This window comes from Alosa alosa, chromosome 10 (genome assembly GCF_017589495.1).
Source record: "Alosa alosa isolate M-15738 ecotype Scorff River chromosome 10, AALO_Geno_1.1, whole genome shotgun sequence".
In the NCBI taxonomy this organism is placed as follows: domain Eukaryota; kingdom Metazoa; phylum Chordata; class Actinopteri; order Clupeiformes; family Clupeidae; genus Alosa; species Alosa alosa.
The window spans coordinates 2873870-3018048 of NC_063198.1; the positions used below are offsets into that span (position 1 = coordinate 2873870).

At 40.9% G+C, this 144179-nt stretch overlaps 7 protein-coding genes across 17 annotated transcripts; 6 read left to right on the plus strand and 1 right to left on the minus strand.

Annotated features, from left to right (window-relative positions):
- The first annotated feature begins 911 nt into the window (after positions 1-911).
- Positions 912-62316, plus strand: LOC125301421 (filamin-B). Its single transcript, XM_048253796.1, has 46 exons — positions 912-1307; positions 20968-21216; positions 21581-21678; positions 22365-22512; positions 24265-24383; positions 24893-24967; positions 25068-25230; positions 25454-25654; positions 27229-27366; positions 27730-27856; positions 29240-29376; positions 29698-29891; positions 30297-30410; positions 30555-30698; positions 32883-33006; positions 33119-33279; positions 33656-33746; positions 34832-35001; positions 36232-36349; positions 36595-36857; positions 37070-37670; positions 38281-38454; positions 38630-38792; positions 38896-39056; positions 39818-39985; positions 40096-40219; positions 40479-40632; positions 41681-41870; positions 42029-42276; positions 42859-42939; positions 43965-44067; positions 44590-44730; positions 45797-45925; positions 46372-46545; positions 46730-46888; positions 47200-47403; positions 49076-49228; positions 49401-49523; positions 53670-53936; positions 54062-54199; positions 54560-54675; positions 58945-59077; positions 59451-59627; positions 60175-60393; positions 60483-60686; positions 61202-62316. Exons 1-46 carry the CDS (start codon positions 1016-1018, stop codon positions 61387-61389), a joined length of 7818 nt encoding a protein of 2605 aa, XP_048109753.1. The 5' UTR covers positions 912-1015; the 3' UTR covers positions 61390-62316.
- Positions 62317-64276: 1960 nt separating this feature from the next.
- Positions 64277-65669, plus strand: LOC125301893 (protein ATP6V1FNB). The gene is given in 3 exon segments (XM_048254731.1): positions 64277-65071; positions 65074-65350; positions 65551-65669. Coding segments are annotated over 3 exon segments (531 nt in total). The 5' UTR covers positions 64277-64936.
- On the minus strand, positions 65444-70614 carry LOC125301892 (deoxyribonuclease gamma-like). Of its 3 annotated transcripts, none has more exons than XM_048254727.1 (9): positions 70532-70614; positions 68624-68882; positions 67969-68057; positions 67783-67875; positions 67592-67704; positions 67350-67462; positions 66937-67094; positions 66559-66655; positions 65444-66194 (listed from the first exon to the last, which is right to left on the minus strand). In XM_048254727.1, exons 2-9 carry the CDS (start codon positions 68759-68761, stop codon positions 66120-66122), a joined length of 876 nt encoding a protein of 291 aa, XP_048110684.1. In that variant the 5' UTR covers positions 68762-68882; positions 70532-70614; the 3' UTR covers positions 65444-66119. The 3 variants fall into 3 exon arrangements, with proteins under 3 accessions (XP_048110684.1, XP_048110685.1, XP_048110686.1); XM_048254728.1 differs by lacking the exon at positions 70532-70614 and adding an exon at positions 70127-70433; XM_048254729.1 differs by lacking the exon at positions 70532-70614 and adding an exon at positions 70123-70433.
- Positions 69484-83318, plus strand: abhd6a (abhydrolase domain containing 6, acylglycerol lipase a). 2 transcript variants are annotated; one of them, XM_048254726.1, is made up of 9 exons: positions 69484-69664; positions 70898-71029; positions 77175-77331; positions 77679-77792; positions 78142-78274; positions 79038-79195; positions 80090-80144; positions 80283-80383; positions 82623-83318. In XM_048254726.1, exons 2-9 carry the CDS (start codon positions 70911-70913, stop codon positions 82803-82805), a joined length of 1020 nt encoding a protein of 339 aa, XP_048110683.1. In that variant the 5' UTR covers positions 69484-69664; positions 70898-70910; the 3' UTR covers positions 82806-83318. The 2 variants fall into 2 exon arrangements, with proteins under 2 accessions (XP_048110683.1, XP_048110682.1); XM_048254725.1 differs by lacking the exon at positions 69484-69664 and adding an exon at positions 70711-70811.
- A 2931-nt stretch (positions 83319-86249) lies between these two features.
- rpp14 (ribonuclease P/MRP 14 subunit) lies at positions 86250-89611 on the plus strand. Of its 3 annotated transcripts, none has more exons than XM_048253793.1 (6): positions 86250-86354; positions 86832-86944; positions 87198-87282; positions 87499-87575; positions 87917-87995; positions 89479-89611. In XM_048253793.1, exons 2-6 carry the CDS (start codon positions 86871-86873, stop codon positions 89533-89535), a joined length of 372 nt encoding a protein of 123 aa, XP_048109750.1. In that variant the 5' UTR covers positions 86250-86354; positions 86832-86870; the 3' UTR covers positions 89536-89611. The 3 variants fall into 3 exon arrangements, with proteins under 3 accessions (XP_048109750.1, XP_048109751.1, XP_048109752.1); XM_048253795.1 differs by lacking the exon at positions 86250-86354 and adding an exon at positions 86366-86443; XM_048253794.1 differs by lacking the exon at positions 86250-86354 and having other exon boundaries at positions 86362-86944.
- LOC125301419 (hydroxyacyl-thioester dehydratase type 2, mitochondrial-like) lies at positions 89598-90203 on the plus strand. The gene has a single exon (XM_048253792.1). The coding sequence runs from the start codon at positions 89598-89600 to the stop codon at positions 90105-90107; it is 510 nt and encodes a 169-aa protein (XP_048109749.1). The 3' UTR covers positions 90108-90203.
- Positions 90204-90497: 294 nt separating this feature from the next.
- On the plus strand, positions 90498-134226 carry pxk (PX domain containing serine/threonine kinase). 6 transcript variants are annotated; one of them, XM_048254302.1, is made up of 19 exons: positions 90498-90773; positions 92474-92524; positions 92627-92674; positions 92918-93104; positions 94035-94112; positions 108758-108831; positions 113005-113079; positions 114024-114128; positions 114429-114530; positions 114675-114836; positions 118771-118888; positions 120406-120484; positions 120648-120696; positions 120896-120973; positions 121164-121250; positions 121354-121417; positions 126495-126554; positions 126958-126985; positions 132816-132942. In XM_048254302.1, exons 1-18 carry the CDS (start codon positions 90672-90674, stop codon positions 126972-126974), a joined length of 1536 nt encoding a protein of 511 aa, XP_048110259.1. In that variant the 5' UTR covers positions 90498-90671; the 3' UTR covers positions 126975-126985; positions 132816-132942. The 6 variants fall into 6 exon arrangements, with proteins under 6 accessions (XP_048110259.1, XP_048110260.1, XP_048110254.1 ...); XM_048254303.1 differs by having other exon boundaries at positions 126958-126976; positions 132816-132931; XM_048254297.1 differs by lacking the exon at positions 126958-126985 and having other exon boundaries at positions 90499-90773; positions 132816-134226.
- The last annotated feature ends 9953 nt before the right edge of the window (positions 134227-144179 follow it).

The following is a 144179-nucleotide window of genomic DNA, read 5'->3' on the forward strand; positions in this document are numbered from 1 at the left end:
CCATTTTTCACTACTAGCTGTGCTAGGTCAACATGTATTACTCACAAATTCAACTGAAAACTGATTAATATCCTATTTAGATGGGCCTACTAAAGCTCTGAGAACTTAAATATCTCATGCTGAAGGTGTGTCCACTCAATTTGTGCTGTTTGGAAGTGTGAGGCAATGCTGATCCACCCAAGTGAATCATGCCAGTCATGTCAAGACTCCAGTGCGCTGGAAGTGCAGAGAAAAAAGATGTGAATGAAATGAAAAAGTGTTTATCCAAAGAAAAAAAACATTTCTGTCAGGTTATAGGCGGGGACAGATCATGTAAAGTCAGGAAGTTGGGACATGTCAAATCAAGGTGTGGTTCACCACTGAAACAAAAGAAACATTACAAGTTTTTGTTTCCGCTGAATCAGGCTACATGGTTAATTTGAACAAGGATTGATTTATTTGCCCCTATGTAGCCTATAATCAGGTTGGATTTCACACTTAAAGTTTGTGAAATCATGCTGATCTTTGCATCACAGCTGAAAATAAAGCAGATTGCTCTTGTTCATATTGTTATAATATTTGTCAAAAGGAATACACACACACACACACACACACACATATATATATATATATATATAGTGTGTGTGTATTCCTTTTATATATATAAATATATATATATATTATAGGTATATATACATATACATGCAACGAGTGTATGTATAGTAATAAATGTATAGCACAAAATAAGTATCCATGTACAAATACATGGATAAGTGTTTCAATTCTATTACGAACGAAAAAAGGTGTTCGTTTCCAGTCCATTCGAATGGTCATCGTATAGGACAGCATGCGGAGAGGCGTCATCTAATCCAACTTTTCCTCTCAATGGAACATTGCGCAGGCGCAGTCATTTCGAGCAAGCAAATACTCGAGGCTGTGGGAACTAAAGCAGTTCAAACACCCCTCGGCACAGGCAGCGTGCACTTGATCACCAGCCTCGCAGAATAATTAGACAAAGTAACACAAAGGTAAAAGTATGCCGGCTACTGAGAAAGATTTGGCTGAAGACGCCCCATGGAAAAAGATCCAGCAGAACACCTTCACTCGTTGGTGCAATGAGCACCTGAAGTGCGTTAACAAGCGGATAGCAGACCTGCAAATCGACCTGGGCGACGGCTTGAGGCTCATTGCCCTGTTGGAAGTCCTGAGCCAGAAGAAGATGTATAGAAAATACCATCAAAGACCAACCTTTAGGCAGATGAAACTCGAAAATGTATCTGTCGCACTTGAATTTTTGGACCGCGAAAATATTCGCCTGGTGTCAATCGGTAAGTAGCATATCCCATTTTTATTTTGTTTATTTTGTTTCAGTTGTTGTTTCAGTTTCACTAACTAAGACCCAACACGACATAGGTAGTTATAGCTACTCACAACAATTTCAAAAGTTTGATGGCAAGGTTAAAGTAAATTTATGATGAGGAGTCACCTGTCACAATTAGGCTGCCCCTGCACACCTTCCTTAAGAATTGGCCTAGTCAACTTTTAACTAGGGAGGAAAGCTATAACCACCTGCTTTGTAGCTTTAGTCAAAATGACCACGGTCCTATTAACGGTAAGGAAATGGGGCATGGAAGGTAGGGTAGGCCACCTGTGTTCGGCATATCGTTTTTTTTTTCAGATTCGTTTCTTAAGTGTCTGGATTTCACTGACGGGCTACATTGAAACTTTTAACTTGTAACTCTGTGTTGTTACATTGCACGAGGTGCAGTTACAACCTGGTCTGCCATGTTGTCAGCTAGTGACCTGCTTCACCCACGTGAAAATGTATCTGTCAATAGTTGCGATTGTGTGCAAGGTTTTTGTCCAAGAGAATGAGTGAGGGAAGGATGTTTCAGCTCTGCTAATTGATTGAAGACAGAAATATCAAACAGGACAAATTGTCCATTAGGTTGGTAAATAAGCTACCACCATGGTCTTTTCCTAAGACCTATTAGGCCTACCTTTTTTTTTTTTTATCCTCAGGCAATGTTTTAGAACAGGGACATAGCTGGGAACCTGACACAGCCTACATTAGGCTACAGCAGATTGTAAATGCTGCACCTGATTCAGCACACGGTGATTGGTCCGAAATAACTGCAAGAACAGGTGCTTATCTTGTTTTTGTAAAACAAGGACCAGTGAAATCATGTTGACTTGTTAATTTTACAAGGGTAGGCAAGAATCACCTAGGCAACATACCTAATATATCTCAAGCCTTACATCGACAGGCTTTAACACTGTAGCCATCATCGTCAGTGGCTACTTTTGAATGAAGGTTTGTGTAAGCATCATTTTAGTTTTTGTTAGTGCTTTTTTACTCGAGTTTACTGGCCTACCAGTTATTCAGAAATGAAAATTGTAAATTGCTTATCTTAGCGTCACATCACTGTAAAGAAGTACACAAAGATTAGACTGAAGCGTCCTAATTGAAAGGACATTCAGTGATTTTATTCCAAATACTTAAACAAATACATTGAGATGAGCCTGAAATTCTAGTGCTTTGTTGGACAATGCATCAGTCACCATCACAGTTGACCTCTTCTTGGACTATTTACGATAATCCCTCCTGAACAACTGGTGAATAGCCCCTGTTTACTCAGGAAGAGGATGGAAGGGTTCAGCAGATGAGGATTTACACAGACACATCCTGAATGATACCACCTTCCTGTCCATTGCCTGGCTCCATGGTGTTTTTACAGCTCTCTGTGTGGTAAATATAGATGAATGCCAGCAAGAGTGGTGATCAATAACCAGGCTTTTCACTTGGCCATTATGGTGCATAATGGTAGGCTACATTCAAGCAGCCAAAGCATAATAAAGCTGGCTAGTTATCATGTTTGTTTCTTGTACTATTGTTTGACTAAGGCATTAGGGTTAAAATTATTAGGAAGGTTAGCATTGTAATCATGTGTCTGTGCTATTCCAGACTTTATGACTGAAAATAATGTGGTTTTCATTAGTCTTTTAAATACCAAGATGGCTTGTGATGTTGGTTTTGAGTCTCCTTGGTTAAAGCTGAGTCAGACTTGTAACCATAACTTAACTGACGTTGGTGGGCTGGAGTTTCCAAAGTTATACAGAGAAATGACCATTAAATTGACTGGAAGAAATGAACACTGTGGGATTAAGAGAGTGAATAAACTCCATAGACTCAGGCGGCTGGAGGGCACTCTCCTCCAAAGCCTGTTACTATTTGTAGGGCCATGAGAAGTCCAGTCCTGTATGAGGTGAGATGGGAGGTAATAGTGGTAAATATGGGGTGATAATTGTTGATGTATTACGTCACTAACCTCAGCCAAAGTTCTTTAAGGCAAGCTTTGCCACTCACTGGCCGTTTTGGTCATGTTTTCAGGCAGTTATTTAACACTAACAAGATCAGGCCTTTTTTAAATGAATAGGGGGCATACATAACTCCAAATATAGAGAGGTCATATTGGCATAAAAAAGTACATCAGGCGAGTCTGTGTTTTAAATCTGGATTAAATGGTTTAAAATGAAGCAAAAAAGACATTTACATGAACTTGCTCACTGCGTAGGCACCATGGTGGCGTGGAAGTAAAAAAAAGACAAAACGTCAATCATGCTATTTCCAAAAATGCGATTGGTTACTTTCATGTTTTTTGGTGTGGGAAGGGGCGGAATGTGTGTAGACAGCTGCCATCTTGGCATTACAATCTGTCCCCGTACATTTCTATGGGGTTGACAATTCTAATATGTTTCACAAGATGATGCTCCAGGTGCCTAGAGATAGGGGGGGAACTTTTTTTCTCTTAAAACTGAATGTTTCCCGCAAAGTATTTCCTGTGCAGTGGACTCTGTCTGGAGCGCTGAAAGCTTCCTTTGTATGGAGCCACTCACTGTGAAGCTCTCAACCAGACTAGAGTGAGATTGTGGGTTGTAATGGTTGGCGTGGAGCTGCGAGATGTTGTGCCTCCTCGTCAAGCAAATAAAGACAGGCGGAGATGAGGGGTACCCAGGTAAGGTCACCCATATGCCTTATGACCTCACCTACTCTATTGTAATTTTCCACATTCAAATATCCTCACAAGCTGATTCTCCTGTACTTGCTTGTTTCTCCTTGTGAGAATTTCCTCTCTGGGTTGGATTGAGCTTAATCACATAGATCAGTTTAATTCACAGAGGTCCACAAGGAGATGTTTTTAGTTTTAAAGTTGGACATAAGTTACTTGGGCCATTTACAGCACAATTGAAATCCGCATCAGGCTTAGCAGTACTAATTGTAGGGCTATACGTTATATCTGTCAGCTGTTTCACTGAATTTATATACATTTTTATCTTAACAAATCATACCCAAGTATTAGAAGACGGTGTATGGAAATAATTTGCACAGTGTTCTCAAACAAGAAATTCTGTCTGAAGTCCTTCTTGATCATGAGTGTTTCACTGTTACATGATGAAAGACATGAATTGGAACAAAGAAGTCTTGACTGAGGCATGTTTTTATCCATCTAGCCTTGACTGAGCGTGCACATCAAGCTATATCAAGATACAAGAGGAAAAATGTATACCACTCATTCATTACATGTTCTCATTAACAAGCAAAATGTTAATTCATATTCTCTTTACAATGGTTGCACCAGGGTGCCATGGTTGTTTATATATAAGGGTGTGCTTTAGTGTCATATTTCTGTGCTGCTACTGTTTTATCAACAGTTCCTTTTCTATCTGTCAGTCAAGTAGTACTGTTACTAGTAGTGTTAGTTTAGTAACAGTTTAGTATTGGTACTAGTAGCATTATGTGTGTGTTTTTTCCCTTTAGTGTACACACACACACACACACACACACACAGAGAGGTATAGTGGAGCAACATAGTCATTTTCAAGCAGGCCCTTTCTCTTTCTTGGCTGTCTCCATTCTCCTGGGGATACAACTGAGGCAAGAGGCCCCATCATGTGCACGAATCATACCGCTCTGGCATTCTCGTTAAGACCAGCCCTGTGAAGGAACCCCCCAACACACACACACACACACGCACACACCACTGATGCAGTTATGTTACACTTGTACATTTATGCAGTGTTGTTGATTATTCAATTACTAAGCTCACTTGATTCAAGTCCAGTGACCATGCCTGGATCATGTTATCATGCATGTTTGTTTAAGATTTATTCTTCATATCAGTCAAGGTAAGATATCTCCACTCTATTGCTTTCCCTGTTAAGCAACTCCCAATGAATACATCTGCTTTAAATAATCCCTAAAGAGGCAAGCTAGCATTGATGACATGTTTGGATGCTCCCCAGCCTTTTAGTCAGTTTGCAAGTAGTCAGTCCTGTTAGTGGATTGCACTTGGCCACACTGGCCTGTCTTACTCCTTTGTGAATTGTAGGAGAGGAAGAGGAAGTGACCTAGGGTAGACAGACAGGCCACACCTGACTAGACCTTTTTAGCCACGACCACAGGAAGACTCCTACGTGGAAGAACCCAAGACAGGAAGGGGTTTTTCTATAATATCTGCAGAGGTGGAAATGCCTGTACTACCATGTCACATATTGGCCATTCCTCTCCTCAGATTGCAACACACTTCAACATTGTTCAGTGACATCTGAGTGTGAAATACCTTTACTGTGTTAGTGAGAACAATTGTACAGCAGGTCTGGTCACTCCAGGATACATGTTGCTACTCTGGCAGAGGGTTGCATCACAGCAGTACAACAAATACATTGTACTGTCCTTTCCAGGTTAAACTCTCACTTGCCATACCTTCAGTTTCAGTGTCAGTTGACAGGTTAGGTTGTCACACTGGTCCAGGCTCTTGTAGAAGCCAGTTCATCTGCATTAGGATTTGTTTTGTATCCATCTATGTTCCCACGTTGTGTAGCCATTGAAAATAATCTGCGGGACTCTGTACCTTTTCAGTGTGGAGTCAGAAGGGTTAGTGTCAGAGGAAAGTGCTAAGAACCTCCCTTTCACAGCTAAACATTTTTACGTTACCATAGCATTGCCCAACAACAATAATATTCACTGTCATGCTAGGCCACAGATTGTGAGGAATGTATTTGCCAGAAAGGTGATGTCTGCCTAGGAAAGCCCTTTGCTTCACTGCCATTAGCCTGGATTACAGACCTGAGTCTTACCTCACTTCCCTTCTCCTCCATCGTGTGTGTGTGTGTGTGTGTGTGTGTGTGTGTGTGTGTGTGTGTGTGTGTGTGTGTGTGTGTGTGTGTGTGTGTGTCACTGTTCTCATTTGTTCATCTGACTGACACTACGCTTTCCCCATCACTTAACTGTTTCCATTACCTTAGTCCTGACCATATTCTGTTGGTTGGATTTGGCAATAGACGTTTTCCCTCCTAAAAAAGAAGAGAGAAATATCAGGTCAGGACAGCTGCTGGGTTTGTATGGTAGCCAGGCAGTGAGGTGGATTTGGACTGCTGCACTGGACCCTCACTCCAGTTCCAGTAATGGCAGAAATCAATGATGAGCAACTATTCACTATTTCACAAGTTCACAAGTTTCACTATTTGTTGGGGTATAGTTGTCAGCCTTTTGGTGAGCTGATGAATTTAAGATGTTGCGTCATCCTTACCATAGTAGTGAATCTCAGCATTGTGTGCTGGTTGTAATGTTGACTGGTTCTTGGACTGTGGCAGTGGGTTGCTAACCTAAAAAGTTAATGTTTCACTGTTCTGTCATACTATCTGTACAAAGGCTCCTTTTGCACTCTCCACAATGAGGTAATCAACTTTGTTGACAGAAACCCCTCCCCAAAAGCCTGAGCTGGAGCTGTTCTTGGATGTACACATTTTCCAGATGCTTTCACTAAGATACCAGTGCAGTACCTCCTCCCTTACAGGCCAAAAGGCAGCTTTACTGCAGGTCACGTCTCTGCTGAATCTGTCCCACAGGACTGACAGCATTGTGTGTTTGTGTGAGCCCATGTGTACATGCATATTATGAAGAACTAAATAAGCATCAAACAAGTTGTTCAGTAATCTAATTTGTCTTTATGGAAATGGCAAAGGGAATTTGGGTGTGTATTTTTGGCTGTTGTGCCATTGTACCCTTGGAACTGATGGCATACTAGTAAGCGCTGTGCTAGCAATCAGCATTAGAGGTGGCAACACTTTATCAGTATTCTCAGTGATCCTGTACCCATTATTGGTATGTAATGATTTGAATTGGAGAGCAGGCATTTTCATGCATCAGTGTGCAAAATTGGTAATTGTTGTCTCATTTTTCTGGACTGTCAGTCATGGTGCTAGAGGATGTGTAGATATTTATACATTTTATAAAATGCTCAATTGGAGCTGGATGACATCAGTTTAGGAGGAAAAGCTTCAAAGCTGTTGTATGTCTTTAAAAATGAAGGAGACATTAGAGGAAGATCAGCACATTATCTGAGCAGCTTCCCATGTGGACATTTTGCAATTTTTGCTTTCAGTAAGAAAGTTTGATTTAACTCAGCAATGCATGATTCCAGTCTGGTGTTAGGTGTTAAAATACAAAACGTACTGCTATGGATGGTTATCATTTGCTGTAGTTATTTGTCTCTTATCTCGTAAATGGATCAACAGATTTTATTTTAAAATGAATCAGTATTGCCTTTTTTAAAAATGAAAACAAAAAAAACTGATCCCTTTAAATTTAAACATCTGGGCTTAGCCTAATCCCTCTGACTTCACCTTGTGTTTATCTACTTTGGTGTTTGTTCTCTTTAACCATTGCTATCTTGAAAATGAAAAACTGAGACCAAGAAGTGCCCTTTGTCCATCAGAGACATTAGTCAGCTGTGTCCCACAAAGGCGTGTAGTGAGGGGGATGTGTTACTCCCTGCATGTCTGCAAGCTGCGCTGGCTTCTGTATGTTTTGTATTCCCCTGCTCCCACAAAGGGGGCTTCTGGGGTTACACTTACCTCCATAGAGGAGCTCTCTGTACACGGCCATCAGAGTGTGTAACACAACACCGCTCAGGAAGGCCTGCCACTAGCTATCTGCCAAGCCATTAATGCCACATCAGTTGTGCACAGAAAATGCCCCAGGAAGACTAGCATGCTCTTTGATTCCTTGTTTGTTTGATTTCTCTTTTCTTTTTCTTTTTTTTTTAAATTGATAACCAGTAGGCCCTCATGTTGTTCATATAAGGATGATTCTGAAATACTGATAGTGGTGACTTCAGTGATCCTTATAATGTTTTCAAGGAAATTGCTTGTCATCGACAAACAAGTCACACGTTCTACTACTCCTTGTCAGGCCAATGTTAATGTGAATTATGTTCCATAGCCAGTTGGAACAGAGTACAGTTGTTAACAGCAGTAAGCCTTTTGTTTTTGTCATAGCAAAAACCCCATATTTAGATGGAGGAGAACTAGGTCATTTTCTGAGCTATGCATCACTCTTTGTATGACTCTCTCATCTGTGTTGTGCAGTTCATCAGCAACTGTGCATGTTTGCTAGAAAAGCATTGCTGTAACCGCATGTAAAATGTTTTCCTCTGGTCTTTGTGGCGAATAAAGGATGAGGTAAATGCTGGGGAGGACCGACTAAGTGGCTGAGCGAGGTTCCCCTTGGCCAAGCAGTCAGAGGCTATGTGGTGGCACAGGGTACCAATTAGAAGTGCAGAAGAAGCTGAAAGCGGAGAGGGGTCAGTCAAAGACAAGATGCTCATCATTTTTCTCTGAAAGCCAACTCCCTTTATGAACTTTCCAGGACTGGCCACTTAAAATCCACTAAGTAAGTCTAGTAAAGTTGAGACCCATCCCAGATGCCCTCATCTCGTAAAATAGGTTATTGACAGGGATGATATTCCAGCTATAACTCGGACCGTGGCCTTGTGTTGAGCATGGGAGGATGTAAAGCACACTCAGTCATTATATCTCCCAGTGTTTTTTTTTTTTTTTTTTTTTTTTTTTTTTTTTTAAAGTATATTTGTTGGGCTTTTTTATGCCTTTTAATTAGATAGGACAGTGGAGAATGACAGGAAGTGAGTGGGAGAGAGAGTCGGAGTGGGATCCGGAAAGGACCACAGGGCGGGAATCGAACCTGGGTTGCCGGCGTATGGTGCAGGTGCACACACACACACACACACACACACACACACACACACACACACACACCCTCAGATGAAGCTTCTATGAATACTTCAGAACTGTGCGGACCAATCAGATCCTCTGCGGCCTTTATACCAGATGGATAGATGATCAACCATAGGTATGTAAGCAACAGTGCCTAGTCATTCAGGCCACCTGAGCTCGCTTCACTTGTTTGATTTGGTTTAGCTTACAATAAAAAGCCTGATGCTAGAGAAGCGAGACATTTAGATGTTGCTATCCCACCTGTTTTACAAGATATTGACAGTGCAATAACTTGAACAGAAAATGAACAGAAAACAGCAATTAAGGCATTTGTCGAGAAGGTTGTTTTGGCTGTTCTCCCTACAGGACTGAGCTCCTCACCCAGCTGTCATGGCCACAACAGAGAGCTGTGTGAGCGCTGTCGCCCTCCTCCAAAACCCTTCCCTTCCTCCAGACACAGCTCCCCCCACAGCTCCCTCTCTGACTGAGAGTGTGTAATTGAGATTTATGCCATAAACCATATAAACCATCTGGTGGCCTTCCAGCAACTAAATGGGAACATCTTATATGCTTTCACCAGAAGTGATGTCATCTCCTTGAAATAAGTGTGCTGTAATGAAGAGTAGGGGAGATCTCAAATGAGAAGCATTGGTGTTCCTGGGAATTGCACTCCAGCGTAGATGAAAGGGAGTTGATGTTCCCATCATATTGCAAAGGCATGATGTGATTGCAGGAAAGAGTGGGAGGGAGGTGGAGGGTGGAAAAGCCGTGTAAGGCCAGTGCCTTGGCCAGGAAAACAAGCCTGGCAACATGTTTCAGTTGTTTTAATTTCTCCTGTTCAGTGGGAGTTAAGAAAAAACCCCATGAGAACAAGTAAGGGCTCACTGAACAGATGCAATCAGAGAAGTGTGACTTGACACACTTAAAGCTCCTGGCTTTAAATGCCTTTCCATACATTCATGAGCCATACATTGAATAGTACAATCCCAAGTGCAATCCTTGTTCTTGGTGTCATAAAACAACTTCACTTTTTCCATGTGCTCCTTTTTTTGCAGTCTAAGATCCTCCTTGTATTACCCTTGGATTTTCTTTTCCTCGCAAGTAAAATGCCTAATGATGTAAATATGCAGTAATTTGAGCAAAAGGCATTAGTCTAATGGCTTTTAATTGGGGGGCCATTATGATTTGGAATGCAGATTTTTCTGGTGAGATCAGGGACTCCATTCTCAAGCCAGCTTGTTCCTTCTGATGTCCAGAACTGGGTGCTATGTTAAACAGAGATTCCTAATGGCCCATAATCCACCCCCACCTCTTGGCTTCCAGTGGAACTCGGAGGGGGTAGTGTTTTCCTGTCTTGCTCTGTTTATGTGTTTGTGCATGTGTGTAATTTGGCATTATTGTCATTGTTCTCCAGATGGTCTCGTGTCTGTTTTGCATGGCTTTGGCCATGGCTTTGTCAAAGCCGTATAGTTGTGAAGGGCCTGACTGGACTACTAATGGGGGCTTTAGGGTGAAACACTTTGTTCTGGGCCCACTCTTGTTGGCTGAGAAGAGCTTTGGATGATGTCATACTAGAAGTATGTCGCTCGCTAGGTACAAGTACAAACCCACAGGGGCCTTTCTCAGACTGTCCCTGATGATGTCACTATTAGAAGCCCAGCCTCGGGAGAAGAACAGGCACGCAGGCCAGATATGACATCTTTGCTAAATAAATGCCAGGTTAATGATTTGCTGTTTTTCTGGGTGTACACACAACAGTAGTCACGCATTGTTCTCCTTTGTAATGGTGTTTCTCAGGCCCAGTTCACATGCCACCACCACTCAGAGAGGCCACATTTTAGTTAGTCAAGTTTGTCAGCATGCATGAGTGACTGTAATGGGTAGGCAATTGTTTTGGTGTGTTGAGTTGATGATTAAAAGCATACTGGGATCAGAAAATGAAATATCTCTCACTGCGGGGTATGTACAGTAGAGCGATAGTATTTAGTGTGCAGGGTTTGCTTTCTTCTCAGATTGTACTCAACTGTTTTAGACAGCAAAACGATAAATGTTTTGCTGAAGATTGGAAAGTGCTGACCGCCGTAATTCCACAGACTTGTACAGGATTTAAACCCTGTTGAATTAAAACATTTCCACTTGAATATTTCACATGAGGGTTTACACAGTCAATCCTATTTGTTACGGTGCTCTTCTAAGAGCCAACAGGAGTAATTATCTTGCAGATCAGTTAGAAGGAACGTCATGTGGTTTCACCCAGCTGCTGAGTTATGACCTCAGCGCTGAGGTAATGTGTAAAACCACAGGAAATAACCCATATGAGATGTTGGAGTAAATCAATGTAATTTCCCCCAAATTCAAATTTGTTGTCTTAAGTCAACTCATGTACAGGAAGGGGAATTGGAAAGCAATTTATGCCAGTGTCCTCATAGAGATGAAATGTGAAATGTAAGCTACTGCTAGTGTGGACAATTGGGCTTTGTGCTGTCCTCCAACATCAAAACTCAGTGTCCCACAATGTAGGCTGTCCTCTTTATTTATTAATGTACATTAAGTGTGCCCTTGAACAAAAGCTGATCTGTTTCAGTCACTCATTCACCATTAAAATCCCTGTTCACTATCCTCAGACAACTAACTATTCCATGCTGTTTTGCTCTCAGCGTTTGGGCCTGAGGCTGGATAGGTAGCCAGGGTGGCGTGACCGCTCCCCTCAGCAGGTCTGAAGGGGACAGAATCCCTCTCTCCTGTTGCTCAGTTGCAATTGGATGGCATACAGTAGCTATAAACAACTCTGCACCTTTGCAGCTGTCTATATCATTTTCCTAGTTTGAAGATGCAGAAGCATTATATGGTAGTAGTTAAACTAGTTATGCTCTGGTTTCATGTCTACTTTCACTTGTGATCGTTGAGACCCATAAGGAATTAAACCTGTTGGTGACCTTATTTTACTATCACAGTTTGTGGTTGATAATACAGATGTCCTCAGGGAATATTTTTTTTTACTCTTAGTAAAAAACAGGATCCTATGGTTTAACAAACAAAACAGAATCCTTTAACAAACAAAACAGGATCCTATGGTTTAACAAGTTTACCATGCATTCAGAAAAATCTGTTCAGGTAGGGGACAAGAAGGTCCTAGCTAGGTTCAGACCAGACATGCTGGACCCCAACTGGGCTGGGCAAATTAATCATGGTCTCTTCTGACCAGAGAATGTGCTCCCAATAATCTTCAGGCTTCACTTCATAATATATTCTTTACCTACGTTTGATTGTGCAGTTTTGCCAAAGAGCTATTTAGTTCAGACAGGATCCAGCATGTTTGGCCTGAACCTGGCTAGGACTACCACAGTAAATGCATAGTCCTGACAGTGTAGCATGGCGCTGGGAGTGTGATATGGGACTGCAAGTATCTGTGGATATACCAGCATACTGGCTGACTAGATAACTCCCAATCTCAACTTGAGGAGTAGGCCTAACATTACATTCCAAAGCCAATTGCTGATTCTGCCAGTGTTTCTAAAGAAGTAAAAGAGTGAAAACTATGACCTGGCCAAGTATGTTGCCTAATACGAATCCAAAAGAACACCTTTGCAGTATTTGTCAGAGGGTTGTACTCTCATCCCATCCAGCTTATTATCTCTGAAGAATGGATCTCAAAAATGTGCTTTGAATCTCAGTAAAGTGTACTGACCTTGTTGCATTGAGTTGCTGCTGTGGGGTGTGAGATTTTATAACTAAACTATTTTTAATTTTACATAAGAGTACACTCTTAAAATGAATGTGTTAGAAACAACACAAACTGTGTTGTCCCTATCTGGACATATATATGTTTGTCCAGATATGTTTTAAACACAATACACTTTGTGTTATTTTCCACACATTCATTTTATGAGTGTAACTACCCAACTGTTCCTCAAAAGTGATGAAAGTATTGTAAGGTGAGACAATTTTGAGTCACCGGACATGTAACTGATATTCTACAGGGGTATACTCACTTTTGTTGTATATGTGTCTGACAATGTGAACTAATTTAAGTAAAAACAATGGATGTTTTAATGAATTAAAAATCTCAGAATCTTGTTTTCAATTGATTCATCTCAGACAGACAAGGGAGTAGTTCAGTCATTTAAGCTCTTTTACAGTCTTGTACTAGTGAGTAGGATGAATCTGCTGATGTGTATTTTGGCAGTGTATTGCATTATGTCCTGAGTTGACATCTGTCAATGGTTTTGGGCTGGAGTTGCTGTGTGGGAGTGATCTGAGGAATCATTTCAGAATCTCTCTTTCCTTCCTTCCTCTTCCTCCCAACCATTCCCACCTTCCTTAACATGTTTTTAAACCCCCTTCTCAGTGGAGATGAAAAATGAAAGCTGTTTTAGCATGATGTTACGTGGTTACATGAAGTGATTCTTTTAAAGTAGAAAAAAGTGAAAATAGCTAAAATTAGATGATGTTTGTGTTGTAATAAAATGATAATTTCAATCAAGAAAATGATCATTTCAATGTCCAATTTACTGCAAATGTCTTGTCAGAGTTTACATCATAGTTGTCTTATCACGTATCATCACAACTCCTCTTGTCTGGTTGATTATTTGCTGTCAACTGTTGCATGTGACTCAGGTGTCGTGTTTGTGTTTGTGTTTGTGTCTGTGTGTGTCATGGCTCTCAGACAGTGGTGTAATCACATAAACACAGGCAGATTGGAGATTTGATGTTTGACTCATAAGGGGAAACAAGTTTGTCCTCCCCCTCTGTGGGTGAAAAATGTCTCTGCCTTAAGGGCTCAGGTACCCTTTACTTACTCCCTACTTTTGTTTGGAGGGCATTTTTGAAGTGACCTCAGGGACTCTTTTTGTCACTCCGATGATTCAGACCAAGAGTTTTCAACTGATTGTGATCCAGGAACCACCATTCTGACTAATTACGCAACCCCAGGACCACCACTGAATAAAAATACTGATTTCCACATTGCAACTACATTACTGAATCCATGGTCAGGGACCGACAGCAATGTCCTCACGGACCACAAGTGGGCCGCGGACCACTGGTTAAACAAAACCCTGATTCAGTCAGTTGTGAACACGTGCAAGATGCACACCCAGTCTCCTTTGTCTGCCAGAATTGTCTGCTTTGAAATTTTTATTTATTTATTTATTTTTTTTTTTCTTCTCCTGTCGCTGTTGTTGCACATTGAATGAAAAGTGAGGAAATATTTGGGCAAAAGATTGAATTCTTTGAAAGCATTAATACATTGAAGGCAAGTGGTGGATCAGGGGGAGAATGTACCCCTGTTGTAAATGTTCCTCTTGTTTCACGTCATCTCAGCAGTGACCATATTAGTGGTATATTCTCAATAAACCTAGGTAACTCCTGTATTGTTGGTTACAATTTTGGAGCTCCATTGAAGGTTATGGGCTCACCAGCTGGGTTGTTCCTGAGAAGTCCAAGCTACCTTTTGGACCTGATAAGGCATTCTGAAAGTCATGAAGTGCAACTACTTAGTGATAAGAGTCATTGTGCTGGAACTGGTCCGGCCCTGCCCCTCCCTCTGGCTTTGGCTTCAAGTATCGATGTTGTCTCATTTGTTTTGTTACCATGACTACTCACAACAAATAAGGCGGTGCACATGAAATTCCCCTCTTCTCTTGACTTAAGAAAACTTACACACAGATTTTTAAGATATTGATATTAGTTATATTCACAGTAATAATTTGATGGCTATTATTTTACTTGACAAAAGCTGTGGCAGTAGAGCTATTTTGGGCTATTAAGTTGTTAGATCTAATTATTCAGTGACCCAGTTTCATTGCTACTTTGTATTTGAGATTACTCTCTTCTGAGCGCTCTTGCTTGTAAATGTTCCTGACGGTCTGTCTTACCCACAAGCAAAAGTGCAAGACCTACTCTGACATTGCTTTGCAATGGCAGATAGTACCTTGCTATCCCTAGAAAATGGGCATCCCACTCTCTGGTTGGCTTAAGAACCTTCAAAGACTACATTAAACATACATTTCTCCCCTGTTGCACTAGAGATCACTACAGTTCAGCCCTGCGTTTGGAGGCGTGTAAGCATACATGCGTCTGATTTGCCCGACCCAGCCTGGTCATAAGAGATTGGGTGAACATGAGTTGATTCACCTCCTGAAGTTTACCCCTTCATGTCCCTCCCTGCAATGTTATCTTGATCCACTCAATCACTGATAAGGAATGAAGGTGCCACAGTTATTGCTGAATTCATCACTTACTTACTGATAACAGTTCTTACTGTGAATTGCAATTCTTTCTGATTTCGAAACTGACCACGCCTCATTGTTCATGCATGATCGTTTTTGTTTTCTTTTCTAAGCAGTGAGGCTGCGGTCATATAACATGGGAAAGCTGTTTAAGAGTGTTTTGTCATGGGTCAATTATTTGGATGACTTTGTATAACCAGAGACTTTCTAATGAGGCGACACAGCACTCAAAAAATCCTCCATAGAAATACATGGGGGTTAGTTTAAAACGCCAATATGGCAGTTGTCTACGCAGGTCACACCCCTTCTGCAGCAGAACGTTGAGATGTGAAAACATTGAGCCAATCATGTGCTGTGTTGTGAATACATTGAGCCAATAATGTGGTGTGTTGTGAAGACACTTGCCAATCCTGTGTTGTGATCTCGCCGCTTGAGCAAGAATGGTGTCGTGAAGCCTTGTGCACGTGCATTTCTGCCAAAACGGATGCCCGATGAGTGCCCGAAAAGCGTTGCAATATGGCTGCCGAGTGGAGGGACTTGCGTAAAAGGACTTTGGTATAACTTCATGCACATCTATAGAGGACAACATACTTCCAGGAAGATAATGCAGTTTTGCAAGACTGAATATTTAAAATGATCCAGCTAGATCACAAAAATGTTGCAGAATTCATTGTAGACAACATCGGATGTTTTGTCACAAACTGATGGCGCAGTGATGGAAAAGCCTAAAGGGCTGTTCTAGAAGGGCATCAGATTCAGAGTTCAGTGGGTTTGTTTCTTTCCTTTTATATGCACTTTTCTTGTATGTTGCATTGTTATGGCATGGAGAGCCCTGGCCCTGGCATTTTTTTTTAAAAAGCCCTATCCCCAAAGAAACACTGATTGCTTCTATGTCTTTTATTTTCTCTGTTCAGTGCTGCTTCAGTGTAATCAATTTCCTCACCAGTCCTAGTCTTGAGATAGAACAATGTCACAATCTGATTCACAATGGGTGACTTTTTTTTTTTTTTTTTTAAATACAGCTCATGTTGTAAGCACTTGGATGTGCTGTCAACTTTTTCCTTCTTTTTCTCTCTCTCTCTCACACTCACATACATACATACATACATATACACATACATACATACATACATACATACATATACATACATACATACATACATACACACACACACACACACACACACACACTATGTTGTAACAGGACGAGTATGTGCTGATGAGACAAACTAATCTAAATAGGTGTGTTTATCAAGACCCTGGTCAAAAGTGAGGGAATTTGGAGTTTTGTAGCCTGACTGCCCTGCCTCCCCTCAAGTAGTCCGCATAGAAAAATTATTTAGTGGAAAATAATTTGAAAGCTATTTCTCCTTTGTCAGGTGAATTCTCTTTAACATTTGCCAGTTGCCACAAGGACCCGCTCCTGCATAGAGCCCAATTCTTTCTCATCTCTTATACAGGTGTACATACTGTACATTACATTACATTACAAATGTCTACTAGGGGTGTAACGGTACACAAAAATCAGTTCCATGTGTACTTCGGTTTTGAAGTCACGGTTCAGTTCATTTTCATTACAGTAAGTCTGTAGGTACTGCTAACAATATTGCTAATAAACAATGGGAATAGTATTTTGAAAATGTTTTTTTGACATCAGTTGACTAAACTGACATATGATCCACCACTTAATATGTGTATGCTTGCGGACCATGTTTCAAATTCAAGTTCCCACACAAACACCTACTGTTGATTACTGTTAAAGAGTGCATTTGGTACATTCTGTTGATCACTGTTAAAGAGTACATTTGGTACATTCGGTACTCATCTGTATGGAACCTACTGTCAATTCTGATACCAAGTCAAGAATTGCGATTTTGATACTTCTTCGATACTTTTTTAAAAATGTGTTTGATTTTGGGGCCCCCACCACCCTGTCAGTAATATATACTGTAGTGGGATCATTCACAACAGTGGACATCCTAGATTCTCCTTGACTCTCTCCACACGCACAAACACACACTGAAAATGATGGCTTATGTGATATGTTTCTATTTCATATATTTTTAAATTCATATTCATATTCGAGTGTATTTAGTTAATAATGTATTTTTTAATGTATAGCAATTTACTAGTAGCTAAACATATTGAGTAATTTGAATACTTAATATTGACGTTTAAACTTTTTTTTTTTTTTTTTTTTCCAGAGGCCCCCCACCCCACCCCCACCCCCACGTGAATCAAATAAAACTGGTCGAAAAATGACGTTTACAAGGTTAAAACGGCCACCAAATGTCATAAGCACACATACACACACATGGGTAGGCTACACACTAGTGTTGCGCGGTTTTGGGCACAAGCGGCCCGCGGTCGCCCAATATTTTAATCAACCCGACCGCAACTCGGACCGCGAATATTAATTAGCACATTGGTGATGAGTAGGTGTAATTGAGTGCCTGTCACTTTAAGAAATACGTGAGCGTAATTGGCCTCCCTTCAGCCTGAATGTTTTAGGCTAGTCGCTATATAAAAGTTGTGCATAGTGCATAAGTATGGAGCTGAATTTGTCTCAATAATATTTGTCTCAATATTTGTTTCATTAGCAGAAAGCTAGTGTGTTGTGGGCAACAACGACCCAACCTGTAATAAATCGAAAGGACGCAAGTACTCGTTCATTCAACTTTTGACCTATAATCCATAGTGAGCTTGCAGAAACCACAATCAAATCTTTGATTTTTCAACGACAACCAGGTGAAGGAGACAAATTTAGCCGTCTAGCTCCATAGACCCCCATTGTTTTTGCACTTATTCGTGATCGCCCCTAGCGGAACTGCAACACATTGCAGGTACAATGGAGTTAATAGGGAGTGATCCGGCTCTCCGTAAACGGGCTCTGGTAATGAGTCCCATAGAACCCACTGCCATCTACTGGATTAGAAAGTGTCAGCAGGCTACTTGTGGATTAGAGTGCGGATCGGGCCGCAAATTTCTGTCCGAACCCGGCCCGCGTCCGACAGAGTTGCGTCCGAACCCGACAGGCATTTTTATTTATGTCCGAACCCGACCCGAGCCCGACGCAGATGATGCCTCAGTTATTTCCCATGCTAGTGATTAAACGTTCACGTTTGTGGATAGCATGTCTTTTTAGCCCATTAAACGGAACACACAACAAATTGTCTACAGAATCAGATGAGCGTGCACGCACGCAGGTCACATACAGCGCACATTAACACAAGAGGCCCAAGCAAGCATAGCCTATTGAAATAGAATTCTTGTCTTACCGTTGACAAAAAGGAAATCCTCATCCAGTGAACGAGACGACCTTATAGCCTACCGGTAGCCTATGTCTTTACCACAGTAGCCTATGCAACGCAAATAATCTTAAAATCTCCTGATAGGCTAACAACTTTTTTTAACGTCACCCAAGACTGCTTATGTGCATATGTGCGAAATGTGCATGACCATTTGTTTATGTAGTCGTGACAACGCGTGTGCATTTCAGGCGGCATGCCTAAAATGCGTTGTCACGATAAACAAATCTTGCACACAGGAAGAAAGCTATTAGGTCTTTTTTACATTTTACTTTATTCTCAAAAAACAAACGTTCGCATCATGTAAAGCAGACCTGTTGGTTACCCAACATAATAAGGAATTTTAAATGTAAAGCTTCCAATGCATATCGCCCCCATGTGTCCGAACCCGAATCGAACCCAACTACAATTTCTAAATATTTGTCCGAACCCGACCCGACCTGTCGGGTCCCATCGGGACCCGTCGGGCTCGGGTCGGGTAGCCACACTCTATTGTGGATCTGGGTGGCTTCTCTGCCGCAAAGTTTGTCTCAAAAATACGTGATCCACAAATGCGAAAACGAAAACTGTGTGTGCTGGTGATCCACAAATGCAAAATTAGATTTCACAAAGGCAATTTTCAGTTTTACAAATGCCATTTAATTTACAAATACACATCTACAATTGTGAAAAACAATTTACAAGTTACAAATATGAATAATTTTTTTTTTTGTGGATGTCAAAACACGAATGCAAGTCAAGAAATATTTGTGGATGTCACCATATACTGGATTGCGATTTCTGTGTGAAAGTAGGCCTATTTACGTGTGGATTTGTGTGACTTTCATGTGAACGTCTCAAAAACACGGAACTTTGGAAAGCGAAGAATGCGTGTGCTGGTGATCCACAAATGCAGAATCACATTTCACAAATGAAATTTTCGGTTTTACAAATGGCATTTTATTTACAAATGCACATCTATATTTGTAAAAATCAATATACGAGTTACAAATACATTTTTTTTTTTTTTTTTATATATTTTTTTATTATTATTTGTAGATATCAAAACACACATGCAAATCAAGAAATATTTGTGGATCCCCCTCTGCGCATATACAAATATTATTGAGACAAATTTAGCTCCATACATAAGGATATGTGGATGCAATTCATTATGTTTTCTATGTCATTAGATAAAATAAATGTTCAAAAAACTAACAAATCGAAGACAATCTTTCTGGGATCAAGTGTTTACGTGACCTGAGCTAGCAGGATGGTTACCAAGGAGCTCTTTCCAGATGTAAAAGTTTGCCTTGGTTGCGTAGCCTATTTGCGTAAGCGCAAAGTGGTTCTCTCTCCCTCTCCCTCTCCCCCTCTCCCTCTCCCTCCCTCCGTGTGTGTCTGCGTCTGCATGAGGCTATGTTCAGTTCAACTCGGTAGTTGATCCGTCCGGTCAATAGCACCGCATTCACGCCACTTCATGATTATATTAACGTCATCAGACAGGCTGTAAAAGTGTATGCGGGAATTTCTCGCATTATGATGGCTAGAGTTGCGGGACTTCAACAAATTATGCGCAATACCCGCAATCCCGCAGTGAAATTTAAGCCCTGATAATTATGACTTGAGATGTTAAAAATCATGCACAGTACCTTATGAAGTCAACATGGCCATGTCTCTCGTTCTGCGCTTTTTGTGTTACCCTGACCTTGTGTCTGTGTGCGCGTGCTTTTGGGGCAACATTCAAGTACATGGAGATAAATGTCTTGATTCAGTGTTGTGCTGTGCCCTCTTAATTTTATCTATACTACTTTGTCAAAATAAAAACTTAGAAGTTCAAAGATGTGTTGACCTTTAGAAGCAAGCCCTTGGGACACTTTCACAGTCCTGCACTCGGTCAAGGACCGCAGATTCCATCTCCCTCCATTGCCCTCTCTGCTCCTCGGCTGATCCCCTGGAACAATGGGCTGCCATGGCGACAGCCTAGATAATTAGAGCACTCCATGCAGATGTCCGTTCTTGTCTCTTGGGCAGGATGGGTCAGAACTTTGTAGCAAAGAGGGGCTGAAATGCCAAGGACATGCCTGGTGCTCTGGTGCCAGAAAACCACATATGAACACACATTCTGAGTGCACTCACACAGCCCATCAAGTCTTAGAACACATTAAACAGCTTTCAGGATTCGATCTGACTATGAAGTAATGGAGTCATTCCCCCAGCCCGCTGATGCGTAGTACGCAGTCCAATATGTTGTTGAAGTATTCTTGGGCCACAAACAGTCCCCAGTTCAGTATTTTAATGAGGTCTTTGTTGCTTCACATGGAGTCCAGTGTTTATGATTTCTTCTCCATTAGAGGAGACTGACCCCCCTGTCACTTGTGCTTGTTCTCCTGCAGACAGTAAGGCAATCGTAGATGGAAACCTGAAGCTCATCCTTGGCATGGTGTGGACGCTCATCCTGCATTACTCCATTTCCATGCCTGTGTGGGAGGATGAGGATGACGAAGAGGCCAAGAAACAGACACCCAAACAGCGGTTGCTGGGATGGATCCAGAACAAAGTGCCTGACCTGCCAATCACCAACTTCAGCCAGGACTGGCAGAATGGAAAAGCCCTGGGTGCCTTGGTGGACAGTTGTGCCCCTGGTAAGATGGCCACCAGTGGGCATTACCAAGTTGATTGGAAAACATGGACTTATGTAATCAGTGGTTTCTGGGATCATTTTAAAGCAAATCCTAATGATGTACAGTATTAGATATAAATAGATACTTGTACTAAGCTTAATTCATAGCTAGAAAAAAATCATTTCGATCTTGGCTTTACCATATTTTCCGGACTATAAGTCGCACTTTTTTTTCATAGTTTGGCTAGTCCTGTGACTCGGGTGCAACATATATTTATATATGTGGGTTTTTTTTTCCTCTTCATGACACATTTTTTGACTGGTGCGACTTATAGTTCGGAAAATATGATATGTTTGATTTGGGTGGTGTATGTGCTGTTCTACAGGTCTGTGTCCAGACTGGGAGACATGGGATACAGCGAAACCTGTGGACAATGCTACAGAGGCCATGCAACTGGCTGATGATTGGTTGGGAATCCCACAGGTGAGCCCGAGTCCATAACTGCTTTAAGAATGGTCAAGTTATCTTCCTTGTACACATGGAGCACCACCACTGAAACTTGTTCTGTCCAAGTAGAACTTGCAGAAGGTGACCTGCCTGACCTAATGTTCTGTATGTTGCTGAGATGCAAGATGAGTTCATGTAATTCACATTCACAAGTCTGACATTGCATTGCTGTTATGATTTAAAAGAGGACCTGAAAAATGATTGCAGAACAGCTATTTTATTTGTCTTTGAGGTGGTGACTCCCCTTTAAAGTAGATTAAATGTTCAATAGCTAACCAAACCATTTGTTCACTGAAAAGAACTAGCCCTCATATCAAACACACACCTACTTGCTCATGATGAATAGCATTACTCACAATTCATCAAACAGGCAGCATTACCCTCTCCTAGAAATGTAAGATCAGCCATTACACACCTCAGCCACACCTGTGTTGCACTTTGACCATGTGCTGTTCTTATGAAATGCCTGGAGTGCTTAGTTAGCTTAGTTTTTTTTTTTTTTCTTTTTAAGGCTATTAGGAATCCCTTGTTTTGTTTGTTTGTTTGTTTGTTTGTTTGTTTGTTTGTTTGTTTGTTTGTTTGTTTTACAAACCGCACAGTTAGAACTATACTAGGCAGTATGTGTGTTATCGATGTTAACCTTGTAAGTTGTATATCTTCAGGTGATCGCTCCAGAGGAGATCATTGACCCAAGTGTTGATGAGCAATCGGTCATGACGTATCTGTCCCAGTTCCCTAAGTCCAAGCTGAAGCCTGGTGCTCCACTCAAACCCAAACTCAACCCAAAGAAAGCCAGAGCGTACGGCCCAGGTACTGTGTACAATCTGAATAGATTCAAGCCAACTGATGTCCATCCTAGAGGATGTGATGAATAAGAAGCAGAAATGGTGGCAGAAAGTATCACTTTTCAAATAGAGGTCAAATAGATTTTAAAAAATGTTGTTTTGAGGTTGTCAGTTGCCATGGCACAGTAACTCTGAGTGTACATGTGCCCATGGGAATAGCCAGACAAGGACCCAATAGCAGCTCTGAATTCACCTAATTGAAGCTCTGTATTAAATAATACAGTCAATCAACAGAGCAAGGGGCTAAATGTGAGTAATCTTCAGGATTTACTCCAGTTTTACTTTTTTCCATGAAGTAATTTTCTTACCTTCCACAGCTACTTAGAGTGTCTTCCCAATCTGAGGTTTCATTTTAGCATGAGTAAAAATCAGTCTCTCTCTCAAAGGGAACCTTTTATTTAAAGTTCTGCCCTATACTTACCACTTTAGTCTGGGCATGGGTGTAAATGCATCAACATGTTAACATGTGTATTTTTGTGTTCATGTGTGTGTGTTTTGAGGACACATGCTTGAGGACTATTTCTTTTGTTCTTGACAGTAGCCATAAACAACAGGATGTCCTGGCTTTAAGCCTGTCCCATGCAGGCATCCTGTGGCCGGAGTTGACTCTGGTGCATTACATGCAAAACAGTGTCTGAGTCAGGGCCAGGGTCCGGGCCCGGCCGCAACAGTGTCTGAGTCACTGATCAGGATAAAGCAGCCTGCCGTCAGTCATGTTTGCACTCCTGCACTGGCTAAATGAAAATCAAATCCATTTCTTTTCAAGAAATGGAACCATGTGTGTGCACATATGATGGGCCCTTGGTCTGTGCAGTATTTGGCAGCCCCACCCTGCCTGCCAAATCCAAATGTGGTAGCTGTAGCAGCCTCATGATTCACCGAAGAATGGCCTTAGTAATTGGTTGCTGTAATTAGTAAGTGCACAAAGTACAAGATTTAATGTTGAGGGAATTGGATTTGATGAAATGTGGTGATTCAACATGAAGAAATGCTTGGAATGATCTTTATTTAGTCTTTTATATATTCTAATGGCATTAGCCTCATGGATGCACAGGGAAGTGCACGTGTAATGCTTGTGTGGTGTTGGTATTTGGGAAGTTCCCATTTAGGGGAATGCCAACATCCAATATTCCCTGATGTAATCACTCAGACATTGTGGACATAACTTAAGGTAAAACACTACCCCATCCCAAAATAAAGAGCTATGTTATCTTAAGTGTGGGGTTGCAAGGTTGGCCTTAACCCTTGTTTAGAAACACAATGTGAGGAAATCCTTGGTCATTACTGTTTGCCACAACAATAGGGCCAGATGCACCCATTTTAATCAGCAGTAAATGGTTCAGGATGCTCGCTCGTGAGTCGAGACCAGTGATGAATAGTCAAGTCAATAGGCGTATGCATGCCATCATTGATTCATCAGGTTGGTCTCTGTTATGCTTGGCACCTATGGGGGAGATAACGTGCCATTGTCTGTGTGCATGCTTCAGAGCGTTTGCTAGCACTCTTCAAAGAGCACCGCTGATGGTCTTTTGTTTATTGGTTGAGAAATGTTCACTTATAGAGACTGCAGTGAAAGAGCCACTTCTCAATGCATGGCACTGATGGCCCTTAACATGTTTTAGCCTGCTACACACAATTAATAATGTGTCATACGGAAGTGCTTGCATACTCTGTGTATAATTTCTCTGCTAATTTCTCTTACTTTCTCTGTGTTCAGGAATTGAGCCTGTGGGGAACAGGGTGATGCGCCCTGCTGTCTTCACTGTGGATGCCTTCAGTGCTGGTCAGGGTCAGGTCACTGTTTACATTGAAGACCCAGAGGGCACCAGGGAGGAGGTGAGCTCAGCCACTTCTTATAGAACACACATTATCCACACGTCTCTCTGTAGAACACACATCATCCACACGCCTCTCTGTAGAACACACATCATCCACATGCCTCTTTCTCTGCCCCTGATCAGTATGTCTTGACCTTTCCTTATATGCTATGTATTATATGTTCTGTAGGACTCTGAATTGTGACAAACTAAATGTGCATCAGTGTTAACACTGCCGATCACCTGACCAGTACAGCTACTTTAAGGGCTCTTGCTCGTCAAGTGCCTTGCAGCTGCACTCTGAACCATGAGGTCATACCTGGCAGAGTTGTTGACTGTAACCTTTAACTAGATCAGTCACTGCTGAGCTCATCACAAGGCTCATCTTCATGCCAGTCCTGAAGTCAACCCTACTGCAGTGATTGCACCAACCACGATAAAAGCTAAATGTGTGACAGATGTTCTGAATGCTGTGATAATTGTTTGGATAATGCAGTTCATACTACAAGAATCTCAATTATTCTCCAGGTGAAGGCTGTTCCCAATGAAGGCAAGAAGACCTTCAGTGTGACCTACATCCCACAAGTAATGGGGCTGCACAAGGTGGGCACAGTTTAGACATCTGTATGCTTGTCTTTTGGATTGGGAAGCAATTGTTGGTGTTTGGACGCTATACAAATCCTTTTTTGGGGGGCCCTTGCAGGTGACTGTGCTGTTTGCTGGCCAGCAAATACCAAAGAGCCCATTCGAAGTAGACGTGGATAAGGCTCAGGGAGATCCCACAAAGGTCCTTGCTAAAGGGCCTGGCCTTGAGCCATTGGGCAATATTGCTAACAAGCCCACCTACTTTGACATCTACACTGCAGGTGCATTGAATCACCTTATTATAAGTGTTTATATAGTTCTATATTTTTATATTCTGTTTTTACACCTCTTAAATTTACGAGCAAAACAAAATGCTGTGTTGTTAAAATATCTTAGAGATTATGAGACTATACTTAGTTTTTGTTCTCCTAGAATACTCATTATAACCGAGAACTAAATGTTCCCATCAAAATACAGACAATGATTCTTGTTTCCTGATCACAGGGGCCGGAGTGGGTGAGGTCACAGCGGTCATCAAGGACCCCCAGGGCAACAAGAACACAGTCGAGGCCATCTTGGAGGACAAGGGAGACAGTGTGTTCCGTTGCACCTACCGGCCAATCCAGGCTGGCCCCCACACCATCACAATCACTTTTGGCGGCATCGGCATTCCCAAGAGTCCCTTCACAGTCACGATTGGCCCAGGTACCCGTTCATCTACCCCAGAGTTGGCCTTTCAACCAACAGAGAACTGGTTCTGTTCAGAACGCTTTGAAGCTTGATGCTGTCTCGTGAGCCAGCCCACTCCTAGACTTTCGACTGAGTCTCAGCCTATATTGGAAGGAGGCAGACTCATAGTTTTAGAGCGAGACCACGAGACCTTGTTATTCTGTTACAGTTATTCTGACCGTTATTCTAGTTTTTGCCTAATCTGTCATTCCAATGCGTGCCTCTGGTTGTGATAATCGATGAGATGAGTGAGCAATCCGCAATTATTAAATTTGGTTGCTTGAACCACAATATATTCATTTCTAAAGGAAGTTTAAAGAAGAAGCACAGTGGGCATATGTGGTCTCCTTCCTATCACTAGTTGCTTGCACAACTGAACTGTGGAATGACACGTCCATTTCGGTTGACAGGAATGGTTCATCTGAATCATGAACCAGAACAAAGACGGCTTTAATGTAGAGATGGGTTCCAGGTCGTGTTTAATGATCTGCTTTCACACCACTGACCGAGTGTGTTTCTCTGGTATTCTTACAGACCTTTACAGTCTTTATAGAAAGCTGTAAAATGCCACCACTATTAACCAGCTGTGCATGTTACGTGCAGTCGTGCATGTTTCTCTTTTTTTAGTGCCAAGTTTGTGAAGTCTGTTTTGTGGCCTTTATTTTCACAGCCCTAATCTTTAAGCACTGACATTATTAGAACATTAAAGCATGTTATACGTGGAGGCATTAGAGCAGTATTTTATAGACTAGCACCAGCATCCAGCAACAGATAACATTTTTCTTTGCATGTCGAACCTGAACACTTGATAAGAGTCCAATACATTTGATTTACATTCCTCGACTGCTTCTATACTAACTGACCGTGAGGGAGGAATCTCATTGTTTTAATCAATAAGAAAGAAAAAGGCTATAGTATCAGACAAATGAGTCTGTATTGTGTGTTACCTCATGTACCCATTAAACACAAAACACAAGCTCTTATTAGTGGAAAATGAGTATCCGTACATCCAACGCTGTTTATGTCCATGTGGCCAGAGATGAGGATGTGAGAGGGGTGGTGTTGAGGGAGCACAGGAGAGGACAGGCCTGCTGGCACTGGGACATGGGGCTTGTAAAACACCAAATTCCATCTCTGTGAGGCAGCTTTTCCAACACACAGCTCTCCTCTCAAGCAATCTTCTCAGCACAGTGCTTTAATTGATTTTCCAAAATAAAACATTTTTTTTTTCTTGTCAAAATTGTGTTTTTTAGTATTTCTATGCCACGAGTTTTCATCTGTGTAAATAGATCACACAAAAATAAACCTAAATGCCTAAAAATAACCTCTGTACAAATCTCTGTGCAGAAAACAGTCCTGCTGAAGATGCATATATGCAAGGCCATATATCAAGGCCATGTTTTGCCATATATCATATTTCCTGGTGTTTACCAGCCATTTCTCAGTTAGTCACTTACTGTCTGGTTTTGCCTTCACACTTTTGCTTTTATGCTAGAAAAGATGGATCAGCAGCTCAGTCATACGTGTGTATGTGTGTGATTGTATTGTAGCTTCCAATCCAAATGCCTGTCGTGCCACGGGCCGTGGGTTGCAGCCTCGAGGCGTTCGTATCAAGCAGACGGCCGATTTTAAGGTGGACACTCGGAATGCAGGGAGTGGAGACCTGAAGGTCACAGTCAAAGGGCCCAGTAAGTGGTCAATACATCATTTGAGTTTAGTTTGTTTATATCTGTGCTGTTTCTTTGCCAGCATCTGCACCACATACTAATCCTCTCCTCCTCTTACTCACACAAAAACACTTTTATGAATGTATTATGAAATATGGCATTTTTCTCAATAAGAAATTAAGCTTGCATTAAATCTTCAAAATTGGCACACTTGAAGAATGTTCTAGATTGTGCAGCCACTGATTCAATGCTCAAACACAAGCTGAAGCCTGACGCTGTGGATAATACTGCTTTGGATGTTGTCTTTTAGTGTGGTTCATTGTTTGTTTTTCTGTGTTAGTTGTCATGATGTCAGTTGTGTTTCTTTATCCCTGTCCCAAACAGAGGGTCAAGATGAGCTGGTGAAGCAGAAGGAATCGCTGGATGGTGTGAATGCCTTTGAATACTACCCACTTACGCCTGGAAAGTATGTAGTGACTATTACATGGGGAGGAATGCATATTCCAAAGAGGTGAGCACTTAAATCAGAGCACATACAGTACATGCATGTTCAGGCAGATAAATGACCAGTCACAGATGTTTAAAAACACTGTTGTTCATATGTCTTGCTCATTTTTTTTTCCTCCTTGCTGGGAAGTCAGCCATTCAAAAGCTTTTAAAATGTTTAAGCTGTAACTGTTGCTGCCACAGAATGTTTGAGATGGTGATTTCATGGGCAAATTCCCTGAACAAGCACCATATGCTCCTATTTGTCAGCTTCCATCGCAGAAGTCTCGTTTTCAGAGTGCCACGAAGTTAGAGAAGTTTCATAATGACTGGTGGTAGCGATGCAAAGCGATGTAAAAGGCCAACGGAGAGAATGTTTTGAGGCTGAATTTTGGGCTTCTGCTCGGGTAGGCAGAGGAAGTGAGGGAGAGCAGACGCAGGGCAGGACGGGGCATTACCTCATGCTCAGCTTGTCGCTGATGTCTGGAAAAGCAGCACCACAGGGGATCCTGGCACATAGGCACAGAGTGTGTGTTCTGTAGCACAGGAAACAGTTTAATGTCTTCACACACATTTCCACGTTCCAGGTTCACTGCTGCTGTACCCAGTGAATAGCAGTGCAGACAGCTCTGTTTAATGAGCATGCAGAGCCCCCCTGCAAATGGTTTGGTGGTGTTGGGGTTTATTTAGTTTTGTTTTGGAGGGAGGCACCGTGTTGGTAATGACTGGAGGGAGAGGAATCAGGGTTGGTGAGGGTTGAAGAGCCAGTCAGTCTACTAGTGTACCAAGCGTTCACCAGGCATGAAGTCACATCTCCTTATCAGAGAGTTTGACCTAAAGGACGGAAGATAAGGAGGTATCAGTCTTCCTGAGATGGCAACTAGTCCCGTTCCCATGTGAACAGGGTTGCCCAGGTGACTTCACACATGAGAGGTTGAGAGTACAGCAGCAGAGGCTGTGATTGGCTGAGGCTAGGTGTGGCAGGAACAGAGTGGACGTGCTGAAATGCCTCACACAGAGTTGAGTCCAGATCAGCACAATTGCAGCCCTGTTCTGTTCTCAGCTCTGCCCTGCTTTCTCCACTCACCACCACACCTTAGCTCAGCTCCCAACTATTCCCTCCACATTCACAAACACACACATTCATGCAGCCATACACTCCCTGCCCAGTAACTTTCATCACTTTCCTGTTCACATTTGTTCAGTCAAAAAGTAATGGAATTAAGCAATATTGTTTTTGTTTGTTCTTCAGGTTACAAGCAATTCTAAGCAATTTTACAAATACTCAAATTAAGCTAGTTTTTATAGGAAGTTCATTAACTTATTGTACCTCAATTATTCTCTTGCTGCTTAAATAAACAAGGTGTGTCCATGCAGTCAGACATGGTGTTTAATTGTTCTCTGGCAGTCCCTTTGAGGTCCAGGTTGGCACTGCGGCGGGGCCACAGAAGATCCGAGCCTGGGGCCCAGGACTTGAAGGAGGAGTGGTGGGCAGGTCTGCTGACTTTGTGGCAGAATCCATTGGCACAGATGTGGGAGTACTTGGTAATATTTCCTGTTTGAACTCCTTAATTGTTATAGATTATGTGATAGCTAATCGTTGCAATTTGATTAATTCCAGCAGGGATTTGTTCGGGTATCTCCCAGATTAGCAACTATCCTGTAACATATGACAAACTCACTCTTATCCCTCTAAATCACCTGAACGTGCCGATACCTGTATGATTATGACTGACCGGAAATCTGTCACAATCATACACAAAATGAAGTAAACCCTATAGAAGTTTGTCATGTTCACCCATGTTCAGTATTGGTTCAATTGTTCTTTCACTTGCTTAGCTCACTCTGTCTTACTGGCTGTTGTAGGCTTTGCTATTGAGGGCCCTTCCCAGGCTAAGATTGAGTGTGAAGACCAGAATGATGGCTCTTGTGATGTCAAGTACTGGCCAACAGAGCCTGGCGAGTATGCCGTGCACGTCATGTGTGATGATCAGGATATTGAAGACAGTCCATTCATGGCCTACATCATCCCTGACAACAAAGCCAACAATGTTGACCAGGTGAGCACTCCATGTCTTTTGGTTTTGGACTAGGATGTCCCAGTGTAGCCTTCTTACCATTCCACACACCTGTGCATAAATGTAGTTTGGTCAAAGTTGCCAGATGTAAAACTTGTTGAACTTACTGAACATATCCTCATTGTCACAGCTGTATGCTTTCATCCATTTAGCTTTTTAATGTTTTCATATTTATTCATTTTTCATATTGCATCCACACTTGCAGCATGTTCCAAGTAAACTTTCCATGGTTTTGTGCTTTTATAATTGAGCAGTATTGTAGCACCTTGTTTTAAAATGGTTAATTTTTGTACTTTTATATTCAGATAATGTATCAGGAAGAATGCTGCAATATTGTATTGTTTGATATCCAGAAGGGGCTGGTTTATAAGTGTTTGCTGGTTTCAGGTTAAGGCTTATGGACCTGGCCTAGAGAAGACTGGCTGCGTCATCAACATGCCAGCAGAATTCACTGTCAGTGCAAAGGATGCAGGGAAAGGTCCTCTGAAAATTATCGCACAGGTAGTGTTCTCTTCTCCTGGACTCAGCGGACCAATATAGCACATTTTCAGCTAATTTTATGTTCACTAAAATCTTTTGCTTTGTGCACTAAAGCCTTTATCCGGTGATTTTTACTATTCACATTCTCTGTTCTTGCTCTCCCAGAAAGCAGATGGCGTTCCAGTGGATGTGAAGGTGAAGAGCCAAGGGGACGGAGTCTATGGCTGCTCATACAATCCCACAGAGGCTGTCAAACACACTGTGGCTATCTCGTGGGGAGGGGTCAGTGTGCCCAACAGCCCCTTCAGGGTAAGGCCCCCCACGTCCAGGCCAGGTGGTGATGAGTTGTCTGCCTCCACTAACCCCTCAGTGCAGTCTGCAGGGCCTCTACTGTCTCCCCTTAAACAAGCCCCAGCCAGTGACCGCACTGTAGACTCACTGCAGTCCAAAGTTACCAGCACACAATTGAATCAAGTCAGCTCAAGTGTAGATCCTCCACTGCTTGAGATGTCTCACAAGAGCAATACTCGCCGAGACCACAGCCCACTTAGACAAAGCCCAGCACAGTACAGAGTGTCTTTAGACACTGTGGACCACCTTTTGATGCAGGAGCTAAAGACCAGACCTCTAATCATCATGACCACTTACACAGCCTCTCGCCATATCACGTCTGTTTGCACAGTTCAGTGCTAATGTGCTGCAGTAGCCTCCTCTGTGGTTGGTGTCTTAAGTATGTAATTAGTGTACTACAGAACAATTAATTAGAATCATGTCAGTTTTTTTTTTTTAGAAAGGTACTAAACAATATGATTTCATTGTGTTTCTGAGCAAAATAATGGGATGCTTATTTCAGATTTTTTTTTTAGATTGGACCGATCATTTCATTAATACTTATTGTACTCATAATCTAAAGATAATTTTGTTTTCATTTTTTCCTTTTAAGTATTCTTCCTATATGTTTACCTCACAATGTTAAAGGAACACGCCACTGTTTTATGAAATTGGGTTATTCACCGCCTCCCCTAGAGTTGGATAAGTGGGCAAAAGCATTTTTGTATTAGTGCATGCATTGGCTTAGTCCGCCAGTGCTGCCACTAGCTTAGCTTAGCATAGTGAATGGAATCCTTCGTTGCCGGATAGCATATTGTAAGTAAGCGGTGCTGCCGGACTAAGCCAATGCTTGCATTGAGACAAAATGCTTTTGCCCACTTATCTAACTCTAGGGGAGACGGTGAATAACGCAATTTCATAAAATGGTAGCGTGTTCCTTTAAAACATGATGTATCTGAAGTGTGATTCCAGGAGTGATCGCTTTCATTCAGTATTATACCAGTAATTTTATCTTTTTATAACTATAAATGGAATTTGTAATGATATTGAAGGGAGATGAATGTCAGACTTGTTATGACAATCCTCAAATGATTGTGACTACTGTGATTCATGGCATCGGAAGCTTTACCTGTGGACCAGAGGGGGACATTTTCAAGGACATCATCAACTGGAATTGAAGAAACTTCAGCTATGATGTTTTGCTTTGATGCTGTCATCTTTGATGTACAATATTAAGAACATGATTTTGTGTTTCTAGATGAATGTTAGCCCATTTTAAATAAATTTGAGGCAAAGGTATTTGTAAACTTGTTCGTTTTTATTTTACTCAGAGTTCATCGTAATTGTCTTCAGGTCTTTCTTGTTTGTATTCAAGCATGTGGCATTGCCTGTAAAATTTGGGTGATTATTTGATTAACTGTTGGATGAATGTACAGTGGATTTTTATCTGTTTCTGTTTTGGTGTAAACTCTGAGACCCTGGAATCATATCTTTAAAGATGTGTTTGTTTTGCTCCTTTATAATAATTGGCAGATCTTAGCAAAGCTTTCCCCACCATATCACTGTGTCATGTATTGTCCGTTGGTCACAAAGCACATTGTACCATCTTGATCTAATGGTGCTCCTTTCTTCTCTTACCATTGTCAAAATGTGTGTAGCATGCTTTTTGTCAATTAACACATCTTTAAATGTGCAATATATTGGTTATGTCAAATCAATACAATTCTGAAACCATGCTGAAAAGATAAAGTTGCCCAGTATTCCTGTGCAATGTCTGCTTCTCAGTTGATTATTTCAGGTGATTTTGTTTTCTTAAGGACCTGAACAAAATACAAAAAATGTGAAATAAGGGACAATGAGACCAATTGCTTTTTATACTACACGTAACTGACTGTTGGAAAATGTCATCTTCTCAGTATACCTTTTGGAATTTTATTGTTGAAGTAGTTTGAATTTTGACCATAGCCATCTATATATTGCACTTTTAAGCAATAGTGATTTATTTGATCATTTTGTCATGCATGCATTCTTGGGCTCTTGAAATAATGTTGGACTGCTGGCTGTTAATCAACTTCAATAAAAAGTGGTTATGGTTTACACATATGTTTATATGTAGGTAGGTGTGTGTGTGTTAAAGACTCACTCCATGGTTGTTTTTTTCAGATCAATGTGGGGAAGGGAAGCCATCCACACAAAGTCAAGGTGTACGGCCCAGGAGTGGAGAGGAGCGGACTCAAGGCCAATGAGCCCACTCACTTCACTGTGGACTGCACTGAGGCAGGGGAAGGTATGGCAATGCACGCTGAAGTTATGCATTTCTGTACTAATTAGTGTCAACATGTTATTTAACCAGTATGGTTCAGAACGGCTGGCTCATTACACCAATCTTCCCTCTGCAGGAGATGTGAGCGTGGGCATCAAATGTGATGCTGACATGATCAGCGACAAAGAGGAAGACCTTGACTTTGACATCATTCCTAATGCCAACGACACCATCACTGTCAAATACGTCCCCCCTGCAGCTGGCCGGCTCACCCTCAAAGTGCTGTTCTCTGACCAGGTGGGAGGCTTGTGCGTGATGTGATGCAGAGGGAAGTGTGTATTGTGCAAGGGGCAGAATAACTTTCTAAAGGGGGAAGTTGACCCACTGCTGTTTGTGCTTAGGATCTTTCTCATCATCTTAAATTCGCAAATAGATTTTTCATAGTTATTAAGCAAGGTTAAGTTACACTTTAGACTTTGCCCTTTGCCCAGCATTAGGACATAAATAGCATACATTTGGACCCTCAGTGTCTACAAATTGTGGTAAGTGGGTTATGTGTAATCTGTAGAAGAATGACCAGTATGACTGGATGAAGTTTATTGAGTGCTATATCACGGTCACCTATGACCACTGTTCCACACATGTAATAATCCAAATGTGTTTCATTCTTTAGGAGATCGCAGTTAGTCCTTTCCGTGTTAAAGTGGAGCCCTCTCATGATGCCTCGAAGGTCAAGGCCGAGGGTCCTGGCATCACAAGGACAGGTCAGAATGCTTGCGATTGTGACCTTCTGGACTTTGCTGTCTCTCTTGTCTGTGTCTACCAAGATACTTTAGGAAAATAAATGAGCACAACAGACTGATGGCCCCATCATAGACTATTTTGTGAACTGGTGTCAGGAAGCCTTTCTGGAGCTAAATGTGACCAAGACTAAGGACATGTGTATTGATTTTAGACACGAAGACTGTAACCACACAAACACAAACATCAATGGGCAGGACATTGAGATAGTCCAGCAATAAAAGTATCTGGGTTCCATTATTGACAACAAGCTAACTTTTTCCCATAAGACAGACATGTTGTGTAAAAAAGGTCAGCATACGGTCTTAGGAAGCTGGCCAGGTTTAATGTAGATAAATCCCTGATGACTCTCTTCTATAGATCTTTTATTGAGTCAATACTTACCTTCTCAGCCATCTGTTGGTATGCCCTGCTCAATGTGAAACAGAAAAATGGCATTTCTAAAGTCATTAAGGTGTGTAGTAGAGTCACTGGTGTCCAACAGAGAAGTATGTCAATGCTGTATGAGGAACAGGCAATTAAGAAGGCTGAATCCATCCTGTTAAATTATACCCACCCTCTGCACAGCGAATTTGAGATCTTACCCTCTGGTTCCCGTTTTAAATATCCATTAGCCCGAACCAACAGATACAAACACTCCTTCATACCATCTGCTGTTCAGTTACTGAACTCTAGGACACGGAGATAACCCTCTGCCCCATACACTTCTTGTATTTATTATTTTTAATTCTGTTCTTCGACTTATTTTAATTCTGTCTTTTGACTTATCTTGTGGAAGCACGTGTGTGTGTGTGTGTGTGTGTAACCTTGCATGCTACCTCTGCAAAATAATTGCCCTTCTGGGACAAATAAAGTGTTACTACTACTACTACAGACTAAGTGATGGCAATCAATTGGCAGTGATATGCTGGTATTAAGCAACTGATATTGATATGGAATTAGCTCTCGCTCTCTCTCTCTCTCTCTCTCTCTCTCTCTCTCTCTCTCTCTCTCTCTCTCTCTCCCTGTGTGTGTGTGTGTGTAATGTTCTCTTTTTCCTTGTGTGTAGGAGTGGAGTGTGGGAAGCCCACCCACTTTACTGTGCACACTAAAGGGGCAGGCAAAGCACCTCTGGATGTCCAGTTTTCCAGCTCTGCCAAAGGTCAGCCGGTCCAGGACTTTGAGATCATCGACAACTATGATTACTCCCACACTGTCAAATACACCCCTGTCCAACAGGTATGCTGTCCCAAGTTTCCAGTATGACTCACTGGTGTGCTGACGGTTGAAGGTTATCATGGTTACAGTGCGGGTCGAATCTTACTCAGACATCTCTTTTGAAAATGCTTATATATTTGTAGTTGAGAGCTGCTTTCATGGATCAGTTTGTAGATCCGTTATTCTCTATCCGAAATGCTGTGGGCTAATTCTTGACGTTCTAGTGCAGTTTACATCTGAATGTGTGTAAAGGGATTTACATAGATCAGTGGTCCCCAAACTTTTTCTTCAAAGGGCCAGCTCACTATGCCTAGCTCCAAGAGAGGGCCAGAGACTCGGAGTAGTTCTAAATCAGTAACCATAAATAGCTTAGTGCTGTGAACAACAGCAGTCTACCTTAGTTGAATATTCTATTACATTTAATCATAGGCTATTGCAATTTAATACCATTGTTAGCTGTGTTTATATTGTCATCATGCCATATCAGTGTAAAATTAAATAATACTAATAGAAAAACGTTTGCATTCCCAAAAGTATTAGCAGGGAGTCCCAAATGTATATTTTTATTAAAAATGTGTGAACTCTGAATTCTGTGTCTTTACATACACAGCTCAAGTTGTGAATATCCTAGAAATAATTTAAAGTTCTCAAACTATGAGAATTTTATGAAGTGCTGAAGTGGTCTGAAATGACCACCATTCTAACTTTCAGTCACCTAATGAGAACTTTGTGAACTCTTTGTATGAACATTTGAACGAGTGAATAAAAAATAGAAATAATTATCCCAGAAAGTCCCAGAAATATGACTTGAATAGAAGTTAGTAAATTATTAACAATTAATTGATAAACTTTTAAAATACTTTGAGCACTGATGTAGTCAGCATAGGCCTCTTACATTGTTTGCAGGTAGGCCTACATTTCATTCCGTTTTCGATGGCAAATGCAAAACAGTGCCAAAATAACCACTGGTGGACATAAAGAGTATTACATGTGTACTGTTAAGACTCGCCATAGGGGAAAATTGCGGAGGTTTTAGTTTGACGATGTTGTACTCCCCTGCGGGCCGGATGCTATATACTACGGACATGTTTTGGGGGGCCACCTCCATTCCAAAATGAGGTGGCGGGCCGTATCCGGCCCGCGGGCCGTAGTTTGGGGACCACTGACATAGATGATGGTATGGAACAGCAAATTGAATGCATTTTGCCTTAACTGTTGTAATGAGAGAATTTCACTCAACTTGCACCACAGGGTGAAATGGTTATCACTGTAACATTTGGAGGTGACCCCATCTCAAAGAGTCCCTTTGCTGTGGGTGTGGCAGCCCCGTTGGACTTGAGCAAGATCCAGGTGGACGGACTGGACAGCCGTGAGTACCAGCATGCCCCATGCTCATTCTGTGCTCTCCTCCTCTGCTGCTGCTCCTAATCATACTTGTGTGAAGAGCATTGTTCAGTTCAGTGTGTCCATAGTTTAGCATATGGCTAAGAGATCATCATGCCGAAAAAAAGAAAAAACCCAGAATGAATTTGTTTTTCCCAAATGGTTGTGAGTAGCCTTATGAAAGACATTAGAACAGCAGGTTTTGTAAAGCTGCTGTTTTGTGCTACACAGGAGTGGAGGTGGGTCAGGATCAGAAGTTTGTTGTGGGCACCAAAGGGGTTGGTGGCCAGGGCAGACTGGAGGTCCGCATCAGCAGCCCTTCCAACAGAGCCGTGCCCTGCGAGGTGGAACCCCAGCCTGGGAAGGCAGCCAGTCTGGTGAAGTACGTCCCCAAAGAGGAAGGTGTCTACACAGTGGAGGTCTGCTACGATGGCAACCCAGTGCCGGGAAGCCCCTTCCCTGTGGAGGCCCAACTGCCACCAGATCCCAGCAAGGTAGATAAAGAAACAGGAAAAAACAATCTAAAAACCTTATTATTGAGTTTTGTGCCCTACATTACAATTGTGATTTCTGTCTGTTGTGTATTTCCCCTTATATCATGCTCATGACCATCCTTGACAGTCATGCTGATGTTAGTATGAGGGGGTTGGACAATGTCATGATGGCAGAGTAACACAGCTGTACTGAAATGCTTTCCTGTGGTTAGGTGAAGGCCTTTGGTCCTGGCCTGAAGGGAGGCCTTGTGGGGAACCCTGCTGAGTTCACCATCGACACAAAGGGTGCTGGCACAGGTGGGCTTGGCCTGACCGTGGAGGGTCCGACAGAGGCCAAGATTGAGTGCTCAGACAATGGTGATGGTACCTGCTCGGTCTCCTACCTGCCCACCGAACCTGGAGAGTACCTGGTCAACATCCTGTTTGAGGACACGCACATCCCAGGTTCCCCGTTTCACGCTGACATTCAGATGCCCTTTGACCCCACCAAGGTGGTGGCATCGGGCTCTGGGCTGAAGCGTGGCAGGGTGGCTGAGACAAGCGTGGTGAATGTGGACTGCTCCCGAGCCGGACCTGGCCAGCTTGCCATGGAAGCGGTGTCTGACTCGACTGGAGCTAAGGCCAAGACCGAGGTTCTGGACAACAAGGATGGAACCTATACAGTCACCTATGTTCCCCTCACTGCAGGCATGTACACTCTCATGCTGAAGTATGGGGGTAAGGCTGTGCCAAACTTCCCTGCCAAGGTGGCCGTCGATCCTGCTGTAGATACCAGCAAGGTGAAGGTGTTTGGACCAGGCGTGAAAGGAGAAGGTAAGTTTGAGGAGCATCTCATTAGTAATAAGGGGCTTACCGAACAACACAACCCAACAACACTAAATAAACAAACACTTGCACAGCAAGACAATAGTGTAACAGTGTGGAATGACACGTTCATCCAGTATGGTGGATCATGTCTGGTTCCATCCCTCTCTCCTAACATGCACTGGCTTATGTTCAGCCCAGTCCACTTTCTAAAAGCGGAAAGTCGATATTGCTGTTTTGTAATTGTTTTGATTGTTCCCATGACATCACAGACCTTTCATGGTTTCTTATTCATTTAAAATATGGATATTCAAAGGCAGGTCAATCAAAAGCCCGGTCTTTCACTTTGTCCCAGTCTCTTTGCTTTTTGAATTTAACAGCTGTGACCTCAGCCTACTGTAAAAAGAGAGCATTCTCCTCAACAGCCATTTTGTTGAAAGAACTCTCCCTCTACTTCAAAGCTATACAGTTCAATGATGACAGTTTTATAAACAGTTTGTATGGCCCATGAAAAAAATTGTCGTCATCTTCTCACAAGCCGAGAGTCAGTATGTCGGCTCTTCTTTGTTCTCCATTTCTTATTTGGCTTTCTTTGCATCCTCCCATTGGTCTGGCGTAGGGGTCTTCAGAGAGGCCACCACAGAGTTCACTGTGGACGCTCATCCTCTCACCAAGTCAGGTGGCGATCACATCAAGGCCCAGGTGACCAACCCCTCTGGTGCACTGACCGACTGCAGCATTACAGACAAAGGAGATGGGACCTACAACGTGGAGTACACACCCTTTGAAAATGGTGTGTGACAAACAGTGTACCAATCCACCACAGCCCAACTACAGTAACTGCCCTTTTAGATTGCAGAGCAACTGTATTTTAGTCACTTTTGTTAACTATTTTAATAGGATGATGACCTATATGATCATTTGGTTCATAGTGACCTCTGAACTGGGTCTTGTTTGCTTTTCTGCAGGAAGTCACAGTGTGGAGGTGCTGTATGATGACTCCCCAGTCCCCAACAGTCCATTCCAGGTGGGAGTGACCGATGGCTGTGATCCGAGCCGTGTGTTGGCCAAGGGTCCAGGGCTGGAGCAGGCCCTGACCGACAAACCCAACAAGTTCTCCATCACCACCAGGTAACCCAGCTGCTTCACATCTCCAGCACACTGTACATTTGCCACTCTCTGTTTCCACATTGAGCTGAAGGGTGTTTTTCATGTTCTTTCCTGGTCTTGACAGAGGGGCTGGTATTGGAGGTTTGGGTATCACTGTTGAAGGTCCCTCAGAATCCAGGATGTCATGCAAAGACAACAAAGATGGCAGCTGCAATGTGGAGTACACTCCCTATGTGCCTGGCCTGTACGATGTCAACATCACCTATGGAGGGAAGCACATCCCAGGTACTGTAGCATCACTTGCTGAACACAGTTTAGTTTTTAGCTCTGGTTTAGTTCAGGCAGCCATGTTGTGAAGACTTTGTGCAAGCATTTTCAATGTCATTATAAATCCCATGCTAAAAATCTATTAAGGGCAGGGAGTAGCCACCATCCATTTTTCCTATGATACTCCTGCATTCTTACAAACCACGGTGGTTAACCCATTTTCTCTAGTCATTAATGGCATGCTTGCGTAATTGTACACCGGTCACCATTCCAGAACTGCATGGTTTGGATCTCTTCCACAAGTGAAGGAAATGACCCTCCTAAATCATACAGTGTGTATTGCACATATTGCGCTATTTTGCACATCTGGAGAATAATCTTTCAGACTGCAGACTACATCACCCCCAAGATAGTAATACAGTTTGTCATGTTTGGGTTTTGATAAATGACCAAGGAGATATCTGTTTTGTGTTTACATTGTTTGTAAAGGGGATCATGACCACATCATTTGCAGTTCCTGCATTCTATAGAATAACATATATTAGCATATCCATGAGCAACACTCATAAGACTAATATATTTATATAAGTTATTTTGTATTAGGGTGCTTGTACACAGGGTGCTTGTACAGGAGGGCTACTTACTGTACGTCAAGGATTTCTGGTCACCAAACTAAATAATGGAGAAAAGAATTAAGTGTGAACTGTGCTTTCTTAGTGCTCACCTGAACATGTTAACTGTTTAATACCTATACGTTGTCTGTGCTTGTTGGTTTACAGGCAGTCCTTTTAAGGTGCAGGTGTCAGACGTGGTGGACTCTAGTAAAGTGAAGATTTCCGGGCCTGGAGTTGGCTCAGGTGTCAGGGCTAAAATCCCTCAGACTTTTATTGTGGACTGCAGCAAGGCAGGTGTGGCCCCTCTCTCTGTGGCTGTCACAGGACCTAAAGGTATGTCCAAGTGCCACATTTAGTTTGGCATTGACACAAAATCACACCAATGAACAATCAGACCTTTGTTTACACATTGATCCAAAGGCCTTTTGCGTGTGTGCATGTAGGTGTTGCGGAGCCGGTGGAGGTGACTGATAATGGAGATGGCACCCACACCGTAGCCTACACACCCTCTGTGGAGGGACAGTACTCCCTAGCAGTCAAGTATGCAGATGAGGAGGTTCCACGCAGGTGTGCTCCCCCTCTCCACACACACACACACACACACACACACACACACACACACACACACACACACACACACTCTGGTACAGTTTACCTTTCTAGATTAAGGGGTTTTATTAGGCGTATCAATGTCAATATTAGAGTCCGTGAGGGTTAGCACAGTGAAGCATTTATTCACCCATAACTACTTTTTGCCTGAAGCATGTCACTTTATCATTACAGCACCGTACGTAACAGCCTGCTTTGCCTCTCTCTGTTCTGTCAGCCCATTTAAGCTGCGGGTGCAGCCCACTCATGATGCCAGCAAGGTGCGGGCCAGTGGGCCTGGGCTCACTGCTGGAGTGCCTGCCAGCCTGCCTGTGGAGTTTACCATTGATGCCAAAGATGCTGGGGAGGGCCAGCTGTCTGTGCACATCACTGTGAGTGCCTCTCCTCACTCCTCCACACCTACTCACCACTACCCAGAATGCATATGTGTTCCTCCCCCTCACCTCACCAGAGAACCCAGTGACCGTATTAAAGTCTGGATTATGTACTTGGCTTAGGCCTCCATAGACAACACCTCTCAAGTCTTTAGAGTTTTAGTGCTCAAGTCTGGAGCAGAACTGCTTTTTCACAGTCTTATTCAGCCTGGGTTAACATGGGCTGTTTTCCACTGGGGCCTCAGCAACACATGTTGTTTGTGTGCAGCTTTAGCAGCAGTTTCATTATAAAGGGATTCTGCACTCTTTAACTTGACCTTCACTGAAGCCAAATGTCTGTCCTTGGTGGTTCAGAGCCAACCAGAGAGAGAGAGAGAGAGAGAGAGAGAGAGAGAAATAGATAAGCATCTCTCGGGCTCTGACATACTGTATCCCCTGGTTGGGCCCCTGGCTCTGTAATCTCACATAGACAAATGAGCCCGCCATCACTCATTCTCCACTATTCAGTAATGGGTGAAACCTGCTTCTCTAATTACGGTAGCCATAAAATACCCAAGTCAGTGTTTGGCCTCATAGGCTTGTGCAGGAAGTGATCCCACTGTGTCCCAGCTCAGGGTTTGGACCAACATCTGGTACTCTCCCTCTTTCATCCTTTTCTCTTCCTTCCCTCCATTTCTCTTTGGAATTGTCTTGCCTTCTGTTCACTTTTTTGTCAAGTTTTTCCTGTTCTATTTCTCTCCATCTCTGAGTACGCTGCAGACACAGGTTCCTCTGTGTGCCAGTCATGCGGTCACTCCAAGGTGCTTGGCACACCGTGGCATGGAAACCTACAGTGCAGCACAGATGCAATCTAGGATGGAGTGGAGAAGCAGACACGGTGTATTGCTGAGGCAGCATGAACACATTTCTGGCATAGTGCACATTTCAAAACAGGGCCAGGCACATAAACATGACTAACATGGTGGTGAAGTTACACACACACACACGCAGGTTTTACATGGGAACAGGAATGGAATGTCTCTCAACCTCTGTGCTTTGTTTCTAGGATCAGGACGGCAAACCCAAGAAGGTCAACATCCAGGATAACCGTGATGGCACCTACAAAGTGTCTTATGTGCCAGATAAGGTGGGCCGCTACACCATTGTCATCAAGTATGGTGGAGATGAGATCCCCACGTCTCCGTACCGCGTGCGCGCTACTAGCGCTGGTGACGCCAGCAAGTGTACGGTTACAGGTGTGTGTACACTGACATTACTCAGTAGCATTAGATCCATTGAGTATCCACTGAAAGTCATCTCGCAAAGTCCTGTGTTTTAGGATGCATACATATGGGAGATTTAAGAAGTCCAGGGAAACGTGGTTCTTGTTTTGACTTCTCTTTCTGCTGGTCAGGTCCTGGAATCGGCCCCACCATTGGCATTAGAGAGGAGGTAGGCTTTGTGGTCAACACCAAGGGTGCTGGAAAGGGCAAGGTGTCCTGTGTGGTGGTCACCCCCGATGGAACTGAGGTGGAGGCAGAAGTTATAGAGAATGAAGACGGAACCTTTGATATTTTCTACACTGCCCCGAAACCTGGCACCTACGTCATCTATGTGCGCTTTGGAGGCGAGAACATTCCCAGAAGTCCCTTTAAAGTCACGGTGAGACGGTGTTATTCATGCGTCTTATCAGTGTTGGAGTGTTAAGAACTGACCTTAATACTGACTACATCACACTACAACACTCACGACTCTTCTGATTCATATTTAGCTGTGGTGCTCATGTGCATATATTGCAGCTCTACAGAGATGACATTCCTTGCTTCAGGGTTGGAAGACTAAGAAGTCCTCAGTTCTTTTCAAAGTTATGTTGAGAATGTCAGGATTGACAGTAGAACTCGATGAACCACAGTACAGAATACAATCACATGTGAGGGTTTGAATGAAATGTAATCAATCCTGGACATGTTGGTGTTCCAGAAGTCTCAGTATGGCATTCTTCCAAGACGCCTCATGCGTGCTAGTGTTCAATTTTGTGGTCAGAGCATGTTGTGTTTTTATGCGTGAGCTAGCAATGAGTGCTAATGTGTACTATTACCAGGTCATGTATTGTCAATACACTTTTCTGTCTGGGGATTATGTGCAGTGACCACGTATACGTGTGTGTGTGTGTGTGTGTGTGTGTGTGTGTGTGTGTGTGTGTATGAGAGTGCATTTGCTAACCTCCAATATGACTCCCCTCAGGCGACAGATGAGGTTCCTCTGGTGCAACAGCAGGCCACTCATCAGCAGCAGATGGCTCCAGGAGCTGGTTTCAAACCCTGGGTACAGATGCACACACTCTTGCACACTCTCTCCATATGCTCTCCCACAGTGACACTCCCTCACCTTCGTCTTGACACGCTCCTCTGCTTCCTTTCTAGATTTCTCACTTCTATTAAGGGCTGGCAGATTGCACTTATGAGTTTCCTCGTCTGTATGGTTTCCTAATGAAGAGATACCTTTGAAGATGCATATAAACAATTTGTCTCACTTTCCCTTTTTAACGGCTTCTCTCCTCATTGATGCCAAGACTAAAGTGTATTTGATTCCATGGAGCCTCACCAATCATTCTTTGCAGGGTTGCATTTCCCCTCTGCCTTCTGCCTGATGCTCAGTTGACCCTAGTCTTGAAAGCACAAGCTTATCCTGAGTTTATATGATGCTGTCTTCGAATCTGGTGTGTGCTATGGATAATTTTAAGCAAGATAGCAAGTTATCTGGTTTCCTTTGCGAATGAGGGGTGCCCCTTCTGTCAGCCTGGCGTCTTTAAATGACCACTCCCTTGCTTCATGCCACCAGGGATGCCACCACACTAGACATGGCAAATGTGCAGCCTTCTATGTGTTCCCACGGCACAGGGGAAGTGTGGGCGGTCTATCTCCAGAGAAACAGTAGCAGAGATATCCATGTTGGTTTGGATGATGTCTGAGGAGAACTGCTGCACTGCACAGATGGCCTCACAACCCCCCACCCTCCATTTCTAGCACACTTCTTCCAACTGCAGTCTTTCTTTCCTCTCTTTATCTTTTTTGTTCTCTTTAGGACTTCCAGACCCTCTGCTTTCCCCAGTGGGATGGAGGTCAAACAGCTTTCTTTTTTTCTTTCTGTGATTTCTGTACCTTTTTTTTTTGTTGGTGTTTTAATGCACGTCACAGCTGTTGCCGAATCACCATAAGTCTAGTCTCTCTGCCCTCATTTGCTGTGGCTGCCTGGCTCTGTCCAAGTGGATGACACTGGCCTGCCGTACATACCATCCTGTGCATCATACTGACCTACCTGTTTGGGCCTTTTTCTGATCTTTCTTGTAGGTGACCGATGGCTCATACATCCCTGTGAACAGCATGAATGGAACAGGCTTCAGGCCCTTCGATATGGTGATTCCCTTCACCCTCAAGAAGGGGGAGGTCACAGGTAAGATGCCCACGGATTGCTTTTGAGGAGGTACATGGTGTAATGCTGTTGCCCTGACCTCTGCGTGATCTCACAAGGAATTTTGTGCACGTATGATCATGCACACACACGTGGGTGTCCCGCAAATGGATGAATGTGTGTATGTATTGCTTTGTCCTCTCCCATGACTATAGTAAATGACCGACTAGAATACGGATTCCTTTTCTTTCTCTATAAAAACCACATCACTCAACCTGACACTGGGCATAGAAGTTGTACAGAAATGGTAAATATAACATGATGGAGCCTACTTTCCTAAATGAGCTCTTGTCAGACTAACAATACTGGAGCCTTAGAAAAGCGTTAAGAAGTTGGCTTTCCTGTGGGGAGCGAAGGTAAACAAGCCACAAAGGTGCCTGTCGGAAGGCCCTCTATCCATCTTTACAAACAAAAGCTACCAAAACAAAGGTTCAAAACAATAGCTTTCATGACCAGTCATCACTAGGAACTTTAATCGATGCCTGCATGTTTTTGCTTGCCCAGGAGAGGTTCACATGCCATCAGGGAAGACCACCCAGCCTGAGATCATTGACAATAAGGATGGCACCGTCACTGTCAAATACGCCCCCACTGAGGCTGGCCTGCATGAGATGCACATCAAGTACAATGGCACTCACATTCCAGGTGCGAGCCCTTTTTCCTTTTCTCTCTGGTAATGGTCCGTCTTACAAAGGCCAGGTTGTCTGCTGCATGTTTTCAGGGTGTTCTACTTGTTCCAGCGACCGGAACAAGTTGCACACAGATATCCCTCCACAATGTAGTGAACATTCCCTGTGATGAATTTCCTGTCGGGGGACTCCTTTGTCTTGAAGTCATTCCATGGTGTGGAAATGTGATTATTGGAGCAGAGGATGAAGGACTCCAAAGCCTTTTAAGTGATTTGTTTAAACAGAATGAAAGAGAGGACAAGGGTTCTTGTGGGGTAGAAAATCATTTTGCTTGTGATTTATCTGGAGTGGTGAAAGAGTGCTCTTGGGTGACATCAGGCCTGGGGAATGTTAGCGGCTTGTCTCCACACAGGACGCATGAGCCGAGGGCTGGGCTCCTGGACTCCTGTGAGAGCCTGCTCTGCTGTGGAGGGGGCTGCTGGGCTTTCACTTGATCTTAGACACTCCTCCACCAGCCTCACTCTCATACATTATGGAAATAAAAGCTTCAATTTTATTGCAACTAAACTCAGATTATCCCTTGTGTGAGTCAGGCCTTCTAATCAATAGGCTAGTGCATGTTTGGACATCATGACGTAACATTACTTTCATCCAGTGTAGTTTGTGATTTATTCCAGGTACTGTAGATAATGGCTCAAGCATTTTTCTTTTCACTTAAGGAAATCTGGGTGTGCAGGTAGTATAAAAATAAAATGGCTTTTCGTTGGATTGCCTGGACTTAATTCAGTTGGAGCACTGCTGTGTTTTTGTTCGCTCTAATGTGGTGTTCTAAAAACCTTCTCATTGGAGGGTGTCCTGTTCCTACATGTTACCTTGTTTCCCAAGTGGAGGTTAGATTAGTCATTGACCTCTGCCATCATGGTTCATGTGTGTGCACAGGATGTACCCATGAACAATGGAATGGCTTTGACTGAATTAGGTTTCTGAAAAGGCCCAGTCAAATCAGTAAGCTGTTTGGGATTAGTGAACATTTGTTTGTCTTGGCTCTTGATTGATATTTCTAACTGCTTTTTGCACCACAGAGTCTCCACTGCAATTCTATGTGAACCACGCCAGCGGTCCCAACGTGACTGCCTATGGACCGGGCCTGGTGTATGGTGTTGCCAACAAGACTGCCACCTTCACCATCTACACCGAGGATGCCTCTGAGGGTGAGCGGGCATATTGTTACTTCGTTTAGGTGCCATTTACAAATCGAATACTTTCAGAGCATGGTCATAGGTCATGTCTAACTGGAATGTGATCTGAATTTTATTATAACAAAGTGCTTTTTATTTTGTAAACCAGTTGCTTGTTCATCTCATTTGATGACATTAAACCTAAAGGAATGCTTTGACAAAACATTGGGTATTTGTTTAGCTGTGAAGTAACCCTGTCATTACTTTAAAGGTTGGATCATAACATTTAGAGTTTGTCCAACGTTCCAGCATTAATCACAGCTGAGTGATGGGAATGTCATCTGTGGCAGATTTAAAGTGTTGTTATTCACTTCTTCCACATCAGTCATATAATTTAGCATGATGTCATTGTCAGGCTCTGAGATTTAGCTGCCCTCAAAGGCCCTAATTTTTGTCACTTGGTGTCTGTAAAATCCCAGGTGGTTTGGATTTGGCTATTGAGGGTCCCTCCAAAGCTGAAATAAGCTGTGTAGACAACAAAGATGGCACCTGTACGGTCACATACCTTCCCACGCTGCCTGGTGACTACAACATTCTGGTGCGTTACAATGAGAAGCACATTCCTGGGAGCCCCTTCACAGCTCGTGTCACTGGTGAGGCAATAGGTCAAAATTGATTATTTTATTTGCTGTAAAGTCAGTGATTTGACTCACTCAATGCATTAGCACAACAGATATGTAATTGATGAATTCCTTGTTGAAAGTGCTCCAAAGGATCAGTTGCCCAATCTCCACACATAACCTACTGTTTGTGCTGCTCTGTGCTTTTCCTCTTAAGAGGACAACAAGAGGAGGTCTCAGGTTAAACTGGGCTCTGCAGCTGATTTCACCCTGGACATTAATGAGACAGATCTCAGCCTCCTGACTGCCAGTATTAAGGCCCCCTCAGGTCGAGATGAGCCCTGTCTACTCAAGAGACAGCCCAACAACCATATTGGTGAGCTGCACAGTACCTACCACTTACAGTGAAGTATCGACTATAGGAATGATGGCTTGCTGGCTTAGTGGGGTTTTCAGTCTTTATTTCATGTAGTTTACTGTAGTTAATGCTTCTCACTTGCAAATTCTTTGTTCAGCCTTGTTTTTATGAAAGGGTGTGGGTTGGTTGAAGGGTGTTATTTATATATCTTTTTCACAGATGTTCTGCCAATTCTTGTTGCCATACCAATATCTTAAATAGATGTGTAATTATATGCTGCTGTGGTTGAGATGAGCCAAAAAGTGAACAGTGTCTCCTCTTCTCTCTAGGCATCTCCTTCATTCCACGGGAGGTTGGAGAGCATCTGGTCAGCATCAAGAAAAATGGCCGACACGTGGCCAACAGCCCAATCACCATCATGGTGGTGCAGTCTGAAATTGGAGATGCCAGTAAAGTCAAGGTGTATGGTCAGGGCCTGGTAGAAGGACACACTTCTGAGATGTCAAACTTTATTGTCGACACTAGAGAAGCAGGTGAGGAATTCTTTGCTGTTTTGATCTACACTGAACGCTGACAGTTCCGTCTTGTGGTGGCGTGTGGCGTGTTTCTTTTTTATCTCCCTTTCCATTGTTGCTCAATGTTAAACCTGAAGATTGAGTTAAGGATGTCATACTGGGGATGCACAGTTTAATCATGCATGTTGCACCCTTCAGGCATTGGCTCTCAAGATTATAGATCCCCCATTCTCCTCTCCACCATATCGCCATTCTTCTGTCATGATGCAAACAGCTTGCGCTCAGACTTGTTTAGATGGATTTTATGACCCTAATGTTCCCATGTGCTCTCCACATGAAAGCCTCCCTGACCTTAGTGACTCCCACAGCTTTGAAGAGGGCAGTGCCAGATGCCAGGGCTAATTGAGAGCTTCTAATGGAAATAGTACAGCAGTGGGCACTCCCTTCTGACCACCCCTGGAACTCACCCTCACTTCCTGTATTCATGAGTCTTTTTCATGCCATGATGGCAGCCTCCCAGTTCCAGTGCTGTGACTACATTAAGGAATGCCAGAATGCCTGTTTTTACACTTTATTTTATGTTGATATTACCTTATCAACAGAATTTAGTAGGTCTGGAATCAATTAAGTTGGGAAGTGACTACGGAGCGAGCATAGAAATGGTTGTTAGTGGTACCAAAGAAAAAGCCAAAGAGTTTTAGTACTAAGAAGATGCTATCCGACTAAAAGTGGTTAGTACTAGAAACAGTGCAAATCTGATCATAAGCATTTACTAAGTGCATGTTGAATACTGTATGCTTATAGTGCTTTTGTTGAGAAATAATGTTTGTTTCACTGTTCAGCACTGCTTTTCAGCCCGCAGTAATGACAAGTAGGGCTGGGCGATAAAACGATAGCGATATGTATCGCAATAGACATGTAATCGATATCAATAAAAAATACGTTCGATAGAACATTATAATTGAAACACACACCTCCCGCTTTACGTTGTCCATAAATAAATAGTCTAAATGTATCTTGCATTGTAGCTATGTGCAACTCTACCAGAGTAGGCGATAGAAGTAGGCCTACCTCAACACAGACTCTCAATGAGTCCTTGCCCCGTGCTCTCTCTCCCTCTCAACAGGAGCATCCCTCCTCATGCACATGTAATCCAAACATTCACAATCGTGCAAGACGACTGGCTAAATTGCTATTAAATCCAGTTAGCATCGCTGCACGAATTTGTTCAAAACTGTTACATTCAAATTGACTGCTAAGTTCAGAAAGTATTAATTTGAAACTTAAACACACGTGGGGAAACTGAACAGTCTAACCAGTAGACTATGATAAACTAGCAAATTAAGCTACTTTGTTTACAATATTTCCAGGCTTCAACCAGTGCTGCTTTTCATTCAGACTTATGTGCACATTTATTTATTTGACTGTTTTTCATGATTGTGTTGCTATTTCTTTTCCCTGTTTGCTTTGATTGATAACTGAGGTGATTAAAATCAGAGGAAGGTTAAGTTTAAAATAAAAGTGTTTAAATGTAACTTTTTTTTCCCTTCTGGTCCTTATCTGAAATAGATTTTTTTTAAAAATCAATAATTATCGATATCGACAGATATGAAATACTTATATCGTGATACAGATTTCAGCCATATTGCCCAGCCCTAATGACAAGTCCTGGTTGTTTCCCTCTGCTCAGGTTACGGTGGCTTAGCTCTGACCATAGAAGGCCCCAGTAAGGTGGACATCCAGACAGAGGACATGGAGGATGGCACCTGTGGAGTGTCTTACTGTCCCATGGAGCCTGGGACATACATAGTGTCGATCCGCTTTGCTGAGGAGCATGTCCCAGGTACGCTCCACATTAGTAGCATTTACAACATTGCTTTAGTATATTCCCAGATGTTGGAGTGCACACACATTTGTTAACTTTTAATGGAGGGGAGCTGACTAATGTGCCAGTGGGTGTTGGATATTGGTTGACTTTGTGCTTCTGCGGTGTCTGTTTTGGGGTGTGCCCATAGGGAGTCCCTTCTCAGTGAAGGTAACAGGAGAGGGTCGCATCCGCGAAAGCATCACCCGCAGGCAGAAGGCTGCCTCTGTGGCCAGCGTGGGCAGTGTGTGCGACCTCAATCTGAAGATCCCTGGTAAGGAGGAAAAAGGACAGGCTGTTCAGTTACTACTCAGGGTGCATAAACACTGATCAAAATGTGTGTCTGCCATACCATAGGTTGTTTTGGATAAACATGTTCTGAGTTTTAATTTGAGGTTTTATATTTCAGATGCTATATAGTGAAGTCGTTAGGATCGTTTACTTTGTGAAATGAATTATTTGCTGGTAATCACACATATGAACATTTGTAGCTCTCTTCTGTGGGCGTCACTGTGAACTTGTTTATTTGATGGTCTCTTTGGATCATCTTTTCAACACAAAAACCTTTTAATTTCTCATGAGCTTCATAGTATTTACAGCAGGTTTAAATCTGGTTTAAACTGGTCTCACATTCTGACCCCGGTCATCCACAAACTCCTCTATGTGGTAAAAAAGACTCCAGTGTTTCAGGTGACATGACTTGCTGTAACCCTAACATTCCATCTGTTTGCACTCTGTGTCTGTAGTAGAGAGTAGATATCAAATGTAAGACATCGGTCACCTGGGGTGGCTCTGTGGGATATTGAGGCAGCGGGTGCTCGTTAAAGAGGTTCAACCCGGGTCTGAACCCACCCGCCACCAACCCTGCCGGCCTCGCTCAGCAGTGATTTACTACCCTGCACGAGAGAGAGAGAGAGAGAGAGAGAGAGAGAGAGACTGAGGAAAATGAGTGAGCATAAAGGATTCAAAAAAGAAGAACAAGAAAGAAACTCGGCTATGCATAGACAAAGTAGGTGAGCTGTAGAAATTGAGATGGAAGTGGGGCAGGGGAAAGAATGTAGCCATACTCTTTATACTTGCTTGAATTCATAGTGCTGATGGCACGACTTGACTGATTTTAGTGAAGCTAACTGAATGACTTCTGATGCATATTTTCTGGCGTGAGCTACCCCTCTTGGGGCCATGTTCTGGAAAACCCCGGCTAGAACATGAATGCCAACTCCATTACCGTTGCAGATGAGTTATCAGGATACCTGTCAGAAAATGAGAGGACAATAAAGCAGCTTCTTCTAGGCCATGTGCCAGACAGCTTAGCTGAATGAGGCCAGTCCTGATGGATGGCTCACACGATTGCCCCTCTCATTTCCTCAGTGGCACCATGCCAGATAATGCGCTGCAGGCACGGAGCACAGCCTACATTGTGTCAAGCTTGGCACGACAGTGCTACCAGTGTTGCTGGAACAGGTATGAGGGACCATATTGTTCAGATCTAGCAGACAAAAGGTATGACATCAGCTCCCCGACCAGAGGGGTAGATGTTCATGATGCGTGTCAGGGTAAGGATAAGAATTTGACACCTCCGCTGACGTGGTGTTCTGGGTGAAACAGGTTTTTTTTAGACAAAAGACTACTTGTGGAATAGCAGACTGGGTGACTAGAATTATACGCATGAGCTGAACTGAAAATCAGCATTAACAGGGAACGCAGCCAAATATCTGGCTGAGCTACAATTGTTTACGCTCTTGTGTCCTGCCAAGGTATGACTTTGAGAGCTCTTTGGTCTACTCCTTAAGCAAAAACACATGGTGAGGAAAAAACATGTTGAATGCTATGCAAACATATGCACATAATATATCTGAAAAAAGTCTACTCCCAATAAAAATGATAGAAGCGATTAGGAAATTTCTCTACAGAACAATAAAGATCTACACTGCTGTCTGTTTGTGCACCCTGCAGGTGTCTATATAATCCTTGTCAATGTCAAGTACACCCTAAACTACATGCCAAGTGCACTCCTCCTGGTCAACTTGGGATATGTTGTCATTAAATGTATTTTTTTACATGTGACACAGAGGTTACCAGACATGTTGGGTGATTGATTTATTTATTTATTTATTTATTTATTTTTTATTTATTTTTATTTTTTTTATTTTTTTTAAATCCACGTTCCATTTAAAGCCACTTATTTAGAACAATGTTATTCAAGACTTTTTTCAAGTCTTGATGCCTATGGTGGCTCATTGCTACAAGCTCTTTGATATAAGTGAAGTGGAGTAAGTTTTCTTCTTCTAGATTTCTGAATTATTTGATTTGATATCCCATCCCCACTTCCACTTCAAAGCCTACAAATGATGATCACAAATGTGCAGTTCCGTGCAGTTGACACTGGTCTACTGTCCAGTCTCATCCTTCTGGACCTCAGACCTCACTGCCTTTGACACAATTTCACGCCAACTACTGTGGGACCGATTAGCGAGCATTGGAATCTGTGGCCCAGCTCATGCATGGTTTGCAAACTATTTAGCAGACAGAACATATGTTGTCCAGATCCACCGATCAGAAAGCTCCATCCTCCACCACAGAGTCCCACAGAGTTCAGTACTGGGGCCACTTCTGTTTATGATCTACCTCCTTCCCCTCAGTAACATCTTCAGGCACTGTGGCCTCCACATCCTATGATGATGTCACACAGCTCTGTGTCTACCAAACCCACTACCACTCTCACTTCCATTACCCTCCTTGTTTCTCTCCATGGCATATAGACAGCAATTATCTGATTCAACAGTAAGTAAACTGAGCTGTTACTCATTGGCACTACATCTACGTTTGCAAAAAACCCCAATATGTCCTCAATCTCCATTGGCAAGATCATCATACCTGTCTCCAAACAGGGGAAAAGCCTTGGAGTTACTCTGGACAGTACCCTTTCATTTTCAAATCTGTTGGACTGCGTTTTTTCACCTCAGAAAAATCGATTCACCTCACGCAACGCTCCACTGAAGTGCTTGTCAACACCCTTGTAACGTCTCGCATCAACTACTACAATACAATCATGACAGACATCGCAAACAAACTCCTCCATCAACTCCAACTCATCCAAAACTCTGCAGCACACATTATCACCCGCTCAAAGTCCTCCCAACATGTTGCACCTCTCCTGATACAGATACACTGGCTCCCTGTCTTTCAACGGATCAACTTTAAAATCCTGTTGATGGCATTCAAAGCCCTCCATAACCTTTGCCCTCCATATATCACAGAACTGCTAACAGACCTATAAACTCTTCCATTCACTACGATCATCTACAGCTGGATTACTGACAATACCAAACATCAGGCTCAACACAATAGGACCTTATCCTATGGTGCACCCAAACTGTGGAACTCCCTCCCCTCACACATCCGTGCTCTCAACCGCTCTTAAAAAACACCTTTTATAAGCTAGCTTATGGACTTTAATGTGCCTTTACTTTTAATATTGTGTGCTGTGTAACTTAAAAAATGTATTATTATTATTATTATAAAATGAGATTTAAAGAGCGATTTAAAAATGATTAATTTCCATTAAATGTTTCTTCATACTCATAATGTCTAAATGCAGAATGCAGACCCTTTTCATTCTTTTCACCTCTTCTTTCAGTGTCTAGCACTCTGATATACACTTTACTGTCATACATTGCTCACGTCTTTATAACTTGGCTAAAGTTCTCCATAGCTCATTGCTATTCATTTGTCTTCTAAAGGACATGTCTTCCCCAGACTCAACTCCACTTTTCTCTGAATATCTTATACTGTATCTGTTTGTTTGTTTGTTTGTTTGTTTGTCTGTCTGTTTCCACTGTTCTGTTTTGTCGTCTCCTTGTGTTATTCTCATTTCTCTTCCTCTTGTCCTTTCCTTTTTCCTCTCTAAATATGCTCGTAGTGACATGGTTTCTTCTGGCCTTGGCCCGTGAGCTGCTATCGCGGGGCATATGCCGTTCTCACTGCTCGCTACGTATTGGGGGCTTGGGGACAGTCTTGTCTGGGCCCTCAAGGGCTTGGAGCTTCTCCGAGGGCAGAAGTGAGTGCTGGTGGAAGACTGCTGCACCCCTGTCCCAAGCCTCGGGGCTGCAGGGTGCGTGTTAAAGCCCTGCAAATGGGAACAACGAGGTTGGCAGAACATGCTTGATCTTGCCTCCAGCATGTGCATGCATGTTTATGTGCCTGTGCACGTGTGTGTGTGCATATGCGTCTCAACATGATGGCTGCTATTATCCACTACCCTGGTTGCTCATTTGCTTACCTTAACCTTTCCAGAGGCTTCCCTATGAGCTGGCTTCTCTCATAGTCCTGTTCGCACAAGTGTGCAGCTGTGTCATCACCTCTTTCCATTTCCCACTTTTTCTCACTTTCATCTTGTAATCTCACCCTGTGTCTGCAGAGATAGACATCCGAGAGGTATCCGCTCAGGTCACTAGCCCCTCAGGCACCACAGAGGATGCAGAGATGGTCGCCATGGGCAACCACACCTACTGTATACGCTTTGTCCCACGGGAGATGGGCGTACACATGGTCAGTGTCAAGTACCGCGGCCAGCACGTCCCTGGAAGCCCCTTCCAGTTCACTGTGGGACCACTGGGAGAGGGTGGGCCCCATAAAGTCCGTGCTGGAGGCCCAGGGCTGGAGAAGGCTGAGGCAGGCGTCCCAGGTACAGAACTCTCCCTCATATGTGCTCAGACACACAACACACACTTAAAAAAAAAAAAATGGTAATACTAGTGTTGTGTGTGTGTGTGTGTGTGTGTGTGTGTGTGTGTGTGTGTCTGTGTGTAGCTGAGTTTAACATTTGGACACGGGAAGCTGGTGCAGGGGGCCTCTCGGTCGCTGTGGAGGGTCCAAGCCGAGCTGAAATCACCTTTGAGGACCGGAAGGATGGCTCCTGTGGGGTGTCGTACGTTGCACAGGAGCCTGGTATGAACTCGGCCTGCGATGTGGTTTGTCATATCCTGCGATGTTGCAATGTTTGCATTTATTAGACCATGTAGCTATGCCTCCAAAAAAACTAGTCAGACCGTGTTCTTCATAACACATTCCAGGTCAAGTTAAGCTGCCACAGATGTTGGATTATAGCAGTTTCCAGATGTATCAAATATGTTGCGTACTTATCATGGTGGTGTTTGGTAGTTTAGACTGTGGGCAGCTCCATGGCATTTTGTTATGTTTAGCTTTACACTTTAGTTTTAGCTTTTCATAGTCAAGTCATAGAATGTGGCTTATCATTTATCTCCCTCTGTTGCTGCATCTGTAAGTCTTTCTCTGCTGTTTTTCCAGGTGATTATGAGGTGTCGGTGAAGTTCAATGATGAGCACATCCCTGACAGCCCATACCTGGTGCAAGTGTGTGCACCTACAGATGATGCACGCCGACTCACTGTTACCAGTCTTCAGGTGAGACATGAGGAAACATCTCCACACCTGATCATGTGTCTGTAACTACCAAAGTACAGTGTCCAACACCAGCAGAACACTACTCAAAACCTGAACAAAGAACAAAACCTGATATATTGTGGTCAGCTATAGGAAACAAGTTGTGGGAGGTGAATTTTGAACGTATGTCATCCACTTAGTACTGCAATTCAGGTTATAGATAGATTCAGTGATAATTTTGGTCACTGAGACTCTAGGCCAAGGATGCAGTGGCTCTATTCCTAACAGGGACATTTGGTAATACCAAAATTCACATAGCATTATGCTTAATTTAATAGAATTATGCTTTTAATTTCATCACCCCCATTGTGGAAGTATGCCAAAACAAAATGGTATGCCTCGCTCATTCACCAAACAGATGTCATAGAAACTCTCAATAGATTCCCTAAATAGATCATTTTTCAATTTCATGCTTTGGCACAGAGAATTGCTTTGTGTACTGTCATTAGTTGGCTGACCGAGTTTTTTCGTGCCTGAGCGGCCCTCCCATCTGCCTGTGTGCAGATGGCTGCTCATGTTAACTTGAGTGTTGGCAGGCAGTGCCTGAGGACTGCCTTCCACTAGTTTAGCCCCGGAGCAGAGACTGAGGAGGTGCCAGCATGGTGTGGCCAACTGCTGGCAGGGGCACATACACTCAGGGCTTCCCTGCAACCCCTTGCTCATTGCTGGCATACTTTAACATAACAAACGTACTGTAGTCTCAGGAGATGGGTCAGAGGTGCTTTAAAACTGCCCTGCTGGTGTTACGGACTTACTTTGAGTAGCTTTCAGATGTCAGGCAAATGGTGTGGGGCTGGATGTTTCTCTTGTGTTTCATTTAAAGGCTCTTAACAGGAAACACACCATTTCAACTCAACAGGAGACCAGCTAAAGCAGAGAGGCAAACACATTACGCCTCCTAGATATCTTAGTCTGTGTTCTCCTTTGTCACATGTCTAACCTGTCCAGTAGCTCCTATTTATTTCCAAGATAAGCAGTCAATGTGTGATCTCGCCTCTTAGCTTTAGCTGGTCCAGATTGAGCACAGGTAAAGGGAAAAAAGGAAGATAGATAGTTAGTTAGTTAGTTAGTTAGTTAGTTTATTGATCCCCAGGGGAAATTCAAGTATAACCTTGTACATTCACTTACCGGGAATACTTAAAGTAAATTTTATCAAGTAAAGTATATGATCAGATCATATAAGTAACTAGAAATGCAATTCCAAAGAATTACACGAGGGGATGCATTCCACTGGCTAGGGTGTTGGTGGGGCTATTGCTGCTAGCTGGTAGTGCTACCTGCAAAGGTGCTTTTTATACGAACCCTCTGACCAAATTTGAAGCTTGTGTGACAAGGTTTTCTTGATGTCACACTCAAGGTGTTTTTGACCTTGCCTCCAACATCAATTCACTTCATCTTTGAGTCCATACAAACACTCATACCAAATTTAAAGCATATGTCAATACGTTGTTGAGATATTGCACTCAAAGTATTCATGGACTTGACCTTTGACCTCCAACATCAACTCACTTCATCTTTTAAGTCCATACAAATACTCGTACCAAATGTGAAGCATGTGTGTTAAGCCGTTCTGGATATATTGAGGTTTCTCACTTTAAGTCAAATGTAAAATTCCCTGACTTTCCCTGACAAAACCTGAATTTCCATGACTTACTATATAACGGATAGTACAATATGCCAATCAATGATTTCAGAGCAGCCTTGTAGTGTTGAAGAATCTTTGAGCACTGAATAAATGAAGTTGGGCTACTCAAGCAAGCAGTAAGCTTATAATCAGGTATACACCAATTCTGTGTGGAAATATATTTGTATTAATGTATTTTGGCAAGTAAATGTTTAACTGCTTCCATGACTTTCCATGTCTGGAATAGGCTTTCCAAAATTCCATGATATTCCAGAAATTCCATGACCCGTGGGAACCCTGGATATAATGCTCAAAGCATGAGAGCTGGCTAGGACTTTTATTTTGACACACTTCAACAGGATGTGTCGTTCAGGGAGAGCCAGATTGTATGCTTAGAAGCGTTCAAGTCTATGAGGAGATGTAGGGTCTGGGATTGGGAACTTACCATAGGCACTGCTCAATCCGAAGGGCAGGATAAAAGGTTATCTTTCAAATTTCCTCTACACGCAATAAGATAGCGCTACAACTTATGAGTCCCATTCATTTTCCCACCAGTGGAGCTAGTTGGCTAGTTGATCAAACTTTTGCCATTTTAAAAAAAGCTTAACTCGAGTCGCGATTCAAAGACTGCTGTTCGCCAGCAGCAGCATCCATCTTCATTATTTTCAAGTAGCAGGAAATTCACATTGAAATTCATCGTCTCCGACTCTATACACGATGTGATTGGCCTGATAGAAGTTTAATTTTTCCAGCTCTCAAGCAGCTAGCAAGAGAGTTGCTAGACTACCCTGGCTGCAAATTACATTTGCTGCCACTAGGGTGCGTCTAGATTTCTAGGCTACTTTTTAATTGCAAATATCTCTCAAATTCTAAACTTCATGAAAAAATGAAAAACGGATAGGCCGGTAAAGCCTTGGAAGATCTACGGAACGGTGCCTCAACCAAGTTTGTACGTTAAGCGGTTTGAGCTGAATTAAGCACACAAAAAGGAAAAAAGAATAATTATAACTAGAAATGCAATTCCAAGGAATTACCAGTGCATGAAAATGGAAAAAAAAAATACGGTGTAAAGTATAGATGTACAGAGTAAAAACAGATAATGTGCGGGCAGTGGTAGTGTAGTGGTTAAGGAGCTGGGCTAGCGTGCAGTAGCCTGAAAGTTGTCGGTTCAATTCCTGGCTTCCACCGTTGTGCCCTTGAGCAAGGCACTTAACCCCAAGTTGCTCCGGGGACAATGTGATCCCTTGTAATAAAGCGGACATATGTAAGTCACTTTGGTCAACAAGTGTCTGCTAAATGTAATGTAATGTAATGTAATGTAATAATGCAGAGATGGTTACAGTGGTGTTGCTAGGGAACATATGATTGTTGCTATGCCAAATAAAGCAGTTGTTATGCTGGTTGCTAGGGTAATCTTGTTGGTTGCTAGGTTGACATAGTGGTGGTTGCTAGGTTGCTGCTAGGGTAATTAAGATGGTTGCTAGGGTGTTGCTAGGGTACATATGGAAGTTGCCATGCCAAGTAAAGTGATTGCTATGCTGGTTGCTAGGGTAATCATGTTGGTTCCTATGGTGGTTGCTAGGTTGACATGGTTTAATAAATGTTTATAGACAAATAGTTGAATGGATCTGTATACTGTAGGTAGATAGTTTAATGGATTTTGATAGACAGATGGCTTAATGGATAATGAAATGGTTTGAAATGGATGGATGAAAGACAGTTGGATGGAAAGTGCCTTGAATAGAGTACCGAAGTGTGACATTCCGTTTCCATTACCGCAGTGTCACCACTATGGTGAGTACTGTGGTTAGATTGATTTGTTTAGATCCAGTGAAATTGCTGCCTTGACAACGCGATGTCATGGCTTCGGTGCACTATTCTTGTTGAATATAGAGAGACTAGGACAAATGGAGCCTAGCAGATGGCTGTTGCAACGGGTGCAAATCAGTGTTAACGGCCCTTTATGATGTCATAATGCCCAATAGAAAGTCTATGGGAAAAAATAAGCTAGTTTTTTGTTAATATCTCAAAAAGGATAAAGTTTACAAAAATGAAAAATACATAGCAGATGTCCTTTAGAAGACCTACATTACAAAGTTTGAATAAAATGTCTAAGTTAAACGGTTTAATAGCGCACAGAAAAAGTGGTCAGCGGAATAATAATAAGAGATAGGAAGCCTAGGAAGAACAGTACACTGCATTTTAATGCACTGTAATAATAAGAAGAACCCACCGGATTTCAGTAGAGGGGATGCATCCCCTCTAAAGACTTTTCCAATCAGTATAAGTATATTTAAGTGTAAGTACCAAGTAAAGGGTAGATATACTTAAACTTTTATGCATACTTATTTCAGTATAAGCCAAGTATAAATCGAGTGCATCTCTGATCAGTACACAAAAAATAAACTATAAAAATAGGCTACTTAGTTCAAAATAAGTAGATCAACAATACACTTCCATAAATTTCCTTTTGCTAAGGGTTGTCTTTGATTGCCTGTTGAAAGGTTTCTAGCACTTCTGCACAAAAGATCACTTGTAAAAGGTGTGGTATTTATAGGAAATGGGGGAGGGATGTGTTAAATAATCTGTTGTTGGCTGCTCATCAGGAGTCAGGTTTAAAAGCCAACCAGCCAGCCTCCTTTGCAGTGCGCCTGAATGGCGCTCAGGGTACCATCGACGCTAAAGTGCACAGCCCATCCGGAGCCTTGGAGGAGTGTGTAGTGTCCGAGCTAGAGCAAGGTAATGCCCCTTTACAGCAAAAGGTTTGCAGAAAGACAATGTCATGGTTGTCATCATGGTATTGATGCAGCATGTCCCTGTTTTCATTGAGAAAATGGTTTTGCTGCATACCTTTAGTCATTCACTGATAATCATAGTCTCCCCAATGCAGTTTTAAAGGTGAGGTCTGTGATTCTAATCCAATACACGTTCTGCCAGATTGAGCATATTGGTCCTCAGGATCCTCTTCCTGAGACTGTTGAGTTGAAATATTAACAACCTCTTGCCAGAACCAGAATCACAGACGCTACCTTTAAATCTAAAATCCATGCTTTCCATTGGAATACAGTGTTTAGAATAACACAGTAATAAGACCACATTGACCTCTTTTTAGACAAATATGCTATTCGATTCATCCCTCGTGAGAATGGCATCCACACGATCAACGTCAAGTTCAATGGCAGCCACATCCCTGGCAGTCCATTCCAGGTGCGGGTGGGTGAGCCAGGACAGAGTGGAGATGCCGGCCTAGTTAGTGCATACGGAGCTGGTCTGGAAAGAGGCACAACAGGTAAGTTCACTGAAGGCATGTTACTGGTCAGAACAATGAAGTTACACACAGTGTTGACACCTATTGTTCTGCCCATCATCAAAATGAGTTTGAAGCCATTATTTCAAAATAAAAGAACTACATTGTATTGGCTAAATGGCGATTGGCGACAAACTTGCAAGACAAGAGTTACAAAAGGTGATGTCAGGTTGGGAAAGTAGTACACTTTTTGCATTAGGTACCACTGTGACAATGTATTAATACTTTTATGTATTAATAATGTACAAGTAATTCACCAATTTAATTAATCGTAAAATTGATTAGCAGAGGGGCATACGTTTTTAATCAATACGTCAATATATATATTGGGGGTTTGTGTTGTTTCTGCCACTGTGGGGGATTCCCAATGTTAACTCTAACTAAGCAACATATCTGTACAAAAACAAGGCTTTGCAAACCTGTCCAACTGTTTACCTAACCAGGCTGAATCAATTCACTTGTGTTTTGTAAGTCATCACGTCAATGGAGTACCTTAAGTTATTGTATACCTGTTCTTATCTGACATCAGGTAACCAGGCAGAGTTCACCATCAACAGCATTAAAGCAGGGCCAGGCTCTCTTGCTGTGACCATAGAAGGTCCATCCAAGGTGAAGATGGAGTGCCAGGAGTGTCCAGAGGGTTACAAGGTGCAGTACACACCTATGGCCCCCGGCAACTATCTAATCAGCATCAAGTATGGAGGACCCAATCACATCGCTGGCAGCCCCTTCAAGGCCAAAGTCACAGGTATTTTTTTAACTTGTGGGTGATGTGATGCATTCTTCAGCTTGTCTACAGGCATCCTGACCTTGTTGGTTTTGACCCCCTGTCCCTAGGCCCTCGTCTGGTGAATGTAACTAATGCCAGTGAAACATCCACACTTATGGTGGACCCGGTCACTAAGCATAGTGCTGCTGCTGTCCATAGTGCCCTGCCCCGGGCTGCCTCAGATGCTACCAAGGTGGTGAGCCGAGGTCCAGGCCTGAGTAAGGCCTTTATTGGCCAGAAGAGCAGTTTTTCTGTGGACTGTAGCCAAGCAGGTGAGAAGTATTTAAATGTACTTTTTTTGTTGCTGTACTATGTACCATTATTTAATGAGGAACATGTTAAGGGAATAAATACAGCTCATTACTCATTATGATCACAATTCTTTTTTTGGTCACAATTCTTCTACATGCTTTTCAGCCTGAGTGTTTTCTGCCCTTGACTTAAGTCTTTGATGTGTGCTTTTAGTGTGTAGCACACCAAAATCTGGCCATTGCTTATGGAAGCACCAAAGCCCTTGACTTTTCACGCTTCAAATACGCATCAAGTTATGTTAAGTGCCACAAGCTACAAGGCAAAATGCCAGTTTGCGTTTTTTGTTTCATGTTAATCACTTTGCACTTTCTTGACAGCCAAAATTGACAAAGGATGTGACTCACATGTGTCTCATGATCACACCTTCATTCTGAAATCTGAATCTAAATGGCTTTGTGTTTTATGGTGTTCCTGGCATACAATGTAGAAAATATTCTTAATTGTCTCTGTCGCCCTGTGTCTGTGTCCATAACAGGTAAAAATATGCTCTTGGTTGGTGTACATGGGCCTAACACTCCATGTGAAGAGGTGATGGTGAAGCACATGGGGAATCTGCAGTACAACGTCAGTTATGTGCTAAAGGAACGCGGCAGCTACGTGCTGGCTGTGAAGTGGGGTGAAGAGCACATCCCTGGCTCGCCCTTCCATGTCACTGTCCCATGAGTCTTGCCACTCAGAAACTGAGAGACAAGCAGAAAGATAGCCAAACCCATTTAGTGAAGCCCAGTGCTGTAGAATATATCAGACAAATTTGCACTCAAATATATTCTACATGTAAAATGGATACAGGTGACATTTTACATTATTTTAAAAAGCAAACCATTTCCCACACCTCAATTAATATTGAGTTCTGGTTTCACCCCGTCATTCATGAACAGGCCTTAATATATTTATAAGTAAATAAGTAGTATTTAACAACCATGTGGGCCATTACTATTGATGTCATCTTAATTTTGTCCTTGTTTATGTTCTCTTAAAATTGCATCAGCATGTAGACAACATGTACACTCATGCGTATCAAAGCATATCCATAAAATGCTAATTATTTTTTTCCACCACCAAATATGTGATGCAATATTTCATTTTTCACAACACTTTACAGTGTGGTGTTTACATGTGTGTTTTTTGTGCATACATGATCCTCTGGCACCTCCTTGTGCTGCATTGCCAGTTCTATTTCACATAGACACTACCTAGACTACTTCAGATCTTGAATTCTGGACTGATGTCAAGATCTGACAAACAAGGTCTATGCAGCCATTGAGGTATTTTTAGCCAACACACTCCGTATCACCAAAACAACCATCTTTATTATTTCTCTGTCTTTGGTGGGCCATAATGGACTCTTGCTATCAACTCAATTCAGAATACTATTCAGAACTAGAGTTTGGAATAAAACTATGTTGTCTTATGTTGCTTAAATATAATAGTTTTGATACGCGAATGTTAAAAGAATATTTTTGAGGATTGTTTTAATGTGAGAGAAAGATCTTTTCACTGTTTGTAGTATCTCCCTGTGCCTTAATGTGGCTCAATAAATTATGTACTGTACATTTGTGATTTATTAAATAAAACAAAAACTGGAATAAATGCCTGTGTGTTGTCATAGATTCATTCATGAGTGAAATGGAATATTGTTTATTATTTTTAAATGCTATGCAGAGGCAACACAAAATGCTAGTTAAATGATATTACTAATATTGGTAATCTATTGCTAATATTGTTTTTTTTTATTATTATTAAACTTATAATGTCAGTGTAATATTTTTGATGTCATTGTAAGTTGTTTTGGACAGAAGCATCAGCCAAGAACTTTTAACAAATAAAGCTGCCTTCAAATCACCCGTGTATACCAAGAGCTAGTGAAGGTAGCTTGTATGCTAATCCTCATTTTGTAGGCACATTGCCTAAAGCATCTGCTAAATGAGTTAATGAATAAATGTAAACAAAGGTCAGCTCCTTTCCTTTTGAAGGGCAGAGGCAAGACATATTTAGCATTATTGCAGACAAGACGTAATGTTACATTTTGGTCAAAAGATGTTATTTGGAAATAATGCTTTTTACCCAATTGTATAGTATTGCCAGAGCCGGACAGTAACGGTGTACATTTACTTGAGGACAATTTTGAGAGATCTGTACTTTACTCAAGTATAATTTTTGGGGAGTACTCATGACTTTACTTAAGTACATTTGAGAGGCAAATATTATACTCTTTACTCCACTACATTTCTATCCATAACCGTGAGTACCCGTTACTTCTTCTAAAAGGAAAAAAGAAAAACCTTGGAAATCCTCAATTTGTTGTTTCCCTCTCAAACGTGATTGGATTGTGCAGGCGCCACTGATTGGGATGGCCTATCAGCAATCACCTCAGCTTTCCGCCAAAGTCAAATCCATGGTCAGATTTAGATAAGAGGCAAAACCATGGACGAAACAATGGATGAAGACGCAGCAGATCCATCCCGAGAATGTGCCAACCTGTGGCCCCACCTCAACAGACTATTTAAATTGTCTAGTTAATGATAGTTTTCGCTTCAAGTGTTTCAATTACAAAATAGTATTTTGTATTTGAAATACATATTTTAAATACATGTATTAGAAATACTGCCCATCCCTGGCAACATGGTAAAAAGATGAAAATGACTTGATTTTACTTTCAATTCCTTTTACATTCTCCAAGGTATTAACATTACAAATTTTCATAACAGGATGTTTCTGTACATAAATGTAAGCACTGTGGCAGTAGTAATGCAATATTTGAAAAAAAAAAATGTAGGCTACTCTTGTACTCTTAATACTCAATACTCAAGTACTTTTAAAAACAAGTACTTCAGTACTTTTACTTAAGTAGACATCTGACTGTTGTACTTTTACTTGAGTCAAATTTAGCAAAGGGTATCTGTACTTTTACTCAAGTAATCAAGCTGTGTACTCTGTCCGCCTCTGAGTATTGCCAATGCAAAGTTACATTAACTAAATTTGGATTGAATGATCTTTGTTAGACTGAAAGCAGGAACACAGCAAAAACATGCTTCTCTTACAATCCCCTAGCTCAAGAGATAGAATAAATCCAGCGCTCATAACACCAGTGTCATAAGATTGATCCTGAGGGAGATCAAATACTGATCGAAATGTGTGTATTACATATTGCAGTGACAATAATAGGCGGTTTTAGATTAAGTCTATATTTTGAAATGTGCAATGCATTTCCATCCAAGCATTCTGGAATGCTGGAACGATTATTACCAGATTAGAATTATGTTTCTCTTAAAAGTACTTCCCTACCTGAAGAACTGCAGTTGTAAAGCATGTATTTAAAAGCACTTCACTGCCACTATCTGGACAAAGAGGGTAGCTGCCTGATCTTCACATCAAAATGGGGCATTGCACAATGCAGTTTTTTTATGAAGAATTGTATGATGTTTTTCATTTTTAAATTTCACAATTAGAGTTCAGTAGAGTTATGTTTGTGCAGATGAATGTGGAGGTGACTAATGGCTGTAAAATGTGTAAAAGCTGCATTCCTTCAGTAGAAATATCAGCTTCTGCTTCTGGTGCAGTGTGGAACACTTTTGTTCTGTCAGCATTATGAGGGTTGAGAGGAGGGGAGGGGGCATATGAGACTCTGGGTTCATATAATTTGTCTTTTTGTCTATCCTCCCTTCCTCCCTTCCCCTTTTCCTAACCCCTCCTTCCAATGATTGCACAATTCCGACTGAAAACGCTTCCGCATAGGATACTTCTGTCACCTATCAGGCCTTCCACCTCCCTCCTCTCTCCTCGGTCTCACCTCCTCTGTTTGCAATTAGATAAATGAGACATCCTTAATGACCTCGAGCTTTGAACGATTTCTGGGGCACGAGCTGAAGGACCGAGGAGAGAGGCTGTGTGCAAATAGACCTTTGAGATGAGCCCTCTGCAAATTCTCTCCTCCTTCCTCTCCCCATTTTGTAGTGGCCAGTGTCCTGGTTTGTGATTAGGTTGCCATGGGGAGGGCACTCCTGCTCTTGGGTTTCTGTGTCAGTGCTCCTCTTACCCCCTTGGGAGAAGCAGAGATCCACACACACACACACATGGACAGAAGTGTAGGTATACACATACACACAAAATAGTGAGATCCACACAAAGCAAGACGAAGGCAAAGGAAGAGTGGCCAGAAACAGAAATTACATAGAAAATTAAGAGAAAAACATCTTTTAACAGCCTGAAGATGAGAAGCCTCCTGACCACACAGAACCAGAATTGTTACCGTGAGCTGATCATGAAGGAGGCCTACACCAGGCTAGCATGGAAAATGAGATACGGGCAGGACTATCCGAGGAGCTTCACTTCTCATCGGGCAAGGCTCAGGGCCTTCCTCAGCTGACTGTCCCCAAACCCGTCCTGCCTCCTTTGGTCAGCCTGCCTGAGAGGAAGCGAGTGCCCTCCCCTAAAGTGAAGCCGCCCCTCAGCGAGGCCCCACTGATGCGGCCTATTACACCTGAAACCAGGGATGCACTATACCAGGGCTTCTCCAAAGAGGGGAAGGGCCGCCACCTATACCTGCGGCATCGTGTACTGAAGGGTCCAGATGAGAGGTTTGACTACCCTATACTGTCCTCCTGGGAGTACGGCTGGAGACTTGGTAAGGGAAACTAATGTTTTTTCAGATTAAATGTGTTCATTATTCACATTAGTTTTTTTGGCTACTCATGACAACAGACATATAATCCTTATTTTTATTAATTGGAAATATATTTTAATATGAATGTTTCTTGCTAAAGCAGTATATCAGCGTGAATAAAAAACTAAGGACATTTTAAAACTGTGTTAACGTTTCCCCAGGTGACTATGAACAAATATACAGATCACCAGCTAATGGGAGGTCGGGGATTGTAAGGAGCACGTTTTATGCCAGGAATGGAATTTTTAATGTCCCCATGGCAACAGATCGTCTGGGATAATCAACTATGTAGTGACATCTCTCAATTACATTTGTTTGTGTAAAATCTAAACATTGACTATTTACAACTCTCTGTCTTTACTAAATTGTCATTTGTTTCTTGATTAATTCAGTGCAGTAACATCATTAAAGTGTTTAAATGAGCTGCAGTAGAACATTTGGAAACACACTGGTACCAGTGCCAGTCTGGTGAAAACCGGTTGAAATTATATGGTTTCATAGCATGTTGTATTTTGTATTCAGATGTCTTATGATTAACATTCATAATCACCAAGCCCTTTTCCGGCACAAATGCAGTCATCTAAAAAGCACAACAAAGCTTTGTCAGCTATTTCTACATTGGCCCTGGTCAGGTAAACATTAACTTATGCCAAAGCAAGGGGTCATATCAGTTTACCATAATCTTTCAATTTAAAACATCCACTTAATTTCCATCCACTTAAAAATCCAGTTAATTCCGTCGGCCTCTACGTTGGACAGAACCCATGGTGAAGCCCAGGGGAAAGTGATCACTCACAGCAAGAGCCTAGGAGAAATAACAGCAGTATCATTTCTGGACAATGAAGACTAATAATCAACAGAACAATAATGAAAGTGTGTGTGTGTGTGTGGGTGGGGGAATTTGATTTAACATTTCTCTAATGAGTAAGTCATTGCTCTTGTTCACTTAAGCTAAAGGTTGCTATTTATCTAATTCAGGCAGATGTTGTTAATAGTATACTGTTACTGGTACTAATACTATAATCATATACTGTAATAAGGATGTACTAAGCAAATAAGCAACATAAATCCTCATATCATGGCTCACTTATTTTGTATTTACATAAATTAAGTATTGTAAATGTTTAATTTAATATATCAGTGTGAGTTTACTGTATGGAAAAAACAACCTGCTGCTCTGTGAGTCCATACTCTGTTTTGAAATCAAACACCTCTGTAGAGGAAGGCTTGATTGCCTGGATCATTCTTTCACCATGGAGCACCACTCTGCAGACAGATGAAGGAAACTGTCATTTATATAGTCTAACCCTAGAATGGCTTTTGATCATTAGCTTCTGTTGTTCAAATGGATTATTTTGGTGTTTAGTTGACTCATTCAACACCAAAATAATCCATTTGAACAACAGAAGCTTATGATCAAAAGCCATTTGAAGCCATTTTATCTTCATTGATAAGTAAATGATGGCCTTTCTTGTTTTGGTGTGAAAGCCATTTAACAGTATCGTATTATTTACAAAATGTGAACTCATTGGTCATTGGCAGCTCACCTGTCATAGGCACAATTGGTGGACTGTTTCACAGTGGTGTCAACACTGTCATCAGTAAGCCACAGGAAGCTGCTATCAGAACGCAGGCGTATGTTATTCCATTGACTCTTGGGAACATAGCCACAAGCAGCATTGAAATCTCCCATGATGATAAAGTTCTGTGGAAAGGAGATGTGAGACATGAGAAAGTGGAAACCAGAAGCAGTGCCTTGAGAGGAGACCTCAGGTCAGCTGGACCCACACCAGGGGTGAAATTGGACCATGTGGATCAGTTTCACTTCTTTAAGCAGGTCTCATGTTACTACATTACCTGTGGGACTCAAACACTCAAACACGTTTACACTACAAATACTAATTAGACATTTAAATATCAATGAAAAACAAAGGTTGACATTATTGCTCTCATACTGTACCTCTGATGTCCATCGCTGCTGGACCTCCTCAAACACATCAAAGAGCTCATCAATCTCCCGAACTGCAGCCTCTGGCACGGTGTGAATAGGAATGATGACAAAGTCCTTCACCTCTAAAATATACAATAGCAATGTTTTTTTTTTTCTCTATCAATTTTCACGAATGGTCAAACACCATTATCACAAATGGTCGAACATCCCTCTTTCTCAAATTTACTCACAGAATTAATTATTTCATTTACCAGTCCTTGGTGAGGAAAACCACACAACAAAAGGTTCTCGGGCAAACACATCTTCGTCTCCAGTCTGTAAATCAGGGTACTGATACACATCCCTTACGGACACCAACCTCTTCCTAAAAAATCAGAGCGGTGTTGTTAATACAGGAAATGTGTTCCAGTTGTGTACAAAGGAAAAGTGTGCTAGAAAGTACCTGTAAATAAAGGCATATTGTTCCTTGTAGGACTTTCTGCCCAACCTGTCACTGATTACAAAATTATATTCATTCCTTCTGGAGCTGTACCTGCTGTAGTAAAACATGTGGAACGGTCAGTCCAGATGATTCATTTTACAGTGAGGATACATTAATTCACAGATGCTTCCATGACAGAATGAATACCTGTTTAGCTTCGTCATCAGCTGTGGGAAAGCTAATTCTCGACCATCTTTGATTTCCATTATGAGCATTATGTCACAGCGGGCAATACACTGCAGAAGAAGAGGCTGCATCAGCATATCTCCCTTCTCAAGACAAGAAAGGACAGACGATAATCCCCTCTATTAGCCCAGAACCCTCAGAATTTTCCAAATAGTCTCTATTGAAGAGCCCTTAATGTTTCCATATTCTGTTCTATTCCCATTTACATGTCACAACGCATATTCTAATAACTACTTTATAAAAGTTCTAAAGTTCCTTCCTTGAATGTTTCCATAGTAGCCTTAACACTAAGCTACTGCCACTTGAATTTGTTTCTTCCTTGCCCCAAAGGTGTATAGCCTGCCTTCTTCTTCATTACAACATCTTTTCTGAAACTGCACATAGCTCCACTCATAAATAACTTTGAAACTTTCTGTAGCCTATCAATGTTTCAACCATTTTCAGCTCAACTAGGATTAAGCAAAAATAAAATGCAAACACTAAACAAAATGTAGAAATAGAAAATATCATGATTAAAATGTAAAAATAGCACAAAGAAATCAGTCTAAAACGTCCTCAGTGCATGCAGCCATGAAAACAAAAATTACAAACAGAAATAAACAGAAATGGACACAACCTGTATGATGACATCCACTACTTCAGGCTTGGATATTTTGTTTTCTCCAAAGGACTGTATATTGAAGGAGCATATCTTCAATGTTGCCCCATAGCTGACACTCAGCATGAGCAGATTCAAAGCAGAGAACATCCTCATGATAACATAAACTATTGTCCAATAAACATGATATGTAGAAATCCTTCTGTTATCACCAAGTCTTCACTTCCTCTTCCAACCCAACCTCCCACCTCAGAAAGTTCCAGTGACTGTATTGAAACTGAAACAAAAGAGGTACATGATATGAATCTGAAATGTTTGTTCTGTTTTATAGGCCTACATAACACAATAATATTTTTTAAGCAAAGAGATGTAACCTACAAAGTGCAATGCATGTATAAATGTATAAATGCATGAGGTGCAATGCATGTATAAAAGAGTCCAAATACTTGTCATAGGCCTATTGATTGTAGCCTAACCTATGTGTTCAGCATGGATTTAGGATATTTGTTTTTGAGTGTGATGCTGATAATTGTATAGCCTATAACTACTGTAGCCTACTAACTACAGTATGACAATGACTGCCTCCCAACCCAGTGTGTCTGTCAGATACTGTAGGATAGCCTATCAGTTCAATGTCTGATTGAAAGAAAACCTTTTCTCAAACACTTTCAGTGAAGATCCAGGCAAGTCTTCCATCTTAAACAAACAAACCACCCTTTTAGACCTACATCAGTGTAGGCCTAGGCTATCACCGGAGCGTGGGAAATAATGTCAATAAACACTATATGAATAAGACAGTTAGGCTATGGGCTAATCATGGCCTATAGGCTCTCTGGAGGTTTACCAATTGGTTAATAGCATGCATGCAGCAAACGCACTTTTGTGTCGGCGTATTTTTTTGTCTTTGAACAGACAGGCTGGCTACCTTTAAAAGAGAAGGAGAATCACGCGAATGAATTTCCTGGAGTCTGAAACCTTGCAATGGTCAGACAAAGATTGAGATGAGTACCTGAAAGACGAAGTAATCTTGTGGAAAACGCTCTCTGGCTGGATTTTAAGGTAACGTTATTTAGGATATATGATATTGCACACTGTTAGGCTACATGTGCGTTTTCGGAAGGGCAGCGAAACGATAGACACAAAGTTGCCTAGGCTAGGCTATTTCATTTCATTAAATGAACTTGCACAAACATTTAGGCTATAAAGCTCTCAAGTGATTATCGGAACTGATAAAAAGAATTAATCGATGTAAAATGTAGGGGGAGTAGCCTTGTTAAATAGATCATAACGAGAGGGGCTATATAGGCTTTCTACACAGTAGTGACATGTTTATGATCAAGTGACATAATGTTTCAAATCGAATTGTGCTTAAAAACCTGTTTTTTTTTATATATGTATATATTGTTCTAATTGTGCCCATTCTGTTAAACTAGTCCTATGATCCTCTAAAATACATCGTGCCATGAACGTAGCTCCGTCTCTGTGCATAGGCTAGATTCGTCTTTACCCGGACTCACTCACTCAGGCTGCTGGCTATAATGCCTCTGAAGTCTCTCTTCTCTCTGGGACAGATGCACTTCGATCCAAACCTCCAGCCTAGGTTAGGCTACTAAGATTTTTGTCTGGGTGTAGGATGCAGGCCTACACATTTTGTATCTCAAACCAATTACAGTTTACTCGTCCAAAAGTGAACGAAATAATCTGGTTATGTTCGAGCAGTTGCTTATACTGCTAAAATAGCCTATATCATCACAGCTGGGCTAATAAAAAATACATGGTCAATTGATCTTAGGCTATATTGAAAATGCAAATAGGAGTTTTGGCTAATCTGGTATTAACCTGCACTTGAACGTGTGTGTCCCATATCTGCAGATAAAAAACACAATATTTCCCACATCAAAAGCCCTTGCAGTGGTCATTGTTTACCTGAGTGGGTGAAGTGCTGTGTGGGAGTAATACTAATGCTCTGTGATTTGTTCTTTTGGTTGATGCATGAGTTGTTCTGGTTTTGAGTGAGTGTATTGGTTGTGACAGCACTTGCAGACAGAGAGGGGTGGCGTCACCAAATGTTTGCCTTCTGGCTTGTTCGGGAATCTTATTCCGTTTTCTTACTCAGAGGCTATAGGCTACACAATATGTGCACCCAAAATGCAACCTCTCGTTTAATATGCAAATACACGATTGAAGAATATGCCATTGTGCTAAGGTGATAGCTTTGAATGATTAAAAAAAAAGAAACTCCAGTCATTTATAAATAGATGCTCCTTGCTGATTGCTGTTTTATTTTTTCAGGAGAGGCACAGCCATGGACTTGGATGTAGTGAACATGTTTGTCATTGCTGGAAGCACACTAGCCATCCCTATCCTGGCATTTATGGCCTCATTTCTACTCTGGCCTGCAGCTCTCATAAAGGTGTATTACTGGTAATGTCAAGTGTTAACTTGTTTATTTGTAAAAGAAAGGGCTTTTCATGAAGATAAGGTCAACAGTTTTTTAAAGCCGCCTGCAAATAAGAATATTTTTGTTCTGTGTTCATATCGACCTCTGTACAATTGCATTAAGCCTGACGGTTTAACAAACTGCTAGTGTGTTGCAAGTGCTGAGGCTCTGTATCTGGGGTAAAGGTTGAAGTATTGGCTACATTCATAGGGCAGCTGGCCTTGTGTAACTTGCCCCCTGTACTGTCACGTCACAATTAGGGAATGTGTTTCACTCTTGAGAGCTTTGACCAGCTTCATAATAAGGGAACATTTGTAGCCTTGATTGTGACATTTACAACATCGGTACTACATTGTCCTTTCATGTTTGGACTCAATATACATAGACATACATGTACATGTACGACAACAGGATCAAAGTGTTGCCTTCACCAACAGTCTGACACTGGACTGTGAAATACATAAATTTCAGGCATACACAGGAGAAGTGTTGAATTCCTAGTGCTATAGGTAGAGGATTTTCCATAGCGGCCAATCAACAACCAACCCAGTTTAGCATCAAAAACAAAATCCCCTACAAAGTAACAATTGTGGGGAAAAACATCACCAACAGAACAGCCTTTGAGAGCATTTCATTGGGGTAGCCTAATCATGCAGGCAATTATTATTATTTATCAACCGGAGAGAAGAAATACTCTTTTCTGATTGGCTGGTGGGGTGGCTATTAATTCTGAAAAACGTGACTGACGCATATGAAGAAGATCTGGTAATAAAAAGTTTAATCACCGTTCCATATTAATGCTTATGAATGGTGTCTATACGTGGATTTCTAGGCAACGTCACGAAAACATGCATGCGCAACTAAGAGGCAGAAAGCACCATAGAACAGCATAGAGCAGTGCTCTTAATGAAAAGAATACAATACGTTTTTGTGCTGAAACCTGCACCAATTCGAAATTACGATGGTTAGAGAATGTTCAATATGTTCAATATCCCTAACGGAATGCATGTCTTCGCCAAAAACGCCAAAAGACGATGTTATATTAATAATGCAAATAAACGACAAACTCAGCTTACAGCAGCCGACTATTAGGTTGAGATTATGACGTTGTGGTCGGTGTTACATGGCAACTGGCACCCATGTTGACTGGAAATTGGAGACGATCAAATACAAATATGCATGACATATTTAAATGTCAAAATTCTCTGTAGTGCGCTACAGTACATGCAACTGTTTGAAATAATTCTGTCTTTCCCCGTTTTGTGCGCAGTGGTGTATCGCTCACCTAAATTCAACAAAGACTTTATCCATGACTTTGCTGACTTTTTGTCTGGACTAATGGTAAAATATGATTACATTTTAATTTCTGGTGATTTTAATGTTTGCTGTGAGTCACAACCTCTGACCTGGGACTTTTTAAACCTCCTCAACTCATTTAGTCTAAAGCTGTCACCGGCCCAACTCATGAAAAGGGTCACATATTAGATCTTGTGCTGTCCTATGGCATTTCTGTCTCTGCTATGGAAATCTGTGCCATGTCTTTTTCCGACCACTCCCCAATTCCGTTCACTGTGTCAGCTCCATGCCCAGGTAATACCCACAGTGTCTCCAAACAGGTATCCCGCACGCTAAACCCCTCTACTGCCGGACATTTTTCTACCATGTTCAATGACTCCCCCTTGTGCAGGCCGTCATTAGACTCTAGGTACACTGCTGATGAGCTTCACTCTATGCTCTCATCATCCTGCACTGGCATTCTGGACTCCATCGCCCTTTCAAACCCAAACACAAAAAACCACAGACGCACCTATAGGCGGGCGGAGCGAAAGTGGCAGAAGGATCGCCTTCACGTCTCCCTCCAAATCCTCCGTAGCTGCTTGTCGGACTACCACCGAGCCGTTAAAACTGCTAAAACTCAGTACATTTCCACCCTGGTCTCTAGAAACAGTCACAACCCCCAGGTTATTTTTAATACACTGAATTCTCTCATAAATCCCCGTAATGAATCCCCTGTTGTGCCATCACCCGTCCTCTGTGAAAGTTTTCAACAATTCTTCATTGACAAGGTTGCCGCTCTTAGGCCTCCAGATACCCCTGCCATCACACTCCCTGCCCCTCCCCCCTACCCCTGCCAGCTGTCCTCAACCAGTTTGAGCCCATTTCCCTATCCTCCCTCTCTGACGCAGTCAGACATCTGCGGCCCTCCAACTGCCCCTCTGACTGCCTACCCCCCGTCTACTCAAGGATGCTACTGTCCTCGACATGGTTTCCCCCTTCCTCCTGCTGCTGATAAACACCATCCTCACCTCTGATTGTGTGCCGGCTGCCTTCTAGCATGCTGTGGTGCAACCATTACTAAAAAAGCCCAACCTTGACCCCGCTATCCTCTCAAACTTCAGGCCTATCTCCAAGCTACCATTCCTATCCAAAGTCCTTGAGCGAGTGGTTTATGTCCAGCTGCAATCCTTCCTATCCAACAATAACATTCATGAGAAGTTCCAGTCTGGCTTTAGAACAGCCCACAGCACAGAAACTGCGCTCCTGAGAGTCCTCAATGACCTGCTCCTAGCCGCTGACTCAGGTAGCCCTGTGATCCTGGTGCTCTTAGATCTAACAGCAGTTTTCGACACGGTGGATCACAGGATCCTGCTGGCTTGGCTCGAGCATCATGTGGGCATCAAAGACTCAGCCCTGGAGTTCTTCCGGTCCTACCTGGCCGATAGGAGCTTTTCTGTCCAGCTAGGAGACTCTATCTCCTCTCCTGCCCCCCTCACCTGCGGGGTCCCTCAAGGCTCTATTCTGGGTCCCATCCTGTTTTTACTGTATTACCCCCCTAGGGGATATCCTTGCGAAACATAACATCTCCTTCCACTGCTTTGCAGATGACGTCTAGCTGTATATCCCCCTTAAGGCTGACGGGCAGGCTGCACTCCATCTACTGCGTGATTGTCTAGCTGACATCAAGGCATGGATGAGTGCAAACTTCCTCAACCTTAATGAGAGCAAGACTGAGTTAATTGTCTTTGGCAAAACCTCTCCGGCCTTCTCCACCAATGCCCTGGGCCCCCTTGCCCCTGGGCGTGATTTATGACAGCAAATTCAAGTTCGAACAGCAGGTCAGTGCAGTGGTTAGGAAGAGCTTTTTCCACCTCAGAACCCTAGCTAAGACCAAAGCCTACCTGCCCCAGAGCGATCTTGAGAGAGTCATCCATGCCTTCATCACATCACAACTGGAATAATGTAATGTAATGTTCTCTACACTGGCATCGATCAATCCCAGCTCCGCCGCCTGCAGTTGGTTCAGAACTCAGTCGCCCGACTCCTCACCTGCACTAAAAAATGCGAACATATCACCCCAGTTCTGGCTTCACTCCACTGGCTCCCTATCCGCTACCGCATCAATTTCAAACTCCTCTTGACTGTATACAAATCTCTCCATGGTCTGGCCCCCACCTACCTGTCTGATCTTCTCCACCACCATTCCCCTTCCAGAGCACTACGGTCAGCAGACCAACTGCGGCTGGAAGAATCCAGGACCAGGCTGAAAACTAGGGGGGACAGAGTGGCAGCCCCTAGACTCTGGAATTGCCTCCCCCTCCACAACCGTTTATTAAGATCGTCTTGTATAGGTCTAATTGAGTGCCTGTCATTTTAAGACGTTTGAGGGAACCCTTCCAATTGTAACACAGTTGAAAGGCTGCTGATGTGTGGATGCAATTTATAACGTTTTCTACATAGTTAAAATAAAGGTTCACGTACTTCTCCTTGGGACAAGCACTTTTGAACACTTTTCCATTTACATCGGGATTTTGCAAACATTCAGTGTCAGACTCAATAAAATGAGCCCTTCAACGAAATTGACAAGCAGCTGTAAGGCTAAGCATGCTCAATTCGACATCCAAACAGTATTCTAACGTTAGCTTTGAGATATACTGCTTGATTTCATAACTAGTAGTAATTATTAGTTTAGTCTCTTCAATGTAGCCTACTATGTTGTGATAAGACCTTAGCAGAGTTCACTTCAATGCAGCAGTTTTGAACAAATTTGCGCAATTTAGTCAGACGTCTTCTATGCAATGCTTCTATGTGGCAACAACAATCCTTCAACAATCGTGAATATTTTGTTAAATGCACATGCAGAGGAGTGGCAGCGGGCTACGAAAGAGAGCAGGGCAGGGCAAGGAAAGGCTGCGTGCGTAAAAAGCGCAGCTCAATGGCAATGCAAGGATTTGACCTTATATTTAATTTAAATTAAATTAAACAATTCACATCAGTGAAATGTTTGTAAAACCAGTGTTCCCATGGGTCATGGAATTTCTGGAATATCATGGAATTTTAGAAAGTCTGTTCCAGATATGGAAAGTCAGGGAATTTTATAATTTTTGGGACAAAGTCATGGAATATCAGGGAATTTTGATGTAGCAGTTTAAAATGTACAAAATACATTAATACAAATATATTTCCACACAGAATTGGTGTGTATCTGGTTATTAGCTTTACGTCTTGGTTGAGTAGCCCAACTGGGTTTATTCAATGCCTATTTATTCATCTCCCGCTCTAAAAAAGTAAAAGATTTTTGACCGCTATGTGGGTGCTCTGAAATCATTGGTTGGTATATTGTACTATTCATTAAGTAAGTCATGGAAATTCTGTTTTTTTTTGTCAGGGAAAAGTCATGGAGTTTTACATTTGACTTAGAGTGGGAACCCTGTAAAACTTAACCATGATTCTTTCAAGGCCTACTAAATGGCTTGGGCAACGGTAGCATGATAACATGGTAGCAGAAAAGTTTGGATTGGCGGGTGGACTGAACACTGTTTTTCCCGGTGTTTTTTATGCATTCTAGCTACTGTCAGTGACGCGAGAGAACTTAAGTTATTAGGAAAGTGCAGTGTAAGTTTAGGCTACATTAATTTGTGCGTAGTGCCAGTGTCATTCATTTATTTTACATGTCTTACAACATATATACATGCATTCACAGTCGAGTGAAATCAGATATAAGCATACAAAGACGCTTAGAACTCACGTTAAGCCGATGCATGGTAGCACACTGAATGCAAATGCACGATTTGATGCAGGCAAAAGTATTGACTGTTACTAACGAAGGTTTTATAGCAATATTATAAATGTGGCGACAGAATAGCCTAGAACTTGGGTAAGCCTTGCGTTTAGTATCCTAATTGCGGTGATAGCCAAAACTAATGTGAATCACGGACTATCCTACAACCAAAGAAAGTAAAGGTGATTAGTAGGCCTACCTGCGTTAGCCAAATAAAGGACGGGACTGCACCCTTCACAAACCGTAAAATAAAGTTTATTAGTTTTACAGTTGGCTACAATTGACAGTTCACCATCAGTCCACACAAACAATTCTGGTTTCCTTGCACTAGCCATTTCGCCCTGTCTGTTTTTAAAGCGCAAGTTTTGCAAGTTTTGGTGAATTTCTGTAAAGACACAGTGCCACCTATAGGCCTGGGGTATGGATCCGTTTGGACGCAAATATTCTTGATACGGTTCCAGGGAAGACGGAGGAAAAAAAGATTGGTTTGGTACGTGTGGACTAGGCCTAATATGGGGCTTGAAGCTTATCTCTGTATCTAAGATGACACCTAGGCTTGTTACTTTCTCACTTTGATTTTGGTCCAACCAAAAATACCTGTTTTATTGTGATTTAGCTTTAGAAAATTGTTGGTCATACACTGATTAATGAAGGCTAAGCATGCGATAAGGGAGTAAAGGCCATCTGGGTTTGTTGGTTACACAGAAAAATATATTTGGGTATTGTCTGCATAGCTGTGGAAGTTTATATTATGCTGACTTATGATGTTTCCTAACGGAAGCATTTGTAGGGAAAAAAGCAAAGGACCAAGACGGCTCCAGTAATATAGGTTTCAAACTAGTTTAAAACATTATCAGAGAGACCAACCCACTTTGCAAGGCGGTGTTATGATCAATGGTGTTGAATGCTGCACTCAAATGTAGAAGAATAAGGATTAAGACTTTGTTGCTAACTAACTATTAACTATGAACTTGCAACATGAGATCTACTATGAGATCATTAACTATGCCATTTATTGTGAAGCAGATTCAGTTCCTAAGCCTAATTGTAATATGTCTGTACTTTTCTAGGTATTGGAGAAGAGCACTGGGCCTGCAGGTGGCCCATGCAGAATATAAGGGTTACCAGTTCTGCTACTCCCACCGGGGGAAACCTGGGAACCGCCCCTCTATCCTCATGCTTCATGGGTTTTCTGCCCATAAAGACATGTGGCTATCTGTGGTTAAGGTAAAAAGGAGGTCTATATTACGGACTTATTCTAATGTTGTGTCTCCTATTATATTATGTGCTACCGTGGAGTCTGTAGGGGTCAATCCCCATGAATTCCCCAGATAGAGTGACAGAAATGCATGAGTGCTAGAAAGGGTTGAAATGTTGGTTGGACTGAATTTCCGATTGAATAGTGCAACTTCTCTGAAGCTCTTGTGACCATCGGAAAACAGACTGGCCTAGTTGGTTCACTGTTGTCCATTAAGAAGTGTGATTAAAGTGTATACACTAAGACTGAATTTCAAATGAATATCATAATATTGGACATTTCATAAATGTACTGCCTGGTTTTGTCATCTTTGCAGTTTCTCCAAAAGAATGTACACATTATTTGTGTGGACATGCCAGGCCATGGGGGTACTACACGCACAAGTGCTGTAGACTACTCCATTGAGGGTCAGGTCAAGAGGATACGCCAGGTAGGCTGTGCTGGGTAAACGTTGAGCCCTCTGATAAGGCAGGACAGGATAGGACCAATGAGTACTAAAGTACTACTAAATGAGTAGTTTCTTAGTTTTTCTTTTCTTTTCTTATACATTTCTACAGCTATTATATCTAAGGCAGTGACATATAACCGGATATAAAAGTTTTAATAACTCCAGCAGTTGTTGGCCATAAAAGTTTTTTTCACACCTTTTTTAAACTTTTTTTCTTTTTTTTTACTTTTTTCACAAAGGCTTTTTTGGTACCAATATGGCAAACACCCAGAGTACATGGGTATGCTAAGAGAACTGTTGTGTGTGTATTTAATGAAGCCCTTATGTCTAGTTTGTAGAGAGCACTGACTTAAACAAGAAGCCCTTCCACCTGGTGGGCACGTCCATGGGGGGTAATGTGGCTGGTGTGTATGCTGCACGCTTCCCTGCCGACCTCTGCAGTCTGACTCTCATCTGTCCAGCAGGTCTTTCAGTTCAAATTATGTGTGCCCACTAACTGTATCCACATGTTCACATTCATTATTCACTGTATAGAATATACTGTATTAGTTGCCCCCACTGTGAGTCCTGCATGTGTGCCAACACAGGTTCACAATATCCTCTGCAGTATTTACAGATGCAAATATATGTGTAGAAAGTGAAAGTATATTTAATGTACACTATGAGATCTATGAAATGTAATTTTGATAGAAGCCTACTGTAAAACGTTTTGCAGTCACCTGCCACTTCTCAGCGCTTCTTCAGTAAGAGAAAGGGAGCACTCTTATCTCTACAACTGGACACATAGTGGGTCTGTCATTGCTAAAAAAATGAATATGAAATGCCAATAGCTCCATCATTGACTGACTTTACTGTGTTTAGTGGGTCAGTTGTTATATGTGATATTGTTGTATGTTGTTGCTTCAGAATTCAGAGAGTAAAACAGCATTACTGAAATAGCATTAGTATAGTGTGTTTTAGCTTGTATTTTCTATTGATTATTAATACTTTTATTGATTATTATAACCTAGGCGACTGGATCATTCAGATAGGTAGCTAATACCACTGTTGGAAATCTATGGGGCTTTGTGTGAAAAAATGCTTTACTAATTCTATTGCCGGGTCCTTAATAATCTCTTGGCGTGTTTAGTGATTCAAGCAAATGAAGGTGTGGATGTTTGTTGGAGGTTGCATTGTGCATGGACTGTTAAATAACACTTATCCTCCCCTGTTCTGTGGAATACTCAGGTCTGAAATATCCTACGGAGAGTAATTTTGTGAAACGCCTAAGGGAGCTGGAGAAGACACAGGACACCCAGAGTATCCCACTCATCCCCTCCACTCCTGAAGAGATGGAGGAGATGCTCAAGCTGTGCTCCTTTGTTCGATTCAAGATACCTCAGCAGGTACTGTGCCTGTGTTTTCTCTACACAGTCCATTTGTTATTATTTCTTGTGATTGTAGTTTTGTCCAACTTAGCTTTGATAAGCGATCGGTGACAAAATTTAATTACATCCAGATAGTTTCAATGTATTTGACCTTTCTTAATTTTGTCTGCATTCCCTAGTATACTACACACGTTTTTTAAGTTCTGGACTTTCCTTTTTGGAAAAATGATGTCCGCTTTGTTGACCAGTGGTCGTAACTCTGCCATGCACGGTTTATACTGAGATACAACCTCACTCTTGCTTATTGTCAAAGACATTTAATACTCTATGATGGCATTACAACAAAACAGTATAGTTCATGTATATTTTTCTAGATATTTTTCTATATACCTTTAGTTTTTATATTTAGGCTGTATACTTTGTCAGTCTTTATAGTTGATTTTATAGTATATGATGCCAGGTTTAAGGAAACTTCATGATATAATTTTGAAGTTATTTTGTAGTTATTTTTTTGTGGGTTTTAATTTTGTAGACATACTTGCAAATAAATAACTCCTAGTTAGTTTGTGGTCACAAAGTTTGTTAGATGCACAAAACTGAATTGGGAGACAACTGGCCATTAACTGCTCAAACTCTGATCTCGTTGTTTGCAATAGTTTCCTCCGTAAGAAGTGAGATTAGGTGAGAAGATGATTATTTACACATGAACACCTTCTGTCTTGCTTGATATGTCATTATAAACTTAAGGATGCAGTGAATTGTAAATGCAGTGAATTATAAAGGATACTTTCTCTTACAGTGGTAACCACTGGTATCAAAAATGGATGCCCAGATATAAAATAAAATGAAATTCTGATGATATTGTATACTATTATTAGACAATTCTTGGAAAATGTCTTGATGCTTTTCCAGATTCTTCAGGGATTAGTGGATGTCCGGGTCCCACACAATGACTTTTATCGAGAGGGTTTGTAATGGACCATTCTAACCATTAACAGCAACAATACTGGAATTGGATATAAATTGCAAATACACACTATACAGATACAAACAGCACATACATTGCCCAGATAAGTGACTTTGCATGTATTTCACTCTCCCATAGTGTTCATGGAGATTGTTGGAGAAGAGTCCAGGCATTCCTTGCATGAAAACATGCACTTAATATCCACACCACTGCAAGTTATTTGGGGAAAACATGATCAGGTATATTACAAACCTTTCGACCTTACCTGGTTAGGACAGAATAACCATCTGTTAGTGGTGGGCCAAAACTTTGAAATGTCGACTTTGTTATTAATTGATGTCAATAATGGAGAATTACTAACTTGATTTTAGTTGCACAGAAGATGTGAAGGTGGTTAGAATTGTGTGCAATAATGGTTTACACATGCAATGATAACAGTTTGAGAAGTAGAAGACTGATTGGTGGAAAGGTAAGGAAAAGGTGCCCTACATTGTAGATCCAATAAGAGTTCCAAATGTAACAGGGAAGTTACACCAGGCGCGTAACCAAAGTCCTTTTAGGCAAGTCCCTCCACTCGGCGGCCATTTGACAACGCTTTTTGGGCACTCGTAGGGCATCCATTTCGGCAGAAATGCACGTGCACAAGGCTTCAAGACACCAATCTTGCTCCAGCGGCGAGATCACAACACATGATTGGCACGATGTCTTCACAACACACCATATGATTGGCTCAATGTATTCACATCACACCACATGATTGGCTCAATGTATTCACATGTCGACGTTTTGCCGAGGAAGGGGTGGGATATGTGTAGACAACGGCCATATTGGCGTGACAAACTAGCCCCATGCATTTCTATGGAGTATTTTTTGAGTGCTGTGTCTCCACATTAGAAAGTCTCTGGCGTAACTGAAGCGTTCTGTTCGCAACGCGTAAAAATAATTTTAGAAGACTGGTCTATTTTTTCCGAATGTACGCGGCGCTATCACATCTGGTGTAGCTACTTCCATTGATTATAGTGGAAGCTAATTGTTGCAGCAGACACAACACGAACGGAACGCTCTCATTTTTCCAACTTTAGCATTGTAACGGGCGCAACTTTGTGTTAACTTTGAAATAATTGGTTCAGCCTAACCAATCACATTGATTAGGGATTCTTACTTCCTACTTCATCTAACCTTTATAAACTGATAACAAACTGCATCCCCTGTCAGGAAACAATATATTTAGGCCTGTACATAACAATATATTTGCTGTACATAAATTTACTCATTCTAAAGACTTCAATGTTTTGCAGCGGTTACTACTACCGTTTTACTACAGCCACTTCCAAAACCATCGCCACCCCCTCTCCTCGCTGATTGGCCCGGCACCCTGGCGGCAAATGTGTATTGTCAGATGCCAGACTAATATCTCAGTGAAATGAAAATGAACAGAGATACTGGGCAGGCAGGTTCTACCCACCTGTTTCTCCTAGCCAATGTCTAAGTGTATGGACATCCTCAAAAAGTATGGCAGCTCCAGGTCTAGAAACATCTTTCCTCTGGCTGCACTGAAATAGCTCAATGGCAATTTTAAAACTCTGATCTCGCTGACTTCTGAAATGGACATATGCAAAAAATCTTTAAAGGTCACAAATTATGAAATGTTCACTTTTATCAGTGCTTTTACACGTATTTGGGTATCTGACATGGCTACCAAAAACACAGAAACAACAAAACCCACTAATTTGTTTATGGACTGCCTTTGTCTGGAAATGTGATTCAGTGAGACAAGAATGAGCCATTCAGAACTTCAACCTCAATTTTACCTATTTGGATGAAAGTGCGAAAGTATGCTTTTATCCCGGAAGCCTGGGACCTGTTACCAAAATGTCCAAGCAAAGCCATTGTGCAATTTGCTCACGTTTGTAAAGGAATAGGCACACAAATGGGATGCTCTGAACAGGGCTCTACAGACAAGCTTTAAAACGTTGTTGTGCTTTTTCCTTTTAGTATTTTGACCAAAGTATGACATGTTTTAGTATGATCTTCAGAAATTCTTTAAAGGGGTAAAATATGTGAGCTTCAAAATTTCTAGTGTGCATGGTAGGAGGGTTTACTGAGCTCACAGTAGTCAATATTGCACGTGACATGTGCTGTGCTCGCCGCTAGGTTGCTCTTGGTTGAGGTAATGTCCCAAAGATTTTTGTTGTGCTTGCCGACGGGCTCAGTGCAAAATATCTATGATTTACAGGGCGCCACGGTCAAAGTTAAACATGGTTGAACTTCGACCACGACACACCCAAGAGCTTGCGGTGTGCTTTGCTCGGCGCAGTAGCAGACCAGTTCTTGCGCACGCAAGCCCAATAATGGGTTTCATAGCCCCCCCCAGGACAATTTTGTTTTTTATGTCAAGTGATATTATACAACTTATTAGTGTTATAACCACTTCCACTTTCTAGGTTGTTCTTATTGTGACATTTTGTTCATGATTAGGTTGTGGATGTTTCTGGAGCCTCTGTATTGGCTGAAGCATTGCCGGGTTGTCAGGTGGATCTCCTGGATAAATGTGGCCATTCGGTGGTGATGGAACGGCCCCGTAAGACTGCCCAGCTCATTATGGACTTTATCATTGCTCAGCAGAATGCAGGCTGTGCTAGCAGCAAGAAACTTTCTTGAGGCAGTTCGGATTCTATTTATCAGAGGTGCACACTGAAGAGTGCATCATAATTGATGAATATTTTTTATATCTAGCTATAACTCAGGGATTTTGCCCTAAATCCTGACAGGATGGGGAAACACTGGGAAATAATCAGCACAATGTGAACTACCTGACAATAAATTTTTGATGTGCCAAATTCAGTTAATTTTATCGCTACATTGATTCTAGGTCACACCCGTCTAATGTCTTTGGATAGAGTTTTACTTTTCAGAATTGTTTGCATTATACACGCTCACTTCTGTTTTCACTTATTTCTGTGACATTGCACTCAATATCCTGTTGGGTTACACAGTCACAGTGTCGTTCAAATTAAACATGTTATGTTTTTCTGAAAGCACCTGCAGTGTTATGTGTACAAAGCTCTGAGTGATCAATATGTACTGAAGAAAGAACCAGTAAGACTTACACAAAAGGGGTATGTGGGGGTATGTGTCTATTCTGTCTATCATTAAAGTATAATATATTGCAAACGGACTGTGTTGGAGCTATTATGAAATTAGTGATTTTAAACTGTGTGAGTATTATCCTGAAAATTTTAGATGTCAGGTGGTAACACTGGACTGAAATTGAAACGGGAGGAGATGGAGGAAGGTGGCGAGGGATTGGACAGATATTGACCAAAAAATGTCTATAGCAGCTTATAGCAACTACAGCTTCAGTCGTTCTTGAAGTTGCATGACTGGTTTTCTCTGTAGTGACTCACTACGTCTATGCTGTATAGCTATGCTAGGTGAACGATTTGCCTATTACAAGTTCTTTTACCATCAAATTGGTTTCATAAAAGTGAAAAACTTACATAGTGTACCTTTAACAAATGACCTTCAAATAACACAATGTTAAAGGGACACCAGGCAACATTTTCGTGTTAATTAATCATCTTCGTAAGTCGGTATATGGTTAAATGACTCATTACGGGGCCAATGAAGGCTCTCTCGCCCGCCCCTTCTGCCTGTAGGAAGAATATCCCACTTGCAAGTTCGGTGTATCCTACCCGCCGACCGAAGCAGGATCAGTTTACAGCACAGAGGCAGGCTAACGAAGCGCTAGAGATTGTTGCAAGCGTGTGTATAATGGCAGAGCCGGCGAAGAAGCAGCGAAAACCCTTGACTGAAGACGCAAAGAAAAGGAAAAGAGCTTCAGACCGAGCGAGGGGGAGTTTTGTAGAGAAAAAGCATCAGGCTTGCCTGGTGTCCCTTTAACAGAACATACGGGTTGGCACACTGGTGAACCACAGATAGGTTGTAAAGTTTAGGCTAAGTAGCCTCTTGTAATAGCTATATAGAAATATGGCGTTATGGCCGACTTTTTGAAGTAAGCCAGGATTTGCCTTTAGCTTGCTTGCTTAATGGGATACCCCACAGGTAACCCTTAAATGCAAGCATAGTGATGGGTGTGACCTTGCCAGCCAATCAGCTTTAACTTGAGTCGGGCACTTAGACCCTGCTCCACAACAATTAAGTGATTTTTGGGACTTTGCTTTGGGTCATGCCCAACAACACCCCTTGCTCTGTTCTAAAATCACTGTAACTTACAACTTCCTTGATTATGCTGGGTTCAGGGGTCTGGAAATAATGGGAACTATCCATGTGATGATGTCGTTCTTCTAAGTGTGAGCGAGCGTTCATGTGCTTTGCTGTTGGAATGTGGGAAAACCATTGATGCCACCACAAAGGTTATAACATATGGAGCCCCTAAGGGGATATTTCACGAGCACATGAAAGTTTTGCGTGAGCACATGAAAGTTTCGAGTGAGCCCATGAAAGTTTCACATGAGCACATGAAACTAAACTTTAGATTTGTTTTTGCTCATGTCCCCTTAGGGGCTCCGTAATAACATACACACATTAATCCTAAATAAAAGACTGCTCAAATGTATGATGGTGAGAGGCGCTTTTGAAAGAAGATAATATCTTTATAATAGCTTTGACAAAAACTGCTAATTGCCCAGTTCACATTAAAATTGTTGGACATCAGTCCACGTGGACTACAATTGAACTACTAAATGATGACAAATCAGGTAGCGTTCACAAGGATTTTCCCGCTGGGACAAATGTTTTTCCTATTATTCCCGGACCCCAAACTATCTAAATCTGACCATGGAGTTGACTTTGGCGGAAAGCTGAAGGTGATTGCTGATAGGCTGTCCCAATCAGTGGCGCCTGCACAATCCAATCACGTTGGATTGTGCAGAGAGGGAAACAACAAATGAGGGTTTCCGAGATTTTTGTTTTTTCCTTTTTTTTTAGAAAAAGTAACGGGTACTCACGGTTATGGATAGAAATGTAGTGGAGTAAAGAGTACAATATTTGCCCCTCAAATGTACTTGAGTAAAGTCATAAGTACTCCCCAAAAATGATACTCGAGTAAAGTACAGATCCCTCAAAATTGTACTCAAGTACTGTACTCAAGTAAATGTACTTACTGTCCGGCTCTGGCAGTTAGCTAACCTGCATTGAAAACCAAGCTATATCAATGTTATATAGGATCGATACTTAATGTTGGGATATTATCTCATGGCCCAAATATTACCTAGGCTATTTACAAATGACAATTATTGGTCAGTAATTTAGAGACTTGTTGTTTTAAGAATTCCAACACAGGAGATAGAAATCAGGCAGTTGAGAAGAAAGAGGAGAAGAGAGGGAAATGATGGGTGAAGGGCCCTCCCAAGTGAGAGTCAAGATGTAACACTCACTGTGTCAGATATAGCCTACAAGCTCTGCACCCTATGACCCTGCAAATTATGCAACATTTGCTAGCTGATGAGGAGAAGCAGCTCATTCTTAATAACAGATGGGGCAGGGTCCAGTATAAATATCCTAAGCCAATTTGGGAAAAGGCTCAGATATTCAGGTGCATCTAAAAAAAAATAGAATATTGTGGAAAAGTGTGTTGGTTCAAGTTATAAACAAAACATGTTTACTGAACAAAAACTGAACAAATATAAGGTTGTTGGCAAAATGATCATGATACCCTTTATGTTTCAGCCCTCTCTATGGTTTAGTCTTGTGCAGGCCTACTTGCTAAATGAGCATGTTTTATGCTCTAGTAAGTATATGTAATGTATACAATTAGTTTCCACAAAATGAATCAAGTCATCATTTAAAGGGTTAATTTTTCCTTTTTTTCCTCGGAAGGAAAAGAGGATCTCGGAAGAACCCTAGCTTTTTAGGGTGCCCAACATTTCTAGCGACGTGACCTCGGTATTTGAAAAATCCTGGCTACGGCCTAACAGAGCATGCTTTTATTTTGACGAAACACACTGTTTCTTCTAGGCTACGTATTTCTTCTATCTAGTCTCCTAGTCTGTATCCAAAATGCCTGTTTGTCCCCAGATTGATGTTATCAGAGAATGTCTAATAGGAAGACGGGCTCTGGTATTATCGTTGTTATTTGTTTGTAAATTATTACATGCAGCCAATCACAGAGCGACAGAGCCTAACCAATGAAATACATCTTTACGCATTTCTTGTTCCTGCGCGTGTGCTCCTTCGAGTCAGTTGACAGTAAGTTTTTGAGACTGCAAATATTTCCCACAAAGTTAAAACATTATTGTGTATGGCATATCTTTTAGCAGGCTGTCATCGCCGTTTGTGTAAGGGATTATGTTAACACAATATGTTAATTACGTTGATACGCTAACCGTTACTGTCTTAATCTCAGTGGATGCTAATGTTAGCAAACACAACCTCAGGCTTTTTGGGGACACTAGTCAGTCGTTTGTGAGCTATTTCAATAAGTTTGTTGTAGATCATTAGCAAAACCAGTGTAAACTACTGAATTATAGGGTACTTGTGTTTCTATAGTGTAAACGTTGCGTAATGGAAATGTCTTGTGATGCATGCAGCAGGCCACATTAATTCACCGTTTGCGGGGCAACAGCATGTCCTTTTTCTTGCGTTTGACCCGATGAGAATGTTACACAATTAATTTATCAATGCATTGCCATTGCTTTAACCCCAGCGATCCTTGTTTGTTCGAAGGGCCTAGCATAACTAAGTAAACTGCGGCGTGCTGACATAATGGAGGAACCCGCGGCTTTCGAACGGCTTGTGTACAAAAACGCTTCAAATTTCCAGTATATGAAGATTTGTCTGTAAGTTTGAGCATGATAACCTTTATTTGCCATGGTTATCTCTTTCTCTCTGAAGGTTATAATTCCCCATTTTTCAGAGTTTGTGAAGTTAGCCGTAGACAATGTGTCCGTACATTAATTACCTATTTCTTTCCAACTTTTTCTTGAAGATGGTCCCTTCAAAATGCACCATGCGGTGGTTTATAACCTGATTGCCCTCAGTTATGCTCTAATTTAATGTGCAAAATGGTCTGATATTTTCGTGTATGATTAGAGAATTGAAGAATGGGAGAAGAAACATTGAGTCCGCTCAGTTCAAACAGCTTATCATCTCTGGTCTGAGACAGCTGTATGGAGAGGTAAGAGTTTGTGACTCATAAAGTGTACCTCACCCATTCTACTCATACAAGTATATTTTCCCCTCAAATAGAATAGTACATGAGTCAACAAATGGCTCGCTGTTCTTTTCCTCTTGAGCCTTGAAAGTACTTTGTAAGGTTGTTTAAATTGTGAACCTGTATGGCAGAGCGACAGATATGACCAATATTTATTCTTTTTTTTGTTGTTACATTTAGGTGGGGGCAGCATTCCCATTTGACCTGCTGAAGTTTGATCCAGGTACATTGACAGGCATGCTCCGTGTATATAACAGGTATAGCAACCATGGATCTATGCAGTGTCATACAAGAGTAATAAATGGGTTGATTTGCCAGTACCCCTCCTCAGCATGTCAGTATTCCACCACTTAAAATATGCCACCCGTTTCTCCTTTCTCAAACGACATTCACATAATGTCTGTCAGTAAAATCTTGACAGACATTATGATTGATTGATTGACAAAAGATTGATTATTCCCTTAATTTTTTTCAGCATATGTGCATTGCTTTGTTGGAGAGGTGGATCTAAACTATATTTGTTGTTATTATGGAGTATATGGTATGATTTTGTATATAATTATACATTTTTGTTTGTTAAATTGGTTATTTTCTACAGTGGCCTTGTGAAGCTGTGGAGTGCCCTAACCCTCATTGGATCTTACCAGAATGAACTGTGTGCAGTCAGAGTCACTCAGGTAAATGAATACTCACTACATCATTTCATTAAAATCATTCAAATTAAATAAAATAATTTTATTGTTTTCTCAACAAGCGCTTGACCAGGAAAGATCCTGTAGTCTGCCAGATGGGCTTTAGATGAGCCTAAATATAGAAAGGATGCTGACATTGAGTTTTACATTGAACTTGTCTGCTTCCCCCCCCATATCTATTGTTTTTGTATATTAAACCATGTTTATACATAGCGGGGTATTCAGAAAAATGTACATTTTCCTCTTCTTAGTTTTAAAAAATAATCCGTTCCCACCGACGCTTAAAACAGCTGGGGAAGAGTGTCGGAAACACCTCGAGCAAACAGGTGGCCAATCAGAGATTTCAAACAAACGAGGGAACAACACATCACATCCCCTGTCTACATGCAAACGTGAAACCGGAGTTTTCTCAAATTTCCACTTTGGCTGGCGTTTTCAGAAATAATAGTTTTCAGTGAACCTCAGTTTTCGTGTAAATGAAAGGCCAAACCGCATGAAAATATATGCGTTTTTCCTACATATAAAAGTGGTCTTAGGCAGACCTTATCCTTTACATATAGGACTAGTGGAGAAACTTGAAAACTTCCCTAAACAAACACTTATGAACTTCCTATAATAAATAGTCTTTGTTTTCAGATAACATAATTATTTATGAAAAACTTCAATAGTTGCATCTAATGAACATCTCTCTCTCTCTCTCTCTCTTTCTCTCTCTCTCTCTCTCTCTCTCTCTCTCTCTCTCTCTCTCTCTCTCTCTCGCTCTCTCTCATACAACATGCATACAATGTTGCTCCATTGAAGTGTTGATGTGGCCCACTACAGACACATTTTGGTCCACATAAGACCACAGTGGACCCAGATTTTTTTTTCTTGAAAAATTATCTTTCAGCATCTTTAGTATTGTGGGCACAGAGCATCTGGTCCTGAAAGTGAGGTGTGTGAAAATGATGAATTTCCATTTCTAAATTAATGTATTTGTCAGATGTCAGATTTGCATACTATTATTGGGGCAGCCATGGCCTACTGGTTAGTGCTTCGAACTTGTAACCGGAGGGTTGCCGGTTCGAACCCCGACCAGTAGGCCACGGCTCACGGCCGCTGTTGTTGCAGGCAGCTCACTGCGCCGGGATTAGTGTGTGCTTCACCTCACTGTGTGTTCACTGTGTTTCACTAATTCACAGATTGGGATAAATGCAGAGACCAAATTTCCCTCACGGGATCAAAAGAGTATATATATATATATATACATAGTATATATATATATATATGTATGTATATATATATATATATATACTTATACTATTTGAGCATAGTCATTGTGTTAAGTCTAGCCTTGGACTAAAAGAGAATTTAAATGGAGATCCCCATGGAGAAAAGTTTTTAGTCTTGGACTAGGCACACTTTTGTCAAGTGTGAAATGGAGTGCAAATAGGCCTACTTAACGTTACTGACTTTTTTTCCCCCCCAGGTCTCTCCTTTTCTTTTAGCATTGTCTGGAAATAGCCGTGAACTGGGACTTCACTAAGCTTCACCTACAGTACAAGTGGAAAAACTGCTCTTGACCTAGCACCAAGAAAAGAGTTGAACATGAACATTTTAAGCAGAACTGTTTTCATGAAACCCATATACCACACAATTAATTTGGCTTGGTGTGGCAAGTTGAAGCCTCCGTTGACACAGACTTGCAGTCAACGACTGCTATATGTCGGGGAAAGAGCTTCTCTTGCCAAAGCTTTTAGTGCAAGAGATGTTGCTCTTTTTGCTGAACTAACTGGTGATACAAACCCCCTTCACCTCGATCCAGACTATGCTAAGACCACCACTTTTGAAACTCCTATTGTTCATGGTGTTCTTATTAATGGGCTGATTTCAGCGGTTCTAGGGACAAAAATGCCAGGAAAAGGCTGCATATTCCTCTACCAGGAAATTCGCTTCCCAGCACCCCTTTACATCGGAGAGGAAGTGGTGGCTGAGGCAGAGGTGAAAAAAATAAAAATGTCATTTGCTTTTATTTCTGTTTCATGCTCTGTTAAAGATAAGGTAGTTATGGAAGGTGAGGTTATGGTTATGATGCCAGAACATGCAGATAGGTCTTAAAGAGAAAAAGAACCTTCCAATCATGTTTTTGTTGTTACTGTGGTATCAAATGTATCTTTTTGACCTAACAATAAATGGAAAATTAAATTGGATTGATTTCGTCTCCAGTATCTTTGATCTATTGGGTGGATTACAACTGTAAGCCTAAATGTGTCAATCAGATTTTTCCAGGAAGTAGGCCTATCGACTAGTTTGCTCACAGATGTTCTTGAGTTTCATTCAGGACTGGTGAGAGGGAATCAAATAGTGTTTGCGCCTGCGCTAGCCTATTATGTTCTGTGCTGCATACATAAATTAGGTATATTTAATTTTAAATATCTAATAGTAACATTTATTGAATGTAAACCTTATTTCCGCCTTGTCTGATGTGCGCTGTTGTAGCCTATCCGGGTTAGGGCGGGTTTAGACGATCTGTAATCGTCAGTGAAGTAGCACTCTGGCGGAGACATCCTGACTCAGTGCCGGCCCCCCTATCATAATGGTGGGAACTGCGTGCAGGGTTTGCTGAATTGACAACTCAATTTCCCAGTCTTATAACGTGAGAGCAATTAATTGAACGCCAGTATGGCGTTCATGGAGAAACCATCACCTGGGGAGGTATTGCTGGACGACACCGTTACATTGACTGCAGTTATCGAAGCAAGTCAGAATCTGAACTCTCATACGGTAAGTGTTTAGGTCGATACGGACCTGATACATGATGATCACGGGATTTCACGCCGATGACTAAACGAGGCCGCCTTGAGAGATCGAACAGCCGGATTGTTCGGACAGTTGTTTACTTTTCGCTAACGTCTCACATTATTAATACCACTTACATAGGCTAGAACCAGCTTGAATGAAGTCCAGTCTAGTTATTAGCCAGGAATCAAGCTAGCTATTGGCTCACAGTAATAACATTAGTGCTCTAGCGTTAGCTATCGCTAAGTTCACTAACATAGTGACAGCCAGTATACAGTAGCATGAAAGCTAATCAACAACTGAGCAGCAGCTGGTTTGTTGTTGACTGATGACCTGGAACATGGCAATAACACTAGAACTGTTCTATCGTTATCGGCGTTCATCAGCAATGTGATGTAAACTGGATTTTGCCTAACGTTAATTCTGACTGTCCGCTGATGGTTACTTTCGAGTAACGTTAAACCGCGCGTCGACAATTAACGCTATGTTAACGTTAACTGTCCAGTCGATAAAATATTTTAGTTATATGTAACAACACAGTTTAACGTTACAATTACACTTAAATGCTCAGCGTTATGCGCCAAAGTAAAGTGACATTAAAGCAACAGCTAACGTTAAGTTGCTAGCACAACTATGTCATGTTTTATGAAAATATCATTCGAGCGTATCCCAACCTAGCTTCTCCATTCAAGATCCTGGGCAAGCTCAGTGATAAATGTCCTACAAATAATTCTGCAGTGTCGTTTAAAACCATTGAGTCAATTTAGCCAGTGTTAATCTGGTTTGCTTACTTTGTTGTCGGTCGTGTTAACTACTAGAATGTGAGGTTGTTACCTCAGTCACAAGAAGGTGAGGTGGGTGCTGAGGGAAATAGTGATGCATAACGATAAGAAAACCAACAAACGTTTTTTCCTGTAAGTTCTGTAACAGGTAGTTCTAGGCCTCATCAGATATTCCCACTATTGCTCATTTCAGTTTGTGCTATTTAAATCGAGGACATTCGTGAAGAGTAATTTATTTTTTAACTTACCTCGGGTTCATTAAATCAGGTGTCCCCTAACGAAAAAGAACAATAGGAAATAGTACTGTTTTGGGACCTATGAAGTAGACTAGGCTAGGCAAAGAGTATAGAATTAACTAACCAGGGCAAGGTTAAGGGTATTACAGAATATCATAGAAGTATTAGACACTATTAGACAGTATTAGACACACATCTTATAGTATTACTATAGTTCTTTCTTCGTAGGGTATGTTAAGTTTTATGCCAAATGAACATGGACAAGGTCTGCTAACTACAACTAATTCAGACAAAGATGCTTCACAGCTTCACTATCAGTTCACTTCCACAGCTGCATGCATTATTTTTTCTTGACCAGTATCATATCAGCATCATCAATTCAGATAACAGATGTCAGCTTGTTTTTGTTCCCCTTTTGTTTGAGTAGATGTACAGTATCTTGTCATGTATATTGTGGTTGTGGAACTTACAGTACTAGGTAGGCCTCTGCTTCAGAGGACAGAATATTCTAGAGCAACCTTCAACTGCAACTTCCCAAAGCTGGGTGACAGCCATTTGCATGCCATCACAGAAACACATAGGTCTAGGCTTCCGCGTACTTAATGCTTTGAAAGTGAAATAATTGTAATTTTGTTTTATTGATCAATTACTTTTTTCTTTCAACTAGGAATACATCATTCGTGTGCAGAGAGGTGTCACAACAGAAAACAGTTGGCAGGTAGGTCAGTTTTAAACAGGTCTTACAAGACTTACATGTGCTCCTTGCTTCAAAGGTTTTTTTTTTTCTTATTATTTATCTAACTTTTAATATTATATGCAGGTCATTAGGAGATACAGTGACTTTGATATGTTGAATAACAGCCTATTGGTAAGTTCTATAATCAAAGTATTCTTTGAAAACACATTCTCATTCTGTACCATTACCTTTGTTAACATGTGCTACATACTTGATAAAAGTGCTAGTCTGTCATATTTCATAAAAAAAAGACAAAAAGAGGATGTTGCTTGCATGGCTTTTTGCTGACATTTTACTGACCAATTTCCTGAAGACCATATTCCTTAGCATAGCCTTCCATAGGCAACCAATTGACTATAATCGTCTGTCTTACAGATTTCTGGCCTCAGCCTACCTCTTCCCCCAAAGAAGCTCATTGGGAATATGGATAGAGAGTTCATAGCTGAACGTCAGAAAGGACTGCAGACCTATCTGAACTTCATCACACAGCACCACATCCTATCCAGTTGTGAGCTGGTTAAAAAGTTCCTTGACACTAATAATTACTCCACAAACTACACTGGTAAGGGACAAGATGACCTTAGATAAAGGGATATTCCAGAAAACAGGTTTTGTTTGAAGTCTGAGGTTATTAACCCTGAGATGAGGGAAATTCTGGGCTTTCCATTCCAATGTGAGTCAAACTCAGAATTAGTTACCACAACTGACACTGTGAAGCTTTTTTTTATCCATTGTTCCACCATTCCCTGTTGTTAAATCAGGTCAGTTTTTTAAATTGAACAAGTTAGGGTTAGGTTTAGAGTTAGGGTTAGGGTTGGGGTTAGAATTAGGGTTAGAGGTTAGGGTTAGGTTTCATGTGTCATGACAGTGTCATGTCACTCTTACTGTATGTCGATACTGTCAAGTAAAGTGTTACCGAAAGTTTCCTCCACCAAGTCCATTATCCACGCCATCCGTCATCTGGCTTATCCCGCAGTTGCCACTATGTACTGCATATAGGCAATAGTCATGCATAGCACGCAAAGGAAACAAGTAGTTCAGTTTAAAAAGAAGCAGACAGTTTGTTGTACTACTGTCTTTGGTCCTGATAGTGATAATAGTGGGTAATTAAGTTACATGTAACTATGCTTCCTAGTTCAACTATCATTTACTATGGTTGTTATAATTACCATTAAAAAGAGCATTGGTATAGAACAGACAAGCACATACTAGTATTAGAACTTTCAGATGGGAAAGTATGAAGTGAGGTCAGGTTGCCAGTGGCGCCCGTTGCCATGGTGGCAAACTCCGCTAACTCAGGTCAGCTGTTTTTGAACCGAAAGATTACATTTTTACCATATCAGGGTAGATCAACTAGAGTTCAGGGTTAGTCTCAGACTTTGTCAAACCTGTTCTCTGAAACACTACCCCAGTGCAGATGCACTGTTTTTGTACATGTACTGTTTCTATTATGTTTGTATTCTGAAATGACCCAATTTCTCTTTATCCTCAGAAATAGCCTTACAGCAAGTATCCATGTTCTTCAGGTCAGATCCGAAGTGGGAGGTTGTGGAGCCTCTAAAGGACATTGGTAAGTCATTTTGAAGGATCCTGCTCTGACCATGAGTCATCCTGGAAAACCTGAAAAACAGTTGAATTAAATGTAACTGTTTTAGCAGTTGTGTAACCCCTTCTTAACGGGTGTGTACACAGGCACTAGTTACAATACATAAAACAATTAATTAAATGGCGCAAACAGGATCCTGAAGGTCTCAGCGGTGGAATGGTGAGCTGGCTGAGATTCCTGAATACCAGTAGGCTAACAATTACAGACAATAAATTCAATTGAATAGCGCGGTGCCTCCACTGTAAAAATACTACACTTACCGTATAGCTCGTGTATAGTGTATTCCTACAGAATTTAAATAATCAATGTGAAAATAATAAGACTAGTGGTGAAGGTAGTTAAATGAATTGCCAATACACCATAAGTATAATGAAATATAATAATCAAATATTTATTTAATAATAGCCACGTAATCAAAGTGACAACCCAATAGCTGAGAAATGTCAGCGAGCGAACAATTCACTCAAGGGGAAAACCGAACGTTAACGAATGGTAACGTTAAAGGTTAAGCTAAACAGACACCAGTGTGGAAGACAATACAATATACACAACTCAAGTTAAATCACAAGAATATACCAATCGCAACAATATTATTAATCATATATAATCAAATAAACCCCCCCCCCCCCAAGCGCTGGCCGTTGGAGCTCGGTGGTGCACAGGACGGCAGGCAGGACAGCAACCGCTGAACGGCTCTCCAACTCGCCGGTGATCCAAGCAGAGACGAGAACGTGTGTGTCAGTGTAAGTGCAGTTGACGTTACTCACGACCAATCACTCAGAACCGGGAGATTCCGCTTAGTCCTGACTCAGAGGAATTGGAGGCAGCTATGTCCCAGCTAGCCGAGGATGCGACTCCGGTGGAGGATGTTGCTGCAGTCAGCCAGCAAACCTCAACAGCAGCGGGTAGTTGGCGGTTGGCACTCCGGTGGGCTCAGCACCGGAGGCAAAACGCAGTCGTCCTTAGGAGGTCTGGCTCCGGTGGGCCCAGCACCGAAGCACAAATCGAGTCCGTCTCCGAAGGAGAATGCAACAGGAGCTAGCAAGTCAGCTACCCAGGTCAGGATAGCTTCAGCTACAAAATAGCACTGACAAATAGCTAGCGGAAAGTCTGACCAGCACTTGACCGGTAACTTAAAAGAGAAGGAGTAAACAAGTACGATGCGCCGATGTTACGGAGGAAGTGGGCCTATGAACTTGTCCAATGGTCTCCACAAACAACAGGCAGCAAAGTATCCTCTCTCTCTCCAGTGCAAACCCGGACCGTGACTGATGAGCCTTCTCCTCACTTAGGTGATGGAACCTTCAGTTTTCACCGCAATTTCGCGGGCATAAACAAATAACAGATAATGATTGGCTGCTTAAACAATTCAAATAAAAGCAAAACAAACAAAGACATTTGATTGGTTCACATGTATAGAATGTCGTAAATCACAGACGTAAGTAAATTACAAAGCATTCTGGTACATGGAGTAAATGTATACAGTAACAAAAGGGTAGTACAAGGTTATTAAGCATACTGAAAAACTTCAATTTTACAGGAGCTTACAGTTGTAATTTTTCCAGACATGGAAGACACATGGATATGAGAGAAAAAGTGAAATGCCCAGGAATATTTTGTGTTGGAAAATTGGGAAATTATTTCAGCATTTTCTTATCCTTTAGCTGAGATGGACAGAAGCTCTATCTATCAGAGCTTCTTAAAACATAATGTCATCTAAAAGGGCCAAGATATGTTCAGGATAATTTCAAAGTGGTTGGTCACTTTGTGGCAATGCTGATAACACACACTCATCACATGGTAGCTCATGCTGGTTAGATGACATTGCAACTTAAGTGGCCTTAGGACATCAGCAACTGTTTACAAGTTTACAAAACATGTGAAATATGGTCCAGATAATATGGCAATTGGAACTATACATTTTTTTGTGTTTTTGTTCACTATGTAGTCAGCTTATAGGCTTGTTTTATCCTTTGGAAATAACTGGATAATTTTTGTATTGGGGGAGAGAAAGTGTTGAGGGCCGTTCACACCAGGAACAATGACTCTAACGAAAAAAGTATGAATGTCCGCACACAAACTACTGTAGAACTATAACAACATGAAGAACAATATAGTTGGGGATAACTTTCAGAGCGATTTTGAGAACTATAAAAAGCTGATCTAATCTAAAGCTGATCCAATCAAATTATATCAAATATTAGCCATCACATTCGTCAACATGAGAGGAGACTTTCCTTATCGTTGATCAGTGTGGACACTTTTATCATTAAAGTTACTAGTGCAGTCAGTGCCCGTTCAAACATGCCATTCCTGTAGAAAACCCGTAGCCCAGACAGACAGACGTTCCTGTAATTTATAGATTGATAGTTATCGTGTGTGAACGGCCCTTTAGCTATTCCACCAGAGAAGAGTGAGAGTGCTAGTCGACAGTAATGATGAGATCAATATTGATGAGTGTAGCAGATGGCAAAAGCACTCACCCAATCTGGCTTTGATTGCACTTTTGTTATTTAGGATCATTTCATGAATAAAATTGTGAGTTTTCATTAACATTAAATATGTGACCCCAAACTTTTGAACGGTAGTGTATATTGTGAAAGACTATTGTTTCTTGGTCCTTGCAGAATTACCTAAAACATTTCAGATTCAGATAGATTTATTCGTCACATACACAGTTATAATAGTGTACAACAGGTAGTGAAATGTAAGCCTGGTTAGCTCCATGACTATGTGAAATGAAAATAATATAAATAAAAGAGATAAAAGATTAAAAGCAATAGTTATTAATAATTGAATTAGGGCTGTCAAACTTACGTGTTAATTTCGATTAAATAATTACAGAAAGAATTAGTGCAGTCTGCTTGGTCCTGTGAATGAAGAAAGCACTGCTTGGTCCTGTGAATAAAACATTTAGCCTATGATTAAAAAAACGCCCAGACCACTCCTGTTGACAGGAGCATCATTCTCTACTATTTCTGCAATAAAGAATTTCCGTTGCCTACCATAGGAGTTCATCAACAGGAGTATCACCTCAGTGCAAAGCAATCTAGAGGTACGAGTTAGCACACCTCTTGATGATAATGCTAGCCGCCAGCCTTGTTAAAGGGACACCAGGCAACGTTTTCATGTTAATTAATCATCTTCGTAAGTCGGTATATGGTTAAATGACTCATTACGGGGCGAATGAAGGCTCTCTCGCCCGCCCCTACTGCCTGTAGGAAGAATATCCCACTTGCAAGTTTGGTGTATCCTACCGCCCGACCCGAAGCAGGATCAGTTTACAGCACAGAGGCAGGCTAACGAAGCGCTAGAGATTGTTGCAAAGCGTGTGTATAATGGCAGAGCTGGCGAAGAAGCAGCGAAAACCCTTGACGGAAGACGCAAAGAAAAGGAAAAGAGCTTCAGACCGAGCGAGGGGGAGTTTTGTAGAGAAAAAGTATCAGGCTTGCCTGGTGTCCCTTTAAAGTTAACTTTGCATAAAGTTAACTTTTGCATACTGTTTCCTACCCTATGACCGACTAACTAACTAACCGACAAACTCCCTTACTAAATCAACTACATTTGTTGCACACTTGAAACAAAATGTCTTCAAAAATATGTTGTAGGTGGTTACATTTATTTCCATTCCAATAATTTCACACATTACATTTCCTTTCATTTTGTACGCTCCTTTTCTGTGTCTCATTTTTCCTACTGTTAAATTCATTCTTTTTCTACTTAAAGCAACACCAAAGAACTTTCCCTCTGTTGCACGCACGCTATTTGTTTATCCAGCACCGGCTTTGCAAATAACAATGTCCACAGACAAGGTAGAATATTTGGCATGACTTATAAAAGTACGATGTATTGCGACATCAGATGCAAGTCAAATTTGTAGTTTCTTATGTCTCATTCCATCAAACTACAGATCTGCTACCCGATCTGGCAAACTTATATAGTGCGGTTATAGCCGATAGAGGGCCGCGAAGCAAATGCAGAATTGCCGTTCACCCTGTTATGAGTTGATGAACCACTGAAACGATTTTGGAAACATTATTTTAAGGTATAAAAAAACTCTTTGGTGTTGCTTTAAAGAAGCCCTATGCAACAATTTTAGCAAAAATGACCTTAACTATGCAGGTTAAGAGTCGTTCTGATGGTTCTACAACACTTTTTGGGTCGTTTGGTGGGTGCTTCGTCTCCGCCTAGTGCTTCTCCGTGGAAAAAACGAATATGCAACTTTCTGGTTGCGGTCCGAACACATCCGGATGTGACTCAGCGGAAAAATCCAATTGCGCTTCGAAAATGTAGTCACAGGGTTCCCACGGATCTTTAAAAAGTCTTAAATACAACTTTCGTTTTTTAAGGCCTAAAAAAGTCTTAAATTGTCTGGAATGTCTTGAATTTTCGAAATGCGAGAGAGCGAGTGAAATGTCTCCACCCGGTTTCGTGTATTTTTTTAAACGCAACTGTATAAGTGACTATAAGGCTACTGGAGGAAGTGTAGTGGTTGCAGAGTGAAGATGTTTTTCACGGGTTTTAAAGGTGTGAAAACGGTAAGAATATGTAAAAATATGCCTGACGTTTTCGTGGTGTAGCCGAGGCCTGAGAGATAAACAGGTAGCCGTGAGCGGTAGAGTGAGAGGGAGAAAGTTAGAGATAGTGTGGCCATACGTTCGGATTTAAGGAACCTCGGACGGACAGGGAAAAAAACAAACGTTTTCGCAATCAGGAGGAAATTCTCGTGAAGTGGATCTGTTTGCATCTCTCCCACGTGTGTTGCTGGCCTAGCCTAAGTAAATATATGTCTATAGCCTATAATATCTGTCTGCAGCTTGCTTGCCAGCCTTTCCCAGTACTTCGCAAAAGTTGTGCAATATAACCACTTTTTTTGTCGGCGACTAGGCTACATAAAATGTTGGCTACATAAAAAAAAAAAATGCAAAATACGTGTGTGCTTGAGATGAAACCAGCAGTTTTTTCAGCAGGAACATGAGAGGAGGACCTGTCTCTTAATTAATGGGGTGGTTTCACTTTTCCCATATTTGTTTTTTTTTTTAAACAAGTCCATGGTTTTACAATGTTTCAGTCCAGCTTTGGTTGGTTTAAATACAACTGGTGTGCAAAATTTGAAGTAGTGGATCAACTTTGATTTGCTTAAGAATTGACACTTCATTCACCATCAAGGTGATTCACGCAGCTGGGTGAAATGTAAGTACAACTGCAGCCGCTTGGGGGCAGCATAGTCTGCTGTGGCATTCTGCGGTCGAACCGGACCAGCAAGGGCTGTGATTGGCCGAGTTTTCAGTTTGTTTCTCTGTGTTTTTAGCAGCCCCTGCAACATGCTAGTCCACTATAGCCTATAAGCTTTGTACATAATGTTAAACATAGTTTTGGATTCAGTGGCAAGATTTCTTGATTGTACAGTGCCTGCCTGTCTCTCAGTAATGTTTTAAACTGAGCTTCGTCAGTTGGCAGTAGGCTACTTTGTCGGCAGTCATGAGTCGCTTGCTAACAGAACATAAATATGCTGCCCAGAAACCTCGTGAATAGTTCTGATTTGTTTTACTACACTAACGATGTTAAATATAGCCTTTAAATATAGCAATGACTGAGGCAGGGACTGAGCCTGTGATTCTCTGTGCATAGTAAGGTATGGTAAGGTGCTCTAAGGTGCTCTGTGTGAATGAGTGTCATGGTGGTAGTGCAATGGGGGTTATGCATATGTGCTAATGTGCTAATATAGCACGCAAACAGTGAGGCATAAAGACAGTGGTAAAAGTGGCTAGTGGACAGACAGTATCCAAACATGGAGGGGGTGAAGAGGCAGACAGACTATGCAGAGAAGTCTATCTCTCCTCTTCCCTTAAGTGAGGCATTGAACAGTTCAATGGCCCTGGGGACAAATTACTTTCTCAGTCTGTCAGTTGTGCAAGGCAGTGAGCGAAGTCTCCAGCTGATCAGGCTCTTCTGCCTAACAATAGTGCTGTGGAGTGGGTGACACTCATTGTCCAAGATGTTGATCAGTTTGTTCAGGGTCCTTTTGTCAGATAGTGAAGTGATGCACTCCAGTTCAGCTCCCACTACAGAGTCAGCTTTCCTTACCAGCCTGTCAATTCGCCCCGCATCCGTCTTCCTTGTGCTTCCTCCCCAACATACTACTGCATAGAAGAGGACGCTGGCAACAACAGACTGGTAGAACATCCTGAGGAGCTTACTGCACACATTGAAGGACCGCAGCCTCCTCAGGAAGTACAGTCTGCTCTGCCCTTTCTTGTAGAGTGCATCAGTGTTGGCTGACCAGTCCAGTTTATTGTCCAGGTGGAGACCCAGATACTTGTAGGTGCTAACCACCTCCACATTGACCCCATCAATTGGATTGCTAAATCTAAGAAGCCCTTTACTATTGGGGAAGAGATAATTCTGCTTGCTGGTAAAGGCATGTGCAATGAACTCCTTGGGGAGGCTGCAGCTAAAAGAAATAGCTCAGGTACCGCTTTCTGCAAGCACTGTCCATAGGCGAATTGATGATATGTCAGAGGATATTGAGGCACAGCTGTTAGAGAGGGTGAATTGATGATATGTCAGAGGATATTGAGGCACAGTTGTTAGAGAGGGTGAATTGATGATATGTCAGAGGATATTGAGGCGCAGTTGTTAGAGAGGGTGAATGGGTCACCGTGGTACGCTATCCTTACACTATCCTTCATAATTGTAGGCTACAGGAAGTGGGGGGAGGGTATGGGATGACCAGAGCCGTCATCTATCGTCTTTCCAGGCACACACAGCTCGTTACCATATAGCCTATCGACTGCCTTAACAGATAGGCTCTGCTCTTGTGCAAACTTGACAGATACAAGGCCCATTTCACTTACGTTCATGAAATCATGCGATAGCTTACTTTACACATAGCCAAGGCTACTGTCGGTGTATTTTAATAGTAGCCTAGTCTAATAAGCTACACCAGCTTGTAGTCCAGGCAAAGTCAGGTCTGACCCAAAACTAATTGCATCAGAATTTATTTTCACATTTTTATATTTCAATTGGTGATCTAAACACCATAGTAAAAGTCCATGAAAATCCAGTTGGTGGAAATATGTTAGAATGAGGGTTGTTTTATGCATTATCCTTCAGCAAATACTGACAAAACTGTAATTAGAATGTTATAGAATAAGCATTCTAAAGAATATCTGACCCCATCTAACTTAACATGGAATTTTAATATTGCATTGTTGAGGAACATTCTTTTATTTTCAAAGAGTTAGTACATTTCTCAGGCTTATTTCAGACTGGTTTGTTGCTAATTGGTGTCTATTTTTACATTCCTTTGAATCAATGGAAATGGTTGTTGAGTCTTTAAATAGAGCCAGTGTGTTTTTGCAAGTGTTCCACAATGTTAAAGTTGTACAACACATAGTTAAGCATTATTTAGCCTAGGAAAGTGTTTTTGGTGGTCTGATTTAGAGGCCACTGAATCATATACAGTATAGGCCTATCACACGAAAGTATCAGTTCATCATTTTCCAAGACTTATAGACTTATAGTAATTGACCTCTTGCCCGGGGGTTGACTGAGAGACTGTCTATCCAATCAGAGGGGCCTGTATGATGCCTCTTTACTTTGCACAATTTTGGCTAAAACAGTAATCAGACAGCACAGTATGTTTATGTAAGTGAATGAATAAAGGAAAATTATAAAGGCAAAGTTGAAGATGGACAGGATAATGTCCAAATTCGACAGAAAGGTGCAGATAACTGCAGCTAGCCTCCAAAGAGGTGACTGTTGTGACGTCTGGCAAAAGGTGCATGCTATACTAATAAATATAGTTTAAGCTTAATAATTAAAATGCATGCCTATGCATGGGTCATGGTTTTACCAAAATAATAGAACAGCCAAAACTATACATATTCTAAAAGCATATGCCCTGTACATGAAATATAGCATTAATCAACTTATGTCCCATCTTCCTTCACACCATGCATAATACATACTCCTCTATTCTGTATAGGCGAATCAAGTGAACAGCTGATACATTTTGGCCTGCACTATTAAGGGAAACAAATCAACATAAAACATCATAAACTACATATTTTCTAAAAACATATAAGCTCTAGAAGTGATGTGACACCAATTAGGACATGTCCCATCTTCCTCCATGCAATGCACAATACATTGCCATCTATTCTGTATAGGCGAATCTAGTGTAAAGCGGACACATTTTGACATATACTGTCTAGGGAAAGCAAATTAAACACCCTAAACTATATATTTTCTGAAAGCATAAACCCTCCAGAGGAGATATAACACCATTTAAGATATTTCCTATCTTCCTCCATGCCATGCACATACATTGCCCTATATTCTGTATAGGTGAATCTAGTGTAAAGCGGATAGATTTTAGCCTATACTGTCTATGAAAAACAGAATAAATACCCTAAACTATATATTTTCTGAAAGCATATTACTTGTAGATGAGATATAACACCAGTTAAGACATGTCTCATCTTCCTCCATGCCATGCACAACATATTGCCCTCTATTCTGCAAAGGCGAATCTAGTGTACAGTAGACACATTTTGGCATGTACAGTCAAGGGAAAACAAATTAAACACCCTAAACTATTTATTTTCTGAAAGCATATACCCTCTAGAAGAGATATTACACAATTTCAGACATTTCCCATCTTCCTCCATGCTATGCACAATACACTGCCCTGTATTCTGTAAAGCTGAATCTAGTGTAAAGTGGATACATTTTGGCCTATAATGTCCAGGGAAAACAGATTAACCACCCTAAACTATATATTTTCTAAAAGCATATGCCCTCTAGATGAGATATAATGCCAGTTAAGTATTATCTTCCTCCATGCCTTGGACATGGTACATATTCCTATATTGCATTTACTCTGTATTAAAACACATTGATTTTAATATATAAGCTGAAAAAAGCTAGAGCATTCAAAAATGTTCAATGTTAACATTTAAAATCATATTATTGTTTAATTTGACCATCGTTTGTCCTCAGATTCACCCCTGTGGGCTGAATAGTAATTGAGATATAGGGCTATATTTGTCTAATACACATGGTCACTAGCAAATAGCTTAGGGGTTTGTCAAGTCCACATTGGGTGTGGTTTTGTTTTCAAAAGTCTGGCAAAAAGGTGGATCTTATGTTTCTTAATTAGTCATGGGTGTGTTTTGGGCTTAACATCCTTTAAACTAATGAGAGTGACATCTGTCATTCCCTTTAACAGCAAACAGTGCGACTTCAAAAAGCGCATCGATATTTTGATAGTCAGCGGCGCATTTGAAGGAATCTGCTTGCATGCGAGACCGTATGGAACAGGTATTCCACTAAAATATGCTTTACTAAAACCAAGCAGAGTATAGCCTACACACATCTGCACTTGTGTATTATTTGAAGTCATTGTCAAACTAACTTCTCTGTGGTATCATAGTCAACGACAAAACAGTTATACACAGTTAAATACTTTTACTATTGACTGACAATATGTTGCCATTGACAAAATAGCCTGAAAAAGGCAAAACTTACAATAGTGTTTAAATAAGAAACCTAAGGACATTTATCCTGCAGAGGAGTTGCTTACATTTTGTGACTTTGCAAATGATGGTGAATAATTACTCATTGTGGGACATATTACTGAAATCTTTATTATAATTATGTTCCCCATTGTAATCGTGTAATTTGTAATGTTTTACATGGATTTGCGCTGGTGCACGTTCCTGTGGACGAGAAAGGCAGGGTGTAATTGTGCACTCGCCCATCACTGTTGATAATGCACTCTTAAAGGGACACCAGGCAACGTTTAATTACTCATCTTCGTAAGTCGGTATATGGTTAAATGACTCATTACAGGGTCTCATAAATAAAGACTCTCTCGCCCGCCCCTACTGCCTGTAGGAAGAATATCCCGCTTGCAAGTTCAGTGTATCGTACCCGCCGACCGAAGCAGGATCAGTTTACATCCTGCATTCACAGCACAGGGGCAGGCTAACGAAACGCGATTGTTGCAAACGTGTGTATAATGGCAGAGCCGGCGAAGAAGCAACGAAAACCCTTGATGGAAGATGCAAACAAAAAGGAAAAGAGCTTCAGACCGAGCGTGTGGGAGTTTTGTAGAGAAAAGGCATCAGGCTTGCCTGGTGTCCCTTTAAAATAACATATAAACAACTCGCCATGGATTTCTGACCAGGTATTTCTTGGTCAGTGGCGTAATGCGTTTTAGATAGTGTAAGATAGCGATTTTTAGATAATGTGCTAGACCCCTCCTTAGGTCGTTAATTGCCACACCCCTTGGTGCGTTGCTCAATAAAAGAGACGGGCATAACGAAAAACTTAATAGAAATACGTGTACAATAGTGTACAATATTCTAAAGAAGAATAGTGGTGCATCGTGATGATTATACGCTTTGTGCCGTGCTGTTGACTGTCATGATAGGGCCCATAGCCATTGTAACCTCTTGGCAGCCATTTTGTTGGCCATCTTGAAAATGACCCCTTTCTCAAAGTCAGATTTTACTAGATTTTTAGTATGTTATTTAGCATGCCAGTACCAGAATCCATAAAAAAACCTTTTGTATCAATTTTTTTGATGTTGAACCCTATATTGACCCGCCTAAAGTTACTCAACTTGCACTGGATCATCTTCCTGAATGTCAATATTATCACAAGTGTGGGAAAATTTCTAAGTCAGCACCAGTCAGAGGCTACATTCAATGTTTTGCACTTTTATGTCATCACATAACCAAAAGTATTGGTTTTACCAAAAATAGTTGTCAATATTTTAAACTACAAAAATACATACCTATAAAGTATTTTGATACAAATTATTCAACCCAGTCAAATACAAATTCTGAATATACGATATATTTTTGTATTTGAAATATGGAATACATGTACCATAAATACTGCTCATCCCTGTAGGCATCACTTGTTCTGAGATACCATGTTTGGTTCAGGAGATATAATGAAGAATATAGGTGTAATTCAGTTATAGTGGAACATTTAATGGTTGCCACAGCGACCATTAGGGTTTTTTGATAATTGTTTTATATCTGAAAATGTTCAGGGCTCCAAACTGTACAAGTTCACCAAGTTTCATGCTTATATGAAAGAATTTGACCTAATTTTCACATATCCCCTGTACTATAAAAGTTCAATAAAACTGCCAAAAGTGCAGCTTTTCGCCATTGACCTCTGACACATAATTCCAATTTTGACAATGTTCCACCACTTGGATTTTCATGGACTTTTGGTATGTGATTTGGGAAGGTTTCATGAACTGAATACAACAAAAATCATTTCTGTTGCAATTAGTTTTGGGTTGGGTGATTTTTTTCTCATAGATTGCCTGGACTATTGTCTTTAAGAGGGGAAATTCAATTGTATAGCCTATAACATTAGCTGAGTCACATATTTGGCCATATGGTTATAAGACACAGTTTCATCTTATCCACCACTCTTTCGACTGTACGTTACTGTAACTGAAGTTCTCAAACTTGCGATCTTAAAGAGACCAGCGGATCCTCTAACTCTTGTGGGTCTAACCTTAGTGCTGCTAATGACTGACAGACTCGACCGACGACCTGACAAAAAAAAAAAACATAGGCGCCAATCGAGGCTACAGATTAGCGTTAGGTGTCGCTAAAGAACTCCCTTAACTCTCGCTACTTAACAGTAATTGCGCATGAAATTAATTAATCCGCACACGAGTTTTATGTATTTTTATACCGTGTATTCTCCGTGTCAATTCATGCACCGAACCGTGACGCCCGTACCGTTTCGGTTCAATACGAATACATGAACCGTTACACCCCTAATGCTGAGGTTGCAATGAATGAGGATAATTGGTTTTATCTATATTTATTTTTTGCATTATTTTGAATATGACTCGCTCCAGTCTCAACAGCACATACTTTTTCCACACGCATCTAACACACATATCCCTCCATTTTCTCTCTCTCTCCATCCCTAAGCACAGTGCTTTCTTAAAGGAGCTGCACCATTTTACAACAATTGCATCTACATTTTCATATTAGAATGTTTTGTCAAGTGTAAGCTTAAACTACCGTGATCAATTTAAGTTCCCGTGCCCCTGCTGCGTCTTGGAAGCAGTAAGTCAAGTCGCATCAAAAATAGTAGTGGCAAAACTCCCAAGTGACACCTTGTGGTTGTTTGTGTCAAATGCAGTTTGTGCCATTTCTGCTGAGAAAATGGGGTGCGTGATTCATGAAGGAACCCGTCCAAACTTAACTGGGACCCACTGTAGATGCACATAGTAAATTATATAAAGTAGGCTTTATATAAAAAAATACTGGGACCCACTGTAGATGCACATAGTAAATTATATAAAGTAGGCATAGTAAATTATATAAAGTAAACTATTCAAATATTTAAATAGCTTAGTCTACCTTTGAAAAAAATATTGAAGGGAATCCAGTCCAGTACACATGTTTGGCAAGTAGCCTAGGGTACTACAAATACAGGTGAAGAACAGTCAGTCTCAACCAGTAGCGCAACCAGATATGTACAGCCAGCTTCAAAAGAAGCACCCCAGACTCTAAAATTGGGCATTTATAGCTGTGTAGGTAATTCACACACAATTATTGTCTTTTGCCAAAATATATTTGGTAACTTCTGTAGAAATCCAAAATGGGGTGGGTGTTCAAATTAGTAGAAAAAAAAAATGGCACAAAACAGTTTTAAGTTGTCGTATGTATCTTTTTTGCCGTGGTATAGTCTTAATTTTTACATTTAGATGTCTTAAAAAGGTCTTAAAAGTCTTTAAATTTGGACTTGTCCAGAGACCCTGATTCAGATTGTAGTTTCTAAGAAGACTGCAAAACGAACTCCGACATGGCTTTGTTGCTGTTGAAATTGTAAGTAGCCTACCCTTGAGTGAACTTTTCGTTTTTGTAATGTGGTTTGATAGTCTCTTGAACAATGTGTTTGCTCGACCGTTTTATTGTGAGCCCTGTATGTGTTTAGCTTGGTTTCTTGATGGCTAGCTCGCTAGCTAGTGGGGGTTTAGCGTAGCAGTCACTTGCTACCGAAGCTGCAGGGGGAGCTATGTCGTGATAAATGCGAGCCCAAATCAGGCGAAAACCCAGAAACAGCAAAGGAATAACCAAACCTGCATAGGGCTTCTTTAATTACTTGAACTGCTCTATTTCTTATCCTGGACTGCCACCTACTGGATAGAAAAGACAACAACATACTAATTATGCGAATAAAAATCTACGGGGCCTATCTTTGCTATCTAAAACGCACGGTCACTGGCGAATAGCTTCCATAAATCAGTCATGGGTGTGCTTTGGGTGTAACATCCTTTAAACCAATGACAATGACATCTGTCATTCCCTTTAACAGCAAGCAGCGCAACTTCAAACAGCACATCGGTATTTTGATCGTCAGCTGCGCATTTGAAGGAATCTGCTTGCACGCGAGACCGTATGGAACAGGTATTCCACTAAACCATGCTTTACTAAAACCTAGCAGAGTATAGCCTACACACATCTCGTCTATTAAAAGAGAAGTGCATGGCGAATAATTTGAGTAAGATAGGACTAAGATAAGATAGCACTATGCGCTTTGCGTAGTGATAAGAATACGCTATGCGTTGCGTTTTGGATCACCAAGATAGGGCCCTACATGTTTGAATGGCCAAAAAAGGACAAATCATGGGGGGTATACCACACATTACCTTGGTGTTACATGTCATTGACAGTGAGTGGAAACTTCAGTCATTTGCATTTATCATGCAAAAATACCTGCGCCAAATGAAAAATAAAAGAGAGAGACATTAAACTTTAAAGTCTTTAATGTTGGTTTAATGTGATCTTCATTGATTCACTCATCGCAAACATTTAGATTAATAAATCAGAGTATGTAATTAATTAGATTATTTTTTTTTATTGCTTGACAGCCCTAGATTAAATTAAATAATAAAATGAGATAATAATAATAATAATAATAATAATAAAAATAATAATAATAACAATAAAAAAATAATAGTATTAAAATGAGATGGTGTACAAAATAAAGGCTACTGATTGCAAATAACAGTTGAGACTGCTACATCAGCTGAGTCCAATGTATTCATGAAAGTTGCAAGCATGTCCATATTGAGGAGTCTGAGGGAAATAGTTCTTCCTTAATCTCTCAGTTTTTGCCATCAAACTATAGAAACGCTTGCCCGATTTCAACAACCTGAACAGGCAGTTGCTGGGATGGGTAGAGTCCTTTATAATTTGAACGGATCTATTCTTGCATCAGCTGATGTATACATCATGCAGGAAGGGGAGAGGAGTCCTAGAGATGTGCTCAGCTGAGCGAACCACTCTCTGCAAAGCATTGCGGTCCTTCTCTGAGCTGTATGCTCTCTTTGACCCCAGTGTAAAAAGTTTAATTTGAACATTTTTTAAAAATTATATAATGAGGCTACATGATTATGACAGATTTAACACTGACAATTCACAATTGATCATACAACTAGAGATGCATTATTACAACACAAGACATTGATTGTGGCACAGTAGCAGTCTGGAAACTGATACCACTTACGTTTCAGTGGAATATGTTGTGCTCATTCCTTTTGCACTTTCCAGGCTGGCGGATACGAAAGAAGTATTTCCTTATTAAAAACAAAGATCAGCCCAAAGAGCGGCAGGTCTTAAGTTGGGTGAGTTTTGTGTTTATTATTATTATTATTATTATTATTATTATTATACAAGTCCTTGGGCAATGCAAGGCAAATGCTGCAGTTTTGGGAAATCAACTGCAAGGTGTCAAAAAAGTTTTTTGTTCTTGCCAATTGCAAAAGTTTCAGTCACCCTCTCTGCCATTACCTGTTTGTCAACAATGTGAGCATTTATGAATATATAGTCAAGTCAAGTTTAGGTTACACTTTACTTGACAGTGTCGACATAAGAGTGACATGACACTGTCATGAACGTGTCATAAACAAGTCATAAAGATTTATGACATGGTTATGATAATGGATTTGGCAGACGCCTTTGTCCAAAGTGACACACAAATACAAAACAACATATTTAAAATTGAACAGGGAACAGATTTGAATGTTGGTAAAATATAATAAGGAGAATAGTAATAATAAACAACAATATCAATTCAATCAATAGCCTAATAAAATAAGCAATGAAAATGAGGGGAAAAGCAATAATAAAACAATAATGTTTATTCAATCAATAATATAAAACAATGACATGGTAAGACTACATTAAGGAGAATATCAATAATAAACAATAATGTCAAATTAATCAACAGCCTAATGAAAATAAAACAATATTATACAAACCACAACACATACAGTATTGCAAGCAGAGTACTGTATGTATGATGTATGTGAGTGATGGGGTCAGTGTGCTGTAAGTATGTAGAGGATGTGTGTTGGAGAAGATCCTGAAGACAATGTGCTGTGTATGTAGGGAGGAGGGAGGGGGGGGGGCAGTGTGCAGCAAGTATGTAGAGGAGGCTTACTGTAGCAAGCAGTGTGCTGTATGTATGTGAGGTGATGACAGTGATGATGTAAGGGTGTGTGTTTTGTGTGTGTGTGTTGGGGATGGGGTTGGGGATGGGGGTGGGGGGGCAAAAACATTAACTCCTGTAAGGCTGCATACAACTCAGGTGTCATTGTCCAGTCTGCCCCAACCCTCTGAAAGGTCTCACAGAAGTTTTCATTCTTCTGAAGAAGTTTTAGGGCTGACACTTTATCACGACCTGCAAATACACTTACAGTGTCGCAGCCTGTGTATGCGTGTAAACTAGGCAAAGCCTGACACAACTGTGAACCCAGACCACAAGCGAGTTGTGAGATGTTTATGTAACTGGTGCTATTCTTTGTCCCTGTCTTCAGGAACAGGTCACTTGTGAGGTAGCCAGGCTTATCACCAAGAAAGGAGAAATTAAGCCTTAAGGGTCATACTTCTTCAGGGGAAAAACTTAAGGTGTTTTGTGTTTACCCTCACCATGCCTCGCAGTCGCACCATGCGTGCGTGTGAAAAAAGGCCCGTCTGAAACACCGTCACGCGGCGCAGCGCTCCAAACGTTGTGTAATCAAATACACCGGTATGGCGGTATGTTAAAAATTCATATCATAGCGAAAATATACACCGGTATACGGTGTGAACCGGTATACCGCCCAGCACTAAGTGATAGTCAAATCCATGGGAGCGAATGGTCTCACCTAAGGAAGTGGTGTAAATAGAGAAAAGCAAGGGTCCTAATACTGATCCCTGAGGCACACTTGTGGTGAGGTCATGAGACTTAGATACCTGTCCCTGCCAAGACACGTTAAAAGAACGCCCTTTAAGGTAAGATTAAAACCAGTCAAGAGCTTTTCCACAAATTCCCAGTTCAGATAGTATAGAAAGGAGAATGTCATGGTTAACAGTATCAAAGGCTGCAGATAAATCTAGTAGACTTAATACTGATGACTGAGCAGAGGACTTAGCTACTCTCAATGCCTCAGTCAGAGACAGAAGAGCAGTTTCAGTAGAATGACTCTTGAAACCAGACTGCATAGGGTCTAGTAGATTATTCTGATAAAGAAAGTTACAAACTTGCTTGAAGACCCCTTTCCCCAAAACCTTTGACAAGAAAGGAAGGGAGACAGGTCTGTAGTTCTTCACCTAAGATATAACGCTTCTGTCATTAAGTGACATTCGGTTTTTGTCATAACAAGTTAAGGTTAGGGTTAGAGGTCAGGATTAGGGTTAGGGTTAGGTTTCATGTGTCATGACAGTGTCATGTGTTTACGACAGTGTCATGTCACTCTTATGTCACTCTTATGTCGATACTGTCAAGTAAAGTGTTACCCAAGTTTCTTTATATATTTCAAACACAGAGGTCATTCAATGTGCTTTACATAAACAAAAGCAAACAGTAATAGCAAATAAAAGCATAGAAGGGCAATAGTCAAAGAATAGTTTAAAAGGTAAAGATCATAATAAAAAAGAAAACATAAAACACACAAGGTAAAATCATTTAAAAAATAAAGAATAATTAAAAGACACAAGGTAGAATAATCTAAAGGCAGATTCAGAATTCATCAAAGGTGATTGCTCTAAGACTACAGGGGAAGCTCAGCCTCCTAAAATATCACGGAAAATCGCATCAAATAACACTATTACATTAGCTTCTAGCCTACTATTCCAAATAAAACATGCTGAAAACATGTTCATCTTCATGGCTAGTTTGTTCAGCAATAAGGTTTTGCCGGTCATTTATCGTGATTTTGCACCCGTAATACACAATGACGACACGATCCATAAAAAAAAAAACATGCAAAAAACCCATAGACGCTCGGCTTCACTGGACTTTCAATGGCACTACAGAGTGGGCTGATCTCAGTGCAGAAAAGCTACACATTTATTGGACAAGCGCCACAAAATCGTAATTTCCAGGGAAGCCCGGCGTCTCTGGGAGTGAATGGGACAGTGGGATGGCCCGGACGCCGAGCTTCTGTATGATGATTGGAGGAACCGTCATAGAGGCTGGACTCTTTTTGATTGACAGCATATGTCGCGATCTGACAGGAAGTGGTTCAAGTTCAAGGGATGTGTAAACGTTAGTGTTTGGCAGGTGAAGTCGAGAGGCAAGGCAAGTTGCAGTTCAAATTCTCATAATTTTTGGAGCAATACAGTCGGTTTCTATTTGTCTTTGTAAATAGCATAGGCTACTGTAAATAAAACCCTAATGTGGAGTTACAGAGTTTGTGACTTACTTTTGTTTCAGCTGTGTATTTAGGATAATATAACGTTAACGGTGTAGGCTACATTATGCCATGTCTGCCATAGCCTACTGTTTGGCTGGCCTATTCTGGGTTTTGGGATATTTTTTTCCCTCAAAGAACAATATAGCATCTTAATAATATTAATTTTATAATTAAATGGTTATAAAAATGACCATTTTTATCAGAGCTTCCCCTGATCCAAAGAGCAGCAATCACCACTGGAAATCATAGCTCAGTGCAGTTAAGTATAAGTATAAGTATACTCTTTTGATCCCGTGAGGGAAATTTGGTCTTTGCATTTATCCCAATCCGTAAATTAGTGAAACAGACACAGCACACAGTGTACACACAGTGAGGTGAAGCACACACTAATCCCGGCGCAGTGAGCTGCCTGCATCAACAGCGGCGCTCGGGGAGCAGTGAGGGGTTAGGTGCCTTGCTCAAGCGCACTTCAGCCGTGCCTACTGGTCGGGGTTCAAACCGGCAACCCTCCGGTTACAGGTTGGAAGTGCTAACCAGTAGGCCACGGCTGCCCAGTTAGCAGAAGGCATCTGAGAACAGTTTGATCTTAAGTCTAGATTTAAAACTGGCTACAGCAGGGGCTTTTTTGATGTCATCCAAAAGTTGGTTCCAGAGCTGAACCGCATTAGCCTGGTCCTACCAGACTCTCGTACATTTCATAATATACCGAAATCCCAGACAACGTACTGAAGGGAAATGAAAATTGAGCGGAAGTACGTAGCAGGGCGGAGCCAGGCTAAAACCGCATACATGTCGCAGCTAAAAGATGTAACAGATGTAACAGAAGGTTTTATTAACAGGTGTTTCTCCTGAGACCTGAGAGGTCGAGAAGGTGTACTGCTGAAATCATGATAGTCTTTTTTTAGAAAGGCTTGTGAAAAGCCCATTCTAGTAATCAACCCTGCTGGAGATAAATGCATGAATGAGTTTTTTTAAATCATGTTTTGACATCATCCAAGTTTGGCAATATTTTTGAGGTGGTAAAAAGCTGTTAAAATACCCAGTTGCCACCCCTGTTTGTAACAGAAGTATGTTAAATATAACACCTTTTAACAGATTTAAGTTCATTTTTATCCACAGATTGGATTTGGTCCTGATAAATTCCTCTCTGACAAAGATTTGGTATCCTCTATGAAGATGCTGCCTGCACTGTCTGTAAGTGTCTGATTACCTTTACACATAGAATTGTGATTGACTTCCACAATTAAGTTCTGTGTTGTTTGAACTGTGGTGTCTGGGGTAAATATGGTCATCTTGAGTAAAAACATACTAATGGTTACTAAATATATAAGTATACTAAAGGCACTGATTCATGAAGTCATTGCATTGCTAATGAAGCTGTGATGAGCCAGGGTGGCAGTTTGCATAGTACGACAAAAAACCTGTAGGCCTATTATCATAGGTATACAACAGTGTCAAATATATCAGTAATGTTTATTTTTTGTCTATATTGTTATAGAAATCTTAATTTATTTAATTCTGAAGAAGTCGCCACTGGTTCTTGCTGAGTGACCTTCAACCTCTTCCTGCTTAAGGGCACTTCTTTCATTTATACATTAGGCCTACCTTATCAGTAGATAGGCCTATAGCTTTTTGGAGATAGTTTCTGCCTGTTTTTAGTCCTTTGCGTCCACAACAAAAGCATTTTCATTGTGTACAAGGGGAACAAGCCATGAGTAGTAGGCTATTTATAAAGGCAAAGTAAAATATAAATATATCGCGACTCAAGGTAGAGCTCTAGAGTCGCCAAAAATACCTGAAACTGATTGCTTTAAAGTCTATAATGTTGGTTTGGCTTTTCATTGATTCACTAATCTGCCAAATTTCTAATTTAAATATTTTTTTTAAATATGTTCATGCCAAAAATGGATGCATGCGATTAATTTAGATTATTTAGTCACCGAGTATGTAATTAATTCGATTATTTTTTTTAATTGCTTGACAGCCTTAATTTATTTGTCTTGCAAACAGACAACATGGCAGTGGTTGCTGCCCTAACAATGTAAAGGGCGTAAGGGATGTTCAGGTTTTTAAAATTATGCCTCTGGAAGGAAAGTGTCATCTCATGTATGTATTTGTTTGTTTGTTTGTTTATCCAGTGTCCCTTCATATACCCCGTCACATTTGCCACCACAAATGAATCTTCTGCACTGATAATTAGGATGTTCAATGAGAAAGGAACACTGAGAGACCACATCTGTAAGGTAAGAATTCTGTCCTTTCACATTTTTCATTGATGTTGCACCTCTTTTGTTGATGTTTCTTTTTTGTAAACTTGTAGATGTAGCTACAGTATACGTGCCTCATGGTGGATCCGCAGTAACGTCTATAACGGTTTCGATTCCCGAAGTTGCGAGTCTGTGTCTGTGTCGGTTTTGGATAAAAGCGACACAGTCAACTTTATCAGTCTATTTTTCAGACATTTTGTGACAGAATATTTGTATAAATTCATCCCAGTTTTAAAGACTAGTGGTGAGAGTTTGAAATCATCTTTTTAATCCCAGGTGAAACCCAAAGAGCCCTTCCTGAAGAAATACTGTAATCCTAAAAAGATCCAGGGCCTGGAACTTCAGCAGATCAGGACATATGGGAGGCAGATCTTGGAGGTGAGCAACAAGAAGAAATTCAACTTTAGGACCACGACTGGATTTAGGATGGTGTTGATGTTGAATGCTGGTTATTTTGCAAAATTGCAATTGGTGTATTGATCTGAACAACGATGTGTTAAAATTTTGATTGTTATTTCATAGGCCCTGAAATTTCTTCACGATAAAGGATTTGCATACGGTCACCTACATGCCTCCAATATCCTAGTAGAAGATAACACATGCAAGCTGCTGGACATAGAGAATTCTCTTCTGGGTCTACCCTCCTACTACAGACCTTATGTAACACAATTCAGAAAAATCAATGTAAGTGCTTAATTGATCATCATGTTCATGGACACCGTCAACAACTGGGTGGGACAGTATTTCTGTTACCTAACGTTATACCCTGATTTAAGCCATTTATATTAACATGTATTCATTTAGGAGACGCTTTTATCCAAAGTGACTTATTTCAAGTACAGTGCCTATAAAAAAGTATCCACCCCCTTGGATATTTCCTCTTTTACTGCTTTTATAAATGGAATCTTGATCAATTTAATTTGGCCTTTTTTAACAATAATTTACAACAATCCCCTCTTTAATGGCAAAGTGAAAGCATTTGCGATTACATAAATATTCACCCCCTTCAAGTCAGCATTTACAGACAGGTGGTGCAATATAAGCAATATAACACATTCCAAGTTCCTTTTCCACTGCATGGTATCAGCTCAACACGCTTTTTTGGTTTTACATTAACAAAAACTGGTACCTGGTACTATTTTTGGTATCACCTCTGTTGAGGTTCCAAGCGAGCTGAGGCAATTCCAAAAGGTGATGTGAAAGTATTGCACGTTACTGATTGGTTGCTATTGACATTGCTGTGTTCTGGATAAGACTGTCATTTAAAAAAAAAAAAACCTTAGGCATAATCTACTGTGCTAGCACGACAAACACATTAATGTAACGCAGTCTAGGTCTGAAAATGGTCATTCACAACAGGTGCGTTAATTCAAATGAATAACTTCCTGCAGTTAAAAAAAAACGTGCATTCTATCTCATTATGAATTAACAAACATTTTTTCATGGATTGAAATGAATATTAACATATACATACAAACACATGCCATGAATCAGAACAAACTCCCCTTGATTTCCTCCGTTGTTGATATTGCTGTGTGTCCCACGTTAATGACGCCATGCTAGTTTCCTTCTGCAGTCCTACTGTATAGGGAGGGAAAGTGAAAACCAGCGCCCCAAGTGGTTGCGTTCCTATCGAAGAGCAGCTCCAATGTTAAGTCCCATAGACCTATTCTTAAAAAATATTATGAAGCCAAATCAGCGAAGTTATCCACCAAAAATATCTGCTAATATCTACTAACTGAAAATGTTAGAACCTATTTTGCCTTCTTTAAAAAAACTAAATTGCTCCTTTTGTTTCATAAACAGACTACAAAAGAAGGCATGTGACTTTACCCTTCGACTTTACTCACCGTAGCATAGTTTGTTTATTAGGCTGGTTAGCAGTGACACTTAACACTTATGCCAGCTCTTCATGTGAATAGGAGCACAACACAAGTTACCCTAACATAAAGGTAATCACTATGCGGTTTACATCCCTCTCCGTCATTACAAAAATATGTTAAGCCAGTCAAGCAAATTGCCATTTTGATCAGTTAGAGATGAAGTGCCCAAACCAGTGACGTCACATGCAACTGTAGGTTGTTATCACCATGTTGCAAAAAAAACTCAAAACAATTCAACTGATCCTAAAAATAAAGTATGACCACTAGAAGCAATAGAGGTGACCCCAATGCATAGCATATGGAAGGCATTCAACTAAGTGCCTAATGTGGACCGAGATATATTTTTTCTTAAAAACAATCCCATCACTCTGCTAAATCCCAAACTCTAGGAACGCAACCAGTAGGTGGTGATGAGATTTCCCTCCCTATGGCACCCAGCTACATTAAAGAGGGTACTTTTTTGCAATGGAAATGGAAAAGCTGGTACCATAACCGAGTAGAGTAGAGTTGAGCTGATACCATTCAATGGAAAAGGGATTTTAGTGCACTGTATCCTTGATTGTCTGCCTCCTAGTTGTCCCTGTCAAGGTTGGTCGTGGTCGTGGACATCTCAACAGGTGGGGGGGCGACGTCACTGGGGTGCAGAGCTAGAGTTCAGTAGGTTGACGGCCACAGGAAGAAGCTTCCTCTGAACCTGCTGGTTCAGGTGTGGAGAAACCTGTAACGCTTTCCGGAGGGAAGTGGGGTGAACAGTCTGTGGTTGGATGCTGCACGCCTTAGGCATGCATCGCTTGCCCTGTATGGCCTCGATGGAGGGGAGTAAGGGAAACGATGATGCGTTGGGTAGTTTTCACCACCCTCTGCGGTGCTTTGTGGTCGGAAGCAGAGCAGTTGCTATACCGTGTCATATACTGTGATGCAGTTGGTGAGGATGCTCTCGATGGTGCAGCGGTAGAAGTTCACCAGGATCTGAGGAGACAGGTGGATCTTCTTTAGTCTCCTCAGGAAAAAAGACGCTGGTGAGCCTTCTTGATCAGGGTAGAGCTGTTGAGGGTCCAAGAGAGGTCCTCAAAGTTGTGGACACCCAGAAACGTGAAGCTGGTATTACTATACTATACACATTTACTGCACTCAGGTGATCTCTATTTCAGTTTTAGGTCAGGGGGGGGGGGGGGGGCATTTATGCAATCACTTATTTTGCAAGATATTTTTTAATTAATTAACATTAATTTGTAGAAATTTGCTTTCACTTTGACATTAAAGAGTAGATTAATTATTAAGGGGATACATTATTGTAAAAAAAGGCCAAATTAAATTGATCGAGATTCGAGAAAGGGAAATAGCCAAGGGAGTGTGAATACTTTTTATAGGCACTGTATAGGGCCATTCTCCCCAGAGCAACTTGTGGTTAAGTGCCTTGCTCAAGGGCACAACGGTGGAAGCTGGGAATTGAACCCACAACTTGTCATGCTACTGCATGCTAGTCCAGCTCCCTAGCCACTATGCTACCACCGCCCAAGTCATAAATAGCATAGGCATAATATTATAACCTCCAACTGACCCAATAATCATATCATCTTGATGAATGAAACTGTTATAGAGAATGATTACATACGGGTGGTCCGTGTATGATTCGTTCATTTGATATTCAATTGAAAATCCAAAATCAAAAAAAGGAAAAAATTACTTGTTATTTTATTATTAGAATATGTGATACAAACAAACAAATAATGGTTTGTTTTTCATACTTTCGATTTCATGGTCAGATCAAAAGTAGAACATTCAGGGGTTTTGATATTTATTTTTTCCGATTGCTGTCACACAGAAATAATTTATTGACTTCCGTTGCCAGCCGCTGATTCTGTTGTGCAGTGTTAAATCAGACTATTAAACGATACAACTGCTGCCTTCCAATGACGTTGTCGACAATGGATCTGAACAGATAGATCAATAGAACATAGAACTACTTCCGTGCAATAACCTGGGCTGATACTACATAGGCCAGTCATTACTTCTATAAATCATGGGGCATAGCTATGGGCGATCACAATGTTTATAAATGAAACAGGCATGAGAAAAGGAGATGATTTTCTGACGATTCGCTAGGGATGGTCAAAAGACACTAAATCTAGCGACAAAATCACAAAATTGGCAACACTGAGCACATGTATTAAGGCCTAAAAGACCAAGAAAGTGACTTCGGATTGACTTCCAGGTCACAGAAATCGGAAAAATGAAATACATTAAATTTCGGCCCTGTGGTTGTTTTTTTTTAAATGTTCTACTTTTGATCTGACCATAAAATGTTACACTGTTAAATAGTCATATTACTCAAAATGAAATGAATACTTGGACAACACTCTATTATTTGTTTTGGCTTGGAGGTGGCTATATTTTGATAGTGAAGCCAAACACTGCCATTTTTACATTCCAACTACATCTTCACATTTATATATTTTGCCAATTTTGTTGCCTTTGCTTATCTTTATCTTTTCTGGTTGCCTAGGCACAATCTCAAACAACAAAACTAGTAGACATGTGGCACACTGATTGCGAACAATCCCCTGATTCTTTTCACCAAGTGTCCTGACTACTCTTCCAGCGCTTTAACACATTGGGCGCACTAAGAGAGCAAAGATATGTTTGGGCTAATAACTGTTGACAATTGTGTGATAACTGTGTGATACTTCTCGTGGCAAATATTATTAAATATTTTGGTCATTGATTTGTTGTAGACAACAGAGGCCATTGATGTGTACTCATTTGGACACTTACTGTATGAAATGGTATACGGAAGACCACCAGATACTTTGCCCTTGGACCAGCTACCTCCAGCCCCTTTCACATCTGTGGGTTAGTGAGCAACTTCTAGTCCTTTATACAGGTTTACACATGCATAAGGTACAAGGTACTGATTATGTGGTCTTTGGTGTTGTGATACTTTATTCATTCATGCTTTCAGTGTCCTGTCATGAAATCTGGAGCGCTGTGTAGCTTCTGTCAGCAGAGATCAGCAGGCCCATGACACTATACATTTCAATTTAATATAAAGTGACATAATGTGAACGCTAATTTTTGTCCCACAGTCCTCCACCCAGATTAAGTTTTGACCCTTTATAGGGTAGAATTTGGCCACCTCTGGTTTGTGGTATATGTAAAAAAAAGGTTCAGATGTCAAATTTTTATGTCAGAAAAACAAATGCAACTAAGATTGTAAGGTCTATGGTCTATACATGCTCATTGACTATATGTTGGGAGCTCTCAGTAGCAGACTTTAAAATGAGATTCACATGCGCATGCACATTACCCTACATCCCACCCTCCCATTACCAGTGAAACTAATCACATAACCCCTTGATATGTAGCTGGGTGTTGTTTTTCTCCTCTTATTAGACTACCCTCTCAGAAAAGCAGAGTTATAAATGCTTCAGGGAATCACATGACATCTTACTATTTGAAGTTGAACCAAGTATAGTGTGTCACTTGCCATCTATATTACGATTCTGATTTCATGAGCTCATTAATCATGAATGATTAATAAATACAGTGGCTATAAAAAGTAGTCACACACTTGGATATTTTCCCCTTTTGTTGCGTTTATAAATAGAATCTATAATGTACAAAAAACTCAAAGCTGTACAAAGATATACAAGAATGTACAAAAAAACAGACAAAGTGAAAGTGGTTTTCTACAAAGTAATGTTAATTAATTACAAATATATAATCTAGCAGAAGTGGTTGCATTGAGTGCAGTGTATATATGTATAGTACAGTAGTATAAAGACACCTTTATAACATATATGGAAATCCTGATTCAGTCTGCAGGAGAACTGCGACTTGGTAGAAGATTTACAGTGAAAACTACATAGAAATGGTTTAAAGATAATAAGGTGAATGTTCTTGCATGGCCAAGACCTTAATCTATTAGAGAATTTGTGGATGGACTTGAAAAGCGTAGTTCTCACCCAGTCCCTATGTAACTTGACAGAACTTCAGCAGTTTTGCAAAGAAAAATCGAGTAAAATTGCAATATCCAGATATTCAAGCCTAATTGAGACCTATCCACGCAGACTCTGTACTGTTATTGCAGCCAGAGGTGAATTTACTAAATACTGACTTGAAGAGGGTGAATATTTATGCAATCGCTCATTTTGAATTGTATATTTTTAATTAATTAACATTACTTTGAAAAAATCTGTTTTCACTTTGAACTTTTTTTTGTTGTAAATTCCTGTCAAATCCAAATTATATTGACCATGATTCCATTTATGAAATCAATAAAAGGGGAAAATATCTAAGGGTGTGCATACATTTTATAGTACTGTAACTAGTCATGCAGTTTCTGATCTGCTTCACTTTGATCCCCTCAGTGCCTGTGTTGCAGTCCATTCTGTCCACTGAGGCCTGTAAAACAGGGATGCCCTCCGTTCTACAACTTTTACAGACACCGTAAGTCACACCCCATTCTCCCCTTTTCCCATCTATTGCCTCCATTCATTTACTCACATCACACTCGCTAAACATTGTAACTTACTGCACAGAATTGGTTTCTTGCCGTACAGACACATCTCTGACTGTTGATTTGATAGCACTCTGCATTGGTTTTAAACAGACTATTCAATGATGTGTTGCTGTTTAACTCGGAGAAGGCCCAGTTCAAGGTAAATTATTTCCCTGTAGGCGGTGGTCAGATGTCTTTTAGTTATAACTAACAATACCTTGATTACATCAACTTTATGTGTGTATATGTATGCATGTCAGCATGTATGAATGACTATGTGTTTTTGTGTGTGAACTCTGTGTGTGAAAATTACACATGAATTATGTAAATTATTAATTACCCTTTTCTCCCCAAAATAGATCACCACCAAATTAAAAGAGGCATTGAAAACTGCCAAAGACAGCCTGGAAAAGAGACTTCAGGAGGAACAGAAAATTGTCAGTTCTGTGCCATACCATTTCATGCTGTGTAGAATTGGTGGTATTATTGGGTCTAGATATAGCAGTATTCATGCTAGTTGTATAAGTCATGACATAATGCATCCTCACACCCAATATACATTTACTGCCCCTTTATATAAACAAACAGATATAAGATTTAATAGGGCAGTGTGTTTTCTGTCATTAGATTCATCAGCACAGAAGGTTGACCAGAGCACAATCTCACCACGGTTCAGAGGAAGAGAAGAAAAGGAGGAAAATTCTAGCAAGAAAGGTATACATGTGCATGTCCCATATGATGCACCCTCTCAGTTATTTGACCTTGTGACCCAGTGAATGATCACATTATTTTGCTGACCGAAATCTTTTTTCTTTAGAAATCCAGACAGTCAACTTATGAGAATGAAGAGGACCTCTCTGTGAAGTACAGTAACAATTCTGGTAAGTGAAGTACAGTAACAACTCTGGTCTTTATAATGGCACCCAGAACAGTTAATAGTATCTTTTGGATTGTTTCTGAGCATTCTATGGAACAAAACATGGATGTATTCAGTGAGGGGGAAAATTCCCTAGGTGTAATAAAAACTTTCAGCAGACACTCACATTATTCCTGCACAGTGTGTGAACAAGTTAGTTAAAGCATACACACAGGACATTTAGGCTCAATCCCAATTCTCTGTTTAACCCCTTCCCCTACTTCGATATTTTACAACATATCCCAATGGTCGTTACTTGACATCAGAAGCAATCGCTACCTGTAGTTGATGCGAGGAGTCAGCAGCAGTAGGTTATGCAGCATTCATATCAGACGAGCGGTAAAAAAGCTAAGAGAATTTTACTGCTGCTGGACTTAAATTACATTTCGGACATGGTATGCTGCCAATTTGTCTTGTGATACTACGTGTCACCACCAGAGGAAGTGCAATTGAATTTTGTTCCTATGTGCAATGACAATAAAGGTATTCTATTCTATTCTATTCTATTTCCGGTGTATCAGACATGGAAATGCGTAAAATGCATGACTTTCATGCAAATAATGATGTGCTGTTAACATTCGCAAAATAGATTTTTGAAAACGTCCTCATGTAGAACAGGACCTTTAATATATGATCACAAGATTGAATGCAACATAAAACAATTATCGTTTTAATATTAAAATCCTTACTAATGCCAACATTTTATATTAATGAATCTCTCAACATTTTATATTAATGAATCTCTCGGTGTGCTTGTTTTTCTGGTGTGAGCAGTGTATGTTGGGTATTTCTCTTACCCCTTGGTTTCAAGAACCTTTAGGGAATGTTCCCTGATGGTTATATTAAGGATATATTGGTAACACTTTATTTTAATGTGTCGCTGTTACAGTGTACTTACCTAATTAGGTGCAGTGGTACAACCTGTGTAACAACATGTACTATCAGGTACTATCATTGTACTTGCATAATGTATTTGTGGGTACCTACATATAGTTGTTACAATGTAATACTGAGTGCTTTTACAAAACTTTGCCAATTTGCCTAAATTTTCATCAGAGGCAAAGAGCTGACCTGAGACCTGCTGGATGGGGTAAATCGGATCATGATAGATTTGATATACAAAGCATGCTTAGCTCCAGTCAAGGCCTCATTGTCTTCAGTGTACATGCAACAGCTGTGCTGCTACAACCTTGTTACTCTTTGATACAGTGGAATAAACTGGAACAGGTCTTGTCTTGGAACAGGTCTACTAATTCACATGTACTGTGTGGTGTAACAGCAGACACGTTTCAACACATCAATTACAGTACAGGATGCATAACATCATTGACAGGATGTATATATGTAGATGTAAGTACTTAACTGGTACACTTAATTTTAATGGGTTTATGCCACTGTATCAAAGAGCAATAAGTGTGTACCAACACAGTTGATATATGTACTATGTAGTGAATTAGTAGACCTGTTCCAAGACATCGAAGACATAACATACATGTCATATGTACATGTAATTAACTGGTACACTTAATAGGTTTATTCACTGTATCAAAGAGTAACAAGGTTGTAGCAGCACAGCTGTTACATGTACTGAAGACAATGAGGCCTTGACTGGAGCTAAGCATGCTTTGTATATCAAATCTATCATGACCAGATTTACCCCATCCAGCAGGTCTCAGGTCAGCTCTTTGCCTCTGATGAAAATTTAGGCAAATTGGCAAAGTTTTGTAAAAGCACTCAGTATTACAATGTAACAACTATATGTAGGTACCCACAAATACATAATGCAAGTACAATGATAGTACCTGATAGTACATGTTGTTACACAGGTTGTACCACTGTACCTAATTAGGTAAGTACACTGTAACAGCGACACATTAAAATAAAGTGTTACCGATATATTTTTTTATCTACTATCTATAGTTTTGTGCAACTGTCAAGGAATCTTTTGGGAACGTTCCCTGATGCTTATATTAACACTGTGAAAAATGGGTCTTTTTTGTCTTTTCCCCCCAAAATTGCACTGTGCATACTTCAGAGGGCACTGTTCCCACCTCTTTTGGGGCCTACCATCAAATGCTTGACCTCTTAAGAAAGCTCAGACTCTGTAGTTTCTCAACAAAACAATCAGAATAGCTTTGGGAAGTACTGGCACCGACTTACATATGCTAAAATATTGTTTTTTTTTTTTATTTCTGCCAGATAACAAGCATCTCTGAACTGACCACATTTCAGCCCTCTAGGTCCCCAACCTTTTATGTACCATGGACCGGTTTGATTCCTATTTTTTGGGGGGGTTCCATGTTCCATATGTGTTGTGCATGCATTACTTGAAAATAACTAGCTCCAGTTATGTATGAACAGTGAAGGTAAGATCTCTTGTGAAAAACGTGAACTTGAAGAAGTGAAAATTGAACAATATGAACTATGAATATTGAACAACTTGAAGCTACATCTATAAGTGTGAACATGCTTAACAAAATATGGGAACAAAACATGGGAACTAAACGCGCATTTGGAATAATATAATCAGTGGGAGCCCTGCTTGTTTCCCTGCAACAAGAAGCTTCCATCTGGGGGTGATGGAAGACAGTGACACAGTGTGTTTGAAATGTCCAGTCGATTGCGCAATTTGTCTAGTTGCAGTCATTGCCGAAAACCCGGCCTCGCATAGATACGTGGTGGGAAACGTTTTCAGCGCTTTTACGGCTATCTCGGGATATTCTGCTTTGGTTTTGATCCAAAAACCCGCCAGAGAGGTTTCCTTATACACACTCTTAAGACCACCGTCATTTGCAATTTCGATCAACTGCTCTTCCTCCTGCGCTGACAAGTTAGGACTATTCGGGATATTGACAAATGGGTTGCGGACCCACTCATTGGTTTGCCGTGAATCTTTGAAGGATGGGAAGTAACGCTCAAACTCATTTGAGAGCGCAACAAGGTGATCGCGCACCAGCTCGCGAGAGAAAGGGCCCTGCCTCAGTCTCTCCCAAAACCCCACTACTTTTGGAACATATCAAATACACCCTGGTCCACTCGTCGTCCCTACAAATCAAGCTTGGCTTTAAATGCAGCTTAACTTTATCTGCCAGTTTAAAGACAGTCGTCATTCTCCCCTGGAGTGACAGGTTGAGGTCATTAAGCAACCCGAATATGTCACACAGGTAAGCGAGTTTTGACACCCAGTCCTCATCACTAAAATGTGCAGCTAACAGTGACTTTTTTTCTGCTCTCGCAACTCAAACACTCTGGCCAGTGACCTGCTAAAGATGCTTGTTTTTTGTTGCTCATTCTAGCAGTTTAGCTAACTTCGTGTGACACTACCGTTCGCCAAGAACTGATCAAGTAAAGTGAGCTGACCTGAGGCTGCGCAGCGCTGAAGGCAATATGTAAAAGTGTTTAAGGCAGGACAGACAGACGTAAGAAAATAGACCTCGCAAAATGCAAACATGCGTGCAATCAAACAACTGCATATAGGCCTATGCCATGTACCGGTACCGGGCCGCGGCCTGTTGGTTGGGGACCGCTGCTCTAGGTCACTTGATATGACTTTAGAAACACAACTGAGCCCTAGCACCAGGTCTTGTGAAGCTGTGTGCAAAAGTAGATCAATATAGAATGAAAAATGAGTACTTTAGACCATTATTTACCAAGGTATGCTCATGCGTTTTGTAAAATGCCCTATGGAAACTCTCCATAGGACTTTTGGTTACCCAAAATGCATACTGACAATACAATTAAAATGAAAAGTAACACTGAGGTTTCTTGTAGACTATTTGGATTGTATATCAGAGGTTCTGATATAGAATGACTACACAAAATATGGAATAATTACACCAAAGTCTATTTTTGCATTTTCCTTGTTGGTTCAATGGATGTGTTAAAGATGAACTATACATCTGCACAACTAGTATTTGATAAAACAACATGAATATTCAATTTCTATGGATTCCTGTGAATATTTCAATACCCAATATGCTGCATCTACTTATTGCTAAGGATATACACTGTAGCTAGAAGATAGGGAAACACCAAAGGCGGAGGAGGGGGAGGAGGGCATTTTTGATTAAATTTAATTGAGACATCGCAAGATTAATCTGACAATGTAAAGCACTATACAGATTGTACATGGAAAAGGTTGTCATGTATGGATTCCCAAGAGTCCAAGCTTTCAGATTGTGTTTAACATTACTATACTACATAGCAATATGGTGAATACAATTGATTTTGAATGGTGGGGAAGGGGGGTAGGTGTTCCAATGATGGAACGCTGTTCTTTAATGATACATTTTTTTATTCTTTAATTGACGTTCCCAGAACAGTTTTGTGCAACAACTGTCAGGGAACATTTTGGGAATGTTCGCTGAGGGATTAACTAAGGTCGAATCTTTGTATAATCAGTGGAGTAGATTGCCTAGCAACAATAAACTTATGTTAGCTCGACCCAAAGGTTCAACCAAAGATAAGCTAGTATTATACTTTTAGCTCTCCGTCTGGTTCGACCACGGATTCAATAAAGCACAGTGCCCGCTTAGTAAGCTACAATTTTTCTCTGCTTGTTTTAAACATGGTTCAAAGAACATTCCATGAACATTCCCAGAACCAAAGATTTAACCATGAAGGAACGTTCCAGCGCTGTCAAGAAAACTTTCCTGAATGACCGTGAGTGAACGTTAGCAGCGAACGTTCCTGTATCCCGTAAATTGTATCACCACCCAATTGTGCTCCTTGGCTGCGAGAATATATGAATGATGAGATGAATGATCAGTAACTACGATGGTGCAACACTATGCTGCAGTGGCGCCATGCATGAACAGACATGTAGTACCACAAAACTACTGTAGGGTTAGTTCAGCAATTTTGCCCAGCCCAAAGTCAAAGGATTCAAAACATACATAAAAGTTAAATATTTACTACGTTTAGAATGACCAACCATGTTTGGAGTCATAGAATCAACAGAAATGTGTGCCCTTTGGGCATTGTTCTGGAAGTTTTTCTGGAGGTGAAATGGTGTGGTTGAGCCCTACTCTCCCTTGAAACAGGCTCAGGTGCCAGCTCCCCACCCACGTGCCCCTCCTCCCCTACCCCACCATCGACATCAGGTATGTGCCCTGCCCACCATCATGACGTGCAATTGTCAAACCTGCCCCTGTGGTATTAGATTTCCTTGCTTGAACCTCATGTAGGCAAGTGCTCCCCCAACTAGTGACCGGATGTGCAACGCTCACAGCATGTTTAGTAAAAGTCTGTTGATTTAACAATGTCACTAAATGCAGTTTACCGATTTTTGAATGTTAGAACTAGATAGTGATACACATTTTAGGGTTTAACATCAACCTACACTGTCTTTCCTCAGTCCTCATTATTTCCATCTAACTTATACCTCACCATCATCTTATCTGTCTGTAGAATGTGTATTGTTGATTCCGCTCATAGTAAAAAATGAACAGTAATATGTATCTTCCTCTCCCACTCCCTCCTGCCCCTCTGCTGTCTTCCAAGTAGAGCATGCACCATTTTGAACGTGTGTGGGGTAAAGTAATTCAATAATGATTCCTTCCTGTTTTAGGGTGCATTTTTACCTGGTAATAGCATTGGACATTATGCTATCAATAGCAACTTGACACCTCCACCTGCACCTGCCTACACACTTCACTTATTGGATATCACTTCCCTGCTTGATAAGCAATTAAACACATACAGAATTTCTGATGACGACGACCAAATGTGTTATTTCTTTTACCTATGCGGCATTAAAGACAGGTCTTAAATATCAGTGATACTCATTAGCTCTGTTGCTGTCAGTTAAGCTTGTTTTGCATGGCAGTGAGCCACAAATAGTGCCATGCCTTTAGAATAGATAGACACAAATAGAAGCATGGTGTAAATCAGTAAATCCGTGGCCTACTGGTTAGCGCTTCGGACTTGTAACCGGAGGGTTGCCGGTTCAAACCCCGACTAGTAGGCACGGCTGAAGTGCCCTTGAGCAAGGCACCTAACCCCTCACTGCTCTCCGAGCGCCGCTGTTGTTACAGGCAGCTCACTGCGCCAGGATTAGAGTGTGCTTCACCTCACTGTGTGTTCACTGTGTGTTGAGTGTGTTTCACTAATTCACGGATTGGGATAAATGCAGAGACCAAATTTCCCTTACAGGATCAAAAGAGTATATATACTTACTTACTTATATACACAGCACTTTGCTAACTGGGCAGTGATCCCTCTTTTATATTAAGATATTGCTATCCAGATTTGCTATATTGCCAGATATTCTCCCTCACACACACAAAACCTAACCTTACAAAATGTAGTAATGGCATATTGTCTTTCCATTAGTCTTGTAATAATATATAATATTGGTATGTAATGTCATTGTATCTATTAATATTCGGTTAAAAAAGGAACTGTATATTTCAGTTTGTGACTTTTAATGAGCCTAGAAGGGGGTCTTCCAGCAGCACAGCATACAGCTCCACCCTCTCCATTACACCATAAAAAACATACACAATTTCATGGCAAAATTCATAAATCGGTTAATATAAACCTCAATCAATCAATCAATCAGTAAAATTACCAGTAGGCCTATTAAAAAAAACACTATAACACACCAGCCTACAAAATTTGCCTGTTTGTTGCAAACTATTGCCCAAAATATCTCTGTGGGCTTTCAAAAATGATGTTTTATGATTGTTTGTTAGTATGGGCACAGTTTATGCAGAGATCATCCATTGAATATCAGATCTTGCATATTGAGTGTATCCATACCTGTGCTTAGAGGTGTCGACTCGCTATCAGATAGGAAAAAATCCAATGCCAGGTGAAAACACACCCTTAAAGTTGCAGCATACCCTGTCCTTTCAGCAGAAACACCTGACCCTCTCCACACCTTTCCTCAGAAAGTGCTGGGGTTCTCCACATCCCTTCACATTACTGTTGGCTAGTTAAAGGAACACGCCACCCAATGTCAGTAGTAATATATGTTCTTACCTTAACTTTCACGAGTTGAGTCATACCTCTCCCGTGTCACATGCACTCAAACGCTCTGGTGCGCGGCTGGACTGTGTTAGCATGTTGCTATGCTAGCAGGCTTTGCCGTAACTAGCCGTAGAAGTAATCAAAAACATCCACGTTTTCCCGACTTAAATACAGTTGCACGAGTAGTTGATAGAAATATATTGTCCAAACATGCTTGATTGCATTGATTTTTTTAGCTAAATAAACAGGAGAACTACAATGTTTTGTTCAGTGAATCTTTTGTAAATTGCTTTACAATTTCGACCGGGCATATAGCCATATTGCCTCCATCTGCCTCAAGCGAGGCAATAGGCTTTACAATTTTATCATTGTAATAAAAAACGCAGAAAGATTCACTGAACAAAAATGCTGATGTGGTACATGAAAATTTAGCTAAAAATGTGGAGAATGCAATGCAATCAAGCATTTTGGACGATATATTGTCACAAGCTGGCAGAATAGGCAACAGGCCGATGTGCGTTTTATTTGGAGACTGTTTTGCGAGACAGAGACTGAGTTTGCTTCTGATATTCTGGGGATAGGCTACAACATAGCCAATGTACGAATTTAGCCTTTTAATATATTTTCTGCATTGGATCAGTCTTTCTAGAACAGGCAAGGGCTTTCTAGCCTCACGTCAGCAGCGCTGCATCACCCATATAGCCTACATTAAAACAACCAGCGGATGGTGGGCGGGTGCGGTTTTGAAAATTGGTCAAAAACTTTGGTGCTGATGGATGGATGGATGATAAGTTTTGCTATGCAGTTATGGTTGAAATAATAGCCCATCAGCGCATCTCTAGTGTGTGTGCCTCTCTCTCGCTCAGAGGGGAGGGAGAGGCTGAGGGTCGATCCAGCATGGATTCTAAACTCTGTGGTGGATAGGATCTACAATTAGGTGTTAACAATACTACTACGCTAGGTCGAAGTACTCCCAAGTGCTATTAGCCACATTGTAGTTCTCCTGTTTATTCGCTTGGAAAATCGCCATGTTTCATGTTGCGCGGGCCGTGAGACATTTCTATCAACTACTCGTGCAACTGTATTTAAGTCGGGAAAAACGTGGATGTTTTGATTACTTCTACGGCTAGTTACGGCAAAGCCCGCTAGCATAGCAACATGCTAACACAGTCCAGCCGTGCACCAGAGCGTTTGAGTGCACGTACCGACACGAGAGAGGTATTACTCAACTCGTGAAAGTTAAGGTAAGAACATATATTACTACTGACATTGGGTGGTGTGTTCCTTTAAATTTAAAGTGGTCTGAAAAAAGACATTGTAATTGAAAATTCACTTTATTTTTTGGTAGCTTAATTGACTACAATTTAAATTTGTACAAGAAATGTGCTGCTTTGAACAGGGTTAATGCAACTTTAATGTATCACAATCTGCAATTCAAATTACTTTTTGGAAATTTCAAAGATAAATGACTTATCACCAACCCACACATGCAACGTATATGTCCTAATGACAAAAATGTGAATTACTCTTTGAGCATGTGCTTTTTAACATGTTGTGGATTGTGATAATTTTGTGACCAGGTTAATTTGAGAATTTGCGAAAAGTGAATATTATTTTGTGCCTTTGTAGTTTTTATTTTCTTGTTTTTGTTTATATTTTCAGCTTACTGCTCAGATGAAGAATAAATGGGGAATGCCACTACAAAATGAGTCCTATGTCGCTAAAATGAAAAATAGATTATTTCATATTTGAAAAATACAGTTTCTATTCTTTTTAAACAAGTGCTCATTTATTTAGTTTCATTCAGCAAATTCAGAGAAACAAGGGCAAGGAAAGAGCAAGCGGCGACAACAAGCAAAAAATTACCTTCTGAGAAAATCAGCTGTTTACACATTAACGTGCGGTAGCATAGCCACCTACTTCATTCACCTTGACTCTCCTGTCTGCAAAAGAAATCTTATTTATCCTCACATTTGGAGTGACTAGCCTAGCTCATGAAGAGGTTATTGCTGTAGCCTGCTAGAAATGACTCAAACCAAGGAAGATAGTAGCTTTGATTAGGAAATTAAAATGAGTGTCTGTAGGCTACGTAGGACCAAACCAGACTTTGTGACAAACGTTTCATCTAAGCATTTATTTTGCCTTCAAAGTCATATTTTGGGGTTGTTTTTCAGTGTAATATTTCGCTGAGAGATGCATTAGAGGTTAAGGAATGTATTTGTGGTCAAATTAGAAAAATTATATTTTCTTTCAAATCGCTATATCTCCGATTTCATTTTAGCGACATAGGACTCATTTTGTCGTGGCATGCCCCAAATGGCCAGAATTGTATGCAAGCAGTTATTATTACATTAACTACTAAATCTATTAAAGCCATATTCACACACTAGGGCTGGGCGATATAAATTATATAAGAAAATGTTATGTGTTTTCTGAATGGCCCATATTAGTATGCTAATGCCCTGCTGAATGGCACATGGGTCATTCCGTGTCAAATCAGATAAGGTTGTTGCTGTACCGTCTCCGATTTTTCTTCATATCTTTTTCAGACCTCGAAATTCTTTAATTTTTACAGCTTGAAAAACATGTGCCATGTTTGTGACTTTTAATGAGCCTAGAAGGGGGTCTTCCAGCAGCACAGCATACAGCTCCACCCTCTCCATTACACCATAAAAAACATACACAATTTCATGGCAAAATTCATCAATCGATTAATAAAAACCTCAATCAATCAATCAGTAAAATTACCAGTAGGCTTATTAAAAGAATACTATAACACACCAGCCTACAAAATTGGCAGAAAAACCTCCTAGGGTTTTTCTAGGGGGGAAGACCAACTCAAAAAAGCATGTGTAAACAATTTAAAGTCTACTAAATGTTTCCTGGCTTTCAAAAGGTCCCTAGATTTCAGAAAAATGTGCATTAAGTGTGATTATTGAGGGTATTAAAAAAACAGTTTTGCTTTTTTCATTTGGTATCAGTCACTATTTCCTCTTCAAATACATCAGTTTATTAATGTTTTCCCACAATTTGAAGTCTCTACATGAAATGACCATGACAATAAAACAAGGCGTGTTTGTATATGGAAATAGCTAAGTATATTGACATTTACTGTTGTATTGTCCCATTCACAGATTAAATGCATGCAATGCATGTAGTTACAGGTGTTTACAGGTAAATTAAACATTTACAATAAAAAAATAGATTTTAGCACCCCCTGAGGTGAAACAAAACATAGCATTTTGCTAGTAGAGCCCAGATAGAGCCCTATGACTTTAAGTACATGTAACAAAGTAAACATTACTGTATGCCTTACTACAGCAATTCCCTGTGTATTAGTCACATTATGTATAAACCTTATGACCTGTGAAGGACCGTCATGACCTCTTGAAATACCTCATTAGCTATCTAATTAGCCTTTGGTTGGCATTTCATCATTGAATTGTTGCCTAATGTTAATCAAATTATTGATCGAACATCGTAAAGTAATATTATACAAATACTAAGATTAAGATTTAAAGATGGGGGATATAAGAATGTCTTAAATTCAGTTTATTCAGTTCATTCTATTTGAAGTATTTTTTTACATTCATATTACAAATACTAAGAATAAGATTTAAAGATAGGGGATTTAAGAATGTCTTAAATTCAGTTTATTCAGTCCATTCTATTTGAAGTATTTTTTTACATTCTGAATCAGCTTGAAGTAAAAAGGAGTCTTTAAGTTAAGGAATCTGCTGTTCATAGCCAAATTGTAGGATCTGCAATAGGATACATGTGACAATATAAATAAATGAGATACATACACATACATACATAAGTGGGCTCATTAATAATTAATAACAAGTTATTTGTTTAGTAAGATGAGAAAGGATGGAATAAAATATCTCTTAAAAAAAAGCTTTCCCTAATTCTTCCTGAAAGGAAATTTTTAGTCATGAAACAAAAAAATGTAAAAGGTTCTGAACTGCCAATGTTGCTTTCCTCCTGTTTTTTATGTGTACAGCTCCAAACAAAAATGATGGTAAAAAGTTCTTGTATTTTTAGCCTTGGTGATATTCTTCCAATTTATTTACTGCAGTTTATGACTGTATGTCAAAACTACTACCACTGCACTGCAGCCAAGGTCATCATACGATGTACTTCACATGAATCATGCACTTAACAAAAGAAAAACACAAAAAGCTGTTTTTCTCCGTTTGCCATTTTACCAGATACTGCACTTTTGGTTTTGTACTGCAGAAATGATAATTATCAATTTCATGATATTTACATGATCAATCATGATCATTTATTTTATCATATCTCCCAGCCCTAGCACACAGTTGAGTTTGATGTTCTTTAGAATTAGCTGCAGAATGAACTGAACAAGTGCTTTCTGATTGACATAGGAGCCTCCGAGGCACCACCACCTCCTCCTCTTCCTCCCCCTCCTCCTTCTCTCCCTCCTACTGTGCTGTCACCGTGTGATTCTGGCCCTCCTCCCCTGGCTTCTCCATCATCAAGTGGTTTGGGCCGTACTGCCCTTCTCAGCTCTATCCAGAGCTTCAGTAAGGGCAAGCTGAAGAAAGCAGAGACCCAAGACCGCAGTAACCCCCTCGTTTGAGGAGCAACCCAGCTCTACACTTCCCTTTGCTTTATCTTTGTCAGGTTCTTTGTTCATTGTTATGGTATTTCAGGGTAAAACACATGAAGAACAGGACATACTGCTTTGTATTTATAAAGATAAAGGGGCAAACAACAAATCTTAATCTGGTCTTCCAGTCTCTTCAGTTGTCCGGCATCATGAAATGCCCTCTTTGAAAGGCTTTCATAATCTTGCTTTATTGATGGAATAAACCAGCATGAGCTTTTCAATTAGCGATTCAATTCTTATCTGAATGTTTGACAGTTTTACTCTAAAAAGATGCCATGGAGGTACACATTTGAACCACCTGATCCTGTGTTTTTATTATTATTTTCGTATCATAATTTTTACAGCTGCAAACCGGGCTTTCAGTTCACATCTGCTGCATTCTTTATTTTACCTTATTTTATTGTGTGCCATTTTAATCTCAATCACATTTCTATGTTTATTTGAATATGCACTCAAATGAAACAGATGGTTTGTTTGAGTTGTGAATTTGTGCCACTTTGTACCATTGTGCCTATATGTATATAGTATAAATATGTAAGAACTGAAGTGGATTTTGCTTCTTTGTTTTCCATTTTGCGCCATGCCAAAAACACAAGTTTATTCACAAACCATGTTCTGTGTCTACATTTTGCTTCATGCAAAAATGTCTATGTGCATTGTTCAGGAATTAGCATGAGCGTGTTGCTCAAAACTAAATTAGACAGTAGTAGATGTCCAAATAGTCTGCAAATTGCCATCGAAGTAAAACTCATTTGTATATGCATTTGTATGTATTTAACATAGCAGCAAAACAAGCTTAAGAGATAAATGCCACAATTATTTTTGTGTTATATTGAATATATAAGAAGTTTTATCTTCTCTCTATAGCACTTTACCACATGGTCTCTCTTAGTGGTCTTGAAAAGAGTTTACAATGATATGAAATGTATTGTGTTATACAGCAGAATAATTCTTTTAATATATGGTGTTGGTTATCTGCCTTTTGCTGAAACCCTGTACATCTTCCACAACCACTGTTTGAAGCACTTAAGGTGGAGCCTCAAGCTGTTTTTACTTAGTAGTAGCATAGAACATTTTTGCTTGAGTTGTCTGAAAACATTGTGTAGATATGAATATTATTTTTGATGGAATGGTCATTAAATTTTAAATAAATCTGACAAGATTTAGCTTGGTCTCTACATTTACTAACTTTTCAGCTTATTTGCATTTATACATTTATTTATTAGCTGTTCTACCGGCAGTCACACATGTATTTAATGCTTCACTCAGTTCTGGAATAGTTCCTTATTCTTTTAAACAGGCTATGGTTACACCTTTGCTAAAGAAAAGTACCCTTAATCCAACGGAGGTAAAGAACTACAGACCTGTCTCCCTTCTTCCTTTCTTGTCAAAGGTTTTGGAGAAAGTGGTCTTCAAGCAAGTATGTGGCTTTCATCAGAATAATCTACTAGACCCTATGCAGTCTGGTTTCAAGAGTGGCCATTCTACTGAAACTGCTCTTCTGTCTGTGACTGAACATTGAGAGTAGCTAAATTGCAAAATCATGTTGGTTTATGCTTTACAACATTAGGAAGATCAGACCATATCTGACACAAGATTTCAAACAACTTGTTCAGACCATGGTCATCTCCAAGCTGGACTATTGTAATTCACTATTAGCTGGCTTACCCGCTTGTGTAATAAGATCATTACAGCTGATTCAGAATTCTGGAGCACGCATGGAACTTCTGTTACAAGCCTGGCTCAAAGCAAGCAACAGAGTAGGGAAAGGCCACACGCGGATAGCGATATATATATTAGATTTATTAAATGAATAGACTTTAACAGAATGGGTTAAGTAAAGTCAGTAATGGAGTTGGATTTGGAAAGTAAAAGTGTAAGCAGTCAGTGTAATGCGGTGCAATGAATAAGCAAAACAAAATCCTAAACGGTGTGGGAGAGATGGAGCGACGGCGGTCGACAACCCGGTCTCGTCTGAAGCGCTTTAAAGGCCCAGACCAGGAAGCAATTAGTGTGACTCCATACACCTGCGCCCAGCTCACCTGTAGGAGACAGACGCAGCACACAGAAACGAGGAGGGGCCAGGCAAGGCTGTGACACTTCTCTCTTAGTTACTCTCCATTGGCTCCCTATAGTAGCCAGAATTAAATTTAAATCTCTCACTTTGGCCTATAAGACACTGACTGAATCTGCTCCTAGTTATTTTAATTCAATAATCAAGACGTACATCCCCAACCGCCCACTGCGGTCTTCTGATGAGCGTCTGTTGTGTCGACCAATCATAAACACTAGGTCTAATTCAAGACTCTTTTCCTCAGTGGTTCCATGCTGGTGGAATGAGTTGCTCAGTGCTCTCTGTTCCTGTGATAGTTTTGGGTCGTTTAAGAGGGGTCTAAAGACATTCCTGTTCAACATACACTTAGTTCTTTAAGCGCTTATGCGTTATGGTTTGTATAATATTGTTTTATTTCCATTAGGCTGTTGATTAATTTGGCTTTATTGTTTATTATTGATGGCTTTATTGTTTATTATTAATGTAGTCTTACCATGTTATTGTTTTTATATTATTGATTGAATGGACATTATTGTTTATTATTGCTTTTCCCCCTCATTTTCATTGCTTATTCTATTAGGCTATTGATTGAATTGACATTGTTGTTTATTATTGCTATTCTCCTTATTATGACCGCCGCACAGCAAAGCAGCGGTCATATAGGTTTAGTCAGATTTTTTTTTCTTTTTTTCCGCATGAGCAATTTTCTGTCAAGGATTTCCGGGACACTGAAAGACCGGGGTGCATGAAACTTGGTGGGCATGTAGCCCCACAAGGATAGCATGGAACCATTGTTTTTCGTTTTGATCTGTAGCCCCCGCTGGACTGGACCCCGAAAGGAAGGTAGGGCGGACACAGTTTTCTATGAATATCTCGAGAACCGTAGGGTTTAGGAGGACCACCTTTTTTTTGTATGTTGATCTTAAGGGCCCATGTCAACCCATTCCATAACCACTCATTTCATGTATAGCGCCACCTAGTTAAAAATGAAAAAGTAGAAATGAGGTGTTGCAATCGCAGGTATCTGTGACCTGACATGGTCAAAACAGTACGAAATTGAAAGTGTAGGATCATTATGACACCCTCTGAATGCACGCCAAGTTTCGTGGAATTCCGTTCATGGGGGGGCCATACAATAAATTAATTTATGTTACTGTACACCAACCGGCCTGTTGGTGGCCGGACACAGTTTTCTGTGAATATCTCGAGAACCGTAAGGCCTAGGAGGACCACCTTTTTTTTTGTATGGTGGTCTTAAGGGGCCATATCAACCCATTCCATAACCACTCATTTCATGTATAGTGCCACCTAGTTACAAATGAAAAAGTAAAAATTAGGTGCTGTAATCGCAGGTATCTGTGACCTAACATGGCCAAAACTGTACGGAATTGAAAGTATAGGATCATTATGACACCCTCTAAATGCATGTCAAGTTTCGTGGACTTTCATTCATAGGGGGCCATACAATAAATGCGTATGTTTGCCCCCAGGGGTCATGTTAACCCATTCCATATGCACACATGTGCATAAACAGATACACACGCACACACATACATTCACAGTAATCATACGTATGACACATACACACACAGTAGACATGTACTCATGCATGCACATGCACACACACACATAAACATAAACACGTACACGCACACATGCACACAATTCAATGGGGTGTATTTTACATGTGAAATCTATGAACTAATCATGTTTCGGTACTTGTTGTCTAGCAGATACCAGTGAGAATTGAGTGTGCATAATGCAATTCAGTGAGACAGTTAGAATCATATATGCCTTTCACCTTTTGTTTTTAGCCAGCAGCCAGACCAGCAGATACCCTGACTTTGCTGAATTACTGAAGCTAAGCAGGCTTAGTTAGTACTTGGATAAGAAACCTCCTTGGTGGAAATGGTGTTGGTGGCTGGCCAGTAGGTGGCACTCTTCTCTGTGGCCAAAAGCCACCAAACAAATATCAATCCCAATGCCCTATTGCAGTGACAGGGACACTGTACTGCAGGAGATGTTTTCCTTTGCATGAATGTTAAAGCTGCAGTAGGCAAGTCTGACAGATTGATGGGACTTAGCCAACATTTTGAATGTTTACAACTCTCATGCCCCTCCCCCACTACCACCGAGCACCCTCTCATCTAGTTTGTGCTTGTCAGTGCGCACCAGACTGTCATTGACAGTCAGACCAAACACAGCCCTACTCTGATTGGACCAGAAGAACCGGGAGCTGTGGATTTTTGCAAAACAAATAACAGGCTCTAGGTGGAGGTAGAAGTGCGGGTTTTTTCTAAAACCGGCTGAATTATGATGTTCTGTCGGAGCAGTGTCGGTTTCAGTGAATATGATCAAAAAAATCTTGCCAACTGCAGCTTTAAATTGAGGTCCTGACTCACCAGATCCCATGGCACTTATCGCAAAGAGAAGGTGGTTCCCTGATGCTGGCTAAATTCCCAACCTGGTTCATTCAACTTTGCCTTGTAATCATCCTCCCAGTGTGTAATTGGTTCATTCATTACTTCACTCTCCACCTGAAACTAGTGTGTGGTGTGAAACTTGATTGTGGTTCCCATCAATATTCAGGCTGTCCTTATGCCTCAGTCATCTCCATGATCAATCTGAAACAACACAAAATAAACACCAGCCATATCCATTTTTGAAAATAGCTCACAATCACAGTTTTCTTTTTATTTCTCATCAGTGATCCTGTTAACGTTCATCACTGTTTTTACAAAATAGTTATTGTCATAGCTTACTGTAGGCAAAGCAACAGGCTAGCATATTGTTGAAAAATAATAGTATAGTTACAGTAAAGTTATCAACAAAGAGATAAAAAGCAGATAGCCTACAAACCTTGAAAAGTTGGCCTGCTTCCTAGTCCAACCACAGGCTAATCACAGTCAAAAGACTGATAGTGAGGAAATCAAGGATCCTTGATTAACGTTACTGTTCGGACTTCTGTATGCATGGCAAGAACATGGGGGTGTCTCATATGGCACTGTTAGATCTGACACAAACAGTCAACAATCGACTTTTACCACTGTTAGGTAGGCCTAATACAAAAAAGGTAACAAGTATTTGAGAAATACTGAGCCAACTAAATCACAATATAGCTTCATTTCCAGCCTTAGCTTAGAAATGAAGTGGCCAGTACAGAGTGTACCCCCATGATTTCTGAATTTGTGCCATTCAAAAATACCTTTTTTACAGTAGCCAGTTGACATGAGTAAGGACAGGTGTTACTTAATGAACACATTAACACCTTAATGAAGTCACTGTTCAATTTAGCAGAATCAGAACCGTAATTAATGTCATTATTACCACCTGCCTGCTTTGAAAAAAAAATGGTCCTTCGACTCATATTTGTATTACAGGTTTGGGCAGCATCAGTGTTTTGTATTTTAAACATCTTCCGACTTTCAGTTGAGTTGCGGAAAACGGACCTGGGACAAATCTGTAAACCGGTGATAAAACAGCATTGCTGCAGAGCTGAAACCTCTATCAGGTGCAGATCTGGCCCACAATCATATACCGTATGTCCGCTACAGACCGATCTAAAGGCTTTCATGTGGATCCGACCGGAAGGAAATTGCTATCTGGGTCATCATCAACAAAGCAGCCTTTGTTACTTCTATTACTGTGGTTACCAAGCGTGCACCTTCATCGATTTATAGCTGGCCTTCACTTGATTCCAAATTGAAATATCAAAATATAACATAGGCTACACTAAATATATTAGTAGGTCCCTATCTCTTATCTGTGCATTTTAGGCTGGCTTACAGGCTGTTCTGAAATGAGGACAGGCTTCACTGATTAAAACTATTTTGTTATGTTACTTACAGTTGTGTGCAGAATAATAGCAATGTGTTTTAAAAAATTGAATAAAGCTCAAAATCCTAGATGTTAATTCCATAATATCAATGCATTGGGAACACTACACATTCAATTTCAAATCAAAACATGACCACAATTGATCAGTTTGTGTTATACCTTTACAGAAAGTGAAGAAAAAGGGATGTTAGGCTGTTCAAAAAAATAGCAAATAGGAGCCATTTCTAACCTTAGTTAGGTTAATTTAGTTATTACTTATTTTAGCCACTTGGGGGAGTATTGCACTGGGTGTGGCACGTCACTAGAAATTAGGTATATTTACAGGTGTGGCAATCAAATAGGCAAAGGTGTGGATGGCGGGGAACACACGGATCTTACCGTAGCCGTGAGCACCCACTCCACTGACAGCATGCCACAGCAATTTATTTATTAGCACAACAGCACTTTATTAATCAGCACTGGGCAAAGTACCATTTTATGTAAGATACATTTTGATACCTTTATAATAAACGGGAACACCACCCAAGGAGAGCTAATGCCTGGACCTAGGATGGACCTAGGACCTAGGATAAAATAACCCCACATCATCACATACCCATATCCACCCAGCGGCTGTTCCACCTCTGCTGCTGCTGCACCTGCTCTGCTCCACCCAGCGGCTGTTCCACCTCTGCTGCTGCCTCCTGCTCTGCTCCACCCAGCGGCTGTTCCACCTCTGCTGCTGCCTCCTGCTCGGCTGAATTACCCATCAATGGTTATTTTAGCGTGGAGGAGGTGAGGGCGGAGCTCAGTAGATTGCGCCCTGGCAAGTCAGCTGGACTGGATGGAATACCAACGAGGCTTCTGAAGGACTGTGCTGCGGAGCTGGCGGTTCCTCTGCGCACACTCTTCAACTGGAGCCTCCAGACGAGTCAGGTGCCGAAGCGGTGAAAGACATCCTGCATTGTGCCAGTGCCTAAGGGGGGGAGACCTTCCGGGGTCAAGGATTACAGACCAGTTGCCCTGACGTCTGTGATTATAAAGACCCTCGAAAGGCTCCTCCTCCGGCTCCTGGGCACACAACTACAGCAGGCACTAGACCCTCTGCAGTTTGCCTAGCGAGCGAACATGGGAGTGGAGGATGCTGTCCTCTACTTGCTTCATCGAGCAATCTCTTTTCTTGATGGGACAGGGGGGTGTGTGAGGCTGATGTTCTTTGATTTTTCGAGTGCATTCAACACCATCCAGCCTCAGATCCTGATAGAGAATCTGGGCATGGAGCCTACTTTCACGGAGTGGATCATCAGTTACCTGACAGAGCGGCCACAGTACGTCAGACTGGGGAACACGGTCTCAGACACTGTGAAAACAAGCATTGGGGCCCCCCAGGGAACTGTACAGTACTATCCCCTTTCCTCTTCACCCTATACACATCAGACTCACACAGAACATCATCATGTCACATACAAAAATATTCTGATGACACTGTTGTGGCAGCTTGTGTGAGGGGAGGAGACGAGGAGGAGTACAGGAGGGTCATCCAGAGGCATATCAAGCTTTTTAAAAGTGCGGGGGTTGTGGGATAAGAAAATGAAACAATCCGGCCAAATTATAAATAACTCCCTACAGGGACATTGCAAGTATTTTCTGAGAGGGGTGCGGACTATATTGGTGTCCGGGAGATTCTCCCCCGAAAAAAAATTGAAATTCTGATTGCTAAACACACCATTTTAATGCAGTTTGGGAGCATGGGCGGATTATGAAATTTCGGGCCCCTGGGCCCAGATGTATTAAGGGCCCCCCACTTAGTGTTGTATATGTGGGAGGGGGGGTTTGGGGGTCCTCCCCCAGAAAATGTTTAATTTGTTTGATGTGATTTCCTGTATTCTGGTGCATTTTGGGGATGGCCAATACTAAATTCAATCAGATTCATAGCCTACATCCTGATTTGTTGATATTGAGGCAATGATTCCATGCAAAGGTTTGGGCTTCAGGGCCCCCTGACCCCCTGGGCCCGGTAGGCCCGTGCAGTAATCCATCCCTGTTTGGGAGGGACAGAAGAAGCAGTGCCCCTTATATGTGTGGCTCATGTGACAGCAGGTACATCATGTAGGCCTACATATCACTTCACTATGTTAGGACTTGCAGGCAAGGACCCAAATGCAGACCAGAAACTTGCGTAGTTCAGTTTTAATGTTGCAGCCAGACAGCAACAGAGCAAAGCACAAGAGATACAGTCCAAACACGAAAAGTTCCAAAAAGGGCAAAGCACAAAAAAATCCAGGCTGAGTATCCAAAACGCAGGCAAAAACAGGCAGAGTATTCACAGAAGACCAGAAATACAGCTCTGGCAGACACAGCTTTATCCTCACCAAAATCAGTTACAACCAGACAAAGAACAGAAAATAAACTGAACTTTAAATACTAGGCGGCCTAAACAAAGGAGACAGATCATTGGGTGAGGACAAACAAGGGACAGGAGAAATCAATACAGATAATAAGCAGACTGATGAACAGCACAGGTGTGGGCAGAAAGTGGCGGGAAAAAACAGGGAGTGGCAAGTTGGAGGTGGGATTCAGGCCACAACATAAGATTGTCCGACAATATACAACCAGTCCAGCAGGGCGGCCAGAGTCCCTCAGTACTAAGTACTGACACACTATTTGACACTATACCCTACCTGGAGACATATCTCATGTTATAAATCAAGCAATCATTTCAGAAATTATGTTTTGTGCATATGGGTTAGCAGGCTACAATAAATTGCCTAACAGACAGCAGCCTAATTTCGAGGTATCACTAATATCTATTAAATAAATGTAAATGACACAGAATAGTGACAGAACTGTAAGCTCAAATTCAAAAACGTTTGAAGTCTACCCAAACATATGCAAAGGGAATATAAATAAATTGTGTTGCATATAGCCAGCTTAATGTAAATTTAAAGATTATGATTAGCCGTTTCTATGCTTTTTCCATTGATAGTTACAGAAAGCCACGTTGTTGTTTAAACTATTGTTGCTTCTAGCCCACGTTACCTCCAGTTTCACTTGCTGCAGGGACGCACACATTGCATGAGCGCTCATAAGCGTTCTATTTGAGTTCTACATGCTGGAAATCTTAGTTCTCAGATGTAGGTCCGGTCACCAACGAGAAAGAGAAAAATTTGAAATTATGAAATATGACTAAGGCATTAAAATGCTGCTTGTTTGTCAGGATACTTTTTCACTGATTTATTTAAAAAATATGAGCTATGAGTGTGAATGTTATATATTCCATCCCCTAATTCTGTTTTACTGGTTTATTTGACAAATAATCTATATGGATTTGCTCTATAAAGACCTTATGTCTGTTTGGGATTGTTTTGAGAGCCTATTGATGTATCTCAGAATAAAGGAATGTCCACAACATTAGTGATGTTTTTTGTGTGTGTGTGAATGTATTTTACTTAACTCATTGAATGTAGCTGGATACTCATGAACGCATGTCTCTAATAGCCACAATAGAAGTAATTTTAGCAACACCGTATTTTGTGTGGCCCATAACGACCCAGTGGATCATGAAAATGTGCCAAAATTCACATTCCTTGCTTGTTGTTGGTACATTAATCCCAGATTGCCACTTATCTAGCAGTAAGAGTCCAGTATAGGTTTATTTTTTTCATTCTGTGACTTCTTCATTGAGGGATTGCTTAGCAGCACTGTCCGCTTTCTCATTTCCCCTCAGACCAACATGGCCTGGGACCCAGCAAAAAACTACACTCAAGTTCTGGTTCTTTAGACGTTCTAGTTGATCAAGCTCAGCTTTGGTTGTACTTTTTGCATGACATTAAAGCCTACTGGAAAGATTTTTAATTGCAATTTAATTGAATGCAATTTACTTTTACGATTAAATAAAATGAATTTATCCCTCTCACCCATAGTTTTCTATTTATTTACAAATGTACATAGGCTTACTGTAATTACATTTAAACATAGTTATTCTACTGATCTTTATACTATTCATCCTGCACATAGACTTATTCTTACTACTCTTATAATGTTGTTTCTGCACTACAATGACACTGTTTCCACACTGCACATAGCTGTATGTTATGTACATATCTGTAATATATTTGTCATATTGAATATCCATATTTATTCTGTTTTATTATATTCTGTTAATACACTGCATATATCTATATTATTATTTCTACTATTATAATGTTACTACTACATCTACATACATTATTCTACTTATTGTTTGAGATAACTGCTAATACACTGCACATATTTATATTTAATTCATATTACTCTAAACCACCTTCTGTAAATCAACTGTATACTACTGTCTACATTGCACTATATTTCTTGACCTGTCTCTGTATATTTCATCACCTTTCTATACTTTGCATCACATTGCATGCATACTGTAGCTATATGAATCACAGCTAGGGCGGAGCTTGAGGGGGTTGGGAGGTGCGGTGACGCCTCGGCCCGGGACCCTTGAGGGGCCCGGTAAGGGCGCCCCCCCCCACCTCGGGCAAGGTGGGACGGGCCTCCCACGGCACAAGGCCGGAGGAGCTAAGATCATGCAAGCGGTTTCTTTTCAATCATTTTCATCAGAGTGGGACGTATTATGCTTATAGGTTGCCCCAGTCAGGACGAGTTATGACTTACGGTTGCTGAAAAGTTTTGAAATTTACTTTGATAATTTAGTAGGTGTAAAATATTGAATAAAATGTTCTGCTGTATGACTGGCTTTATTTTAACTCTCATATTGAACTTTACGACGTGCAAATTTACAAAATTGGATCATACAGGTGTCAATGAGAGAACACTTACACTTACATGATTTTGGTTTCGATTTTCTAATTGGAGTAAGTCTTTGTGACAACACATCATGATACATTTGATAATGTTTGCTCGTTGTTTTGGTATGAAGCATCTGGATTCTAACAGGGTTTTGAAATCCTGCGCTGCTCAGTTAGCTCCTGTGTTCACTTATATCTTTAACACATCATTGGCTCAAGAGACAGTTCCTACTTGCCTCAAGCAGTCTGTTATTGTTCCAGTACCAAAAAACAAAAGTCCATCATGTCTGAATGACTACCGCCCAGTAGCCCTGACGTCTACAGTGAGGAAGTGTTTTGAGAAGCTTGTGAAAAACATTATCTGCTCATCCCTCCCTGCCTCCTTCGACCCCCTCCAATTTGCTTACAGAGCCAACAGGTCTACAGAGGATGCCATCTCAAACCTTATGCACACCAC

Bases quoted from the DNA above. Each gene is read 5' to 3' on its own strand.
- LOC125301421 (XM_048253796.1), top strand. From the start codon at position 1,016: ATGCCGGCTACTGAGAAAGATTTGGCTGAAGACGCCCCATGGAAAAAG. The intron at 21,679-22,364 runs GTGAGCCCGAGT...GTATATCTTCAG, and splicing joins ATTGGTTGGGAATCCCACAG to GTGATCGCTCCAGAGGAGAT. The intron at 38,793-38,895 runs GTAACCCAGCTG...TGGTCTTGACAG, and splicing joins AAGTTCTCCATCACCACCAG to AGGGGCTGGTATTGGAGGTT.
- LOC125301892 (XM_048254727.1), bottom strand. From the start codon at position 68,761: ATGAGGATGTTCTCTGCTTTGAATCTGCTCATGCTGAGTGTCAGCTAT. The intron at 67,876-67,968 runs GTATTCATTCTG...GTTTTACTACAG, and splicing joins CTGATGACGAAGCTAAACAG to CAGGTACAGCTCCAGAAGGA. The intron at 67,095-67,349 runs GTACAGTATGAG...TCCTTTCCACAG, and splicing joins AGCAGCGATGGACATCAGAG to AACTTTATCATCATGGGAGA.
- abhd6a (XM_048254725.1), top strand. From the start codon at position 70,741: ATGTGCACCCAAAATGCAACCTCTCGTTTAATATGCAAATACACGATT. The intron at 77,332-77,678 runs GTAAAAAGGAGG...TCATCTTTGCAG, and splicing joins TGTGGCTATCTGTGGTTAAG to TTTCTCCAAAAGAATGTACA. The intron at 77,793-78,141 runs GTAGGCTGTGCT...CCTTATGTCTAG, and splicing joins AGGTCAAGAGGATACGCCAG to TTTGTAGAGAGCACTGACTT.
- rpp14 (XM_048253793.1), top strand. From the start codon at position 86,871: ATGGAGGAACCCGCGGCTTTCGAACGGCTTGTGTACAAAAACGCTTCA. The intron at 86,945-87,197 runs GTAAGTTTGAGC...GTGTATGATTAG, and splicing joins CAGTATATGAAGATTTGTCT to AGAATTGAAGAATGGGAGAA. The intron at 87,996-89,478 runs GTAAATGAATAC...TTTCCCCCCCAG, and splicing joins GTGCAGTCAGAGTCACTCAG to GTCTCTCCTTTTCTTTTAGC.
- LOC125301419 (XM_048253792.1), top strand. From the start codon at position 89,598: ATGAACATTTTAAGCAGAACTGTTTTCATGAAACCCATATACCACACA.
- pxk (XM_048254297.1), top strand. From the start codon at position 90,672: ATGGCGTTCATGGAGAAACCATCACCTGGGGAGGTATTGCTGGACGAC. The intron at 108,832-113,004 runs GTGAGTTTTGTG...TTTTATCCACAG, and splicing joins AGCGGCAGGTCTTAAGTTGG to ATTGGATTTGGTCCTGATAA. The intron at 114,129-114,428 runs GTAAGAATTCTG...TTTTAATCCCAG, and splicing joins TGAGAGACCACATCTGTAAG to GTGAAACCCAAAGAGCCCTT.